Source organism: Staurois parvus, unplaced genomic scaffold (genome assembly GCF_062004578.1).
Source record: "Staurois parvus isolate SC_StPar_1 unplaced genomic scaffold, SC_StPar_1.0 ptg000015l, whole genome shotgun sequence".
NCBI classification, from domain to species: Eukaryota; Metazoa; Chordata; class Amphibia; order Anura; family Ranidae; genus Staurois; species Staurois parvus.
This window is the reverse complement of record NW_028317811.1, coordinates 3,069,605-3,213,783: the sequence shown is the minus strand read 5'-3', so window position 1 is coordinate 3,213,783 and position 144,179 is coordinate 3,069,605. Positions and strand designations below refer to the sequence as shown.

Below are 144,179 nucleotides of genomic sequence, written 5' to 3'. Positions count from 1 at the left end.
CACCTCACGGGACTTTATATATTCATTCATTTATTCATGTTTGTTTGCATGATCAGTTCTTAGTTTATGCGTTTATTGGGATGCACGTGTGTTTTGTGTTATATGGTGGGAACTGATTTTTAGTTCTGGTGGGAGTTTTTTTTAGCACATTGAGTCCTGTTGTGACTTACTTGTTTGATTTGGAGCACTATTGGATCCCATTGGATTACTTGGGGCACCATTTATGTTATTTGGTCCTTTTAGGACCTCGTATTGACACTTGTCACATGTAATTATTTATGAGTTTTTTGGCACTATTTAATATTGTGTGTTTATGTTATTTGTGTCACTAATTTTGCACTGTTTCACTTATTCATTTATGTGTGAAGAAATTTTATGGTAGTAGTGCTGCATCATTTGTGTTTCATTTATAATTTTTGTCTATGGGTATATGACTGTATGTAGCAGCTTTACCTTTGTTGGTAGGTATTAGTTTTTAGGTAGGAGCGCAGGAGTTTGTCACATTGATGCAGCAAAAAGTGTATTTAAGACCATGAATCAAACCCTTGATGAAAAGGGAACTGCCCTCCGGGTCAATTTGGGTAGATAATAAGGAGAAGGGGCATTACTTCCGTATAGATATTGCAATCCCTCGAGCCTTAGAGATGGGAGACAGACAATGGTACCATTGATCAAAGATTGTGAGGGGCAAGCAGGGAGTGGAGTTGGCAATGAAGTGTGTCTCCTGCAAGAATAAAATGTCAAGTGACAGATGGAGCAAATCCTGCCAAAGTTGGCTCCTCTTCTGGGGAGAACAGAGTCCCCTAACATTATAAAACATAATTTTCATCTCACTAGCCATCTCATCTGACAATACAATAAGAGACCCCCACATGACAGACAGCAGGAAACCCCACCTGAACAAGAACATTAACCCATTCAGGCTAGCAAACATACACAGATAAGCTAAGACCCCTTTAAATGGCCAGGAAAAAAATATATAACAAACTGTAAAAAGGGACAGGTAAAACAAAAATAAAGCAATAAGGTCCAAACCAGAAGAGGGAACAACTAGAGGGAAGGCAACCACTACAAAGAGAGGTAAACCTCCCACCAGGGGTGACCCTCCTACTGTGAACTCGCAGAGTAGAAATCCTCTATCAGAAGACCTACCTAATGTGGGGGAAGGGGCTTATACCATTGAGTAAACAGCTTAGCACCCCCCGAGCAAAAACATAAAACTACCATATAAACATACATAACAACAGCAAAGTCAGAATGGATAGAATCTAAATACCGGTAATTGAATTGACCATTACTAAGGTAATCATGAACAAAGAGGACCTGTAAATGAGAATATGGGGGGTAGGAGCCAGACCCGGCCAACATCAGAAGATTCAGCCAATCAGCATAAAAAGTCAAACACAACAAGAAGCTAGTGGAAGGATAAGGTGGATGAAAGTCAACTGCAACATGGTTGTATAAAGCAATGTAGTAGGCCGACTCACAACACAGAGACTGGGGGAGACAGTCAATTTGGCGATATAGGGGCTGAGCCTTGGTTCCTGCGGCCAGCATGATTTCTCAGACGGGAGCTGGAAATGGCCTAGCGCCAGCATTCTGGGCATTGCGGGAGCAGGATGGTACTATGCAACCTCCAATCTGGAAAGTCAATTTCCAGTAAATCCAGGGTGTCTAGAAAGTGAGGCAGGTCATCTTTAGTGCGTAAGACCGCAGTCCTTCCATTCCATGTGGCGGGCAGGCGGAAAGAGAATCCCCAGCAGTAGTTGACATTTACTGTGCAGAAGGTGCACTGCACGCCGCTGCATACAGGTCCTCTGGGATAGGTCAGGAAAAAGGGTAACCTGAGCGCCGTCAAAATTAATGGAAGAATTACTACAAGTCACCTTCATAGGAGCTTCTTTTACAGAATACTTGTGTAGTTTGCAAAGGACATCCCGTGGTTTATCTGCATCTTGAGTAACAGGTAGGAGGGCTTTATGAACTCAGTCAGTCAATCTCAATTTCATCAGGGGCAAGGTCGCCTAGGAGTTGGCAAAATAGGCCTTGCACTGTGGGTAATAAATCTGAAAGGTGGGTTGCCTCAGGCAAGCCAAGGATATGGATATTCTGCCTCCTGTCTCTGTTCTCATAGTCATCAAGTTGGTCCAATAAAGAATTAGGGACATCTTCATGGTATGTAGTAGTTTCTTGCATAGCAGTAATGGTCTGAAGTATCTCATCATGGATTGTCTCCATAGCCTCTACTCTGTGCCCCAAGGCTGCAGTGTCCTGTTTAATCCCCTCTATAGCTTGCTTACAGGAGAGCTCCACTGCTGCAATCAGTTGTTGAATGTCAGCTTTAGTTGGAAGAGCTTGTATGTATTCCCTGAGATACCATGCAACATCAGCGGTATCAAGCTCTGATGGAGGGGAGAACCTGCCCACTGAGTGTGTGGATGGAGAAGGGCTGGGACACAGTACCTGTGGGGATGCCAGTGGAGCTGGAAGTTGCTGCTCTGTGCTGGAGAAGAGCCCTGGTAAGCCTTGTGGTCAGGCGCCATCTTAGCAGGCACCTGAGAGCCAGCAACATGCGTGGTGAAGATGAACTGGAGCCTGTTCACCCAGGAGCTGCCTTTGCCGCCTCCGGGAGGCTGAGAGGATGTATGGTGCTTAGGAGTCATAAGTCAGGTCTGTGAGGAGGTAGGAGACTGCTGCAGTTTGCAGTGTGCCCGAAGGGAAGTAGGAGCTCAGCGCCAAGCGTCCTCCACACCATGACAGTCAGGCCATGCCCTCCTGGACTTGTTTTTCTAGCACATCCCACATATGTTCAATTGGATTGAGATCTTAAGAATTTAGAGGCCAAGTCAACACCTCAAACTTATGTTCCTCAAATTATTCTTGAATTCATCAGACCAGGCTATCTTCTTCCATTGCTCAGTGGTCCAGTTTTGATGTGATCATGCCCATAAAAAAGACGCTTTGACTATGGAAAAGGGTCAGCATGGGCACACTGACTAGTCTGTGGCTACGCAGCCCCATACACCTGACACCTTTCTATCGGAACCAGTATTTTTCAGCAGTTTGTGCTACAGTTCCTCTTCTTATGGATCACACTACACAGGACACCCTGGCCACCCTTTGCTCTCCATGTGCATCAGTGAACTTTGGCTGCCCATGATCCGTTCCCTGGTTTTCCTTCCTTAGGCCAGTTCTGGTAGGTCCTGATGACTGCAGACTGAGAACATCCCACACGAGCAGCAGTTTTGGAGTTACTTTGACCCAGTCGTCAAACCATTACAATTTGGCCATTGTCAAAGTCGCTCAAATGTATTTATTTTATTTATTTGTTCATTACAGGCACTTATATAGCGCCGTTAATTTATACAGCACTTTTTCTGCTTTGAACACCTCAACTTCAGGGACAATATGCTTGCTGCCTAACATATCCCACCCACTTTCAGATACCATTGTAATGAGATAATCAATGTCATTCACTTTACCTATCTGTTGTCATAATGTTATGGCTGATCAGTGTATAATTCAAAGCATTTGTTATATTTGTTGGTGCAAAACATCCTTGTTATTTTAAGAATCACTAAGTAAAAATAAAGGAAAAAACATTTTGAAAAGGAAAACTAATGAAGCTGCCACTAAGGACTAGTAAGCTGAAATATATTAAACTTTTGTTATTGGGTTTAGATATGCTTTAAAACAACAATGCTGGCAGTTTCCACGTTTCCTACATGACAGATTTCTGTAAGCCTAGGGTCCCACTTACAGTCAGGTCCATAAATATTGGGACATCGACACAATTCTAACATTTTTGGCTCTATACACCACCACAATGGATTTGAAATGAAACAAACATGATGTGCTTTAACTGCAGACTGTCAGCTTTAATTTGAGGGTATTTACATCCAAATCAGGTCAACGGTGTAGGAATTACAACAGTTTACATATGTGCCTCCCACTTGTTAAGGGACCAAAAGTAATGGGACAGAATAATAATCATAAATCAAACTTTCACTTTTTAATACTTGGCTGCAAATCCTTTGCAGTCAATTACAGCCTGAAGTCTGGAACGCATAGACATCACCAGACGTTGGGTTTCATCCCTGGTGATGCTCTGCCAGTCCTCTACTGCAACTGTCTTCAGTTCCTGCTTGTTCCTGGGGCATTTTCCCTTCAGTTTTGTCTTCAGCAAGTGAAATGCATGCTCAATCGGATTCAGGTCAGGTGATTGACTTGGCCATTGCATAACATTCCACTTCTTTCCCTTAAAAAACTATTTGGTTGCTTTTGCAGTATGCTTTGGGTTATTGTCCATCTGCACTGTGAAGCGGCGTCCAATGAGTTCTGAAGCATTTGGCTGAATATGAGCATATAATATTGCCCGAAACACTTCAGAATTCATCCTGCTGCTTTTGTCAGCAGTCACATCATCAATAAATACAAGAGAACCAGTTCCATTGGCAGCCATACATGCCCACGCCATGACACTACCACCACCATGCTTCACTGATGAGGTGGTATGCTTAGGATCATGAGCAGTTCCTTTCCTTCTCCATACTCTTCTCTTCCCATCACTCTGGTACAAGTTGATCTTGGTCTCATCTGTCCATAGGATGTTGTTCCAGAACTGTGAAGGCTTTTTTAGATGTCGTTTGGCAAACCCTAATCTGGCCTTCCTGTTTTTGAGGCTCACCAATGGTTTACATCTTGTGGTGAACCCTCTGTATTCACTCTGGTGAAGTCTTCTTTTGATTGTTGACTTTGACACACATACACCTACCTCCTGGAGAGTGTTCTTGATCTGTTGTAAAGGGTGTTTTCTTCACCAGGGAAAGAATTCTTCGGTCATCCACCACAGTTGTTTTCCGTGGTCTTCCGGGTCTTTTGATGTTGCTGAGCTCACCGGTGCGTTCCTTCTTTTTAGGAATGTTCCAAACAGTTGTTTTGGCCACGCCTAATGTTTTTGCCATCTCTCTGATGGGTTTGTTTTGTTTTTTCAGCCTAATGATGACTTGCTTCACTGATAGTGACAGCTCTTTGGATCTTGAGAGTTGACAGCAACAGATTCCAAATGCAAATAGCACACTTGAAATGAACTCTGGACCTTTTATCTGCTCATTGTAATTGGGAAAATGAGGGAATAACACACACCTGGCCATAGAACAGCTGAGAAGCCAATTGTCCCATTACTTTTGGTCCCTTAACAAGTGGGAGGCACAAATGCAAACTGTTGTGATTCCTACACTGTTCACCTGATTTGGATGTAAATATCCTCAAATTAAAGCTGACAGTCTGCAGTGAAAGCACATCATGTTTGTTTCATTTCAAATCCATTGTGGTGGTGTATAGAGCCAAAAATGTTAGAATTGTGTCGATGTCCCAATATTTATGGACCTGACTGTATATGGTGCTGGAAACACCTTGCAATCTGCTGCAGTTGTCAGTACAAACTTAACAACACCCCAAATGCAGGTTACAAATGCAGTGCATTTGCCTACACTGCATTGCATAGCACAAAATGACCATGAGATCCAGTTGCAGTGCAGCTCCAAAAAAGGTGCATGCAATCAATGGGTTCAAATCGCACCGCACTGAATTGCACAGGTGGTGCAGTTCCTGTGCGATTCACATGCAGGTTATAATGTGAACCGAGGCTTACGCCCTTGAACACACACCTAAACATACTTTTTTTTAAATGGAAATCTATTCTGAGGGAAAAAAAAAAAAAAATATATATATATATACACATATACACATACACACACATATATATATACACACATACATACACATACAGATGCATATATATATGCTATTTTTGTTACCATTTTGTCGTCATTTCCATTACAACTATTATGAGCCAGTCAGAACCCTATAATTAATCTGCAACTGATAAATGTTTGTTCATTTGTATCATTTGCTGAAAATTGCATTTAAACATTTTTTATCCCTATTGAAAAAATGATGAAGTAGAAATAAAGCAAACCAAGTAAGTTAAATAACTGTTATTATTCTGCTAAATTGTCTTTTCAGGTTTAGGCTGGGTTCTAAATCATTGTATGGCTTACTGACAGAGGGATAAACAAGTCTGTAGATTCCATAGTATGAACAGACAGATATTATAGGAAAAAGACCTACACCAGAGAAGAGAACCCAGACCTACACCAGAGAAGCACATCATAAGAAATGTCCGAGTCAATGTCACCCCTTGTGTGAGTGAAATAACTCTCAAGCCTTGCATTCCCACGCCTCTTTCAATGCATACCATGATCTTCAACAACAGCTGTCTTAAAGTTAAAGGAATAGTGTGCACTGACAGTTCCCATATCAAACCTGAGATACGACAAAGTGCAGCCTGTCTTCAATATGTCAAACCAAACCAGTACTGTGCGTGTGCATACACACACTAATATATATATACAGTGGGGATCGAAAGTTTGGGCACCCCAGCTAAAAATTTGTATTAATGTGCATAAAGAAGCCAAGGAAAAATGGAAAAATCTCCAAAAAGGCATCAAATTACAGATTAGACATTCTTATAATATGTCACAAAAGTTAGATTTTATTTCCATCATTTACACTTTCAAAATAACAGAAAACAAAAAAATGGCGTCTACAAAAGTTTGGGCACCCTGCAGAATTTATAGCATGCACTGCCCCCTTTGTCAAGCTGAGAACTGCCAGTGTCATGGATTGTTCTCAATCATCGTCTGGGAAGACCAGGTTATCTCAATCTCAAAGATTTTAAATGCCCAGACTCATCTGACCTTGCCCCAACAATCAGCACCATGGGTTCTTCTAAGCAGTTGTCTAGAAAACTGAAACTGAAAATAGTTGACGCTCACAAAGCTGGAGAAGGCTATAAGAAGATAGCAAAGCGTTTTCAGATGTCAATATCCTCTGTTCGGAATGTAATTAAGAAATGGCAGTCATCAGGAACAGTGGAAGTTAAAGCAAGATCTGGAAGACCAAGAAAAATATCAGACAGAACAGCTTGCAGGATTGTGAGAAAAACAATTCAAAACCCATGTTTGACTGCACAATCCCTCCAGAAAAATCTGGCAGACACTGGAGTTGTGGTACACTATTCCACTATAAAGAGATACTTGTACAATTATGGTCTTCATGGAAGAGTCATCAGAAGAAAACCTCTTCTACGTCCTCACCACAAAAATCATCGTTTGAACTTTGCAAATGAACATATAGACAAGCCTGATGCATTTTGGAAACAAGTTCTGTGGACCGATGAGGTTAAAATTGAACTTTTTGGCCGGAATGAGCAAAGGTATGTTTGGAGAAGAAGGGGCACAGAATTTAATGAAAAGAACCTCTGTCCAACTGTTAAGCATGGGGTTGGATCAATCATGCTTTGGGGTTGTGTTGTAGCCAGTGGCACAGGGAACATCTCACGAGTAGAAGGAAAAATGGATTCAATAAAATTTCAGCAAATTTTGGATGGTAACTTGATGCCATCTGTGAAAAAGCTGAAGTTAAAGAGAGGATGGCTTCTACAAATGGATAATGATCCTAAACACACCTCGAAATCCACGGGGGATTACATCAAGAGGCGTAAACTGAAGGTTTGGCCTTCACAATCTCCTGACCTCAACATAATTGAAAATCTATGGATAGACGTTAAAAGAGCAGTGCGTGACAGACAGCCCAGAAATCTCAAAGAACTGGAAGACTTTTGTAAGGAAGAATGGGCAAAGATACCTCAAATACCTGAAAGACTCTTGGCTGGCTACAAAAAGCGTTTACAAGCTGTGATACTTGCCAAAGGGGGCAGTACAAGATATTAACTCTGCAGGGTGCCCAAACTTTTGCAGACGCCATTTTTTTGTTTTCTGTTATTTTGAAAGTGTAAATGATGGAAATAAAATCTATTTTTTGTTGACATATTATAAGAATGTCTAATCTGTAATTTGATGCCTTTTGGAGATTTTTCCATCTTTCCTTGGCTTCTTTATGCACATTAATACAAACTTTTAGCTGGGGTGCCCAAACTTTCGATCCCCACTGTATATATATATATATATATTTATATATATATATATATATACACACATACACACACACACACATATACATACATACATACACACACAGTCATGGCCAAAAATATTGGCACCCCTGCATTTCAGATAATGCACCACTTCACCCAGAAAATTGTTGCAATTACAAATGTTTAGGCATTCTCATGTTTATTTCTTTTGTTTGTATTGGTATGGCAAAACAAGTGGAGAAACAAAAAGCCAAATCTGACACAGTCCATGCAAAACCCCAAAAATGGACTGGAAAAAATTATTGGCACCCTCAATTTAACCAATTGCCGCCCAGCCTATAGCCAGATGGCGGCTGGGCGAACAGCTCGTCCCTCCGGGTGGACGACATATGGGGGTTTATTTACTAAAGCTGGAGAGTCCAAAATCAGACTCCCTTCTGCATAGAAACCAATCAGCTTCCAGGTTTCATTGCCAAAGGTTCATTGAACAAGCTGAGGTTAGAAGCTGATTGGTTTCTATGCAGAAGGGAGTCTGATTTTGGACTCTCCAGCTTTAGTAAATAAACCCCATGGTGTCCTCTCCGGAATGCGCAGTGCGCATGCCTGCAGGGCCGAGCAGCAGCGCAATCTGTCACTGGCCGTGTACCTCGGACACAGCCGATAACAGATCGGTGTACCGGCCCGTTGCCAGTACCTCGTTGACAGCAGGTCACTAGACAGTTGTATACCTTTCATGCCATCCTTTGTATACAAGTGTGTCTAGCTGTGAATGGTCACAGCGATCACGTGGCCAAATCACAGCTAATCACAAAAAAAAAAAACACAACCCTGAATAAATCGATTTCATTCAGGTAAATGCTTGCTTATAGCAAAGTAATTCTTTGCTATAAGCAAATTGTGTAAATAAAAAAAAACAAAAAAAAACTGATCACTTCCCCAAAGTAGTACAATGTTACTATGGTAACATTATACTACTTTGGTCATAATGCAATATGAAAAAAAAATAAAAAATCTTAAAGAGAAAATTAAAAAAATAGTATGAAAAAAAATGTTTTTTTTCAATTTTTTTTTTTTTTCATACTGTCACCAGTCAGTATCCCTGATCACCACCATGCCAGTTATATGATGATGCTGTACTGCACTGGTGACAGTATGTAAAAAAAAAAAAAAAAAAAAAACCACCACAAACACCACAGTGAAAATTATTTTTATAATTTTTTACTTTTCTGAAAAATTACAACTTCAAAAAAAACTCGCCATGCCTTTTAAGAAATACGTTGGACTGTCTACTTTGCAAAAAGGGGTCATTTGAGGGATATCTGTACTGTTCTGACACTCTTGGACCTCAAGGAATTAGATTGGCTGTCAGTACTTCAGGATCGATCAATTTTCAGATATATAGTTTATGAACTGTATAACTTTCCTGTAGACTAAATAATAAAATACTGATTTGGGTTATTTTCACCAAAGAAATGTAGCAGAATACATCTCGGCCTAAAATTTATGAAAACAAATTATTTATTTGCAAAATTTTATAACAGAAACAAAGAAAAACGTGTTTTGTAAAAAAAAAAAAGTTGTTTTTTTTTGTTAATTTAGCAAAAAATAAAAAACCCAGTGGTGATTGAATACCACCAAAAGAAAGCTCTAGTTGTGTGAAGAAAATGATAACATTTTAGTTTGGGTACAGTGTTGTATGACCACGCAATTGTCATTCAAAGTGTGACAGCGCTGAAACCTGAAAATTGGCCTGGGCAGGAAGGGGGTAGAAGTGCCCTGTATGGAAGTGGTTAATATTTGGTAGCACACCCTTTGGAAAAGATAATTGAAATCAATCGCTCCCTGTAACCATCAATGAGTTTTACACCTCTCTACTGGAACTTTGAACCACTCTTCTTTCACCATCTGCTCCAGCTCTCTCAGATTGAAAGGGTCCCTTTTCCTAACTGCTGGTTTGAGATTTCTCCATAGGTGCTCTATATGATTGAGATCTGGACTCATTGCTGGCCGGTTCAGTACTCTCCAGTGCTTTGTCCGAAACCATTTTTGGGTGCTTTTTGACATGTGCTTGTCATTGTCATTTTCCTGCTGTAAGACCCATGACCTCTGATGGAGACCCAATTTTCTGACATTGTCTCCACATTGCACCCCAGAATTCTTTGGTAGTCTTCAGATTTCATAATGCCTTGCACACAGTCAAGACGTCTAGATCCTGAAGCAGCAAAGCAGCCCCAAAACATCAGTGAGCCTCCACCTTGTTTGACTGTAGGGACTGTATTCTTTTCTTTAAAGACCTCATTGCTTTTTCTCAAACCAGTAGGATGATGGGCTTTACCAAAAATCTGTAATTTTTGGCAAACTCCAATCTGGCTTTTTTACGTTTCTGTGTCAGCAGTGAGGTCCTCTTGGGTCTCCTTCCATAGCGTCCCTTTTTATTCACATTGTGAGCTGACACAGTTGTACCCTGTGCCTGAAGGTTAGCTTGAATTTGTCTGTAAGTTGACAGAGGTTTTTTATCCACCATTTGAACAATCCTTCATTGCAATCTTTGATAAAGTTTCTCTCTTTCACCACAAATGAATATAGCAGGCAAGAATGTGCACTTTTTTCTAGGTTTGCATTGCAAGCATCACAGTACCTACAGTAGCACACACTGTTAATGTGGTAGAGCCCATGCCATTGTTTAATTCTTTAATTATCAATGTCCATATCTCTGCCATACATTGTTCCCGGAGCACATAACGCTAAACATTCTACTTACCCTTTTTGTCCTCCTTCATTCTGTCTGTATTATTTTCTCTTGCAGTCCTGTTACACTGCTCTTTATCCCATCGAATGTATTTAGCCCTTCTTCTCCAATGCTATGTGCTTGAGGTGCCTCAACTTGTTGGCTGCTGCTTTACCCCCACTTTCGTTTTCCAGTGTCACTCTGCACAGTGCAATCCATTTTAAATTATGCTTTCTCCAAACAATTTTTCAATTGTCTCCTGCCTTCCATAGTGGAGACAGCACCCAAACATATATTAAATGCAACCTAACGTTTCCCAAGTATGCAGGAGTCCTTCATGTTCCAAGCTATTCGTACTAAGCCCCATTCCTTCTCCTAGGTCCTCCACCTGTGTTCTGGCTGATGGAAAAAGATGCACCATGACTTCATGCATTCAAACAAAGGGAGGCAGATGTGTCAGTTCTCACATAACCCTCCTGCCTCCTCTCTCTTTTCCTCAAGTCTATGAACAGTTCCTCTCCCAATGGGACATGATCAGCTACAGCTCCTCTCTAACCTACACCGCTCTGCAAAAATTAGATCTATCTCTGCCTTCTCTCTCTACCCTGGCCCTCATCCATGTTAGGTCCTACTATACCTGTTCAACAAATGGTCCATGACGCTCAGCCCTCTGTCTCCTGTCCACAAGGAGAACCCACAGTCTCCTCATTCCCACATCCATTATCTTCTGTCTGCTGCTTATCTTTTACTTTCCCCATCCTTGACAAACTCATGCTCTGTCCCCAATATCTTTCACTGTTCAGCAATCCTCTCCTTTATGCCTTCTCTGCCCATATTTACTATTATTTGTATTATGCTACAGAATGTATTAATAAATACCTCTACACTATGATAGACTTTAAGTGTAACTACAGTATATCTGAGTGCCAGAAACCAAAAACACAGTTTATTCATTTTTAATATTCAAAGCAAGCTCGCCCATCCATCTATGTCTCCGTGCTTTTTTTTTATCTGACTTCTAAATCACTTTGAAAAACACCCCCTAGCATTTTTGGCTGTGGCCATCTTGAGTAAGGGCATATGATTCATGTAGCATTTACTTCCTGGAGTCCATTTGCCCATAGCTCAGGCAAGCAGGCAGCAGAGTGTGTTTAGCTGAGAAAGCCCCTCCTCCCCTCCAGAGGACTCCTGGGAAGCATGCAGGGGCATATTTACCAGAAGGCAAACAAAGCATTTACCTAGGGTTGCCCCCCCAGGCAGAAGGGATGGAAGAAGGGGCACGCACAGCATGGGGACCAGGTGGGATTCAAGAGAGGCTGCGGGCTGCTTGATTGTGTATGCAGAGCCCAACTCTCATTTCCGAGGATGTCTGGAGCTGTGCAGGTGAGTGTCTTCTCTCTCTCGCCAAGGTGGGGTGGCCGGTGGAAGGCTCTCTTGGGTGGGGGTGGGTCTGGGGTGTTGTTGGTTAATGTCAAATGCTGTGTTCAAGGGAGTGGGGGCATGAAACCTAAATACACCACTGGATGCATGACATCATTTGCCTAGGCATGGAATCCAGGAAGTAACTGAAGAAATATAACAAAAAAAAGTTTAAAACAAGGAAATATGATATTGTTTCCTATATATTTTTTAATGCTATCAGGATTAAAATAGTTGACTGAGAGTGAAGGTTCGCTTAGGTAGAGTATGTTCAGTTGTAAATTTACAAATGTTTGTACATATAATGGTAAATAACAAAGAGGCCATTAAAATTTAATTTTTTTATTGTAAAACACACTACTAGAAAATACATGACATAAGGATTTCCAGTACAAGCAAGCATGAAACTGCCATTTGAAATAAAGCAGTCGCTAACACATGCTCTAGGCAATGGCACACATCTGGGCTCTGATTTAAGCTCTCTTTTCCGTGATGCAAAAACATAGTGAAATAGAACAGAAGTTTTGAAATCTACATGACCTTGTAACTGAATTGCACTGGGACCCCGAACTAGTTACATGCTTGGGTGTGAGCCATTACAGAACTGGGACACCTGCCATTACATGTGATATAACCTGGGTGGTGTTAAAATTAGAGGCTGTCTGCCATCATATCATATTGGAAGACAGTATGATAGCTGAGTGCATGAGTTAGCATATGGAATAGAATTTGGCTGTATTAACATTACCCATGCCTTTGCAGAGCATAGTGAACACATATGGACTAATTTAATGAGACAAAGTCAATATGCTGATTGCAGTAAACCATGACAAACCACCAGAAGTAATATTTCATTGTTCTGATTGCTCTTAAAGCAGGCCTTGCACCCAAACCGCAAGGTCAGCTTATTTAGCAAGGGCCCCCTCCCTGCAGTAAACTGTCAAAAACACTTGAGCTGGAAAAAAGCATTTAGTCATCGGTCACACCGCTGTGGTTTAAAATTTGTGCAATATCAGGTGCAATTTCTGAAGACTTGTGAAGATTGTCAATGTTTTCTTGCGATTTGCATAGCGATTTCCATTATATTCTATGTATGTGAAATCTCAAACTGCAAAAAAAGTAATGCAAGAACTACTTTAGAAATCGCACATCTGAAGACACTGACATTCACATTCAATAGATACAATTTCAGGTGTGATCTCAATTCGCAAATCGCACTGGCATGACCAGCACTTAGATATATGCTATATTGCCAAAAGTATTGGGATGCCTGCCTTTACAGGCACATGAACTTTAATCCCAGTATCAGTCCATAGGGTTTTATACTGAGTTGGCCCACCCTTTGCAGCTACTGTATAACAGCTTCAACTCTTCTGGGAAGGATGTCCACAAGGTTTAGGAGTGTGTCTATGGGAATGTTGGACTATTCTTCCAGTAGTGCATTTTTAGGAGGTCAGGCACTGATGTCACATATTTAGTCTGGCTGAAAAAAGACAAAAGTTCATCTAGTTCAACTATATAAAACAAAAAAAAAAGTTATAATGCTATACCCACAGTTGATCCAGAGGAAGGCAAAAAAAAAACCCCAGCAAAGCATGATCCAATTTTCTCCTGCAGGGAAAACAATTCCTTCCTGATCACCCGAGAGGCAATCGGATATTCACCGGATCAATTGTACCTATAAATGTTAGTATTCAGCTATGTTCTTTGTATCTAGGAAAGAATCCAGGCCTTTTTTGAAGCAATCCACTGAGCTGGCCAGAACCAACTCTTGAGGGAGTCTATTCCACATTTTTACAGTTCTTACTGTGAAGAAACCTTTCCGTATTTGATTAAATTTCTTTTCCTCCAGATGCAAAGAGTGCCCCCTTGTCCTCTGATTACCTCAGGGTGAATAACGCTACACCAAGTTCACTATATGAACCACTGATTTTGTACATGTTGATCATATCCCCCCTTAATCTCCTCTTCTAAGGAGAAGAAATTCAGTTCCTCTCTCCTCATAGCTGATCTCCATGCCTCTTATTAGTTTGGTTGCCCTTCTCTGTACTTTTAGTTCCCCAATGTTCTTTTTGTGAATTGCTGCCCAAAACTGAACTGCATTTTCCAGATGAGGTATTACTAATTATCTGTACAGGGGTAAAATTATATCTCTCTCTCTGGAGTCTATTCCTCTTTTAATACGAGAGGATTTTGCTCGCTTTAGAAACCGCAGCTTGGCATTGCATGCCATTATTAAGCTTGTGATCTACCAGAACTCCCAGATCCTTCTCCACCATTGATTCCCCCAGTTGTACCCCCCTAGTATGTATGATGCATGCATATTCTTATCCCCCAAGTGCATAACCTTACATTTATCAACATTAAACCTCATTTGCCACAAAGTTGCCCAATTAAATAGTGCATTGAGATCGGGTTGTAAATTGGAGACATCCTGTAAGGACGTTATTCCACTGCACAGCTTGGTGTCATCTGCAAAGACTGAAATAGTATTTTTAATCACAGACCCTATATCATTTATAAATATATTAAAAAGTAAGGGTCCCAACACTGAACCTTGGGGTACACCACTAACAACCCTAGACCATTCAGAGTATGAATCATTAACCATTACTCTCTGAATATGATCTTTTAGCCAGTTTTCTATCCATTTACATACAGATTTTTCCATGCCCATAGACTTTACCTTACACATTAGCTGTGTGTGGGGAACTGTGTCAAATGCTTTTGCAAAATCCAAGTATACCACGTCCACCGCCACCTCTCTGTCCAAGGTTTTGCTCACCTCCTCATAAAAAGAAATCAGATTGGTTTGACAACTTCTGTCTTTCATGAATCCATGCTGTCTGTTGCTTAAAATATTTTTTTCCAGCAAGAACTCATGTATGTGGTCTTTTATTAAACTCTCCAGTATCTTCCCAACTATAGATGTTAAACTAACAGGTCTATAATTACTTGGTAAGGATTTTGACTCCTTTTTAAATATTGGCACCACATTGGCCTTACGCCAATCCAGTGGTACTATGCCAGTCATTAAAGAGTCCCTAAAAATTAGAAACAATGGCTTTGAAATGACAGAGCTCAATTCTTTAAGGACCTGTGGGAGTATGCTACCTGGTTCAGGTGCTTTATTCACCTTTATTCTGTCTAAATATTTCTGGATCATATCAATTGTGAGCCAATGTGGATCATCTGGAGCTGTGTCAATACCATGCCCATTATGGACAAGAGCTCCCCCATGCTCCATTGTATACACAGAGCTGAAGAAGGTATTTCATAAATTTGACCTCTTTGTCCCCAGTCACCCACTCTAGATTATTTTGTAAAGGGCCTACATGCTCGGACTGAACCTTTTTACTATTGAAGTATTTGAAGAATTTTGGGGGGTTTGTCTTGCTATCCTTTCCAATCTGTCGTTCGTTTTCAATTTTTGCATCCTTGATTTCCTTTTTACATATTCTGTTATATTATTTGTAATGTTTAAATTAAGTGTTCCTTCATTTTTATATTTTATAAAAGCTTTTCTTTTTATTTGTAGCTTTTTTTAACTTTGGCTGTAAGCCACATAGGTTTGATTTTTAGCCTTTTAAACTTGTTGCCCATGGGAATATATTTTGCAGTGTGTTCACATACAGTCTTTGAAGAACTAATTTCTGTGTTGTGTTCTTCGATGCCAATATTCCCTCCCAGTCTTGGAGAGCAGCTCTCATCCTTGAAAAATTAGCTCTTAAAGTTGAGTATTTGTATTTTTCCTGTATGTGCTTGTTGTTTAGAGATAACAATAATTTAAATTGTGTTCTGGTCACTGCTGCTACCCAGATGTTCTTTTATATGGACATTTGTAATAAGCTCTGTATGGTTTGAGATTACCAGGTCCAGCAGAACATCATTCCTAGTTGGGGCCTCTATGACCTGTACCATAACATTGTCCTGTAGTAGGTTTATAAATGTTTGCCCTTTACCTGTTCCTGCAGAGCCATTACTCCAGTCAATTTTCTAGGTAGTTAAAATCCCCCATTATTATCATCACTGTCCCAGTCCTTGTAGCCCTTTCCATCTGTGCAAAGAGCAGAGCCTTCACCTCCTCATTAACGCTGGGTGGCCTATAACAAAATCTACAATTACCTTTGTATTACGCACCCCCATGTGCAGTTCTACCCATAATACTTCAGCCTCACCACAATCTCCATCAACTAGGTCCTCTTTCACACTCACTCTGAGATCACTTCTCACATAGAGACAGAAACCACCACCTTTCCTTTTAACCCTGTGTCTCCAAAAGAGAACATAGCCAGGAATATTAATGGCCCAGTCATGTGAAGAATGAAGCCAAGATTCAACAATACCAGTTAAATCATAGTTCTCTTCATGCATCAAAGCTTCCAACTCACCTATTTTGCTTGGCAGACTTCTGGCATTGCTGAACAAACACTTTGATTTATTGACACCTTTTGCACACGTATTTTGCATATTTTCTATTTTGGTACAAATGGTACCAATTTCAATGGTTGTTTTTAACATGGGGACCTTAGCACCTGCCATATTCCTCCCCCCATTCCACCCACCAATAAGGAATGACCCCTGTCAGATCTGTTTGCCCCATTTTAATCTAAATCTCCCTCCCCCTTGATCCTACTTTAAATACTCCTTCAGCTGTCCCATAAACCTCTCCCCCAGCACAGCAGACCCCTTTCCATTTAGATACAAACCATCTCTAGCATATAGTTTGCACCCCAATGAAAAGTCAGCCCAGTGCCCTTACACCAGGTCTTTAGCCAAGCTTGTTGGACGAGAAGGCCTGGCTCGCAGTCTCCACTTTAATTCATCCCAAAGGTGTTCTATTGGGTTGAAACAAAAAGACATTGGGCAGGATTGTGACCCGGAATAAGAACACAACTGCTGCAAAAGTGACTGCAGAGCTTAATCTCAGTCTTTACCATGGGACCGAGACAAGGAAAGCAAATAATTAGTAGGCAAGCAGCATTGAACACTGCTTAAAAATTAAGCTCCCCCACTTCTAGACTAGATGTGATTCATTATTTTTAGTGGAAGGAATATTTCCTTTTGTTTTTTTAACCTTTTCTTTTTCAGCAATCTGGCCTGTCACAATTTGTACAGTTTATGCCATGGAAAACTAATAAATAAATAGAAGAAAAAAGAAGGAAAACTAGTAGTGAAAAAGGGCAAATTGAGGAAACTGAAAAACAATTATTTTTTCAGTCTATATAAATAAGCATGAGGGTGATAAATTTCATACTGACAATATCCAGAAGTGAAGCAGAAGAGATCGCAGCTGGTCAAAGCTGTGCACTAGGTAGAATGCATGTGTTAGCAGTTGGTGTCTGGAGTGGGCCATTCCAGTATGAACAACAGAAATAGGGTGGCTTTGCTGTGTGAAGGATAGGGGGTTAAAGCTGCTAGCCTAGGAAATATTCTGTCTTTATTCATCTCTCAGTAACGTGCTGTAAATACATGCTAAATTTTGAGAGTTTGAGATGTACAGTCAGTGACTAGAAAAAATAATCTGTGTGGATTTTTTTTTTAAATGCTAAACAAGCGTATTGGGCAAGGCTTCATGGGGTGCAAAATTCATTTCAATCGCAGATTGCCTTTATTTTTCCAGCAATCTACTTGTTATTTGTTTTAAAAATGTAAATGATTTTCAAAAAGAAAGGTCCTAAAAACAGCTTGAGGCACATTCTTAAAAAAAAAAAATCCAAAATACTAATAAATGGTTGAGACCTGGGATTGCTCCCTGGCAGTGAAGTTAAGGGTAGTTAGGTAACAGATGCAGCAGATACTGTAGAAGCATTTTGGATCAGCCTTTGGTCCCTTTTCTTGGACACCTTTTGGGAGTTTGAACTGTCAAAAAATAACACTGTAATATGGCTTAGTACATCGGAATTTAAGAAGATTGGTCCAAATCTAACATTTTAGGATCAACACACTATTGTGAATATGGGAATACATGTAAAAAGCATGGGAGTGACATTCATTTTTAACGGACCCCGCACGCATCAGAAAACACAGCGGGCTTTTGGGTGCATGAAATCACATGGTGCCAAAGCACCATGCAGTTCCATATGGCCACATTTTAAAAAAAAAAGATACAGGGACTTTCCATGTCTGTGCAAACTGATTTCAGGTGCAATTTCTGAAGACGTGAAGATTTTCAACAATTTATTTCGATTTTCATTATATTCTACTGTATGTATGTGAAATTGCAATAAACTGCAGAAAAAGTAATGCAAGAACTACTTTAGAAATCACACGTTAAGACACCGACATTCACTAGATGCTATTTCAATTCGCACCCGTATGACAGGGCACTTAGATATACACTAGATTGCCAAAAGTATTGGGAAGCCTGCCTTTACACGCACATAAACTTTAATGGCATCCCAGTCTTAGTCTGTAGGGTTCAATATTGAGTTGGCCCACCCTTTGCAGCTATAACAGCTTCAACTCTTCTGGGAAGGCTGTCCACAGGGTTTAGGAGTGTGTCTATGGGAATGTTTGACCATTCTTCCAGAAGCGCATGTTTAAGACGTCAGGCACGGATGTTGGACGAGAAGGCCTGGCTCGTAGTCTCCGCTCTAATTCATCCCAAAGGTGTTCTATTGGGTTGAGGTTAGGACTCTGTAGGTCAGTCAAGTTCCTCCACCCCAAACTCGTTCATCCATGTCTTTATGGACCCTGCTTTGTGCACTGGTGCGCATTCATGTTGGAACAGGAAGGGGCCATCCCAAAACTGTTCCCACAAAGTTAGGAGCATGAAATTGTCCGAAATGTCTTGGTATGCTGACGCCTTAAGAGCTCCCTTCACTGGAACTAAGGGGTCAAGCCCAACCCCTGAAAAACAACCCCACACCAAACCTTACATTTGGCACAATGCAGTTAGGAAAGTACCGTTTTCCTGGGAACCGCCAAACCCAGACATCCATTGGTTTGCCAGACAGAGAAGCGCGATTGGCCACTCCAGAGAACATGTCTTCACTGCTCTAAAGTCCAGTGGTGACATGCTTTACACCACTGCATCCAAAGCTTTGCATTGCACTTGGTGATGTAAAGCTTGGATGAAGCTGCTCAGCCATGGAAATGATTTGGAGGGGTGTCCCAATACTTTTGGCAATATAATGTACTTACCTTGTCCCTGCTTCCACTCCACCTCCGACTATAAGACAGTTATTTTAGCATATAATAAAATATGAAAAGTAGCTGCAACAGATCAGCTTTCACAGTGTATCCAACTAATATTCTATTGGCTTCTATCAGTACACGCACACCATACTGCATGCTTAGTTAAATTCAAGTCATAGTAATGGTATTGGCTAACTGTCACTATATTAAGAGAAACAGTATGACAAGTGTCCCATGTGTAGGAATGGCTTCTAGAGCATTTGAGGTTTTCCTGGAATGGGAGGTGATTCATGTAGGTGGTTTGTCTGCTTTGTTGAAGCCTGTTGTAAATATTTTTAGAAATCAAGGTTATCTTGGAGTTATGTTTCCCTTTACAGTTTATGACAAGTATTCTTGCTGGGACAAGATGTCTTTCAGATATAAAGTTTTTATTGAAGAGGAGCTTACAATGTTGATAGCAGTGTATTGTGAGTGTAAGCTACATGGTTCTGAAACATCAGACAGGAATGTTTCTGGCTATGGTGACCCCCAGCATTTCAGCATGAGGTCCAGTGGACCTCAGATATGCTGAGTGTGTTTGTGGGGACTTTTAACTGGAAAAACACCATGATCCACCATGGAGGCGAGTCACAGTATATCACTAAACACAGATCCTTATGCAGTGCCATGTGTTACCTGGTGGAGTTCACCTTAAGAGCTGATTCGCACACGTGCGGTGCAGATTGAAGCTCAGGTTTCACAGCTAATTGACACAGTTATTCAGCAGTTCAAAGTCAGGTTTAGAATAGGATTAGCTCAGGATCGTATCCCATTCACACATGTATGGTATAGAAACAGTTCCCATATAAGTCAATAGCCTGTAATCTGCACCTGAACCTGACCACACTGCTCAGAAATCGTACAGGATTCTTTTCAATCTGCACTGCCAGCAGTGCAACGGACATATATGAATAGGCACCATAGGTTTTTTTTCACGACATGCAGATTGGATGCAGTTCAAACCACATCCAGTCCGCATATATGGGAACCGGCACTTACTTTTAAAGCAGTATTAACCACTTGCCTACCGGGCACTTATACCCCCTTCTTTACCAGGCCAATTTTCAGCTTTCAGCACTGTCACACTTTGATTGACAATTGCGCGATCATGCAAGATTTTACCCATATGAAATTTTTATAATTTTTTTCTCACAAATAGAGCTTTCTTTTGGTGGTATTTAATTGCTGCTGGGCACTTTACTTTTTGTGCTATAAGCAAAAAAAGTGCAAAATATTTTGAAAAAAAAAAAAGTTTTTTTGTTTCTATTATAAAATTTTTCAAACAGGTAATTTTTCTCCTTCACTGATGTGCATTGATGAGGCAGCACTGATGGGCACTGATAGGCAGCACTGAAGGGCACTGATAGGCGGCACGGATAGGCGGCACTAATGAGGTGTCACGGATAGGTGGCACTGATATGCGGCACTGATTGGTGGCACTGATAGGCGACACTGATAATGGGTACTGATAGACAGCACTGATAGGTGGCACTGACTGACATCACTGCTGGGCACTGACTGGCGGCACTGCTGGGCACTGACTGGCACAACTGCTGGGCACTGACTGGTGGCACTGACTGGCAGCACTGCTGGGCTGCACTGATGGGCACTGGTGGGTGGCACTGGTGGGCACAGGTGGGTGGCACTGGTGGGCACAGGTAGGTGGCACTATTGGGCACAGGTGGTGACACTGCTGGGTGGCACAGGTGGGCGCACTGCTGGGCACAGGTGGGCGCGTTGCTGGGCACAGGTGGGCGCACTGCTGGGCACAGGTGGGCGCACTGCTGGGCACAGGTGGGTGGCACTGCTGGGCACAGGTGGGCGGAACTTGTATGTGGCACTGCTGGGCACCGATCATCAGGGCACTGGTGATCAGTGACCCTGATGATCGGTGCCGATCCCCGCTCTGACAACTGCTGGTTTTCGGCAGTACTTTCCTCACGATCTGACAGCGTGAGGAAAGTGCGGCCGAGAACCGGCATTTGCATTTTCCCGGTGATCAGCGTGTCATTGGACAAGGCTGATCACGTGGTAAAAGGCCGCTGTGATTGGCCTTTTACGACGTCACGTGATCAGCTGTGTCCGTAGGACACAGCGATCATGGAGATCGCCGGGTGCGCGCCCCGGGGGGCGCGCAGGAGAGCGCGTTCTGGGAGGACATCATTTGACGTCCACCCAGAACTGGCCGGCCGCAGTGCAGCCGTCATTCGGCTATCTGCGGTCGGCAATTAGTCAAACCCCCCCAAAAAAAAAGTGTATTACATTGCAGCTTACCAGAAGCAAAGGCTAAGTTCACCTTTTTAACCTAAATTCCAGCTTCCCTATGTACCAATTTAAAATGAACGTACTTTTGCAGAAAAGAAAAAGCTTTCTATTTCTCTTAGACTAGGCCTTACTTCAGCCTCGGTGTCCTCTTCAAGACTCCCCCATTAGCCGTCCTGAATACCAGCAGACAGAAGCCGTTCACCAGCTGACCTCATTAACACACATTGTGCACCTTTCCTCCTCCGCCAGGAGATGGTGTTTAACCACCTCCACAGGTGCATGCATTTTAATGCAATCAGTGATCACCATACTCACTAAATAGACAGCAATCAGTTTTATTTCTGTCATACACAGATTGCATAGATCACTCATTTGGCAGAGTGTGCAGAAGCTGAGTGATCACAGCCTATATAATCTCCTTTAGATCTACCATCAACTGTGCAAGGGCTTGCCTGATTGGATACAGAGTGGTTGGATACATAGGTGTCTCCTCCTATTATATGGGTTTGGTAAATCTAAAGGAGATCGTACGGAGATTGTACAATAAGAATATATAGTGTATGGCCACCTTTATACACCTAAAAATTAACTAGTTGAGCTTTTGTTGACATTAATTGTTAACGGCACTCCAAATACAGAAGCAAAAACACATTATGCCACGTTAAGAAACATGTAACAAAAGCAGCAAAACGCACAGTAAAAATCATGCAAACCGCAACACGCCCAAATGTCCCACGAGCTACTTTGCCACTTGTAGGGCAGCCCATTGATATCAATTGGCTGCGCTATGCGTGTTGTGGGAAAAACATACCAGAAAAGTGAGCTCCCACTACACTAGGTGTGAAGGGGGCCTGAAAGTGAAATTAGTGTGTTTACACAAGAAAAATGAGGCTCCATTCAGATCTGCATGTTTCCAAACACATGGCAAACTGCACAGAAAATGTGTCTTGCCTTGCGTTTCAGAAACTCACTGCAAATACGCATCATGCTTTTGTTGATTTCCATTTTTGAATTTTCTGCACACATGTTTAAAAAATCATTTTAGGGCTACCTTTCACGGCCAGAGCTGTTTTTGCATTTTTTGCACACATTTGCACAAGGATTATTTGAGGCTTGAAGATTACACAAAACCTCCAAACATTATATGTTTTCTTAAAACAGACACCCTAGAAAATAAAATAGTGGTAGTTCCAATTTTGTATGTCACACAATATTACCGCAAATATCTAAGAAACGCAACATTTCAGTAAAGTGAACTTTAAGACAAACGCAACAAATTACCCAAATTTTTGGTAAAATATAAAAGATGAGGTTGCACTGAGTAAACAGATACCCAACATGTCAAACCTTAAATTTGTGTGTGCCTGTGAAATGGTGACAAACTTCAGTACCCTATATTTTCTATAGGTAATGCTTTAAAAGCCCCTACAGGTCATCAGTTTAGCATTTCAGAGGGGTCTTGTGCTAGAACTCCAGCGTGTGTTGTGATATGTAACATGTATATCACAATCAATGTCTTCATGCGTAAGTGCACGTTTACATTTGTACATACATATATGTGGGGTTGGGGGGGGACTTAACATTTTTTTTGGGGGGGGGTGTTATGTGCTTAGGTGTAACTTTATTTTTTCGCAATAAAAAAAAAATAATTAACGTTTTTTTTATCACATAGGGGGCACGGAGTTCCCTATGTGATGATTTTAAGGTTACAGGATCTCTAATGAGACATGCATGTCTCCTCTAGGCTCGACTGAATGTATTGCAATGCAGTTCAAAGTGATAGGGGTGACCCAGAAATGACATCATACATGTCGCTTTCTGGGTCTCAGCAAGAAGGGGAGGATAGCCCCTCTCTCCCCTCCACCCGCCATGTCAGTTTCCAGGCCCACAGATGGGCAAGCGGAGCCTGGAATACATGGCGGGGGCGCCTGCATGGAGGCACCATTACCGGGGGCTGTGGAAACAATAATTCAGCAGCGCAGCTGCCCGACTGCTTCCACCCGACACGCAGGAGTCTGCCTGTCAGTTTTATACACAATCCTGGTGGCTACAGCCACTGGATTGTGTGTAAACCCTCCACTGTCAGGTACATAAGACATGGCAGTAAAGGGGTTAAATGTAAAGGCATCCCAATCATGGGTAGCAGGCATGCATTTGCCCTGAGCCAAAATGTTATGCAAACACACTGAAAAAGTGCTACACTCAAAAAAAAGTTCTGGAGTTTCTTTGTTAAGTTTGTCACGTGTAGGGTAGCTCATTGAAGTGAATGGGCTGCCCTATGCATGAAGAGCAAAAATGCTCCAAAACACCCAAAAAAAAAAACCAAGTGGAAATGTGAGTGCCCACTTCACGGAGATGTGAACAGACCCTGACAGCTGAGTGTCTCTGTCCACTCTCTCCTATGTACTCGTATAAAGATGACCATACATTAAGCAATTTGATTGCACAATCTCTATGCAATTTCCTTTAGATTTACCAGAACTATGGAATGAGGACACATCTGAGCAATCTATTCAATTTGTTTTCAAATCAGACAGGCTCTTGTACTACATAGTTGATGGTATATTCAGGGGCGTATTTACCCAAGGGAAACAAGGCATTTGCCTAGGGCATCATTTTTTAGGGGGGCGGCGCAGAAGTGACACACATGGCAGTTGGTGACTGAGGATGGGGAGCAGGGGAGGCACTGGCACAGCAGTGCAGACTGTTGAAGGGTGTCCGACTTTCGTTCCTGGCTCATTGTCAGAGATAGGCACAGCAGTGTGGGCTGCAGGCTGCTGAAGGGTGTCCGACTCTCGCTCCCGGACAGGGGCGGACTGACAACTCATGGGGCCCCTGGGCAATAGAGGATCATGGGGCCCCTGTGTCCTTGCCCAAACTCAAAAAAGCCTATGAAAAAGGTACCAGGGGCATCTCATGGGGCCCCCTACTGACCCCGGGCCCTCGGGCAGTGCCCGAGTTTCCCAATGGTCAGTCCGCCCCTGCTCCCGGATCATTGTCAGAGATAAGCACAGCAGTGTGGGCTGCAGGCTGCTGAAGGGTGTCTGACTCTAGCTCCCGGATCATTGTCAGAGATAGACACAGCAGTGTGGGCTGCAGGCTGCTGAAGGGTGTCCGACTCTCGCTCCCGGATCATTGTCAGAGATAGGCACAGCAGTGTGGGCTGCAGGCTGCTGAAGGGTGTCCGACTCTCGCTCCCGGATCATTGTCAGAGATAGGCACAGCAGTGTGGGCTGCAGGCTGCTGAAGGGTGTCCGACTCTCGCTCCCGGATCATTGTCAGAGATAGGCACAGCAGTGTGGGCTGAAGGGTGTCTGACTCTCGCTCCCGAATCATTGTCAGAGATCAGTGTAGAAGAGAGACATCAGGCTTTGCTGATCATGGCCCCCGGGATGGCCGGTGGGTGAGTGCTGGAATCTCTCTCTCTCCCCAACCCCCCCACATGGGAGGAGGGCGATTTTACTCTTGCCTAGGATGGCACACAACCAAAATACACCACTGAGTAGATCTATAGATACTGTACAATCAGATTTTACAGAAAGTGGGTGGAAGGTGGTATAGCAATGAGGGAGGTGTGGTCCTGACAGGTGAACATGCTTTATCACACCCTCCACTGTGATACAGCAGGAAAGTGTGCGCTGGAATACGATCTACAGGAAGTGATGGAATCTAAAAACATTTTTTTTAAAAATATGTTTATTCAAAGTAAAATAAATTGGAAGAGAATGTGTTCATTAAACATTTTTAAAAATCCAAATAGACAGACGAAAAATTAAAGTTTCTATGTATAGATGAGGTAAGTGAGAGATAAGCATACTGGGATTGATGGGCCAGAAATTACAATAGAAGCTGCTTCTATTTATTATGAAAAGTCAAAAACTGCCCGAAAAGGTGAACTTAGCCTCAATTGGTGGCTGCATTCGTTTTCTTTTTTTTTCCCCTTAGTCTTCCCCTGGTGATGCAGTCAGTAACACATTTCCTAGGGTGTCTCCACTTCGGAAGCAACAGAGACACTGTTAAACAGCAAAATTGTTAATCTCTGTAAAGGATGGAACTAGATGCTCTATTAGAATTAGATGGATATGACTAACAAATTAAAGCTAAACTCCAGCTATTACTTTACTGTATAAGCATTCCAGAAAAGTTTTTTCTTCCCTTTTGGGATAAAGGTTTTACATAATTAAAAGCTGATTATTATAAGCACCCATGTTAGAGTCAAATGTTTTGTCTTATCCCTCTAACAGCCACTGTTGCTGGACAGTTTGGTCTGTTATAGGAAGTTGAAAAATAACAGACTTACCGGCTGGATCATCAGGTGAAAATAAAGGAAAAAGCCTAAAATAGGGAAACGAATGTAGCTACCACATATATTGCTTTTGGATTCAATATCACTTTAACTACATCCAACACTGAAAAAAAATTATAAACTATTAAACAGCCAGATTTAGTGCTGTTTATCGGAAATAATGTAATTTGTAGTTTTTCCTGCGTAGGATGTAAATACATGAATGTATGCCTCAGGTATTGTTTACAGAACGTGTATGCAAAGCATTTGGCAGTTTTGAGAATCAGGGCTGAACCTCACCCCTATAAAAGACCAAACTTGATCCACAGTATGGCTGAAGTCATAAGACTTGAAGCTGGCTGGTAATCATTGTATTTTATTTCAGAGACTATGTAAGTTGAAGTCAACACAAATACTCAAATAGTAAATATTGTGTCTGAAGCCCAAAGCATGTAGCCATGTCCAAGATGTTCTGTTGTTGTTCCACCAACTTTGGAATGAGTATTATCTGGCCATACAGTTGTGACCAAAATTATTCAACCCCCAATGCTGTAAAGGGGTTTAGGGACTATAGTGTACATTTGGAATTGTATTCAGAATCAAATCCTACAAGGACGTTGTAACTACCCAAATGCAACTAAAATGACATCAATTGTTTATGTAATACAGTAGTAAATGGTTCTTATGTGGTTTCTTCATTGCCACAATTATTCAACCCCTTAAAGACTACCACTCTGAAGAACAGAGGTTCATACAGGTGCTTTCCATCAGGTATTGAAAACACCTGTGGATGTCACCGAGCAGCAATCAAGCATAATAAGCACCAATTAGGCAGCTTTAAAATGACTGTGATACTCAGCTCCTTCTAGACATTTACTGGTGTGGTTACAAACATGGTGAAGGCAAGAGAATGGTCCAGGAAGACAAGAGAAGAGGTGATTTCTCTTCACAGGAAGGGCAATGGCTATAAGAAGATTGCAAAGATGTTAAACATACCAAGAGACACCTTAGGAAGCATCATTCGCAAATTCAAGGCAAAGGGCACTGTTGAAACGCTACCTGGTCGTGGCAGAAAGAAGATGCTGACTTCGACTGCTGTGCGCTACCTGAAGCGTAGAGTGGAGAGAAGTCCCCGTGTGACTGCTGAGGAACTGAGAAAAGATTTGTCAGATGTGGGTACAGAAGTTTCAGCCCAGACAATAAGACGCACACTGCGTAATGAAGGCCTCCGTGCCAGAACTCCCAGGCGTACCCCCTTGCTGTCTCCAAAGAATAAGAAGAGTCGACTGCAGTATGCCAAAAGCCATGTGGACAAACCACAAAAGTTGTGGGATAGTGTTCTGTGGACTGATGAAACAAAATTAGAACTGTTTGGGCCCATGGATCAACGCTATGTTTGGAGGAGGAAGAACAAGGCCTATGATGAAAAGAACACCTTGCCTACTGTGAAGCATGGTGGAGGGTCAATCATGCTTTGGGGCTGTTTTGCTTCTGCAGGTACAGGGAAGCTTCAGCGTGTGCAAGGTACCATGAATTCTCTTCAGTACCAGGAGATATTGGATGGAAACGTGATGCAGTCCGTCACACACCTGAGGCTTGGGAGACGTTGGACCTTTCAACAGGACAATGATCCCAAGCATACCTCCAAGTCCACTAGAGCATGGTTGCAGAGGAAAGGCTGGAACATTTTGGAGTGGCCATCGCAGTCACCAGACTTAAATCCGATTGAGAACCTCTGGTGGGACTTAAAGAAAGCAGTTGCAGTGCGCAAGCCTAAGAATGTGACTGAACTGGAGGCCTTTGCCCATGAAGAATGGGCGAAGATACCCGTAGATCGCTGCAAGACACTTGTGTCAAGCTATGCTTCACGTTTAAAAGCTGTTATAACTGTAAAAGGATGCTGTACTAAGTACTAAGATTGAATGTCACTTGGGGGTTGAATAAAACTGATAATGCTGTGAGCACAGAAAAGACATTTGTGGTTATTTCATTATAACTGTTATGTTATATTTGTCTGACCTACAAGTGCCTCTTTAATGTAAATGTAAGCAAGATGACTGAATGATCAAAAGCAATGTCAAACTGGCCAAAACACTCAATTTCAGTGGGGGTTGAATAATTTTGGTCACAACTGTAGATGGATCAAAGTTTGGCCGGTTCAGCAGGGACCGAAAGAATTTTGATCTATCTATGGCTGTTCCCTTTCGAAAGGAGCCAATCTAAATGTCAGCTTCTCTAGAACAGGACTGCTGGTAAACTTTTGTTCGACTGCAGTACTGATCAGTGTATTCTGACAGCTGAGGAGTCCCGCTGTCAGTATATAATAGTCCTGTATTCATCTCATACAGTCAGGTCCATAAATATTGGGACATTGACACAATTCTAACATTTTTGGCTCTATACACCACCACAATGGATTTGAAATGAAACAAACAAGATGTGCTTTAACTGCACACTGTCAGCTTTAATTTGAGGGTATTTACATCCAAATCAGGTGAACGGTGTAGGAATTACAACAGTTTGCATATGTGCCTCCCACTTGTTAAGGGACCAAAAGTAATGGAATAGAATAATAATCATAAATCAAACTTTCACTTTTTAATACTTGGTTGCAAATCCTTTGCAGTCAATTACAGCCTGAAGTCTGGAACGCATAGACATCACCAGACGCTGGGTTTCATCCCTGGTGATGCTCTGCCAGGCCTCTGCTGCAACTGTCTTCAGTTCCTGCTTGTTCTTGGGGCATTTTCCCTTCAGTTTTGTCTTCAGCAAGTGAAATACATGCTCAATCAGATTCAGGTCAGGTGATTGACTTGGCCATTGCATAACATTCCACTTCTTTCCCTTAAACTCTTTGGTTGCTTTTGCAGTATGCTTTGGGTCATTGTCCATCTGCACTGTGAAGCGGCGCCCAATGAGTTCTGAAGCATTTGGCTGAATACAAGCACATAATATTGCCCGAAACACTTCAGAATTCATCCTGCTGCTTTTGTCAGCAGTCACATCATCAATAAATACAAGAGAACCAGTTCCATTGGCAGCCATACATGCCCACGCCATGACACTACCACCACCATGCTTCACTGATGAGGTGGTATGCTTAGGATCATGAGCAGTTCCTTTACTTCTCCATACTCTTCTCTTCCCATCACTCTGGTACAAGTTGATCTTGGTCTCATCTGTCCATAGGATGTTGTTCCATAACTGTGAAGGCTTTTTTAGATGTCGTTTGGCAAACTCTAATCTGGCCTTCCTGTTTTTGAGGCTCACCAATGGTTTACATCTTGTGGTGAACCCTCTGTATTCACTCTGGTGAAGTCTTCTCTTGATTGTTGACTTTGACACACATACACCTACCTCCTATAGAGTGTTCTTGATCTGGCCAACTGTTGTGAAGGGTGTTTTCTTCACCAGGGAAAGAATTCTTTGGTCATCCACCACAGTTGTTTTCCGTGGTCTTCCGGGTCTTTTGATGTTGCTGAGCTCACCGGTGCGTTCCTTCTTTTTAGGAATGTTCCAAACAGTTGTTTTGGCCACGCCTAATGTTTTTGCTATCTCTCTGATGGGTTTGTTTTGTTTTTTCAGCCTAATGATGGCTTGCTTCGCTGATAGTGATAGCTCTTTGGATCTCATCTTGAGAGTTGACAGCAACAGATTCCAAATGCAAATAGCACAATTGAAATGAACTCTGGACCTTTTATCTGTTCATCGTAATTGGGATAATGAGGGAATAACACACACCTGGCCATGGAACAGCTGAGAAGCCAATTGTCCCATTACTTTTGGTCCCTTAACAAGTGGGAGGCACATATGCAAACTATTGTAAATCCTACACCGTTCACCTGATTTGGATGTAAATACCCTCAAATTAAAGCTGACAGTCTGCAGTTAAAGCACATCTTGTTCGTTTCATTTCAGATCCACTGCGGTGGTGTATATAGTCAAACATGTTAGAATTGTGTTGATGCCTTAATATTTATGGACCTGACTGTATGTGTAGATGGTAAAATCCGTTCTGTTCTTTTTGTTGAACTTGCTGGCTGATTGAAAAATCCTGAGCAATGTATGGCCAGCCTACGAACGTTTGTCTGTGGAAGCATTGTCAGGTGTGGTGGTTATAGCATCTCAGAAAGTGCAGAACTCTTTTTCAAGTACTGTGCCAATGGCACAAAAAATCCCAGTTACAATATGTCTGACAACACCTTGACACGCCTCACCGGGCTTTTTGGTGGCATTGGCATAGGCTTCTTTCTGGCAACTTGACCATGCAGCTAATTTTTGTTCAAGTATCATTGTATTGTGCTTCTTATAAACAACCACACATCCTTTTTCCAAAGCAGCCTGTATTTCTCCTGAGGTTACCTGTAGGTTTTTCTTTGTATCATGAACAATTCTTTTGGCAGTTGTGGCTGCAATCTTTCTTGGTCTACTTGACCTTCTTCAAGGCCTACTTGACCTTGGCTTGGTATCAAGAGATCCACAAATTTCCCACTTTTTAATAAGTGATTGAACAGTACTTACTGGTATATTCAAGGCTTTGGATATCATTTTATATCCTTTTCCATCTTTCTAAAGTTCCATTCCCTTGATAAACAGGTCTTTTGATGGTTCTTTTCTGCTCCCCATGGCTCAGTATCTAGCCTGCTCAGTGAATCCACATGAGAGCTAACAAACTCATTGGCTAGTTACACACAGACACTAATTGCAATTTTGAAAAGCCACATTTGCGGGAAATTAACCTTTAATTGCCATTTTAACCTGTGTGTGTATGTGTCACCTTGCGTGTCTGTACCAAGGCCAAACATTTCAGGATATGTAAACTTTTGATCAGGGTCATTTGGTGATTTCTGTTATCATTATGTTTTAAAAAGGAGACAACTATGTGATAATAAACAGCTTCATATGATCACTATCCTTAAATAAAAGACAGTTTTTTGGCATTAGTCATATTTATCAATGCAAAAATGTCACGATTTCTGCCAGGGTATGCAAACGTTTGAGCACAACTGAATAGACACCCCCCAGCTATCTTAAATGAGCATTCATTATAGTGGGGTATATGGGTTATATCGGACTGCTGGACATGTTGAAACATGATAAATGGGCTACAGCAGTAAAGGATGCTTCACTGCTGTTAGCTAAGAAAGGAGTTGCCAAGAGTGACTGAAGCTAATTTAACAAATCTGCATTAGAGTAGCATGTGATAAAATGTTTAGCATGTGATGAATGTTAACACATGGCATTATATCCATTGTAGTGCCAGTAATTTAGAATGGACATCCAAGGCATGAGTACAAAGACTGGCAAACCCCTGCGGCACAGCATGTGTTGTGGTCATTACTTTGTGATGTATTAAGGTGCACTGCCAACCCATTCAATTAACTGACTTAACAGAAGTGTCTTACTGTACATAAATGCATGCAATATGGAACACGCATTTGAATGTGCTTTTAATGGGCAGTCAGCCCATTGACTTTAAAATAGGCTGCCAATGCACCACATGTTGTAAGGGGACCCTTCAGAAGGGGCGGATGCTGGCTGTGATCTGTTTGTTCAGCAGGGGATCAGTCCACTGATCACTGCTGAGCATGCGGATGACAGGTCCATGTCTGCTCCGCTTATGCAGAGCTGACACAGACACAGCCTGCTCTCCTCTATGGGCAGTTGGATGTAAACAGACCACCTGTCCATTTGCACCTGACTGCCATCTGATTCAGCCAGATGAAGGGGGACAGATCCCAATCTGTTTGCTTTTAGAGGATCAGCTCAGATTGGATGTAGGTGGGTGTGAACAGACTCTTGTCCATTTACACCTGCTGCTCCATAGAGGACAATGGAGATTCCGATCGGGGACGCCTGAAAAACCAGACAGGCGGACCCCATCAGAACGTTGGTTTTTTTCATCAAAACACACTAAAACACCCATGTGGTTTACATCTGTTCATTACTGTGCTCTAAAATGCAAATGGACTGCGCTGCGCTGCCTAGGTGCATTAGGAGTAGCATACAAAAGGAATTGCACTGTAATGCGTTGAGCTTCATACGTTATATTAGAACATGCATTTTACCTCACATCACTGTGACACAATAGTGGGCACTTAAAAGGTAAGTTCATCATTTCACAAAAAAAAAGTGAACTAACTCCAAATATCCTTGCCACTCCTCTTGACCCCAGATCACATAGCGGCCATGATGCCCCCTGCTCCCGGCGTAGCAGTCCATACACCGTAATATACAGTCCAGGAGTGGGTATCCATCATAATTCTCACAATGGCAATCGCTCAAGTGGGAGCATCAAGTGTGACACGTTACCAGAAAAGTAAGCGTTCTCATTGGTCAGCACAGTCATGTGACTGCACTGACCAATAAGCCATTGCGAGCATTCTGATGGATACTCAATCCAGGGCTTTTATAAAAATGCAAATCTACGCTTTAATAAAGAAATCCACCACAGATCCCATCCCCCCACACTCATTCTTGAAAAAGATGTCACCTAGAAATAAAGACACCCAAATGTTCACAATTCTTTTATTAAAAAAATTAAAATCCCAAAACATGTCCTGGAGGGATTGGCATTGTAAATCCATTGCCCACCTAAAAAACCCCAAAAACCCAGCACACAAGCCCGATCTTGATGGTATTCATAGGAAGCATCTTTGACCAAATGTGGCAAGGAATTCCCAATGATGTCAGCAGTTCCTAGGGATACAGCAGTTGCAAGAACCCATTGCTATCTTAGCAATCAGTGAAAGCAGGAGGCTGTCATATATAGAAGCTGTAGAAATATTGTTCCTGTGTATTATTATTATTATTATTATTATACAGTATTTATATAGCACCAACAGTTTGCTCAGCGCTTTACAATATAAAGGGAGACAATACAGCAATGATACAGTACAAGAGGGTTAGGAGGGCCATGCTCCTTGGAGCTTGCAATCTAGGAGGGAGGGGCTGGTGGTACAAAAGGTAATAACTGTGGGGGATGAACTGATAGGAGGAATAGAAGATTCCATTATTAACTGAAGGCGGGATAGGCGTCACTGAAGAGATAGGTTTTCAGAGATCAGTTAAAAGTGGGCAGAGTAGGCGATAGTCAGATAGATTGGGGTAGAGAGTTCCAGAGGATGTGGAAGGCTCTGGAGAAGTCCTGGAGGAGCATGGGAGGAGGAGACAAGGGAGCTAGAGAGCAGGAGGTCTTGGGAGGAGTGGAGAGGACGGTTTGGGTGATATTTGGAGACAAGATTGGTGATGTAAATTGGGGCAGAGTTATAAATGGCTTTATATGTTATTTTTAATGTTTTGAATTTTATTCATTGGGCAATGGGAAGCTAGTGGAGGGATTAGCAGAGAAGGATGGCAGATATGGAACGGTTAGTAAGGTGGATGAGTCTGGCAGCAGAATTCATTATAGACTGAAGAGGGGATAGCCTGCAATTAGGTAGGTCAATGAGGAGGGAGTTACCATAGTTAAGGCAAGAGATAACAAGGGAGTGAATAAGTTGCTTAGTAGTTTCAGAGGTTAAGAATGGGCATATCTTGGAGATGTTGCATTGGTGAAGGCTACAAGTTTGGGACAGTGATTGGATTTGGGACTGGAAGGACAGATGGGAGTCTAGGATTACACCTAGTACCCTGGCATGAGGGGAGGGACTGATGGTTGTATTATTGATCTTGATGGAGAAGTCAGGGGAGGGGGCACGGGCTGGAGGAAGTGGAGTGACATCCATGCTGATATGTCACTTAGTAGGTTAGTAATGCGAGAGGAGACTGGAGGGGTGAGGTGAGGAGTAAAAAGATAGATTTGTGTGTCATCAGCATAGAGATGGTACTTAAAGCCATGGGAGTTTATCAATTGACCAAGGGAGGAGGTATAGATGGAGAAGAGGTCCAAGGACAGAACGTTGAAGGACCCCTACAGAAAAAGGAAGTGGAGAGGTGGAGACAGAGTTATAGGTAACACTGAAGGAGCGCTGTGATAGGTAGGAGGAGAACCAGGAAAGAGCAGAGTCTCGGAGGCCAAGAGAGTGGAGTTTTTTGAGGAGGAGGGGATGATCAACAGTATCAAAAGCCGCAGAGAGGTCAAGTAGTAAGAGTATGGAGTACTGGCCATTGGTTTTAACAGTTAGTAAATCATTAGTGAGTTTTAGTAGGGCAGTTTCAGTGGAGTGCAGTGAGTGAAAGCCAGACTGTAAAGGGTCAAGGTTGTTGTCAGTGAAGTAGGAGCTCAGGCGATTGTAGACTAAGCGTTCTAGGAGTTTAGAAGGAAAACAGGAGCAGAGAGATGGGTCTTAAGTTGTTCAGGTCGGGTCCAGCAAGGGTTGTTTAAGTATGGGAGTGATCCGTGCATGCTTTAGAGGGGTGGGAAAGGCACCATTAGAGAGGGAGAGATTGAAGATGTGAGTGAGGGAGCATAGGACAGAAGAAGAGGGTTACCGTAATAGTTGAGAGGGGACAGGATCCAGGGGGCACGTGGTGAGACGGACTTCTCAGAAAACTTTCATTGTGGATAACCCAGCGGGAAAAAGCAAAGAGGGGAAAACAGGAGGGGGGAGTTCCTCTTTAAAGCTTAACTCTGGAAAACCAAGTTATCCCATGTAGTGCAAGGTTTAGAGTATATCTAAAAGCATGCTTTTTTAATTGCTGTCTGTGCCCACATTAGGGAAATTCACCCTCTTCATTTGTCCTGTTTATTCAGGATGTCATCACTGAGGGTCTAAGTAAAAGAAAATCTCCAAATATGTATTGCCCCCACAACAGTAATAGAGGGGAAATCTTCCAATGGGAGGACACTAGTTCTGGAGACCAGAGATTCCCTCACTCTGGAGGGATTTCTTCTCACTTCTTATTTTGGCAATGGGACATGAAGTGAATTCCGATTGATTTAAATCAGATTGCATCAAACGAAGGGTGGAAAATAACCAATTGTTTTGCACTGATTGGCAGCACATGGTTTAGTAACGAATACGATTGTATTTAGTTTGATCAAATTACGAGATTGCACAGTGAAAATAGAGATGTGATTGATACATTACAATGGTATCGTCCAACTATTGACTAAGGGAAGGGAAATCTCTCCAATGGGATACAGATGGCCAAAAAAAAACTGACAGGGATTATAACCCTCCATTACTCTATCCAAAATGGAAAAAAAAAACAAAACAAAAAATGTATTCTATTTTAACTGTCTAGAGCAGTCTTTTTACCCCTGAGGAACCCTTGAAATAAATTTCAGGTTCCTGGGGAACCCCTGCTATAAAGTTTATACCTACAGCTCATGGTACATTAGTGTGATCAATATGTTGAAGTAAGATTGAAAGTAATATGGTGTACATAGGGTATTTGATACCAGAACAGATCATTTTGTTACCACCTCCTACAAAGTTATTTTCAAAAAAACAAAAGAAGAGAGGGGCACCAAACAGCCTCAAAATGCTGTCATGTTTATTTAGTGAAGCATTGATGAAAACAAAGTAAGATATGCATTCATAAAGGAGGGAGGAGAGTGAGCATATAATAAGGGAGTCCTATAGCCAATTAATCCAACCAACTTAAACTGCCACTGGAATGGAAGCGCTGGTGCTGCTGGCAGGACAGGACACCTCTACATAGGAATGCAGTACAGATCTCTTCCTCCTCAGATACAAGCTCAAGGGGTCCTGGGATACGCGTTTCGGAAATTTCAGAGTCTGCAGCTCTAGGTTTCCCAACCCTGATCTGAGATGGCAGCATGGCCAGTAATTAGTGTCAGTAGTCTGTGTCTAGCAGTCATCTTAACTCTGGGATTTGTTTTTAACTGTTGTATCCATCACTCTTGCTTGTATGATACATTTCCACCATGTGTTTGTGACACTTTCTCTCATATTGGTCAGTGTTTCTTTTTTACATGTTTCTTTTATTTGCAACTCTGTTACCTTTCTCCTGTATTTTGGCATTTTCAGAGAGGTATCCCAGGTGCCTTCTACTTGTTATTCACATGAACCCACACTTATGTGCTCTCTTGAGTTGCAGTCTATAGGTTATATTGTGGGTACCATGGGCAATCTTTTCTTTTGTGTTTAAAATTATTTTCAGCAACCACTTGAAGACCAAAAAAAAACGTTTATTGAGAAAGTGCAAAATAATACAAAAGAAATGCGAATGATACTCATATACAACATTTGGCAATGCATACTGAGAAAAAGTAGGAATATTCTTGCAAAGAACCACATACGTAACATGGTTGTGCCAGTCCACGATGGGGTAAGTCTGTAATACTCAGGCAGTATGGTAGTGCGAATGGGAATGTTATCGCATCAGACCTCCTTAGTATGAAATTCTCATTGCAGCGCAGCAGAAGTAGGGAGGGTAGATGCAGCACAACTGTTGAGGACGAGGCTAGTGTCCTACTGGAATGAGGGTGCCTGTAATCAAGCTTAGATTGTCGTGAGGGTCGCTGATGTAAGTAGGGAAGGTATGACAATGGCATGCCTAATGTTCTCTGGAGAGGAACCCAGTGGTTGACTGGGCGTATAACAGGAAGGTAAGACGAAAGGAAAGGAGACCAAGAAAAGAGAGAGAGAGAAAGAGAAAAAAAAAGGGGAAACCAAAAATAAAGGGGGGGGGGGGTAAGGAACTGGGTTTGTATTGTCGTCAACACCAAGGGTCTTCTATGGGTGGATTTGAGCATAAGTCTATCAACCTGAGTAGGTAGGTGGGGATAGAGCCCTGATGGGGAGGAAGTTGCCTACTGTATGATCTAAAGTGTGGAGTAACATACAACAGAGGTTAGTATTCAATCAGGCCTGTTGGTTGGTTGGTCCATAAGGGAATATATATAATTTCTTTAATTTTTTTTTTAGCAAAGACCCTAGAGAATGAAATGGTGATCGTTGCAATTTGTTATGTCACGTGGTATTTGTGCAGTGGTTTTTCAAACACAATTTTTCAGGAAAAAAATTACACTTTAGTGAATTAAATAAAAAACCCACAATATATACCCCCATTTTTTGTAAAATATGAAAGAGGATGTTATGGCATGTAAACAGATACCTAGCATGTCACATGCTTGGCAAATGGTGACAAACTAAGGTACTTAAAAATTTCCATAGGCGACACTTTAAAAATGTTTACAGGTTACCTGCTTAGAGTTACAGAGGAGGTCTAGTGCTAGAATTATTGCTGTTGCTCTAACGTTTGTGGTGATACCTCACATGTGTGTCTGCAAACATCTTTTACATATGCATGCGTGATTTATGTATGCGTTCGCTTCTGTGCACAAGCACGGAGGGATGAGGGTACTTTAAAAAAAAAAAATTCTTTTTTTTTTCTTTTATTTTTTTACACTGTCTCTTAATTATTTTGTTTTTATCACTTAATTCCTATTACAAGGAATGTAAAAATCCCCTGTAATAGAAATATGCATGACAGGTACTCTTTAAGAAGAGATCTGGTGTCAAGAAGACCCCAAATCTCTTCTTTACCTTTAAAAGCAAAAGATAAAAAAAAAATTTTTCCGAACCTTTGCTTTTAAAAAGACAAAAATGTCTTCAGCCATAACGCCGGTAAACCACTTGAAAACCGCAGCATTTACAAGTGGGTAATATTCTTGAAATAATAACTGCAGAAAAGAAAGGCAGGCCGTAAAAATTGTGGTGTCCTCTAACATTAGTGGTGAGCGTAGAAGTGACCCTCTTATACTGGTGCTCAGTAGAAAATTGCTCCCTTGCCATGGAGGACAGTGTAAATGGGATATCAACCCACCATTGTTCAATGTTCAAGGAACCCCTAGCAACATCGGGGGGAATCCTGGTTGAGAAACACTGGTCTAAGGGGACCAGCTACAGAAGTTTTACTTACCTAAACCTCCACTCCTACAGACTTTCTCTTATGCTCTGGTGGTCCAAGGTCCTCTGATGTTATCAAGACCGATGCAGGTACAATAGGTCTACATTGTACATGAGGGCAACGAGGGAGTGTCCACTGCCAGAGCATAGGACCAGATAAATAAAAGTGCTTTTACCTTCCCATAGACCAGGGGTGCCTCACTCAATTTCATTGCAAGCCGCATGGGTATTATGGTTGCCCTCAAAGGGACGAGTGTATCTGTAAGACTATATAAATGTATCTACTCTTTATCATATTAAATGATTGCCTCTGCAATCAATTATTACTGGTTTTAGTAAGAACTTAAAGCGGAGCTCCACCCAAAAAGGAAAGTTCCACTTTAAGGTTTTGTCCCCTGTTAAGGATTGGCACTTTTGGAGAGCAGGGGGAGCGGGTACCCAAATTTGACAGGTACCTGCTCCCTCTTCCGGTGCGATCGCCTAAGGCTATCGGAAGCGGAAGTTGTCCTCCAGCCCTCCCCTATAGTCCTCTGGGACACATGACAGGTCCCAAAAGACTACGGGGCCATTCACAAAGCGCAATGCTACTCGCGCATGCGCAGTGGGCACCTGGCTGTGAAGCCGCAAGCTGTCACAGCCGGGTGCCCACACTGAAGATGCCGGCGCCAGGGAGAGAAGACGGCCAGTGAAACCAGCTATGGTGAGGACACCGCTGGACCGGTAAGTGTCTGTATTTTAAAAGTCAGTAGCTACAGTTTTTGTAACTGCTGACTTTTATTTTATTTATTCAACTGGAACTCCACCACTTGCCCTCCAAAGGATTTACCCTCCCCACCCCCCCTTCCTGACCAGGCCATGTTTGCATAACTGTGCTGCGTTACTTTAACTGACAATTGCACGGTCATGCAACACTGCACTCAAATGAAATTTACTTCCTTTTTTCCCATGAATAGAGCTTTATTTCAGTGGTATTTGATCGCCTGTGCGGTTTTTATTTTTTGTGCTATAAACAAAAAAAGAACGACAATTTTGAGAAAAAAAACAATATTTTTTGACAATTTGCTATTAAACATGTCCAGTATAAAAATGTAAAACATCAAATTTCGTCATAAATTTAGGACAAAATGTATTCTGCTACATGTCTTTGCTAAAAAAAAATCCCAATATCTGTAAATTAATTGGTTTACGTGAAAGTTATAGTGTGTACAAATTGCGGTATATACTGTATACTGGAATTTTTAAAAAATATATTTTGTTACTAGTAATGGCGGCGATCAGCGACTTATAGCAGGACTGCAGCGGGCATTCTGACACTGGGAGGACGTGACTTGGTGTCACTGACATCCCCAGTGACACCAATACAGTGATCAGTGCTAATAAAAAGCACTGACTCTGTACTAATGGCACTGGGCAGGAAGGGGTTAACATCTGGGGCAATCAAAGCGTTAACTGTGTGCTGTGTGTGTTTTACTATGAGGCTATGTCTGTGCTTTCCACTGTAAGCACACTGCTTTGTATGGCTCTGCCACGTAAGTAATCTCAGTGATCACCGGGGGCCAGCGAGTAATCACTGGCCGGGACTCGGTGATTGATAGTCAAGGCCGCGAATGGCCCTTACCCAAAAAAGCAAAATCATATATATATACGTAATTTCGCACACCCCTGCCGCCCTGTAGCAGTATTTCTTCTATAGGGCGGCAGGAAAGTGGTTAAAGAGAAGCCTCAGTCCCCCCCCCCCCTACAAATACTGTAACTGCCGACTTTTAATTACCTGTCCAGGGACCCAGCGCTATCCTCACCTGAGCAGATTATGCAGTGGGCTTCGGGTCCAGACGCCAGAATCTCAACTAAGTGAAACTGGCAGTGAAGCCTTGAGGCTTCACAGCTGGCTTCCCACTGTGCATATGTTTTATGAATAGCCCCGCAGTCTTCAGGGACCTGTGATGTGTCTGCTCTGCTGATTATCCAGGTACCCGCTTCCCTCCCCCCCAAAATGAGTGCCAAATATTAAAGAGGAGGGGAAAAAGGAGGCAAACAAGCGCAACTTCCCCTTTTGGGTGAGGATCCGATTTAAAGCGGAGTTCCAGCTGAAAAAAAAAAAGTCAGCAGCAACAAAAACTGTAGCTGCTGACTTTTAAAATACAGCCACTTACCTCTCCCTCGATCCCGCGGTGTCCTCACCACCGCTGGTTCCACCGGCTGTCTTCTCTCTCTAGCGCCAGCATCTTCAGTGTGGGCAGCCGGCTGTGACAGCTTGCAGCTTCACAGCCGGGTGCCCACTGCGCATGCGCGAGAAGCTCTGCACTTTGTGAATGTCCCCGTAGTCTTCTGGGACCTGTCAAGTGTCCCAGAAGACTATTGGAGGGGGGAGGACAACCTCCTCTTCTGATAGCAGCGGAGGTGGAAGCAGGTACCTGTTCCCTAAAGGTGCCAATCCTTAATGGGGAGCGGGGGGCAGAGCATTAAATCGGAACTTCACCTTTTGGGTGGAACTCCGCTTTAAGCTGTGAAGGACAGGTGCAGACCAGCATGGAGCCCACTCACACTCCTGTAGCAGATGATGCAAATCTGAAAAGAAGGGTCTCACACTGCTGGTATCATCCACAACAAACTTTATTAGAGATTGCTTAGACAGAACTTAGTTCTGCCATGGTGTTCTGTCTGAGCTGTCTCCAGTAAAGTTTGTGGATGATACCAGCGGCATGCGACCTTCTTTTCAGCTGGCATGGAATTGTATTTTTCTCATTATAATTACAAGCAAATTTCTAGAGCAACCCTTTTCAAGCAGGGTGCCTTGAGGTTTCTTCAGGGGTGCCTTGGCAAAATGCCTAAAAGTTGCCCAAAACTTGTATACAAGCCAGAGGTGCAGCCTGACTTTTAGTTACATAAAGCCACAAGTTTTCATTGTGCATCATTACAACCTTATAGCCGCTGGTGTCCTGACAATTCACAGTTCTGTCCTCTTTGCTGCTGACTGCTTAGACGGGGCAGAGATGAGCCGCTGCATGAAGAAGTTCAGGATATGGCAGAGGAGTTCTGTCCTCCTTTCTGCTGTTGACTGCTGAGACAAGATAGGGAAGAAGACGTGGGGGTGCTGAGGCTGCACAGATAGACACAGGATCTGTAGGAGGAGTTCTATCCTCCTCTTTGCTGCTGACTGCTTAGACGGGGGCAGAGATGGGCCACTGCATGGAGCAGCACAGGATCTGGCAGAGGAGTTCTGTCCTCCTTTCTGCAGTTGACTGCTGAGACAAGGTAGGGAAGAAGATGAAGAGTGCTGAGGCTGCATAGAGAGATGCAGGATCTGTAGGAGGAGTACTGTCCCCCTATTTGCTGCTGACTGCTTAGACGGGGGCAGAGATGAGCTGCTGCATGGAGAAGCACAGGATCTGGCAGAGGAGTTCTGTCCTCCTTTCTGCTGCTGACTGCTGAGACAAGGTAGGGAAGGAGACGAGGGGGTGCCGCAGCTCCAGGAGCGGTGTGAGGGCCACATGTAATGGCCTGGTGGGCCAGCTTCAGCCTGTGGGCCTTGTGTTTGGCAGATGCACCATAGCCGAAACAGTTAACCATTGAAATGCAGGCAAAAACTTCAACTTCCTGGAGTTTAGTAATAATTTCTAGCACAAGTGAGAAAACATTTCCATGACATCTGTATACACTTTTCACTTGGACCTTTCTAACTGAAAAAAAGGTTGAGAAACACTGTTCTAGGCACTCCACTCCCTCGTACATCAGATCACCACTATCAAAAGTCCAGAGTCTCTCACTCTCCCTTACATCCCATTGCACCCCCCCTTTATCTTGCGCTGCTGCTAGGGAGAAGCTGGAAAGCAGAAATTGCAGAGTCTGCAGGAGGAACAGAGGAGGACTGGAGTCAGCTGTCAGAGTAAGCTGAATGCTGAGACCAGGGAGGCGGAGACGAGGGGATGCTGAGGCTGCACAGAGAGACGCAGGATCTGTAGGAGGAGTTCTATCCTCCTCTTTGCTGCTGACTGCTTAGACGGGGGCAGAGATGAGCTGCTGCATGGAGAAGTGCAGGATCTGGCAGACGAGTTATGTCCTCCTTTCTGCTGTTGACTGCTGAAACAAGATAGGGAAGAAGACGAGGGGGTGCTGAGGCTGCACAGAGAGATGCAGGATCTGTATGAGGAGTACTGTCCCCCTCTTTGCTGCTGACTGCTTAGACGGGGGCAGAGATGAGCTGCTGCATGGAGAAGCACAGGATCTGGCAGAGGAGTTCTGTCCTCCTTTCTGCTGCTGACTGCTGAGACAAGGTAGGGAAGGAGACGAGGGGGTGCCGCAGCTCCAGGAGCGGTGTGAGGGCCACATGTAATGGCCTGGTGGGCCAGCTTCAGCCTGTGGGCCTTGTGTTTGGCAGATGCACCATAGCCGAAACAGTTAACCATTGAAATGCAGGCAAAAACTTCAACTTCCTGGAGTTTAGTAATAATTTCTAGCACAAGTGAGAAAACATTTCCATGACATCTGTATACACTTTTCACTTGGACCTTTATAACTGAAAAAAAGGTTGAGAAACACTGTTCTAGGCACTCCACTCCCTCGTACATCAGATCACCACTATCAAAAGTCCAGAGTCTCTCACTCTCCCTTACATCCCATTGCACCCCCCTTTATCTTGCGCTGCTGCTAGGGAGAAGCTGGAAAGCAGAAATTGCAGAGTCTGCAGGAGGAACAGAGGAGGACTGGAGTCAGCTGTCAGAGTAAGCTGAATGCTGAGACCGGGGAGGCGGAGACGAGGGGATGCTGAGGCTGCACAGAGAGACGCAGGATCTGTAGGAGGAGTTCTATCCTCCTCTTTGCTGCTGACTGCTTAGACGGGGGCAGAGATGAGCTGCTGCATGGAGAAGTGCAGGATCTGGCAGACGAGTTATGTCCTCCTTTCTGCTGTTGACTGCTGAAACAAGATAGGGAAGAAGACGAGGGGGTGCTGAGGCTGCACAGAGAGATGCAGGATCTGTATGAGGAGTACTCCCCTCTTTGCTGTTGACTGCTTAGACGGGGGCAGAGATGAGCCACTGCATGGAGAAGTGCAGGATCTGGCAGAGGAGTTCTGTCCTCCTTTCTGCTGCTGACTGCTGAGACAAGGTAGGGAAGGAGAGGAGGGGGTGCCGCAGCTGCAGGAGCGGTGTGAGGGCCACATGTGATGGCCTGGTGGGACATCTTCAGCTTGTGTTTGGCAGATGCACCATAGCCGAAACAGTTAACCATTGAAGTGCAGGCAAAAACTTCAACTTCCTGGAGTTTAGTAATAATTTCTAGCACAAGTGAGAAAACATTTCCATGACATATGTACACACTTTTCACTTGGACCTTTCTAACAGCAGGCTCTGGGCCATCCAAGACTTTGGCTGCAAAGCAAAACATTAGAAGAGCACAGAACTGTAAGATCGGCCAAACCAGCTCTTATGAGTCTGTAAACTAACAGAAGCTTCCAGACAAGGCAGGCTGGAATCATCCCGAGCCCAAGGATCCCGCACATCCCTACATGGACAGACCTGGCCTCCCATGAGCACGATGACGGCTAAGTCACAGCAGTCCACAGCAGGACTTTCATCTAGGAGATATGACGTCATGGGGACCTCAGTGGGAGGAGGAGGAGGTGTGGAAGGGAAGGATGAAGCATTGCTCGGATCTACAGAGAAAGAAAGGAGCTCCGCTAACAGTCATCCCCGAACCCATCGTTAGGGAGGAATCTGTCCGGGATCGGTGCTCTCCTCCTCTGCACTGATTGTCTTCTGCCGGGATCGGTGATCGCAGCTTCTGGGGAATAGTTGGACGTTTTGTGAGGAGTGTGAAATGATGGGGCGGTCAGGGAAAGCGGCTGGAGTCGGTCTATGGACTGGGCTCCTTCTTCTCATCAGTGGAGGTCTGCTCATAGAAGGAACCCCACCACAGCTCACCTACCACCGCCCGGCACAGAGGGGCAAGTAAGTGCCATTAGGGAACAATCTTCACCCCACATCGGGAACCAACCTTCACCCCACATCGGGGACCAACTCCGACCACATGGAGCTTTGGAGGGAGAACTTTGATGATCCAAGCTTTCAGCTGCTTCTCATTTTAGCATGATTGATCACTTCTCTGTGTTGGGGATACTTGTACCAGCTTAGACTTTTCTTATTGTTATCATCTTCTATACTGCTATCTTATTGTTTTTATTCTTTCTTATTGTTATCATTTCTTTCTTTCTTGTTATCACCATCTCCTTTGTGATTACTTTTGTTTCCAAAATTTTTTACATCTCAGGTCAGGTTTATGAAGTCCAAGGACTGGTAGAGTTCATGGTGGCCATACACATCTCCAGTTTATTATCCAATCTATGTGCGATTCAATCAAAACTATCAAATCAACCAACAATCGAATAGGCAGAATTTCCCTGCTGATTGATTTTAGAGCAGATTTGATCAAATTGAGGATGGGGAAATCATCAGTCATTTTGCATCGATTGGCAGCACTGAGATGCTTTGGTCATGAACAGGGGCGGACTGACAACTCATGGGGCCCCTGAGCAATAGGGGATCATGGGGCCCCTGTGTCCTTGCCCATGCTCAAAGCACACCCAAAAAAGCCTATAAAAAGGTACCAGGGGCATTTAATGGGGCACCCTACTGACCACGTGCAGTGCCCAAGTGCTCCAATGGTCAGTGCGCCCATGGTCATGAATATGTTCATACTTTGATCAATAAGATTACAAGATTGCGTGTTGAAAACAGAGATGGGATCGATAACTTACGATTGTACTTTCCAGCTATCGATCGAAATCCACTATTTAGCATATTGATCTGAGGGGGGTTCACTATAGATCAATTTATCTGTTGGGTGAGATTGATTGGAAAAGGGATCAATCATTTATTGAAGCATGTATGGCCATCATAAACAATTCCTTTTTTGATTTAAAGTGACCTTTATTGGTATGAAAATTCATATAATATCTATTCTAAAATTCTGAATGTTAGTTACAAGTTAGTTTCCTGCACTCCTCTGAAATTCCAATCCAGTAATGTCAATGAAGGCAGTCAGAGCCTCTCCCCAGCCTGACATGGCTGATAACAAATGGGCTGCATTCATCCACACAGCTAATACAACATGTGAACATGTTCCCTTGTGACATGTATGGACATTTTTCCATATGTATCTGATGTTATTAATGATTTCATTAATGCATTGGGATTTGTTGATTTCTGTTTGCCCATTGGTTTTACAGCTGTATATTCTAGTTTCCAGGTACACATTCTTGTGCCGCCTTTAGTGGCTAGGGTTCCAGCTATGCCACTGCTGTCATGCAGATAATGAAGAGTTTGGCATGTATTGCTTTTTATAGGTTACAATGTGAGTCTGATACACTGACTGCTAAGGTGGCATCCTATTGGAGTAAATGTAAATCTGTGTTGGTGTGTAAAGGAATCCAGTATTGGGAAAATACTGCTCAGCTGTCATGCTGATCCAAAGGCTTCAGTGCTTTCATTGCGGGTTTTCTGTACATTTTTGCCAACTGCTTTCATATTCTGGATCAGTGATTTAGATATTACTGAGGCCAGATACTGTAGCTAGGTGACCAGACATTTTAAAAGGAGGTAAATATTGTCAGTCTAGGTATTATTTTTCTTAGAATTTAAAGCAGTATTAAATCCAAAAACAAACATATTATATTTCAAATTACCAATTCCTAAACGAGGTGGCTGCCTTAGTTTCTTTTTCTTAGGCTTTTTTCTCTTCTTTTCACATGGTGATCTGGGCAGTAAGTCTGTTGTGTTTCATCATCCTTTGATCGACCAAGCTGTTCAACATAATTGGCAGTTAGAAGGTTGACACAAACCACTTAAACTGACAGGGGTGGTTACAATCATCAGCCTGTATTCATTTGCGTTCAACCTTTATCCCATAAGAAAAATAAACTATTGCTGTAACTACCTAAAGTGTTAGCTGGAGTTTGGCTTCAATTTGTTTGTCAAGTCTATCTAAATCTGCTAGATCCTCTAACTTTATCACCAGATTGACAATGCTGCTGTCCAAGGGTGTCTCCATTTCTCTTCCATCTAGAATAGAGACATCCGAAGACAAGAAATGTGTTACTGGCTGAATCACCAGGTGAAAATATAGAAAATAAATCCTAAAATGAAAACTAATGCAGCCACAACCTTTTAAAGTGGTTCTAAAGTCAGAAGTTTTTTTTTTTTACCTTAATACATTACTTGCATTAACATAAAAAAACCTTCCACTAGCCATACCTTTCCCCTCCTCTCCCTAAACACTTACTCATCACCTTTCAATCCAGCCCTGTCCCATCTGCAGCAGCACTGGTCTCTTTTCTTGGTCTCATAGGAGACTCTGAGAAAAGCAGGAGCCACTGGCTCTTGCTGCTGTCAGTCAGATGCAATGTGGAGGGACTGGGACAAGCTGCTCAGTTCAGTAACACACCTACACATGTGCCCCCATAACATACAGCTTGCTATTGGGGCACACGCAGGAGAGGAGGAGCAGGGAGCGCCCATGGTGGACTTCAGAAGAGGAGATAAGGGGGCTGCTCTGTGCAATATCCTTGCACAGAGCAGATGAATATAACTTTTTATTTCAAGGAAAATAATGTGAGCCTTTAATATCACTTTGAGGATTAGTAAGATGCAACATGTAATATTTTTGTTAGTTAGGGGAGATTGATGAATGTGCACTAATTGACAACTTGAATTCTTATTACAAAGGTAAAGTAGTATTCCAGGCTATTGCTAACTAAGCTTGAACCTACTTCCCCCAATCATATTCTAACTACCCTGTGAAAGGAAGATGCTTGAGCTGAGGGGCGCTCCAGTCCAGTCACGTGATCGCCTTCGAGGCGAGAAGAGGGGCAGCCAACAACGGATGTCCAATAGTAAGCCTACAGGTGATGTCACTGCACAGTCTTTGCAGCCGATCTCTCCTCTCCCATGAAGCCGGCGCTGGGAGGCGATCACGTGATCAGACTAGATTTTTAGTGGAACATGTAACATGTTCCCACTGCTGCAGTTGCTGCACACTGCCCTCTCTCCCTGTGACATCAGTACAGAAAGAAGTTCCCCATATTGGCTGTTACTTTTTTAAAACAGCATGGCCGTGGTGGGGGGGGGGGGGGTGTCTCTGCCCATATGGCTGCGTCATTCATTCACAAAGTTTTGTGAATGAATGAACTACAAATCCCGACAGCTTCTGAATGAGCTGCCACAATGATTTTGAGCTCATTTATTCTTCCTGTCACAGTGTATCTGCTTGTCTGTACAAGGTACAAGTACACACATACACTGACAGGTTTGCAGGAGTCCTCCATGGAACCAGCGATCTGCTGACTGCTGTTGCAATCCGTTCCAGGCTCAAAAAAAAGAGTAAATGGACTTTTTTTTTTTACCTGCAAAAAATTGGCTTTTTTTTTTTAAAGTTAACTATCTTTAAGCATACTTAGCCTGCACTTCCACTTTACAAAGCAAGCTCCAGCACCATAAAACACACACCTCTTAATACATCTGTTTTGTAATAGATGTGATATTTCTGCTTTCATTTATGAAAAGTCAGTTAATTTATCCTAATGATGAATGTACAGGTTTATTACTTACTATCTCGACCGAGTAGCTCTTTCATTTATCAATCATCCTCTCCAACTTTTGTTCTAGCATTTGTTACTTGAAACAACTCCGTAATCACTGTACAAGTAGAGGAATCTCTAGGATTCTCTAGCTGTTTACCTATTGTGTTCTTTTGTTTGACAGTGAAGGGTTAGAAGTTCTTTTAGTACATCAAGTAAAGGGATACAAAAGAGGTGCTGTCCATTTTACAGTAAATTCGAACCATTGTTTGAGACTAAAGTAGAGTAATGGACAATATCAGCTCATCTTGCATATCAGAATGAGTGCTGTTGAATAGTCCTGTGTACTGTCCTGTATAGTGATTGATCTGACACTTATTGTCATTCTTGTCCTTTAGGAACTGGTGTGCGTACATCGTCAACAAGAATGTCAGCTGCACGGTCATGGAAGGGACTGAGAGTTTTATCCAGCCTCAGTACAAATGTGCCTGGAATCAGGTTCACTGTCAGCCAACATTAGCGTAAGTGATTTTGAAGTCACTGTATGGAGAATATAAGGCAATTTGATCACTGATAGTTTTGAAAATATTGCTGTAGTATAACTAATACAATGCAGGAGATGCTGCATAGTGGAGCTGAAGTGTGTGGTTTAAAAATTGTCATAATTATGTGATAAATGTACTGTATTACAGAAAGTTAATTAACTTTAAGTCCTCATGCACTCTTGACGTTTTTAGAGCGGCTGTTTTTGGCTTTTGACATTTTTTTCTACAGCTAGTAAACCCCCCAGCATGTTATCCTATGTGTCCATGCACACATAGACTGTAATCAGTGTTTTTTGGCTGGAAAAAAACCCCAGGACTTGTGGGTTTTTAGAGGAGTTTTTAGCTATAAAAACGCTCTAACGCTGAAACACGTGGTAAAACGCCGCAAACCGGCGTTTGTGGACTTTTTTTTGACCCAAAAAATTTTTTGCTAATGCAAAAAGGCTGAAAAACATGTTTTTAATGTGACTTTACACAGCTAACGTTACCAGCATTATCAAAACGTCCAGTGTGCATGAGGGCTAATTCGATGGTTTTCTAAATTCTTTATGTACATGGCTGTACAGTGAGCAGATCCTGCCCAATCACTTTCCTCAGACCTACTGCCACTGCATAGAGCCAGATGAATTAAAAGGTGCAACTGTACACAGTTATGTGCCAGGGGTTGCATAAAGCATGTGCAGAGACAAAAGCTCAAAAGGCAGATAGTGTGTGTTCAGGGCATACGGTTGTGTTAAAAATAATAGCAGTGTGTTGAAAAAAGTGAATAAAGCTCAATATCCTTCTAATAGCTTTTATTTACATACACACAAATGCATTGGGAACACTACACTTTCTATTCCAAATCAAAACATGAAGAAAAATATATCAAATTTGTGTTGTTCCTCTAAAAAAAAATTGAAGAAAAGTGAATATTAGACTGTTCAAAAAAATAGCAGTGTTTGTATTCTTCCTTACAAACTCAAACATTCACTATATAAACTGAAAAATGTTTGAAGATTTTGCTTTCCTTTGAATCACTTAATGAATATTTAGTTGTATAAGCACTGTTTCTGAGAACTGCTGTACATCTGTGTTGCATGGAGTCAACCAACTTCTGGCACTTGTGAACAGGTATTCCAGCCCAGGATGATTGGGCTACATTCCACAGTTCTTCTCTATTTCTTGGTTGTGCCTCAAAAACTGCATTTTTGATGTCACCCCACAAGTTTTCTATTGGTTTAAGATCCGGGGATTGGGCTGGCTACTCCATAACGTTGATCTTGTTGGTCTGGAACCAAGATGTTGCACGTTTACTGGTGTGTTTGGGGTCGTTGTCTTGTTGGAACACCCATTTCAAGGGCATTTCCTCTTCAGCATAAGGCAGCATGACCTCTTCAAGTATTCTGATATATTCAAACTGATCCATGATCCCTGGTATGCGATAAATAGACCCAACACCGTAGTATGAGAAACATCCCCATATCATGATGCTTGCGCAACCATGCTTCACTGTCTTCACAGTGTACTGTGCCTTGAATTCAGTGTTTGGGGGTCGTCTGACAAACTGTCTCCGGCCACTAGACCCAAAAAGAACAATCTTACTTACATCAGTCCACAAAATGTTGCGCCATTTCTCTTTAGGCCAGTCAATGTGCTCTTTGGCAAATTGTATCCTCTTCAGCACGTCTTTTTTTCAACAGTGGGACTTTGCGGGGGCTTCTTCCAGATAGCTTGGCTTCACATAGGCGTCTTCTATTTGTAACAGTACTCACAGGTAACTTTACACCTTCTTTGATCTTCCTGGAGCTGATTGTTGGCTGAGTCCTTGCCATTTTGGCTATTTTTCTATCCATTCGAATGGTAGTTTTTCGCTTTCTTCCACGTCTTTCAGGTTTTGGTTGCCATTTTAAAGCATTTGCGATCATTTTAGCTGAGCAGCCTATCATTTTCTGCACTTCTTTATATGTTTTCCCCTCTCCAATCAACTTTTTAATCAAGGTATGTTGTTCTTCTGAACAATGTCTGGAACGACCCATTTTCCTCAGAATTTCAGAGAGAAATGCACTGTAACCAGCATGTACAACATTTGCTGCCTTCCTTCCTTAAAAAAGGGCAATAATTGCCACCTGTTTTTCAAAGAATGAATGACCTCACTAATAGAACTCCACACTGCTATTATTTTAAACATGCCCCTTTCAATTAGTGATTCAATTACACAGAATCAGCAGCATGTATGTCATGACTGTTGGGTCTGTTGGATTTCTATTACTCTACTACACCTGCTAGTAAATTATTTGCCATGTAGAAATATAATTTCTATCAAAGACAGTGTTTGATCAGGTTAGTGATGTCTGACTGCTATTATTTTGAACACAACTGTATGTCTGGGTGGGTGCTTTCTGCAACCCCCAACCCAAAATCATGTACAACCACATCTTCTAAAATAATTCACTTGAATGATTGGTCATACATGGCCACTGTGGGTCCTGGAGTAGTGATGATGCAGACTCTGCATGTTGTATGGCTGCTGTACAGCCATGTGCACAGGCTTGATCAGTCATCTCTCCAAGAACAACTGGTGTTAAAATATATTATCGAACTAGAAAATATTAATTTCATAATACTTGTCAACAGTGACAGTAGTGTGTGTGTAGTATGAGTCTACATTAGGGATGAGTTCGCTGTTTGGCCTGAACGCTGAACATTTAGGGCATTGGGCGTGGACAAATGTGGCATCTTCTGGCTGTCAAAGGTTTCTAACAAAGCAGAGGCTGCCTGCACTCGCTGTGTCCTCACCAACCAATATTGTCACACGGTCCATTTACTTACATGGCTGGGAATCCCCAAGCAATAGGCAGGGAATGGAGCAGGTTATGTCATTGCCTAAATATGGCCATATTTGGGCAATGATGTCAACACTATCCCAGCAGTCAATAGCTGCTAAGAAAGCAGCGGCTACTCGCACCCACTGTTTCCTTACCAACCACTGATGTCACTTGACCTACTCAATGACGTGACCAGGAATCCCCAGACACAGGAGCAAATAGGAGGAAATGGAGTGTTGCCTCATTGCCTAAATATAGCCATATTTGGGCAATACCTTGGATTATGTTTCTGGTATGGGTGTAAGTACTCTTCGGCCAACTATTCACAATTCAACTCCTTTTTTTAAAAAATCAACATTTGTCAATCTGGGTGTTGCTGACAGGGCGACCCACCAAACAAATTTTAGCTGATTCAGCATAATTTAGTCAAAATTCAATCCATGTTTGGCCAGTTAACCTGGCTGCTGTACTCATTATCACTCCAAGATAGCCATGCCTATTACAGTCTGATTTACAGTATCCTTTAATCCAGGGATTGAAATCTCCACTCGCCTGCTCGCCAATGGAGAGTGGACATTATGGTGGGGGCGAGTATGTCCCCCAGGGCCATCTTGCTGAGCAGACTCGGAGCTCAGGCCGGATTTTTCATTGGCACTGGGAGCCGTCAGACTGCTCAATAGCTGAGCGCAGTGAAAGCAAAGCAAGGAGTGTCTGCTGTGCTCTCTGCCTCTCCCTAGAGTGCAGTACCCGGATCTGTGAGTGAACAACAAAGTACTGCAACTTTTTATGGGATGGGAGGGTGGTGGTGTGTGTGTGTACGTACGTGTGTGTGTGTCTGTGTATGCATGCATAATTGTACGTGTCTGTGTGTGTGTACATGTGCCTGTGTGTGCATGTACGTGTGTTTGTGTGTATGTACAAACATGTGTCTGTGCTATGTGTCTGTGTGTATGTGCGTGTGTATTTCTGTGTATGTACATGTATCTGTGTGTATGCGTGTCTGTACGTGCCTGTGTGTGTGTACATGTGTCTCTGTGCGTGTGTGTGTGTGTACATGTTTCTGTGTGTGTGTATGTACGTGTGTGTGTACAGGTGTCTCTGTTTGTGTGTGTGTTTGTTGGTGGCGAGTAACTCTAAGGCCTGGCTAGTAGCTCAGGACTTGAAATTTTAAGCCCTGATTTAATCCATACATGCTCCTTCAGACCAGTCAAAACCATATAGTTGAAGGCCTGCCCAAGCAAACCAATATACAGTTGCAAGAAAAAGTATGTGAACCCCTTGGGATTACGTGGAGTTTTGCATGAATTGGGCATAAAATGTGCTCTGAACGGCATCTAAGTCACAACAATAGAAGAACACAGTCTGCTGAACATAATACTACACAAATATTAGATGTTGCCATGGTTTAATTGCACATAACATGTAAACATTCACAGTGCAGGGAGGAAAAAGTATGTGAAGCCCTAGCTTAATGACTTCTCCCAGAGCTCATTGGAGCCAGGAGTGAGCCAACTTTGACTCCAATCAGTGTGATGATATTGGATGTGTTGCTGACAGCTGTCCTGCCCTTAAAAAACACACACCTGTTTTGGGTTTACTGGTTTCAAGAAGCACTGTCTGATGTGAACCATGCCTCGCAGAAAAGAGCTATCAGAAGACCTACGATCAAGAATTGTTGACTTGCATGAAGCTGGAAAGGGTTACAAAAGTATCTCCAAAAGCCTTGATGTTCATGCGTCCACGGTAAGACAGACTGTCTACAAATGGAGAAAGTTTAGCACTGTTGCTACTCTTCCTAGGCGTGGTCGTCCTGTAAAAATGACTGCAAGAGCACAGCGCAGAATGCTGCATGAGGTAAAGAAGAATCCCAGAGTGTCAGCTAAAGACCTACAGAAATCTCTGGCACATACTAACATTTTTGTTGACACATCTACAATAAGGAAAACATTAAACAAGAATGGAGTACATGGGAGGACACCACGGAGGAAGCCATTGCTGTCCAAAAAGAATATTGCAGTACGTTTGAAGTATGCAAAAGAGCACGTGGATGTTCCACAGCACTACTGGCAAAATATACTGTGGACAGATGAAACCAAGATTGAGTTGTTTGGGAAGAACACACAACACTATGTGTGGAGAAAAAAAGGCACAGCACACCAACATCAAAACCTCATCCCCACTGTAAAACATGGCGGAGGGAGCATCATGGTTTGGGGCTGCTTTGCTGCCTCAGGGCCTGGATGGATTGTTGTCATTGATGGGAAAATGAATTCCAGAGTTTATCAAGACATTTTGCAGGAAAACGTACGACCATCTGTCCGCCAACTGAAGCTCTGCAGAGGATGGGTGAGGCAACAGGACAATGACCCAAAGCATACAAGTAATTCAACAAACCAATGGCTGCAACAGCACAGAATACGCCTTCTGGAGTGGCCCAGTCAGAGTCCTGACCTCAACCCGATTGAAATGCTGTGGCATGACCTTAAGAGAGCGATTCACACCAGACATCCCAAGAATATTGCTACACTGAAACAGTTTTGTGAAGAGGAGTGGTCCAAAATTACTCCAGATCGTTGTGCAGGTCTGATCTGCAACTACAGGAAACGTTTGGTTGAGGTTATTGCTGCCAAAGGAGGGTCAACCAGTTATTAAGTCCAAAGGTTCACATACTTTTTCCTCCCTGCACTGTGAATGTTTACATGTTATGTGCAATTAAACCATGGCAACATCTAATGTTTGTGTAGTATTATGTTCAGCAGACTATGTTCTTCTATTGTTGTGACTTAGATGACGTTCAGAGCACATTTTATGCCCAATTCATGCAAAACTCCACGTAATCCCAAGGGGTTCACATACTTTTTCTTGCAACTGTATTTTTTCCAGTCAGATACAAAATTGTAGAGCATAGTTGTTGGAAGATCTACTTTAATATGTACAATCAGATTGCAAGGTGTATATAATATATTCAGCACAATTCTCAGAATTCATAGCATCTTCTGCTTATATTAGCCTAACTATGTTCAGCCTTATTTTGGCAGTAGACAGTTTGAGATCCCTCATCTGTAGGAACAATCATGATCTCCTCCCTAGGTGTGACTGATTCATGTGCAGATGCAGTGCACTCACAATAAGAAATTTGTTACCTCTTCTCCATAAGAAAGGGACATTTCTGAGGGGTATTGCAGACATCTTCCACAATGTTGGTAAATCGTTATGTGTGATAATGAATGTTTCTGACACTTCAAAGACTCATTATTGGTTGTTGTCATCTCATACATGATTATTTATAGCAAGAGATGTTTGAGTTTGGAGCATAGCCTGGGGCTGTGTATGACTGAACACTGGTGATTACACATCTACACATTGTGAGATTACTGAAGAGATGAATTAATAGTTCTCTGGGGACTTTTGTCATTTTCACATAATAGTTGGTTCCACTGCAAACCAATTGCTAATAGAAGTAGAGTGGATAAAATCTGGATTGAAATCGCCTGTGAACAGCGACCACCAGGTGGTTTGGAACAAAAAAAAAGTTTTAAAGCTTTAATGTACATGTAAAAAGGTCCTGTTTTTCAATCCACCTCAGTCAGGGTCACATACTGCCTGGGGCCCGCGAACATGTATCTGATCTTCAGCCTTAAAGTGATTATAAACCCTCACCTTGTAAAACAACCCATTCAGTTTAAAATAGAAATTAAAGGAGGAGGAGAAGGAGGAGCACATTGATCTTCCCAGTGATAGGCTATGCAGGCGAGGGGGGCTGTCAGGACAAGTCTGATCATTGAAGGAGAGATCAATGAGTTCACAGCATAGCTAGAGAACTGACCACGCTGTGCTCTCATGCCTAGCGTGGTCAATTTTTAATAGGAAAGCAGAGGGACTGGCAGGAACACCAGGGATTTTACACAAAGGAAGCAACACAAAGAGAACAGGATACTTTTCATACAAGTACATGGTACAGAAGGCACATATCAGGAATATGAAATTCTTTAAGGAGACTTGATTGCAGGTTGTTTAGATGACTTTTTGTCAAGGGCATGATGACCTATGTATTTCTAGTGATAGCCTATTTTGGAGAAGGGTGGCAGAGAAGGTCACAAGCACTGTGCTACCAGCAACTGTTGAGTTACCACACCCCAACAGCCTCTGGACATCATGACTGCAACTGTCAGTCTTGCAATGCCTCATGGGACATGTATATCCACAACAGCTGGAGGGCAACAGGTTGCTAACCCCTGTTCTAAATACTGCCTTGCCTGTAAAAACATATCCTCTTCAACCTGTTCTGCCATTATGGTGAAATGTTAGCAGGGTCATAGAAGGCTCTCCAGGACACTCCATGGGCCCAATTAAACACACAAATACATTTCTTCAGAGGGTTTGGATCCTTTATAAATCAGTGTGCTTGTTGGCTGTTATCATGATGAAGGGGAAGGCAAAACACAGAGGCAGATCTGTAAGCCTGTGTGCACTGATAAAGGCTGTTTAGTCAGACGACTTATAGATGGTGTTCAGAAAAGGCTCAGTGTTGTGTTTTGGCCAGCATGTTGTATACTCACTGGCCACTTTATTAAGTACACCTGTTCAATTGCTTGGTAACACAAATTGCTAATCAGCCAATCACATGGCAGCAACTCATTGCATTTAGGCATGTAGACGTGGTAAAGACAACTTGCTGAAGTTCAAACCGAGCATTAGAATGGGGAAGACAGGGGATTTAAGTGACTTTGAGCATGGCATGGTTGTTGGTGCCAGACAGACTGGTCTGAGTATTTCAAAAATTGCTCGTCTACTGGGATTTTCACGCACAACCATCTCTAGGGTTTACAGAGACTGGTTCGAAAAAGAGATAATATACAGTGAGTGGCAGTTGTGTGGACAAAAATGCATTTTTGATGTCAGATGTTTTGATGGCCAGAGGAGAATAGGCAGACTGGTAGGGTCAGAATTTGGCATCACCCATCTTCCTTCTGGGTTCGCAAGCTCTGGCATTCTGATAGGCCCGGCCGCAATGACGTCATTCCCGCACATGCACGCAGGAGTCCCGGGTCACTGCACACAGCTCTGATGGAATGGCACAGGTATGCCATTCCTTCAGAGCGCGTGCGCCAGATTTAATGAAGAGAAAATATCTCCTAATTGGTGCACGTTTAGGAGATATTCATTTTACCTACCAAGTAAGTTTTATTACAAGCTTACCTGTAGGCAGGGGCGGACTGACAACTCATAGGGCCCCCCGGCAATAGGGGATCATAGGGCCCCTATGTCCTTGCCCAAACTCAAAAAAGCCTATGAAAAAGGTACCAGGGGCATCCCATGGGTCCCCCTACTGACCCCGGGCCCTCGGGCAGTGCCCGAGTTTCCAAATGGTCAGTCCTCCCCTGCCTGTAGGTAAAATTAAAAAACAGAGTTTACAACCACTTTAATAATAGCTGAAATGCATATATGATGCGTGCCCTATTTGTCTCTTGATCTTTCATTGAAGAACATTGGAGTATTTTCACCTTGTGTCAGAACCTTTCATGAATATTTAGAACTTTAATCAAGAAGAAGAGAGGGGACGCCACACTTTTGCAGAGGGATAAAGTCGCTGCTACAAGTTTAGTTTTGCATCCAGTGTACAGGCAAGTTGCCTGAATCTCCACTCTCTAGAGTGTTTTACTCAAACAATGACCTAATTTGTAGTGTTGATTCTACGAATGAGCTTGTTTCAGTGAAAGACATTGGAGGGCGGCTTCCTCTCTCTTCTTCATGCTTTATATTTCAAGCAAATGATGGACCGATGGGTGAGGCAGCACCTGTAGATGGGAGTGGGTGGGCAGATGTCCAGTAGCATGTTGGATTACTTGTATTTTGAACGTTATTTGCAGATGGAGGCTCTGTGACTGTATAAAGTATGTTAATACCCCAACTTTTAATTTTATCTACTTTCCAGTATGTTATTCTCCAGGATTTAGTACTAGAGAAAACATACTATACACTGTCCTTATTTCAATGCCTTTGTTTCCAAAAAACAAAGAAAATATGGGAGAGATGGGGCAGTCTGGCAAGGGCTGTTTGCAACGTCTGTTTGAACCAAAACAATGTGAGGGTAGTCAGCCAACTATGCATTAACCTACATTCATGCACATTAAAATTCAACTTCATGTTAATTAGAGGAAATGGTTACTGTTCAGTAGGATTAGCGAGCAAATCAACTACCAAAACCCATATTTCTTATTAGAAATGAACTTAACGGCATGACTACATTTAATGAACAGCAGCTAAGCCATGTGATGGATGCATGGCAGAATTAAAGTCACTGACTATTTTTGTCCATTCTAATGCTTTTTGTTACAATGGTTTACATAACCATTTCCAGCTGCTGAAAATTAAAGCCATCCAACATTGCTAGATATGATGTTATACATTGTAAGCTTTCCATAAATTTTATGATGATCACCAGGAAATGACATAATGGATTTTGTATTGACAGTGTTTATTTTTATGAACAGATTTTTTGGAATGTATTATTTGTCTAACAAGCTGCCTGTTCTTTAAAAACTTTAAATATCTAATGGCTTTTAAAAGACTAGATTGGAATCTGATTGACGTCTGAGAGTTCATTGATTAATAAGGACTATTACAGATTACTGCATTTATGTATATGGTAAAAGGATTTTGTGATAGACCTAACAAACTCTGTTATGGCAAAGCATAATCTCTCACATTTGCTGATGTTTAAGATTTGATTGGCTTAAAGTGATACTAAAGCTTGTTTTTTTTGTTTTTTCTAAAATAACAAACATGTGTATACACACCTTTTCTGTGCAGTGATTTTGCACAGAGCAGCCCTGATCCTCTTCTTTTCAGGTCCCCAACTGTGCTCCTGGCTCCTCCTCGAACAGTGCCCCCCTGGGAGCACCTCTGTTTGCTCGTTCATAAGGCACATAGAGCCATGGCTCGGCCCTGCCCCTGCACTCTCAATAGCTCACTGGCTGTGACTGACAACAGCAGAAGCCAATGGGCTTCTGTTGCTGTCTCAGCCAATGAGGAGGAAGAGTACCCAGGCAGCAGAGGGTGTTGAGAACATCGCTGGATTGGAGGGGGCTCATGTAAGGATTGGGGGAGGGCTGCACACAAGTTTTTTTTGCCTTCATGCATATATTACATGAAGGTAAAAAAACCTTGAGCCTCTAGAACCACTCTAATTTTCATTTTATCTCCCATTGTAAATGTATTACTCCACTGCCTGCCTGGTAGACACAGCAGGAAGTTGGAGAAAATCTCTCTAAGGCTGGCCATAGATGGGTTGTTTATCGGCCGAATTTTTGTCCAATTAACAAAAAATTGGTCATTCTGGCAGCGATGCTGCCACCAATGTCCACGAAAAATGGATGTTTTTCGTGGATTTTCCAGCATGACCGATAAAAGTAAATGAGAAGATCCGCGAAAAACGGCCGACAGTATTGCCCCACTAACGGCGTGAATATCGGCCGATTTTTCGTGCGGACGAAAATTCGGCTGATAAACGACCCGTCTATGGCCTGCATAAAGTGAGGTAGATCCTCGCTTAAGGCCAGCCATACATGGTTTGAAATTTGGCTGGTTCAGCGGGGACTGGCCGAATCTGATCAATGTATAGACATCCTGGTTGTACACCGATCTATTTTTTTTTCCCCAAACGATTATCTGTGCGTAATCTATGTCCTCCCTTTGTTGCCACAGCAACAAGTACCCCTATGAGAAGATTCCCTCTGCTTTCGGTGACAACAAATATTTGGATTTTCCTTACATTTCATTCTTTTGACGTTTGCTAGGACAAGCATGGTGACCTAGTGGTTAGCACTTATGCCTTTGCAGCACTAGGGTCCTCAGTTTGAATCCCAAGGGCTCATTCTGCTTATTTCTGTATATTCTCCCTGTGTTTGGGTGGGTCCCCTCTGGGAACTCCGGTTTCCTTCTTCACTGCAAAGACGTCCTGGCAGGTAAATTGGCACTAGTGTGTACAGTATATGGGGTAGGGTCCATAAATTGTACATTCGTTGGGGGCCTGATGTAAATGTGCAGTATGTACAGCACTGCTTGAACTGTTGGTGCTATATAATTATATACAGTGTAATAACAGAGTGTGGATCTCGCAAGCAGGGATATATAGAGCAGTAGACAATTTGACAAGCTAAACAATAACTACTCTATCCAAAATGTTCAAATGTTTTCGCTTTAGATATTCTGGGATCTGCAGAAAGAGAAATGATACTGCCCATACACTGTAATCTATAGCCATCTGATTTAATTTTACTAGAGTTTGATATCAAAATATGAACATTCACTGGTTGTACTGGCTGCAATTTACACATTTCTGTAATTGTTTTCTGTATCTATAGATCTTAAACTTCCTTTTTTTCTGATACTTTTTTCTTTTATGTAACTGGTTACTTCTAAAGATGTTTTCAAAATCACATTATGTGCATTAGTGTATAACACATAGCTGAATGCTGAAACAAGAATTTTTCATTACATAAAGGAAAGCATCCTCCTATCCCAGGCCCACACATGAATACTTCATTGCTTATTTAAAATGTAAATCAGCATCCATTGTCCCAGATAGCAGATGGACAATGTTTATTGGGGCACTGTTGATGGGAATAATATGGGTTCAATGCTCAATCTTGCATTTATTGTTGTTGTCTACACATATATGGATGAGAAGTATGGGGAATGTGGACAGTAACTGAACTATAGAACAAAGGAAGAATGGTCAAAGGTATTGCCACACCTTATTAGCATTGATCATTTAAATGTGGCATGTTTAAAATATTTGTGTAAACAAACACATGAACACACACTCTTCAATTAAACTTAACTTAAATTAGGTGAATTTAATTTATTGAAAACAAACAAGTTTGTTCGTGGTGAGAGCAATGTTAAAGTGGTAATAAATTCAAACGCAAACCTTTATTATTTTTCAGTTTTCTTAGATATGATGGTTGCATTAGCTTTCCTTCCTTTATTTTCACCTGGTGATTTAGCCCGTATGTCTGTTGTCTTGCAAACGTAGCAGTCAGTGTTGAGACAAACCATTTAACATTGACAGGGGTGCTTACAATGATCGGCTTTTATTCATGTAAATATGTAACTTCTTATAAGATGTTGGCTCAAGTTTTGCTTCAGTTTGTCAGTGTATTTAAATATGCTAGTGCATCTAACATCCCCTCCACCAGACTAACAGTGCTGCTCTCCAGAGGTGTCTCTGTTGCTCCTTCATCCAGAGTGTAGGAACCCTATTACAGGAAGTGTGTTACTGGTCAGATTACCAGGGGAAAATGCCTAAAAAAAAAACTAACGCAGCCACTATATGTAATGATTGGTAAGCTGCAATATATTCTATATTAATATTATTTTTGGTTTTGGGTTTATTACCACTTTAAATTGCATTCATGAAAACATTCTGGAAGCGGCCATGTTGAATCATTTTCTGCAGTAAGCAGCATAGAGCAGTTTGTAGAGGTCAGACTGTGCAGTATTTTAAAGTGGAACTTCACACTCTCAATCAGCATTGACTTTTTTTTTTAATCCTTATGCTGCTAACTTTCGTAAATAGATCGTAAAGTTTTTCATATTTACTTGTTTTAAACTATTTTTTATACATTTCTTCAGTTACTTCCTGGTTTCTTGCCTAGACAAATTACATCATATAGTGGATATAAAAAGTCTACACACCCCTGTTAAAATGTCAGGTGTCTGTGATGTAAAAAAAAAATTAGACAAAGATAAATACTTTCAGAACTTTTTCCACCTTTTACTGTGACCTACAGTATAAACTGTACAACTTAATTGGAAAACAAGCTGAAATCTTTTAGGGGGAGAAAGTAAACCTAAAAAATGTTTATGTGGTTGCATAAGTGTGCACACCCTGTTATAACTGGGGATGTAGCCGTGTTCAGAATTAGGCAATTACATTCAAAATCATGTTAAATAGGAGTCTGTACACACCTGCCATCATATAAAGTGCCTCAGATTAACCCTAAATAAAGTTCAGCTGTTCTAGTAGGTCTTTCCTGACATTTTCTTAGTCGCATCCTACAGCAAAAGCCATGGTCCGCAGAGAGCTTCCAAAGCATCACAGGCATCTCATTGTTAAAAGGTATCAGTCAGGAGAAGGGTACAAAAGAATTTCCAAGGCATTAGATATACCATGGAACACAGTGAAGAAAGTCATCATCAAGTGGAGAAAATATGGCACAACAGTGAAATTACCAAGAACTGAACATCCCTCCAAAATTTATGAGAAGACGAGACGAAAACTGGTTTGGGAGGCTGCCAAGAGGCCTACAGCAACATTAAAGGAGCTGCAGGAATATCTGGCAAGTACTGGCTGTGTGATACAATCTCCCGTATTCCTCATATGTCTGGGCTATGGGGTAGAATGGCAAGACGGAAGCCTTTCCTTACAAAGAAAAACAACCAAGCCCAGCTAAATTTCGCAAAACACATCTGAAGTCTCCCAAAAGCATGTGGGAAAATGTGTTATGGTCTGATGAAACCAAGGTTTAACTTTTTGGCCATAATTCCAAAAGATATGTTTGGCGCAAAAACAACACTGCACATCACCAAAAGAACACTATACCCACAGTGAAGCATGGTGGTGGCAGCATCATGCTTTGGGGCTGTTTTTTCTTCAGCTGAAACTGGGGCCTTAGTCAAGGTAGAGGGAATTATGAACAGTTCCAAATACCAGTCAATATTGGCACAAAACCTTCAGGCTTATGCTAGAAAGCTGAACATGAAGAGGAACGTCCTCTTTCAGCATGACAACGGCCCAAAGCATACATCCAAATCAAAAAAGGAATGGCTTCACCAGAAGAAGATTAAAGTTTTGGAATGGTCCAGCTAGAGCCCAGACCTGAATCTGATCAAAAATCTGTGGGGTAATCTGAGGAGGGCTGTGCAGAGGAGATGCCCTCGCAGTCTGACAAATTTGGAGTGTTTTTGCAAATGAGTGGAAGAGTGGAATTGGAAGAGTGGGCAAATATTGCCAAGTCAAGATGTGGCATGCTGATAGACTCATACCCAAAAAGACTGAGTGCTGGAATAAAATCAAAAGGTGCTTCAACGAAGTATTAGTTTAAGGGTGTGCACACTTATGCAACCATATTATTTTAGTTTTTTATTTTTACTTCCCTCCACCTAACAGATTTCAGTTTGTTGTTCAACTGACTTGTACAGTTTATAGGTTATATTAAAGGTGGAAGAAGTTCTGAAATGATTTATCTTTGTCTCATTTTTTTACATCACAGAAACCTGATATTTTAAAAGGGGTGTGTAGACCTTTTCTTTCCACTGTACATCCAAGGGTTCTTCTGGAGGGGAGGAGGGTTTTCTCACCTAAGCACATCCTCCTGCTTGTATTCCTGAACGAAGGGCAGATGAATTCCATGAAGTCAGTGCTACATGAATCATCTGCCCTTGTTCAAGATGGCCAGAAATGCTATGGGGTGCTTTTCAAAGTGATTTCTCAGCAAAATAAACATGGAGACATGGCTGAATGGGGGGGCTTTGAATATTAAAAATGAATTAAATAGCATTTTTGCTTTGCGGTGCTCAGATTCAGTTCAGTTCCGCTTTTACTGATAGATTGCTCTCTGCAAACAAGTCAGACATGGAAAGAAGAGGCATCAGTTGCAGATTTTCCACAATGAAGCTTTGAATCTTGCTGATTAGAAATCTGGCTGTTCTATGAGGGTAGAAAGGAAATCTGCGCAAACTGAAATTTTGGGTTCTGATATTTCCTCTCACCTCTTTCTAAAAATGCCAATTTCCTGACTATCATGTTGATCCTAAGATTTCAGCTTCTAGAGTTACTGACCCTGAACAAATGTCCTGGCTTTATGTGATGTATGCTTCTTTCAGGCCTTTGAGTCAACAAAACTATTAAATCAGTTCAACAGCCAGGCAGTTAGCAATCTTAGAAGGTCAGTAACGTCTGTATTTCTCTCACATTGATTATCCTTAAAGTGTATGGAAGCACCCTCTATGTACCTGAACTGTATCCATGTATTTACTTTATATGTTTATTTTCTGACATTTGTACTTTACGATAAACTAAATTAACTTTTTAACTTCAGCACCTTTGCCATTTTTTACTCACAAAAGTTGAAGCAGATCTTGAGACCTCTGCCATCCTCTAGTTCAGGTTGTAAGTGTTCACTTCTCTGGGATCTTTTCTTCCCACACACATTTCAGCAAAGTTCTGGAGGCGTGCACCACTTCCCAAGGGTATAATCACATTTATTGTTCAACACAAGAACAGACACTCCTCCCAGGATCCTCCCTCTAACATGTTTTGCCCCCTACTGGGCTTAATCATAGAGCTGGGTAAAGAGTCTGCGCTTGTGCATTAAAGTTGATTGTACTCTTTGGAAGCCGTGTGTGATTTCAGAATTTTGCCAATTCTTTCTTGGATATTGAATTGGTACACAGGTTAACCAGTCTCTTGTTGGATGAATTTGCTCTGTAAAACCTGTATAATCCTATTAAAATCATATATGAATATTTTAATCAGTAAAAAAGAGCTTGGTTTTGTATTAAAATGTAAGTTTGTCAACTCAACACTTGTATTTTATACTGATTTTAGATTATACAAATGTTTTGTTTTAATAATTTTCTATTTAAGGCGATTGTGTCTTCAGCCAATTTCCTCTCTTCTGCAATAAAAATGAGAACGTAGGGTGTTGTTGATGATCCGGCAGTTGTCCTGGTAACTCAACATCTGTCCAGGCTCAAATGGGGAGGCTGAGATAAAGTTGCTTATCCTAATCTAGCACTTTTTTCCCTGTTACTTAGACAGATGTAGCATTGTTTAAAAAAAAACTAAAAATAACACACTAATCTTTCATATGCATCTGTTTGCTTAGCATTGTAAAAAACATTATTAGCTGATTTAAATTTAAAGGAAATGTTTTATTGTGTGACAGAGGCACAGCTTCCACCGCAGTGGCACATATGGTAACCAGGAGCCTAGGAGAGAAACTCTGGGTTATGCCAGTCTTTAAATGAATGCAAAGGGCAAAGCCCACAGGCACAGAGCTACTGTTTTACCATCTTGGCATAGCTGTAGTGCCATCGTTCCTCAAGCTGCTTAATAGGATGTACCTACGAGATTGCAGACATGCTTGCATGCTATCCATGTGTGATTATGGGAAGAATGTGCAGATCACACATGTTTCAAGGAAGTTTAGCTCAGTACGTGAATACAACTGGTCCTGAGACCCAACAGTGCAAAATTGGAAGCAAATTCTTCTCTTCTCAGCAACTGAAAAAAGAACATGTGCTGCTAGGCCCAACCCAGTTCTACATTTGACTTAGAGTAAAACTGTCATCCTTTTCAGCCTTTTGGAAGGACTAAGAGCAGTCACCACAGAATGTATGTTATTGCCTTAGAAAATTCTCTTCTGTTGACCCCTGGATCTTTTTTATATATATATATATATATATATATATATATATATATATATATATATATATATATATATTTTTTTTTTTTTTTTATTTTTTTTTTTTAATTTTTTTTTTTTTTTTTATTGAACTAGGTGGACTTGTGTCTTTTTTTTATGTAACCATGACTTTTCTGATGTAAAAGCCAAACTCCAGCTTAAAGGTTTTGTAGATAGACTTGGAAAAAGCAAATACTTCAGTCAAATCATCACTGTGGTCTGTACCACAGTGGTCTGTACCCTGCTGGGGATATTTCTTCTCACTTCCTGGCCCTCTGACAGCCTGTAACACACAGCAGGACATTAATGAATGGTGAGACCAGAACAGGAAAACCCCTACAATTTATTAACTTAAAGCAGATCTTCACTGTAAAAATTGAGTTTTTCTCCATAGAACGCATGAAGGTAAAAAACCTTGAGTTTTTACAACTACTTTAAGGCCACTTGTATATGCCTCATCTTCTTTAGTTGATTAAGTAGGAGGGAATACATAGATCTAAACATCCTTCTTTTTGTAGACCACCACTATAACAGTATGGTTTTTGTTTTCATCCAAATTAATATTTTCCATTTTTCCATGTACTTCCCCAACTGGAAACTGTGTCCTGGGCATTGCATCTGTTTAAGAAACTACTTTGAAGGCAGTGTGTGTTGTTTACTGGCTCCATTTTCTTTAATATACAAGATCAGGAAACTAATTCTTCAATATACAAAGATCTATTGTCTGTATCACATCTAGTTTCCATTACTTGTCCTTTTACATATTCACGGAGTTGTTTCGACCAGCATGTTCATAGTGTTATATAACTTTTCTTTAGATCCTAGCCCAGAATGTTGTATGTGTTGGCATTTGATGCACTTAGATTTGGAGTGTTTTGGGTAAGATTTGGCCACTGACACCATGTTGGAAGGTTCAGAGTTTCACACTGCTACAGCAAGTTTTTTGGAAGCTGTCATCTCAAACGCTACTAGATTTGAATTTCCTAAAAGAATCTTTAATCCACTTAACTGTGTTGTAATATGATTACTAAATTGTAAGTTTTTAATTATGGTGTATAGTTTTATATTTGAAATTAAGCTTTATGGGCTTTCAACTTTCATGAAGGTACTATCCTCTTTGCCGCCATTTTGAAATGTTATTTTTTTCCACTAGTTTTATATTTTAGCTATAATTACTAAAGCTGTTTCCAGCAATAACTTACCATTTTTCTGGTCAGGCAAATAAAGTGAATTAAACCATTTTTAGTGTCACGTGGGACTATTGGTATATGTGGTATTTTATGTGTTTCTTGCTTTTGTTTCTTCCAAATTATGGGAATATAGTAGCTGTTTATGTTTTGTGCTAAGCAAGTGCTGGCTTTAACTATGCTGCTCTCTCTTTTTAATATAAAATTTCTTAGATATATGTGTTTCACAAACTATTACTGTTTAAAGGAGAACCATGACTTATTTGTTATGTAACTTCAAAGCCTAACAAGTATCTGTTTTCCTTACTGGCAATTACAAATTACTGCCTGTGTTCTCTGATTTCTTGTCCACCTAATGCCCCGCTGTGTTTATAATGTGTTTTCACAATCCAATGGCTAAGCTGTCACATTTATTGTTGCTAAAATTCCTTTTATGTTGAGTGGATGTATGGCTTGTTGTGGAATACATTTTCTGCTGGGGTTTCTTTACATGTTAAATGTGACTGTTACAGAGAATGTGTAATAACATGATAGGATGGAATAAAAAAAATGTTTTTAAGGTGTTAAAGGGCAACTACACACTTAGAACATGGTGTCATATTGTAATTCTTAAATGAATATTAATAAAACACTGTCAGGACTTTGAAAGTCCACTAAAGAAGTTTCAGTGAGTTGGTGACTTATATGCATATAACAACCCTCTGTGCCTCAGTTCCATTGATACTGATTCCTAAAGTCCTATGCACTTGCATGTTCCATTTTTCTTCACCTGGCTCAAGAGGTAAACTATGGATGCTTTATCCCTACATTGTGACTTTGCCTACCATCTTTTCTATGCTAACGAGAATGGATCCCAATTTTTGGATGAACATTTATTATTTATTTTATTACAGGTACTTGTATATAGCGCTGTCCATTTACGCAGCACTTTACATATATATATATATATATACATATATATTGTACATTCACATCAGTCCCTAACCCTCAAGGGGCGTACAATCTAAGGTCCCTACCTTACATTCATCTATACACACACTAGGGCCAATTTGGACAGGAGTCATGTAACCTACCAACATGTCTTTGGAGTGCGCGAGAAAACCGGAGTACCCAGAAGAAACCCACGCAGGCACAGGGAGAACTTGCAGACTCCAGACAGGTGGTGCTGTGGTTGGTGTTCGAACCAACAACCCTAGTACTGCCAGGCCATTTAGCCACTGTGCTGCCCCTATATTTAGAATGTATCATTTTGATGTAAATCATCTTTCAGCCTAAATCTATTATTTTTAGAAATGAAATCGTCCACCAGCTGTAAGAAATAAAAGAAAGTAGCTGTGGCAGCAGTTCTCATCTCCTCTCTGGTACTGCCTAATGCAGACTTGCCCAATTTATAGTCCAGCAAGGGTTCTCTGTCAGGTTAAATGGTGCCCAGCATTATCCAATCCACTTCCTATGAGTGTAGTGCATTATGGACCCACGAGGGTATCACTACAGCGCTCTGCACTGACAGTATACTGATGCAGGGAATACCACTGATGTCATCTAGTCTACATCACTCCCTGTATCATTTAAGGGTCACCCTACAGCAGAGAAGAGTCAAAGAGAACCCTGTGTGTTTCTTGAATTTTCTTGAACCTTTTCTGAGAGAGCCAAAAAAGGAAAATTATTAATGCATTCCTGACCCTGGTATGTTTTTTTTTTTTTTTCAGCCAGTTATGCTCTGTTATGTAAAAGTAATCTGAGCAGCTGGATCACATGTGGAGGAAGGTGGTTACCCCCAGCTCCCCCCTCCCCCTTTTGCCACTTTCCTGAGCTCTCCTGTTCCACCGGGAGCCTAGGACTGAAACTGTTGTGCCAGCTGACCATAGAGATGAGGGAGCACTTACATTCGTGCATCATCTCTATGGTCTATGAAATCAGGACAAACAAAGATTTTGTCACTTCCTTTTTTGGTCTGTTGAGGAGGGCAATCAGTGGAACTTCCTGTATTAAGTGGTGTTCTACTTTAATGAGCTGAAAGAATTGTGTTTGCAATTGTGAAATGGTTTTGAGCTCAATAGTGCTTAGGGTAAGACATGGGACGTTGTGGCAGGGAACAGAGTGACATGGAAACTAATTTCCAGGTTTTCCTAATGAAAAGGTTTCATATGGACATTTGCCACATGTGCTGGACTGTGCAATTAAAGTGATTGTGTAGTTTTGATTTTATATATATATATATATATATATATATATATATATATATATATATATATATGACAAACAAGGTTGTTGCACAGAGTGGCCCAAACCTCTTCCTCTGGGATCCTTCACCGGTGATCTTTTCTCCTTCTCTTCTTCGAGTGCCCCCAGAGCAAGCCCACTCGTGTGGGCTCCATTTTGAGCCGGGCCGTGTATGTCCATAGACACAAACAGCTCGGCCCTCCTGCTTCCTTCTCAAAGGATTTGACTGACAGCAGCAGGAGCCAATAGCTCATGCTACCCTTGGTAAAGGCTGAGAATGCAGGAAGAGAGAGAGCGGGTCTGCGAGTCAGGTAGGTGTTTAGGGGTGGGAAGCCCAGACATATGAAGGTTAAATAAAGAAAGCCACCAATATAGTGGAAAAATAAAAGCATATCCAGTATAAATCAAGCAATAATATAATAGAAATTAAATTCCACTCCCAAAGGGATATACAGGGCTCCACTAGGGAGCAAATATAAACAATCTTGTGTAAAAATGAAAGTCCATTCCCAAAAGAATATTTCAGGTCCCCACTAGGGATCCAGTGTAGAATCTTGTGTGAAAATGAAATGCCACAGTTCCTCGTGTTTCAGTCCCAACCACCTCAGACATAGATCTATGAATTACCTTACCGGATAAACAGGATCTCCTAGTTTACTAGTGCAGGATACTCCAAATACCAATCACACCAGGCTATGGTAACAACCTCCACGATTACCAGATCCTACACTGGCTGTCTGGAAAAAGTAATTCTCCGCAGTAAGATTCAGAGGAAAATTATAAAAGATCATAGAGTAATATTGCTAAAAACACCAATTTATTTCATGCAAATATACTCACAAGCATCTTGGTAACAAAAGCTCAAACACGATGCAGTACACCTGTTGCTGTGATGACATCATTGGCTGATAGCTCCTCTCTATGGGTTTCATCTATGGAAGGGGCATCCTCAGGGACTTAAAGAAATAAAACACATTTTTTGCCTTTGGAACCACTTTTAAAGCCTATTTGAGTTCACTTAAATAGATATGCGTTCAGGCAGATATTTTACAACAAGCTTAATGTATAGTATTCACGTCACTTTTCTGTTACAACAGTTATGCAGGGTTTCTAACTATGACTGTGTAGTCCAAGAGACAGCACTGTCAGACTCGGTGCTATCAGTAATGAGCACTCAGTAACAGAATTGGTCTGACATACTTCCATTACTTTCCCTGCAATACAAGTCAGTATGAGCACACTTGTGATGAGGGGTGTGGCTGTCACTCAGCTCTGCCAGTATAGAGCACTGCAGAGAAACACATAAAGCATTATTTTTAGAGAAATGGCATTTTAAGGCATTTCCAAGGAAAAATTAGTCACAAAACATGCATGGGGAAGGGAGTTGGCAAGGAGGGGGTGGCCAGGATTATAAGGAGTTAAAGTTGTAGGCTGTAATGTAATATTCAAAAGTTTTAGGATCCACAAATATAATATTTTGTCAGTTTTCATGAAATTCTAAACTCAGAAAAAAATATTTAAAAATTAGTAACTGAATTGGTCTACAGTGCATTTTGTCTGAAATGGAAATTGTGATACAGGAACTATAATCTCAGTCATATTTTTTTTTTCCTGTACTCTTTAAGCTTGTAAGTGATGACTGTGAATTCCTGTGGTGATAGTCTCCCAGTAGACATTCTCACAATGACATAGTAGTGGTTTGTGAACCTGATACAGTGATATAGTATCGCAGCTTAGCAACCATTTAGTAACAGCTCATCAGTTCTAAAATGAGCTGTGTGATACATACTCATGCTGGCTTTTTAAAAACTTACTTTTTCTAGTTGACTATATAAGTGTACAGAAAAATACAATATATTGCCAAAAGTATTGGGACACCCCTCCAAATTCAGGTGTTCTAATCACTCAATGGTCACAGATGTATACAATCAAGCACCTAGGCATGCAGACTGCTTCTACAAACATTTGTGAAAAAAATGGGTCACTCTCAGGAGCTCAGAGAATTCAAGCGTGGTACCGTGATAGGTTGCCACCTGTGCAATTAGTCCATCCATGACATTTCTTTGCTACTATATATTCCACGGTCAGCTGTTAGTGGTATTGTAAAAAAGTGGAAGCAATTAGGAACAACAACACGTAAAATGACAGAGCGGAGTCAGCGCATGCTGAAGCGCACAGTGCGCAGAAGTCGCCAGCTGTCTGCAGAGTCAATAGCTAAAGACCTCCAAACTGCATGTGTAGAGGACTTCATGGAATGGGTTTCCATGGCCGAGCAGCTGTTTCCAATCCATATATTGCCTAGTGCAATGCCAAGCGTCAGATGCAGTGGTGTAAAACACGCCGCGACTGGATTCTTGAGTAGTGGAGACATGTTCTCTGGAGGGACAAATGCTTCTCTGTCTGGCAATGGATGTGTCTGGGTTTGGTGGTTTTCAGGAGAATGGTACTTACCTGACTGCATTGTGACTAGTGTAAAGTTTGGTGGAGGGGGGATTATGGTGTGGGGTTGTTTTTCAGGGGTTGGGCTTGGACCCTTAGTTCCAGTGAAGGGAATCTTAAGGCATCAGCATACCAAGACATTTTGGACAATTTCATGCTCCCAACTTTGTGGGAACAGTTTTGGAATGGCCTTTTCCTGTTCCAACATGACTGCCCACCAGTGCATAAAGACATGGCTGAGTGAGTTTGGGGTGGAGGAACTTGACTGTCCTGCAGAGAGTCCTAACCTCAACCCGATAGAACACCTTTGGGATGAATTATAGCGGAGACTGTGAGCCAGGCCTTCTTGTCCTACATCCGTGCCTGACTTCACAAATGCGCTTCTGGAAGTATGGTCAAACATTTCCATAGACACACTTCTAAACCCTGTGAACATCCTTCTCAGAAGAGTTGCAGCTGTTATAGCTGGAAAGGGTGGGCCAGCTCAATATTGATACTAGGACTGGGATGCCATTAAAGTTCATGTGCGTGTAAAGGCTGGAATCCCAATACTCTTGGCAATATAGTGTACATGGGGTCCAGTTATAACATTAATTTGTACATATGGCTGGTCTGTGAATTAGTGCCGCCACCCAGGGCACAATTTGTCAAGAGACACTGAAGGCCAGTTTCCAGTTGAGTTGCCATTACCTAAATTTCTTTCTTGGTCACCTATTACAGTATTAGCTAGTCACCATTACAGCAGTTACTTTGTTATTAAAGTGGTTATTTAAATATAAATATTTAATTACGTTATTTAATGACTGTTCAATATTTTGATGATTGCTTTCCATATACAGATTTAAAAATGGCTGTCAATCTGTAGAGACTCTTTCAGACAAGAGGTAAGCTGACTACTCCCTGAAAAATCCACGGTGGATTGTTTTTCAGAGGGCAGTATAGCAATGGTTTGCATGTGTTCAGGAGGTGCTACTGCCACCTTCTAATACCCGTAATTTTTTTTTTTTTTTTTTTACTTTTTATTGCCAAATGGCAATTTTACATTGTAGTACATTGACAGTACTGCCTGTCAAACTCTGCAGTGCAAGTTAAAATACCGCAGCTATGAAGCTAAACATTGTGGCAGTGGCAGGTGTACAGCCCTGTCAGGCTGTAATGTTAGAATTCCGATGGGTGGCCAGAGGCAATAAATCCACAGCTCAGCTGCCTGTTCTTACCCCCCACCCCCCTGTCGGCTGCAAGTGTGAAAAAGCCCTACATGTGATTTGCATTTACTGTTAACATTATTTTTTAAATATCTAGAATGTCATGTTTTTTTAGTCACAGACCCAACCCGTGGACTTACAGTATATTGAGGGAAGGGAGCAGTAAATCAAAGCCATTTTGTAGTACTGCTAACATTAAATTTGCTGTCCATTCAGTTTTTTACCTTACTTTCTATTTTCTGTCCAAAGTGCCAAAATGCATAGTCAGCATTCACATTCCATTTTGCTGAACTCTAGCTGAGAATGTTTATTTACATTTTGTCTTTTTGAATAATGACCCCAGTATGTTTCAGGTGCTGTTCTAGTCATTTAAAGTGTATATAAAGACAACACTTTTTGTTTTGGATGGAGTCTTGAAAAGGTAGAACCTTGTCTTTTTTGTTGCGGTCTGTGTCCCTGCTAGAAAGATTTACTCACTGTTTTTTTTTTGTTTTTTAGAAGGCAACTGCCATCAGTAATTGAAAACAAAGATAAATCCAAAATTTTGAGTTGTCACAAGAATGGGGGATAGGGTATAAGTCTTCCAGTGGAGACATTTGTTGCTGTGACTGTTGTCAAAGATACTTGCATTTCACTCACTTTGGTTTTAATTCTTTCTTACTCATGTTGGGTCTATCGGACAGTAAGTAAAGGAAAATCACCTCCCTCCCAATGAGAAAAATAAACCCCTCAGACTCCCCCCCCCCCCCATTTAACCCTTCCTTTCACTTTCCAAAGCTAAAAGAAAAAAGTTTTGGTGTTGGGTATGCTTTAAAGTTCCCCCCTGTTACCTGTTATCCAGTGTTGTCCCTAGTTCACATACTCACCTGCCCAGTGGATCCAGCATTGTCCTACTGTGATCTGCTGCATGGCAACCATTAGAAATCAGGGGCCCCTTACACAGCTTTAGGCCTGGGTGCCCTCAGGCCAGGTCACCAATATCACTGCTCATTCACAATGTATGGGCCAGAGAACCTAGGTGAATGAGCCCTTAATTTTTAGATTATTTTTTACATTTTTAAAATTATTTTTTACAATTATTATTTTTTTTTTTTACAATGCTGTTGGTGGGGAGGGATATTTGGTGAGATATCAGGGGTTTATACAAACCCCTGACATGTCACCTTTGAGACAGAGAAAGGAATTGAGGACAGATTCTTCAATTCCTTCTTTGTAGCCTCAGCTGCACTGCGGATAAATTTACAGGAGACAGAGGCTCTTGTTAATTCATAAACTGAAGCATAGTAAACAGTTTACTATTCTCAGTACTTAATGGAGATAGGAGCAATCGGTACCGATCACACACTATGTCCATTTACTAAAGGAAGAGGTCGGTAAATTACATATTTACTGCCCCTTCCACCACTATCCTGATAAGTGCTCCTTTGTACCCGCAGCTGCTGACGGGACAGGGAACCGAGCAGAGTTGTGGGCAGGACCCTGGGCACACAGGAGGGAATCTGATGTAGGCAGAACAGTTAGGGGGATTGGTGCAATGGGGTGGGGGGCTATTATAGGAACTCTGCCCTGTGTGTGTCTCCCTTCAGCCAGCTGAAAACTGGCAGGAGAGAAAGGGGAGAAACTGGCTTTCAGCTGCTGCAGAGAGCCACACAGGGCATTGTTACTGCAATTAACCCCTGCCCCGCTGAAATGAGCCACCTCCCTGTCCGGGCCCCCTACAAGAGGATCGGTTGTACCCCCCCTTGCTGGCCCTGATCAGCTGTGCCACAACCACATGCCTTCTGACTTGTCACCATCTTTGTTAATCACATCATCGGGTGCCAGCTACCTCTTTCTTCTTCAGGTTGCTCAGACCCCTGATGATGCACCAAGCCTGCTCTCTAGCGGCCACTGTGAATGCAAAGTGAAGCTTTCTGAGATATATGGCGTACCTATCCCAAGAGCCTTCAGAGCAGTGGAGATGTCATTCTTGCCTAAGCAAAAATTCTGTCTGTGGGGGCAGGGCAGCCAAAAAAAGAAATTACAAGATAAAAAAAATGGGGAAACAATGTGCTGTTTGTTTTTTATTGCAATGGGAGAAGAGATCAATGATGCTGAATGCATCCAGGGGGTGAAGATCTAAAAGTAAGTCTGTGGTTTTTGGTCTTTTAAGATTATTTTGCCAAGAAAACTGGATAATAACTCTGTTACTGAGCTCCATGAGATTTTCCTATAATAAGCTGGCATTTTGACAGTTGAGAAAATAACAAAAGAACAGAGACAATTGGAATAAGAATAAAAATGAATTTGACAGCGTAAATAAAATGTTTAGTACTATTGGAAAGCCTTCACTAAGGCTCAGACTATAATGGCCATATTATACTGACAACTAAACCTGCCTGTGACTTTTTACCTCTTTTCTAAGTGCTAGCTGAAGAGCTTTCTTGGTGAAAGGGACTGACTACATTACTATAACTTTATTTACCACTTCAGCTTTTTTTCTTTATACTCCTTATGGGCCAATATGGGCCTTCTCCTGTGGTTTGCTCTGCACTCCTGTAGTTTCTTCCGCACTCCTGTGACCTGTTTTCAGCTGACAGTGGGCTAAAGGCCACTGTTGGCTGGCATCACTCAGCTGGTCCAGACTGGGGAAAGATCCCGACTTTAAAGTCGGGATCCACCCAGATGTCCGGACTAGCATCTGGCTCAGCCTCTCGGTGATCTTCTGAGATCCTGAGCTAGCTGCTCCTGCCCCCCTCCACAGCCAAGCACTCCAGTGAGTGCTGAGGGGAGGCAGAGAAGTCAGCAGTCTCTGATCGCTCAGTTCTCACTCTTTGAGCTGGCAGGAAACAGATGCAGCATCGGATCGATGCTGTATCCACCTAGTTAAGTATGATTTAGGAAAAACATGCTTCTCTTTTAAGAAAGCAAAGTAACACACATTTTTGTGGACAAACTAATATTTCGTTTGACAGTATTGTGGGGAATTCATAAAGAGTATCTACAAATTTCAGTATGGGTGACAAATTCATATACCTCTTGTAAACAGGTACATTAATTTGTGGCACACACTGAGTGTGGAGGCGCACTGAGACCAAAGTATCTATTTGTACACTCCACCCTCAGTGTAGCCATTTTTTCTCCTGCTGCTGCAGCTGTTACACAGACAATGGAGTGGCAGGAGGTTTTGTATTGGAGGGTGGAGCTTGATGGGGATTTATGGACACTAGTTACCCATCAGGTCTGCTCCCCTTGTAATTGACAGCAGGCAGTGGGTGGATTTTTTGCCAATAGACAGCCTGCTTACTGTCAAGGAGATAGAAGACCTCATAGGGATCTAGTGCTTTAATGTCCCCATCAGGTTCCGCCAACTGCTACATCACTGGCTGCATTGGGGGTGTCGGATGTGAAGCTGACCGCATCCTCAACAACCAGTGACCAAGAGGGGGTAGGCAGCAGCAAATATGCCACTCTGCTACACTGCATAGAGGGACAGGCACTCAGGCACCAACTTACAGTTTCTTTATTAGCTCCAGTTTCCTTATCTTTGAACTGGAAGTAATAATTATTTTTGAATTTGGTGCATTAATAGCACCATTTTGTAAAATCAGCACTATTAAGATCTACCTGAATCTGCCACACTGAGTTACTGACATGGGTGACAGGGATTTTTTAATTTGGAGTAGACCAATTTAAAAGACCATGTGAGTGGCTGCTCTTGCCGAATGGAGATGAAGGTTGGTGATACGTGCTTGAAGCTTTAAGTTTTTGGAATATATCTCTTAAAGGCTAGGTCCCCCTTAAAAAAAAAAACATGCACATTATTTTTTAGGTAAAAAAATGTGCATTTAGTATTCCTTTTTTTACAGGACCCTGCATTGCAGAGTGGCGCGATGTCAGGCTTCAATTTCTTCTTCCAGCTCTCTGCATGTACCTCTGCACAGACTGTCAGTTGCAGAGCAGAAGGAAGATTCAAAGAACTACGAGTGTGCTGATTACTGAACTCGTAGTCCACTGAGAACTACAAGTCCCTCTGCTGCGGTGGCAGGTGGGACTTGTAGTTCATTCATTCACAAATCCATGTAAATGAAAGATGCAGGTAGAGGCCTGCACAACCACATCAATGTTGCATGTTAACAGCAGCTGTCATGAGGGGGCAGTTTGAGAGTGGGGGGCATTTCTACTATCTTGCATGTTACACCCTAAATAGGTGATCTTATAAAAAAAAATTAAAAAAATCTAATTTCATCATACATTTAGGCCAAAATGTATTCTGCTACATGCGACTTATAGCGAAACTTCGGCGGATATTTTGACAATGACTTGGTGTCACTGACATCCCAGTGACACCCAAACAGTGCTACATGCTGAAAAAAAGCACTGACACTGTACTAATGGCATTGGGCAGGTAGGGGTTAACATGAGGGGCGATTAAAGGGTTAACTGTGTGCAGGGAGTGTTTAACTAAGGGGCGGTATCTGTGTGCTTCACTGTAATCACACTGCTTTGGATGCCTGTGCTGTGCATCCAGAGCAGTGTGCCTGAGCTGACGGGGAGGAGGACTGTTAGTAAACAAAACAGTCCTCCTCCCTGTCGGAGATGCTCGGTAATCATCGGGCACCGGCGGGTATTCACCGGCTGGGACCTGGTGATTGGCGGCTGCGAATTGCGGCTCGGGTAGGGCGCATGCACGGCTCACTTGCACCTCCTACACGGAAATGCAAAATCACATATATATACGTGATTTTGCTTACCCCTGCCGCCCTGTAGCAGTATGTCTGCTATAGGGCAGTGGGAAAGCGATTAAATTCAAAATCCTGAAGTGGTTATGGATAATCAGATTAGGATAATTGATAATTCAGGCAGATTGGACAGGTGTGTGTGTATACTTATATATAGTTAAATTAATCTGCAAATTTACCAATTCTTGTTTTCAAACTGATTTGGTAATACAATACAAGACCTCAATGAACTTCATCATTAGACTCTAAGTTCTGAACTTCCTTCAAGGGTTCTTTCACATCAAATGCAACTGAAAACATATTGTATGTTAAAACATATTGTTGTGCATTTCAGATGCACTGCAATTTGGATTTAGCAGGTCTCCATGCACTTGACTTGAAGTGTAAATTTCTGCTGCACGCACCAGGAACTGCAGCATACAATATATCTTCAGATCAACAGACAAAGCTTTGCTTTTGGCGAGAACAGACTCCACTGACATGAATGGATTTTGCTAAGTAATGCACAGTTTACCTGCATCACAAAATTGGAACTAACTACATGAGATTATATCTGGTGGGAATCCTACCTAAAGGTATTATTGCTTTCTATAAACACCACTATTAGATGATGGTTATAAAAGCAAAGTATGTTATCCCTCTTTTGGGTAAAGAAATGAACTGGACAGATTCCTTCTGCATGGTGGAACACAGCAAATGAATGTGATGTAATGCAATCTGCAGCAGTTCCCCAGTGTGTGGGTATTATTGCTAGAAATATGTAAGCTGTTATATGTGCATTCCTTCTCAACACTGTAACAGGAGTGTCAAGATGATTTTTTGGATGAGTGATGAGTAAGAAATAAATGTGTAAAAACGAGGAACAACTGGTTTTAGCTTTTTTGTACATTTTACATTTTCTTTATTGACTTGTCCTTTTTTATTAAACAACATACAGTGCGATACTTTAAAGTAAACCTGTCACACTGTGTAACTGAAACTAAATATAGTTATAGAAATGTACGAGCAGAGATTATCTTCAGTGAAACCCAATGGCAAAATGGTCCAGAGATATAAACCACTGAATTATATATAAATCCAGAATTTTAAGCTTGGTCCTGCCCTCTCCTACCTCCCAAGCATTCCTTTTGGTCAGTACTGCCTTCCTTTATTTTAAAGAACCAATAAGCTGGTTTAGGAAGTAAAATGTGAGGGAAACTACATTTTTACATAGACCGTTTACATGCTAATCAAGCTTTCCATTACTACTTCGTACTATTTTGATATGCAATTTTCATTAAAGATTCCCTCTGCTTATCAATTTTTGCATCATGTGCCACATTTGAATTGCTCAGGATAACCACTTTACTTGCTCAGCATATTGTTTTAGGGGTAGGGACTAGTAAGGCCTTCTACAGTTATTAATTATAATTTGTTGTTTATTGCTTATTAAACTTCTGTCCTAGGTTTAAAGGTGAAGCATAGCCAAAGCTTTTTTGGCTATACTTCTATGAATCACAGGAGTACAGTTAGTTCTGTACTCCTGTGACTCATTTTTAGCCAACAGCAAGCTAAAGCCTGCTGTTGGCTGATATCACAGAGCCGGCCCAATGTTCTGAAAAGATCCAGACCATATGGTAGATCAGCACCTGGCTCACCCTCTCAGCAAACTGCAGAGAACCCGAGCCAGTCCCTCCTGCCCCCTCCACAGCCCAGTTATTCAGTGAGCACTGGAGGGGAAGAGCAGAGAGCTGAAGACTGATGGTCCCGGCTTTCTGCTCAGAGATTCTGCAGAATTTGTATAGCGACAGACGTTTGTGCAGCACTTTGCAAACTAAAGAGAGACCGTACAGTTACAAAACTATTCAAGACATGAGGGCTAGGAGGGCTCTATTTTTTTAAGCTTTATGATCCAAGCACGAAAGAATGAACAAAAGAAAATACATTCCCTGGAATTCATAAAGATGGGTGCAGACAGATTTTTTCAAAAGTGTGGTGTGTTCTAAAAGTGGCGCAGAATGCATTAAATTCATATACCTGGCTAGAGCTTGCACATGAAATCGGCACATGCTGCACCACTTTTGCAAAATATGTATGTCTGTGCCAGTTTCTCTCTGTACACCAAAAGAGAGTTGGTCTTACCCACTTTTGTAAGATACAAACTGTTGGTATGTTATTCTAACTTTGGCACATTCATTGAGCACAATGTAAAAGTGGTGCATTTTAGAACTACCTGAATTTGGTGCACGAGTCGCTGTCAGAGCCAAAAGTGTTGCATATGCTCCATGAATGTGCAATACATTAACAAGAGGGAATAACACCCTAAATGTGACTCTGCAGCTTTATTGAATTCCACCCCATTATTTACAGTAGGATGCATTTACACAAATCTGTGCATAAACAATGCATTAGGGTTAATTTACTAGTGGAGAGGAGGCTGATCGCATAAGCCAGCTATAAATGGTTCGAATCTGGGCCGGTTCAGCAGGGACCAGCCGATATTCAAACCATCTATGGGGAAACTGATTGTAGCCAATTTGATTGTTGTACAAGTTTGGTACAATCAGCCTGTCAGTTTTTTCATGTGATTATTGCCAGTTTATCATCAGTAAACATTGAATTTGCTAAGTGAACATTTTTTTTTTTCTTCCTTTAGTTCATCAACATCAAACAGTCCCATATTCTTTATTTTGGGTGCATTGTCTTGTTTTTCAGTTTAATTCATTTTAATTCTGTTTTCATTGTGCCAAATCAACAATTGTTAATGCATGCATTTCTGCTGTGAACCCAGCCTTCTGAAAGGGGATACTTGTAGAGGTTAGCCAGCTACTGGAGACCTGTAACATGATCATCTGAATCCTCACACTGTTTCCTCACTGACCATAGTAGCAGGAATGTTGGAGTTTAGCACTGGCATCGGACTTGGTATCCAGGCTGCTTCAGGCAGCATAAAAATGAACACTCCTAGTTGGACCCGTAGCAACCTACCGTATGTATCGGATATCTCTGACACTGAACAAAAGTAAGCATAATGAGACCATGAAGACTTTAAACTTAACATGGACTGATCAGAGCAACAGAATGATTGATTTAAATGCAAAATATTTACTTATAATTGTTTTTCCACCCCTTTCGTCAAACAGCATATAACAAAACTTGTATATGGAAATTTATGGAAACTAATTTTGAAGAGAGAACCTATCTACTATACAATATGAATTTAAGATAACCTTTAGCTAAGGCTTGATAGAAAAGCCAAGAACCTCAACTGAAACATATTTGTTAGATAAATGGTGAATTTATTGGTAAAATGTTTAGCCTTTACATCTCATACAGCTGTATAAATAGAAAACACTATTCACAGGCAAATGATCAAAGCTATATAAGCACTGAATCTTTTGTCTTATAACCAGCAGTGTGTAGAGTATATGTAAACACAATCAAAATAAAATAACAGAAAAACTGCTGTACTGTTAAGAGCCCTATACAATATTTCACAACAACTCAGGAACACTAAGGGTTAGATAACACAAATAATCTACCTCATATCCAAACATTAAATGTAACCTATACGTAGCCTTTGTATATGAAGACATTCCTTAAAGGGGATAGTAAACTTCTGAAAAAGGAAAAAAAAAATTCTCCTTCTGCAAGGTAATAGCATAATGTGCTAGTAATGCATCTCATACTAGCACATTATGAAAGACTTATCTTGAAACAAAGCCCTCCAGAGGCTCACTGTCACCATTGACAGGGCTTCCATCTTCACCCAATCTTCCTTTTTGGTTTGTGGACTCCAACTGCTTGAATGGCTATGCTCTAACAATATCAATCATGTGCATGGAAGTTCTGGCAGTGGCACAGAGCTCTGGAGAAAATGGCATAAGTATTCTTCCCATCCATTCCTTCAGAATGCATGCACTGGTGATGTCATCAGCTGCCAAACAAGCGAATATCTCCAAAACTGTGCACGTTTAAGAGATATTCATCTTACCTACAGGTAAGCTTTATTATAAGCTTACCTGTAGGTAAATATCACAAAGCAGAGTTTACTACCAATTTAAGCCTTTAATAAATAGTACAAATAGAGCTATCAGAGGTAAAATAATGTGCCTTTGCTAACATGACATACTATCCAAATTATTTTTTCTTCTACTATAATTTTTATTGCAAAAAAACTAATAAGGTGTACATGTGCAACAAATGGTTTCTGTGCATGGAGACATACACAGTAAAGGTTTAAAATGAACACAGAATGGTTACATCAGTTTTTAAAGGTATAAAGCTATGAACCAACTACAGTATGTCCAGCTAACAGTGCTGGAGGCAACAATGAATATCTGGGCTCAGAGGCCCAGGGCTTAGTAAAGAAAGAGATGGTGAGATGACCCCATCGTGGATCATAGTCCAAATGTGGGTGAGGGGATGGAGGAGAGGAAGAAGGGAAAAAAAGGTGGGGGGGGTCATAAGGAGGAGTAGCAGAGAAAGAGGGAAGCAGAGATAGGAAGAGCAGAGAAGTTCCTGCGGGCTAGACAGCGCACTATGATAAAAGCACCAAAGCTAGTTGGGTGTAGGGGAGGGAGAGCATATGACCACTTTGGGGCACACGCCTTGAGAAATTTGGAGTGGTAGTCATGAAGGATACTGGTCATCTTCTCATGAATCATTCGGGTGTTTAGAATGCTCTTCACCTCTGCGAACTGGACTGAGGGTTTCTTCCATGCTCTGGCTATAGCGTGTTTGACAGCTATAAAGAGAGATGTGGTCAATTTCTGTTGGTAGGAAAAGAGGCCTGGGACTGGCCAGTGGAGGAATGCATGTCTGGCATCTTTGTAGAAAGGTACGTGGAAGAGAGTCATCAAAAGGCCAAAGACGCTTGAGCAGAACCCTACCAGACAGGGGCAGGACCACCAGATATGAATCTCATCTCCACATTGACTGCAGCCCCGAAAGTATCTATCACTATATGACGAATTTGAGAGAGCAATACCAGCTGGGACCCAGTACCAGTGGAGGAGGACTTTATATATGCCACCTCCAAGGTGACAGTGTTAAAGGAACATTTGGCTACACTGGACCAGGTTTTGCTCCAATCTGCAGGATCTATAGGGATTACTATATCGCGTTCCCGTCTAGACACATACAGGAAGGAAGTGGACAAGCTCCCAGCGTTCAGAAAAGAATAGACCCTAATAATAGTGGCATAGGCACTCAGGTATTTTAAACAGGTATGCTCCAAGGCCGTTTTCTGGAACAAAAAAGAAGAGTTGCGCCTGATGTCGACTATCCAGTGGCAAAGCTGCATGTGGCTTAAATCTCTGAAGGGAGCGCTTTGTGTGTCTCTCGGAGAGATGGCCAAGATGGGAGCGAGCGGGATCCCAAAAAGTGATGGACCTGAGAAAAACCATGGGCAAGCGACCATGAGAAGACCTGGGGCTGTTCTAACCTCAGCAGATAAAGAGGGTTGTAAAAGAGCAGGAGGAAAGAAATGGAGACATCAAGTTGCTGGAATATTGGACCGAGCCTCAAAGACGCAGACTATACGGCATAAGAGGGCTGAAGGAAGGAGGGCGCAATTTGCGTGAGAGCCACAGGAGGGCAGAGACCAGAATGGAGGCACAATTTGGAATCTCTAGGAGTACCCATAAGGGGAGATCTGAGGTCGTATGCAGCACAGTGAGCTGTGAGATTTGCACTTCCATATAATATTTTGATACATTCTGGACTCCAAGCCCACTCCGTAACCTGTGGGATTATACTGTGGAGCGTGAGACTCTGGGGTGTTTGTAGGCCCAGATGAAAGAATCCGTAAGGTTCTGAAGTAGTACTAGATCCTAGGAAGAAAGGTCTTCTTGCCCACGTGTGTTCGGACAATCCACAACAGAGTCGGGAATCGCCATGACTCCATGAGAGCAGTAATAAAGCGTAAGAGTTGGTAGTAGCTAGCAGGGAACAAAGAGCGGTAAGAAGAAGTCAGTCGGAATAAAAAGGACTGGGGAGAGTGGGTGGCCCTGCCTCCTTCTCCTGAAAATGGGAAAGGAGGTAGAGAAATTACACGCACAGTGGACTGTGGCTGTAGGAGAGGAATAAAGAGCCTAGAGCCAGGCCAAGACTGACTCTCCAAAGCCCCAGAGTTGCAGCACATAGCTCAGGTAGTCCCAGGAAAGGGTGTTTAACACCTTGTAGCTATCAAGCAAGAGAAGGAACCCTGGGATCTTGCGTTTGTTCAGCAAGTTAATAAGGTGGATCACCTTACGAATGTTATCCCCCATCTGGCAGTCTGATTCACACAAAGCCAGCCGGCTCCCTGTGAATCAGGCAGCGAAGATATTTGTTCATGTCCTCGATCAACAGAGAAATTGGCTGAAAGGCTTGGGGATTCTGTGCTTCCGCAGTGGTTTTTGAGATCATGGAGATGTGCGCCCATAGGGAGAAAGTAGTTCACCTCACCACATGCTATTGTAGTAGGCCAGAAATCAAAATTCAAAGAAACTGCGCTTATGTGGAAAAACAAAATGTGCTCAAAATAATCAGCCAATTAGCAGCAGGCTCTACTTTAAAATATTTTTCACATATTAACATTAATTATAATACATTAAGCCATGCTGTAATGTGTTCAAAACTTAATTCAAGTGCATAAAGAACCTTAGTGTTAAAAAGTGCATTACTAACATACACAATAGTAGATGTGCTTATTCAACATGTCAACCAAATAAAGATTGCCAAAAATTATATAAGCTCCATTCATGTGAAATTCATTGTTTCCAAGTGTTCTTGAATCTGAGTAAAAAGTCAGTCACCGTGGAGTCAAAAGGACAGTGAAGTAAAGACCTCCACCTCCGTAGTAAAATATAAGCGCTTACCAACTGCAATTGACCTTGCTGTAGACTACCCAAGGGGGTAGTGCTACAGTCGAAAGGCAGGAGGTCTAGTTCCATGCCGACTGCATCATGGGCTGTCGGGTCACGGCCGAGGGGGAGGATTTCCAGGCAGTGTCAGCAGAGTCCAGTTGAGTGGAAAGCTTTTGAATCTTCCTTTCTCTTTCCTTTTTTTGAGTGAGGACATCTGAATGAGGTGGCCTCGCAAGGTAACCTTATAGGCTTCCCAGAGGGAGACTGCCGAGGACACTGATACCACATTTTCTGTAAAAAAAGGTTTGGATACGAGTGCCATCCAAAATATTTTTAAAAAATATATATTTATGTCCTGTAGCAGTCACTGATGTTTCATGAAGGTTTCAGTAAATCTCATCTTCATCTTCGGAATTGGTCAAATTTATACTTCCTTTTGCCCTTTCTTGTTGCAGCTGACTGTTTCTTCCTGTTTTACCCTGCCTCCCCCCATCAGCTTTTCAAAGGGTAGCCCTCAAGGGTATCTGCCTAAACCTTAACTGTGCAAGTGCCACTAAAACCTTCATATATGCTTATTGATTTGAATGTCTGTTGGTGTGGAATCCTAAACATATTAATCAAGACAGAATCAGAACTAGACTGACACAGAGACAGAAACCAGTTGCTCAGGTCAAAATTGTTAATGAAACCACCATGAACATTGAACTGCAAATCCATACCTATGCCTTTTAAGCAACTGCACAGAGAATGCAGGGACTGTAACAGTGAAGAAGATTGAATTTCTTTGGTTGGTTGGTTGGCAGGGAGGGAGCCTTAAAACGTTTAGAATACATTATGATATATTGATGTCTGTCAGCAGTGGGATTGCTGGGTGCCACCACTGCTAGCACTGCCAACCTAGACTGTGACCTATGTGTGCTATGAAGAAATCCAGCCCTGAGGACAGCTCAGGCTTCAAGAATGCCTGTCATGACTACTTTAGATAGTTTACTGTAGATAGTAGTCCTGGCAATTTGCAGCTGACTAACTAGTTCACTTAAATAGGTCTGCCCACTTTATGCTTGCATTTCTTTTGCATTTAAAGGAAACCTGTACTGATATAAAAATGTAAAAATATGACTCTGCTAATCACTCTTTTTGAACACAGTGGTTCTCTAGCCTTCATGCTGATCCAGTGGCTTCAATACTTCAGTCACTGACATGAAATAAGCATGCATAATGACAGTTCTGACTTCACTGGCTGCATGATTGTGCCATTTTTAATGTTTTAGAAAGTTCTAAAACTAGAAACAGACGATTGGCCCTTTCCAATGGAGGTCATCAATAGCCGCTTACATATTTCTCTCTAAAATTAGGTTTTTATTTAAAGGTACACTATCACCTTGAGTATTCGGGTTAAAGTAACAGTGTCTGTGTAAAGGCCAACACCTGACCACTTTTTACTCTCATCTCCAGTGCTCCCCCCACAGTCCTTTCTACTTCATCTGCACTGTAAAAACCCTGTGCTTTCATGTATATGGGAGCATGGAATCTCCTCCCAGAATGAAATGTTTGACATGATGGCAAAGCTCCATCCTAGGTGTATTTTAAATGACAGAGATAGAATATCAACCAAAAATTCAGAAAAAACACATGATGCAAATGTTATACACCCTGTTCCAAATTATTATGCAAATTCTATTTAAGTGTCACAAAGATTAAATATTTTGTTTTTCAGTTTAACTCATGGATGGCATTGTGTCTCAGGGCTCTTCTGATCACTGAAAACAATCTCGGACACCTGTGATAATTAGTTTGGTCGGTGAGCCCAATTTAAGGAAAAACTACTAAAAGGAGGGTGTTCCACATTATTAAGCAGAGCACCATTTTCAAGCAATATGGGGAAGAAAAAGGATCTCTCTGCTGCCGAAAAGAGTGAAATACTTCAATGCCTTGGACGAGGTATGAAAACATTAGATATTTCACGAAAACTTAAGCGTGATCATCGCACTATTAAGAGATTTGTGGCTGATTCAGAGCACAGATGGGTTTGTGCAGATAAAGGCACATTGAGGAAGATTTCTGCCAGATCCATGCATCGGATCAAGAGAGCAGCTGCTAAAATACCATTACATAGCAGCAAACGGATATTTGAACCTGCTGGTGCCTCTGGAGTCCCATGGACATCAAGGTGTAGAGTCCTCCAGAGTCTTGCAACTGTGCATAAACCTTCTATTCGGCAACCACTAACCAATGCTCACAAGCAGAAACGGCTGCATTGGGCAGAAAAATACATGAAGACTAATTTTCAAACAGTCCTGTTCACTGATGAGTGCCATGCATCCCTGGATGGTCCAGATGGATGGAGTAGTGGATGGTTGGTGAACGGCCACCCTGTTCCAACAAGGCTGCGACGTCAGCAAGGCGGTGGTGGAGTCATGTTTTGGGCCGGAATCATGGGAACAGAGCTGGTCGGCCCCTTTAGGGTCCCCGAAGGTGTAAAGATGACCTCTGCAAAGTATGTGGAGTTTATGACTGACCACTTTCTTCCCTGGTACAGAAGGAAGAACTATGCTTTCCGTAATAAAATCATCTTCATGCATGACAATGCACCATCTCCAATGGCTGCTATGGGGATAAAAGGAGAGCAAGTCATGGTGTGGCCTCCATCCTCCCCTGACCTCAATCCTATTGAGAACCTTTGGAGCATCCTCAAGCAAAAGATCTATGAGGGTGGGAGGCAGTTTACATCCAAACAGCAGCTCTGGGAGGCTATTCTGACATCTTGCAAACATATTCAAGCAGAAACTGTCCAAAAACTCACAAGTTCAATGGATGCAAGACTTGTGAAGCTGCTATCAAATAAGGGGTCCTATGTTAAAATGTAACGTGACCTGTTAAAATGTTTAAAAAGTTAAAATGCTGTTAAAAGTTTGATTGAGATAGCTTTTGATTTCAGTAAATATGCTGCAAACACAACAAATGACAATTTTCAGTTCTTTACAACCTATAAAGTGTTTTGAAACTTACTGTGCGTAATAATTTGGAACAGTGCATTGTACGTTTTTTTTTATGTTTAAAAAAAATACTGTTATCATTAGGAGGTTTGTTCAATAAAATTGGAATTGTACTCTTAATAGTTGATAACATGAGAATTATGCTGACTGTTATTTACATCAATTATTTAGGTAAATGAGAAAAATATCATTTGCATAACAATTTGGAACAGGGTGTAAATTGAGTTGCAGTTCAGTGAGTAAAATAAGTATTTGATCCCCAAGCAAAACATGACTTAGTACTTGGTGGAGAAACCCTTGTTGGCAAGCTCGGAGGTAAGATGTTTCTTGTAGTTGGTTACCAGGTTTGCACACATCTCAGGAGGGATTTGGTCCACTCTTCTTTACAGATCTTCTCTAAATCCTTAAGGTTTCTTGGCTGTTGCTTGGTAACTCTAAATTTCCACTCCCTCCATAAATTTTCTATAGGATTAAGGTCTGGAGACTGGGTAGGTCATGCCAGGACCTTAATGTGCTTCTTCTTGAACCACTCCTTTGTTACCTTGGAGGTATGTTTTGGGTCATTGTCATGCTAGAAGACCCATTGTCAGGGAATGAGAAGATCGCCGCGGCGCATGAATCTGCACATGCGTAGGATCCCGACAAGACGTACAGGCAGGTGGGCACTAGGACCCAGGCGCGCCTGTCACCAATGACGGCTCCGTGCGGGCACTAGGACCCAGGTGCGCCTGTCGGCGCCAGGTTGGCTATTTAAACCAGCTCTTGCAATGCTCACATTGCCATATGGTCTTGTTCCTGTTTATCCTGTTCCTGTGAGAGTATCTTGTTGTTGCCGAGCCCTGCCTGATCCTGATTACTGCTGCCCATCTCCTGCCCTGACTCCTGGCTCGTTTGACCATTCTTCTACCTGTCCCCGATTATCTGATCTCCTGCTGCTGAACCTGGCTTGTGACCCGACAATTCTCTGTCTGCTGCTCTGTTCTGCCTCCATTGATACCGACTCGGCCTGTCTGACTCTGCTACTGTTCACAATGTGTTCCATCCATCCATCCATCCTGCACGGATCCATCCGTTACTGTCAAGGCCTGTTCAGCCTCCTCACATCAGGCACTTATCCAGCTACGTGCCACTGGCAGTTTCCTCTACTACAGCTGGGTGTACCCAGGGGCCGCAACCTGGTCTCAGCCTGCTCCAAGTCCATCCCTACCATCAGGGGCTCTGGTGAACAAGCAGACTGGGGCTTAGACTCCGCACCCTGGGGAATCCCGGTCTGTGGATCCATAGAGCAACCGTCAGTAGGTACGTGACACCCATCCACGACCCATCTACAGTGTTCTGGCTGAGGGAATAAGGTTCTCATCCAAACTTTTATAATACATGGCCCTGTCCATTGGCCCCTCAATGCGGCACAGTTGGCCTGTACCTTTAGCAGAGGAAAAGCACAAAAGCATAATGTTTCCACCTTCGTGCTTGACTGCAGGTATGGAGTCATAGTCAGCCTTTTTCTTCCTCCAACCGCTGCAGGATTTGAATCCATGGTGGCGTATTGTGTCATCAATGGTTTGTTTGGTGACTGTGGTGCCAACTGCCTTTAGATCATTCACAAGCTCTTCCCTTGTAGTTCTGGGATGATCCCTCACTTTTTTCATGACCATCCTTACCCCATGAGGTGAAATCATGCATGGAGCTCCAGACCGAGGGCGATTGATGGTTATTTTGGATTTCTTCCATTTGCAAATAATCCCTCCCAACAGTTGTCTGCTTCTCCCCAAGCTTCTTGCTGATGGTTTTGTAGCCCATTCCAGCCTTGTGCAGGTCTACAATCTTGTCCCTGACGTCCTTTGCAACTCTTTGGTCTTGCCCATGGTGGCAAGGTTTGAATGGAAGAAAGAAATTCTGTGGACAGGTGTCTTTTATACACATAACGAGTTGTCATTAGGAGCACCTTCTTAAATTGACAGGACTAATTATGTACCACATGAGCACATAGCCAGTCTGTGGGAGCCAGAATTATTGTTGGTTGGTAGGGGATCAAATACTTATTTTGCTCAATGAACTGCAACTCAATTTAAAACATTTGTACCATGTACTTTTTTTTCTGGATTTTTGGTTGATATTTTGTCTCTATCATTTTTAAAATACACCTATGATAAAAAATTGACCCTTCATTTCTTTGTAAGTGGGAAAACTTACAAAATCTGCAGGGGATCAAATAATTATTTTTTCCTACTGTATATCTTATGCATATTATGAATTGATTCATGTGTCCTCCTGAGTTCATGTGTCCCCTTGAGCTGCAACACTGGATATTTTTGTGGTGGCTGCAATGAAGGAAGGAGTATTTCCCGGAAAGGTAAATATCTGTTGGTTGGGAAGGCCTTTACACAGGGACACCTGCACTTTGCTCTGATTGGACAAGGTGACAGTGTCTCTTTAACCTCCCTGGAGGTATTCCTGAGTGTAGCTCGGGGTAAAGTTTCAGCACCACAAACGGTAAACCAAACCTACACTCGGGAATACCTTGCAGCGTTGCTTCGGGATCTCTTCTTCACTTACCTTGACCTTCGCTCCCATTATGTCGCTCCTACAGCGTTCCCTGCCATCTACTCCGGCCGATGCTGGCATCCGTCTTCCGGGTTCCGTTCCCTGCAACGTCAAGATATACGGGGGACAGAATGGCAGGAAATTTAAAAATGGCAAAAAGTGACATTCACTAAATGCAGTAAAATCGCATAGTAAAACATTACTGTATCAAAGCATTTCACATACATTTTGTCCTTAGTGCTTTGTCCTGTGCCCTGCCTGCATTTTTACTGTTCTTTCTGCCTGGAAACTGAGAAATGTCCATGGCGTCCAAAAAGCGTCCCTTTTGGTCAAAAGCGGTTTTAGACCAGCTAGAGAACAGCGATAGTAAATTAGAACTACTTGCAGAATTGAGTGATAATGATTCGTGGGGAAATTCGTCATCAGACACTGAAAACGATTTTGCGACTTTGCTCAGTGATGTGCGAACTTGGCGCTATATTTCAAATTTCAGTGTTTTTGGTTTGATTATATTATTGAAATACCTTTATTATTAAATTTATATTTTTTATGATTTATTTATTAAATTATAATTTATGATTTCGTGTTTCAAATTTTAACATACCCGGGATGTTTACTAGACTCTTGTTTGGACAGATTTCAGTGGGTTATTCCTAAAAATTACAGGCCTACAATAAAAAAACTACATATTTCCATGCAAAAAAATGTACTGCTTTGAGCACAGAAATACTGACATAATCAGACCGCTAGGGAGGCTACAGCTAAACTGCCAGGCTGCCAAACTGGTCCTGGGCTAGTCAAAGAGTGCTTGGTATTTGCTTTCTGTTTCGTGATGGCCCAAAGCCATCTCCATTTGTCAGTTCTAGCTGTTGCTTGTGTTTGAAATTATCACTAGCCTTTATTTTCTCAGAGATAGTGGTTTATCATCTGACAAACAACATCTTTTCCTAGACCTGTAATAAATACATTTTCAACTTTTGTGATAATTAGAATGGTGCAGTTTTGTGCAGCAGAAAATATGTGAAAAGCCGCAGATGAGATATTTAATCATGTACTGTTAAATTACTAATAATTTGTTGAAAATGTGGCCAGCATAGCAGTTCTGTCCACTAATTCCCAACGCACTACAAGTCAACGTAATATGAACTGACTACCACCATTATGCAGGTCAGATGTCATTCACAAAGACTTTATTATGAGAACAAAAATGTGCTTCATGATCACGAAAGTTTATTTCCAGCACATACAAAGTTAGCTAATTGGCTATATAAAGACTGGGTTAATTCACTTTAGACTTATGTGTAAAAATAATAAAGGTGGAGGATGAACTGTTAGCCCACACTCCCAGCGTTAAGTTTCTAGCCTGTCCGTAATGTATACTACCTAAAGCTAAATGAATTGTATTGCTGGTTTGGTCATGCAGTGACATGACCTGGAATAATTTACAGAATTCTCTTTCCAAGTCTCATTTCCTTTTCTAGACATTGGGGTCATCTTACACTGTGTTTCCAAATGATCTTAGATGGTCATCATCACTGAATCAGCCAAGTAGAACAAGGAATCCTGTGCACAAATGAATGTGATCTCTGATTAATTGGATAGATTTTTTTTCCAAGCACTACAGACTTAACCTATAAGAAAGAAAATATATACCAGATGTTAAACATTACCTAGGAATCATGGTATGACACAGCTACATTTCCCTGACAACACAATTTACATTCTCCACCGAAACTGTATCATGTTTTTTTTCTAATCTTGTATCAAATTCTCTTTTTATTTTTTAAATATATTTCTAAGTGTGTTTTAAATTATATTTTTCAAATAGGATCTCATAGATGAAATAACCTTTTACAAAAATATTTAAATTTTAGGAAAGTCAAATTTTGAAACCTAAAACTTGACCTGTTAGGAACTTGAGATGGCTGAGGTCTTCAGTAGTTATCTTTTTTAGGTGAGATGTAGACCTTCCAAATGAAAAGACATAACACAGAACTTACTGAATTCAGTTTGGTAATCCTTAGCGTCTCAATTTTATTGTGAATAATTATGATATGTAAAAATGTAAGGACTGCACTCTTGACATGCAATGCAAAGGAAGCACAGAGAAACCAACAGAGACCTACCTATCTAACTAGGGTTTTGCACAATTGGAGAATGACACTGTGCTCCTGGTAGAAAGGGGACAGACTTGGTTCTTGGTGGGGAACTTAATGTTCATTTTGACCTTGTCATCTGCTTTAATTTAAACCTCTTTTATTTGCTTAGTAAGACTATGTTGTTACCCTGGATGGCTAAGCTTCACCAAAGGTGAAGTTCTGCTGTGACCCCCCTCAGTGGACTGTGGCTATGGAAAAGATAAAGGGTCAATTATCTAAGCTCTATGTTAGAAAAAAATACTTCTCCCAGCCCTAAGGAAAAAGGAATAACAGGTCCTTACTAAGCTTGTTCTCCTGTAGAATACCCTAGTAAAAAAAAAAGTTAAATCTTTTTTTTTTTTAAATTACTGAACAATATAGATAACACTGGTTCAAACAGGTGGTTTGAGACCACCATTTAGAGAGGAAACAGGATCTCCCTAGGCTATTACAACTGGGAACCAAATCAGGGAAAATAGACTCAATCTTGGGTTTGCTGAGATGGAAAGATTAAGTGGGAATGTAACAAATCTGTGTTTGTTTGATGGTAATGAACACTGTACAGCAGCCTGCCCCTGGGACTATGTACCTGTAGAACTGAGTCCATGTGTCCATGGATCATAAATATTAATACAGCTATAGAGCAGATAACCTTTTCTGCAAAATCAGGAAACTGAGGAAGTGGAGAAGGATGTCATACAGGTTTTATACTGCTAAAGATACTGACATACTGAATTTGAATTTGAAATTTGTGAATTTTTATACTTGTCAATTACATTCTCAAAATGCAACACATTTTGGCATCCGGTCAAGCTGTCCCCATTGTTTTGGCCTCAACATACAACAAGCTCTAATTAGTGAGTAATTAGAAAACACTAAAACAGCTGGATTTCAGGCTGGAGTTCAAAACTTACAGGTACAAGAAAATGGCCTCATTGTGGAATTCTTCATGAGTTCTTCAGATCAATTGGTTTCAGTGGAGGCACGTTCACTGTGATTACATGTTAGGTTTTTTTAGTTTATTAGTTAGGGCTTAAGTCAAACCTTTTTAGTTTTGGATAGAGTGTTGAAAACCCTGACAGGTTTATGTTGCTGTCTGTGTCTCTTCTGGGTAGAGTGACCCCCTCTGTTTGTCCTGATGACTGATCAATGGGTTAGAATGATAGAAAGTGATCTCCATCCCATTTTTTAAGGGAAACCCTCACAGCAAAAAAAAAAACTGCTGATGTCAAATGATCCACAAAATACAATGAAAGGTAAAAAGGCCCCCAATGGGCAAATATGGCAGCAAAGAGGGTTGATTGGCCAAGAACTAGCAATCCGAACTAAAGTACAGTTTCCTAACTGATCCTAATATCTCCCTGTGCAGTTTGTCAGCTTTACAACAGATTTCAAGTCCTTGATACTATGGCTACTATATGCCACACCTTTCATGTTGAGAGGGCTGGCTTAGCCAAAAGTCCCCTTATTGGCCCTTCTAAGCCTGTTTATCATAGTTTAAATGCCATGCAGTGCAGTATAGCTTTAAAGAAGAATTACAGATCTAGATATTTCTACATAGTTACTTTGGTATGGATATGCCTGGATACTTGTGGGATCCCTCTAGAAGCTGGAAATCACTGTAGTAGACATCCCTACTCCAGTGATCTTCGCTAGCTTGTGGGTCCTTTGCTGACCAGCTGCCCTGCAGCATTCTGGACACTGGAGGTTCACCACTGGGCACAGGTGCCATTCAGAGAATACTTTGCTTTTCCTCCAATGAATGCAAAGCATTCTGATTGGACAATGTGGAGACATGCCTACCCTGCCTCTTTACCTCATCCAATCAGAGAACATTTTGTATTCATTGACAAAATTCAAAACAATCTCTGAATAGCAGCCGTGCCAGTGGCTGTCCTCCTGCGTTTAAAATGCAGCAGGACAGGCACTCATCATGAGATGCAGAAGCTAGTAAAGATCACTGTAGTAGTGGTGTCTGCTACATTGATTTCCATTTTCTAGAGGGATCCCACAGGTATGGTATATACATAGATACATTGGAAAATAATATACTTGGAAAAAGAGAAGGTGGATATTAGGACTAATGTGCGATATAGAAATTAATGGAAAAGAGAGTAGCGGTGTTGCCCATACCAGTCAATTGTGTTTGAACTATTAACGTTCTAGTGTCCTCCCGGCAGTTGTTTAGTGTCCAAGGGCATCATGAGCCCATTTTTCTTTAACTTTTTTACCACTTCACTACTTACCACTACTTTGATATAATGGAAATGTATGAATGTAATATAAAATATCTGCGTTCTCTATTTTCCTTTTATCTGTGTTGAGAACCAGCTGACTATCTGCATACTTATTTACGCAGTCTGTTGTGTATGGACTCATGAGACTTTGCATACTTTTCTTTCCTGTGACAAGATTTCCATGTTTTCATTTCCTGCTTGCTTTGGTTGTCAGTGGACACAATGATGCATGTTTTTTATGTTCTATTACAATGGCATAATTCACATTGCAACCTATTCCAACCCACAAATCTAAAACATCGGGAAGTGGTAATGCACCAGAATCCTCATAGGAAGCATGTAAATGTCAACGGAGACTCATCAGTCACCAAATGATTAACTTTTTTTTTTTTTTTTTTAACCAACGTAGAAAAGTAGAATAATGTTACAAATAGGTTTTGGTTTCGTACAATTGATTTTAAATTACTAGGAGCTTCTTTTTTAAAATGCCCATATTTTTTTGTTCTCTTCCCAGTTTACATGCACTTTGCCTATGTTTTTTTTTTTTTTTGCTCGTCCATTGAAGGCAATATTCATCTTTTGAAAAATGGAGGGACGGAACTGCAGGCTACCTTTTGCTAAACCCACAACTGAAGAGACTAAGCTGTACCAATAAAATAGTAAAGATTTTGCTTTGCTGGTTCTGTGTGGTTTTTTTTTACCAAACCATGGGCAAACGACAACAGTGAAAACTGGCCCTAAAAGACTGTAGTTTGTAAAATAATTTTATTAGGCATCCACAATAAAGTATTCATTAACTAAAGAAGTGTGGGGGCAGCTAGTGGGGGTCTCTCCTTCAAAAATAATTACCTGGCTGCCTTGCTAATACTCTGACTTTAGTGCTTTCTAAAGTCTTTGAGTTACAGACCCAAAAGATGTATGTTGAAAATGAGTGGCAGAAATTTCAATGTATTGAAGCCAAACATAGCTAGGCAACTAACATTTTCAATAGAATGCCAACAATTACATGACAGAGCCGAAACTACATCAAACCAGGTTCTATCTTTACCCTGTTCAGCTAAAGTGGTTGTAAACCCTTACATATACCTGGTGAAGTGGCTTGGCCTCAGGTTATACAAAGAGATGAAACAAATTCTCCTCTATAAGTTGTACCTGTCTGTCTATAGCCATCTGTATCATATAGCCGTTAAAAGTACAGAATTTACACAGGATATCTCAGCTCTGAATAGCAGGGGGTGGGGAGATGAAGTTACACTCTGCAGGGCTCAGTGAGGAGAGCTGATTGGAGGGAAGAGATATCCCCTCCTTCACACGGCTCACAGAAACAAAGCTGAGGCTTTCAGTCACAGGCTGTGCCTTCCTTTGTCATCATTTTTCTCTTGGTATCAGGAAAACTCCTCAGAAGTAACTCATGCTTAAAGCAGAGGGATGAGGCAGTGGAGAGAAATGACCCTTAGTGCTCTGGATTGAGACAAGTACACAGCACAGAGGGATATGCTTTGTTCATATTTCACGTCTGAGGTTTAAAACCATTTCAGGCTTTGAAAATGGAAGATAGAAGCTGATTGGTTGCCATGCATTGCTGCTCCAGATTATGTCTGCTTCAGTTTTGACAAACTCCCCTCATTGTCTTTAGTGGTCCAACATCAAACTCAAAAGCCTTTGTTCCTTACAATTCTTACTCGTGATTTCAAAGTGATACAGATTAAAACTTTTCAGTTGAGTACTGCTTGATACAGCAAATGTGTATATATACCAAATCCTTTTTTTCCAGTTTTCAATGAGGGTTAGGACTCCTGTCAAGTTTTTTTTTTGTTTTTTTTACTCTCTTCCCTGTTGGGGAGATTCACCCTTTCCATTTGTCCTGGTTACCATTGTCAGTAAGACACAAAGTGAGGGGAGATCCAAAATGTTACCTTTCTGGTGTTGAGGAGAAATCTTCCAATCTAGGCCCCTGTTCTGGTGGGGTTTTACCTCACTTTAGGGAGATTTCCTCTCACCTGCTGCTGTGTCTCCAGGACAGTAAGTGAAAGAGAAACTGTTCCCAACAGGGCATAGATGGACAAACTCACAGGGGTTTTAACTCCTCCAAAACTAAACTAAATGTAAAAAATGGCTTTACAGTGAAGGAAATAAGTATTTGTTCCCCTGCTGATTTTGAATATTTGTCCACTCACAATGAAATGATCAGTCTAAAAATCAAATGGTAGGTGTATTGTAACACTGAGAGACTGAATAGCAACACAAAATTCAAAAGAAATTCATGTCTAACAAATTATGCACTGATTTGGATGTTAATGAGGGAAATAAGTATTTGATCCCCTTCACAAAACATGACTTAGTACTTGGTGGCAAATCCCTTGTTGGCAATCACAGAGGTCAGACGTTTCCTGTAGTTGGCCACCAGGTTTGCACACATCTCAGGAGGGATTTTGGCCCACTCCTCTTGGCAGATCCTCTCCAAGTCATTAAGGTTTGGTGGCTGTTGTTTGGCAACTTGAACTTTCAGCTCCCTCCACAGATTTTCAATCAGATAAGGTCTGGAGACTGGCTAGGCCACTCCAGGACCTTAATGTGCTTCTTCTTGAGCCACTCCTTTGTTGCTTTGGCCATGTGTTTTAGGTCATTATCATGCTGGAACACCCATCCACAACCCATTTTCAATGCCCTGGCTGAGGGAAGAAGGTTCTCGCCCAAGATTTGACGGTACATTGCCCAGTCCATCGTCCCTTTGATGCAGTGCAGTTGTCCTGTTCCCTTCACAGAAAAACACCCCCTCTCATCTCATCTCATCTGACCACACCACTTTCAACCAGTCCTCCTCTGCATCATTCAGATGTTCAGTGGCAAACTGCAGACGGGCCTGGACATGTGCTTTCTTGAGCAGAGTGACCTTGCGGGCACTGCAGGATTTCAATGCTTGTCGGCGCAGTGTGTTACCGATTTGTTTTTTTAGCGACTGTGGTCCCAGCTGCCTGGAGATCATTGACAAGATCCTCATGCGTAGTTCTGGGATGATTTCTCACTTTTCTCATGATCATTGACACTCCACGAGGTGAGATCTTGCATAGTGCACCAGGCCTAGGGAGACTGACAGTTGTTTTGTGTTTCTTCCATTTGCGAATGATTGCACCAACTGTTGTCACCTTCTCACCAAGCTGCTTGGCGATAGTTTTGTAGCCCAGTGCAGCTTTGTGTAGGTCTACAGTCTTGTCCCTGACATCCTTGGACGGCTCTTTGGTCTTTGCCATGGTGTAGAGTTTGGAATCTGATTGTTTGATTGCTCCTGTGGACAAGTGTCTTTTATACAGGTAACAAAATGAGATTAGCAGCACTTCCTTTAAGAGACTGCTTCTAATCTCAGCTTGTTACCTGTATGAAAGACACCTGGTAGCCAGAAATCCTGCTGAATGATAGGGGATCAAATACTTATTTCCCTCATGAACATGCAAATCAGTGCATAATTTGTTAAACATGCATTTCTTTTGAATTTTTTGTTGCTATTCTGTCTCTGTGTTACAATACACCTACCATTCGATTTTTAGACTGATCATTTCTTTGTGAGTGGGCAAAAATTCTAAATCATCAGGGGATTAAATACCTATTTCCTTCACTGTATATGCACTTTAAAAGAAAGCATTAGTATTCTAAAATTCCAAGTTTACACTGTGCACCTTTTCCTTTATTTTAATGTGATTTGCAATTTTTCCTCCTGCTGAGAAAAAAATTCTGTGTTGATAGGGAAAGGGTCATTATGTGTGTAGCTAAACAGGTGTCTAAAACCTAAAGAATTGCGATATCGTTGCAGCTGAAAAAAAAAATTCTTCCACACCATGCATTCTAAAACAAAGGTCATCTGCATTTATATATGAACACAGCATTTAGTATACACTCACTTTATTATGACACTTTCTTAGATACACCTTGCTAGTACCAGGTTGATCCCCTCTTTGCCTTCAGAATTGCCTTAATTCTTCATGGCATAGAATCAACAAGGTGTTGGAAACATTCCTCGGAGATTTTGATCCATATTGACATGATAGCATGTCTTTCTATAATCTCAAACTAGTCTGCCCATTCTCCTCTGACCTCTGACATCAACAGGACATTTTTGTCCACACAGCTGCTGCTCACTGGCTATTTTCTCTTTTTCAGACCATCCTCTGTAAACCCTAAAGATGGTTGTGGGTGAAAATCCCAGTAGATCAGTAGTTTTTTAAATACTCAGACCAGCCCATCTGGCACCAACAACCATGCCATGTTCAAAGTCACTTAAATCCCCTTTCTTTTCCATTGCTCGGTTTGAACTTCAGCAAGTTGTCTTCACGTCTACATGCCTAAATGGATTGAGTTCCTGCCATGCGATTGGCTGCCGAGCAATTGAACAGGTGTACCTAATTTTTAATTTTAATATGCTAAATGAAATAAGTGGATTGTAGCTTTTTTAACTAACCATATACTGATTCTGTTTCCCTTTTTAGGTATAAGGTGAGCTTCAGGCCAAGGTACGTAACATCCTATAAAGTGGTTACAGAGTTGGAGTGGAGGTGTTGTCCAGGTTTTAAGGGTCAAGACTGTAATGATGGACCTGCAGACAAGGTAAAACTGACTCCTATACAGACACCTCGACCAGGTGGCGGAAAGAAGGAAACAGGTGAGATCATTTTTTCTTTTTACTGCAATTGTCTAACGATATTTAAAGGAAACTGTCAGGACAGCACCATTGATGACCAAGATGCCCACAGAAATCTTTATTCCCTGCTCAGGTAATTGGCTGACTACACATATTAGCTATTTCCTGCAATAAAATGAACATCATTCATTACTAAATGAATGTTGATGATGCAGCATTTCTTATTACAACACTGACAGTTTCTCACGTGATGTAATAAAGGTTAATCCTCCCTTTGTTGTACGCTTTGAGGCATACATCAATTTTTTCACAATTGATAAAATGTCTGCTAAATTCTTACTATGTATGTAGTTCCCCAGGATATTTTTTTTTCCCTCAACAAGATAAACATTAAAACAAGATATACATACTTCATGTGGGATTACAGCTTTCTCCCACCCTCTCTGAAACCCCTTCAGATAGTTTATTCTAAAAAAAAAACAAAATAATGATAATTATAAAAACCCTATAAATACATTTTTACTGCAGTCTTCAGGCTGGTCTGGTCATGTCACAAGTATTTCCTTGGTAGAGGTGGGCTGTCCTTTCTCCTAGACTGAGTAGCATTCAATTTATAACTTAGGAGCACCACTCCGTTCAAGAATACTGTAAGCCCCACATGTGTGGTGATTCCCCATCTCCTCTTCCCCTATACTGGATTCAAAGGAAGTGGGTTTAATTATGCCAGCCATCATCTAAATCAAAAGTTAAATAAGTTCACCTTTCATAACATGTTACGTTACACCCATATTCATGGTGTAACATGTTATAATTAGACCAGCCCCCGCTTTGACAGCGGGAAAAAAAAACAACGCCATGCTGCATCACTCACTTAGTTTTCTGTGAATGAGAAACTACAAGTCCTGACAGTCTTATCAGCTGTTGGTATATAGTTTTCAATGAACTACCATGAGGAACACCATGGTAGTTCATTGATTCTTCCTGTTAGTATATCTGCTTGCCTGTATGGACAAGCAAATATGTTGACAGGTTTGCAGGAGACCTGCATGGCACCAGCAATCTGCTGATCGCTGGTGTAATGCTTTACAGTCTCCTGCAACAAAAAATAATAAATGTACATTTATTTTACCTGCAAAAAAGTGCAATTATTATTTTTTTAGCAAAAGGTGAACATATTTAAGCAGCACTGGAACCCAAACCATTAAGTCCATAGGGGACAGCGCTGGGGATAATGTGGGTATTTTTGTGAAAATGGGGATCACTTTGATTTTTTTTTTTTTACTTAAGTAAAAAAAAAGTACATAAGTAAATGCAAGGCAATTTAATTAAAAACAACTTGGTTTTAAAATAATTCATGTGTTAGTAACACTGGTAGACTAAGTTACAAACTGTGGAAGCACAAAACTGTTGTCTCTGTTGTAATGCACAATCACTGCTTGGTTGATGTATACAAGAAAATCTTTTTAATAGGCTAAAATTTATAAAACAAAATGTATTGAGAATCGGTAAAATAAAGTCTTAAATGTTATAAATTCTGCAAAGCAGAATGTGGTAAAATGTGCTCCAGTTACTAGTCCTGCATTTTATCAAAACTTTTCAAGGGACCCACCTATTCGATACATCTGGCTCATTGTGGAAAGTTCCATGACAGCAAATAGCTTTCAATTACCGCACATGAGATGGATCACATATTCTTGTGTGACTTGTCAGAGGGACCTGCCAAGCTTACTGATAGCACACTATATAATCATAATAAATGGGCAGATAATCCCTATTACAAATTATTTTTCCTTTGTCAGGAAAAAATGAAGCATGACAGAATCCATGGAATGGTGAAAAAATATGAGTAGGAAGGATTTTTAACACAAAAAGGATACATATATTTTGCACAGTGCAAAAACTATTTCACATAACAAAATGATTTTATCGTGTACATTATTTGTTGTGTTTCCTGTGTAAATACTTGTGCATTTAATTATTGCATAGCTGTGTTTTCTACGGTGCCCTCTCTTTTTGCACCTTATCTTAAAATTGTGAGGTTATAATTCCTTCCAAACGTTTTGAAGGGGCTAAGCAAGAAGGGACTAGTATTAATTAGACTTGTCTACCTGAACCCTTTTTTACCTAAAATGTATAAGGACTCCTCCCTGAAGTGACTTTTATTTTTTGCTCACGCACACTTAAGACTTATGTGATATATGAAAGAAAGGAATGAGATCTCCTCTTGATTCAAAAATGTTTTACTTAAAAAATCCATGTGTATGCATACAAAAAGAATAAAGCCAAGCAACTGTACAGTTTCAAGCAATACCATACTCTTCCTCAAGCTGTGTGCAACCCACCATTGATCAGAGCCATTCAAGTAGACACAAGGGAAACCACTCCTCATGAGTATTCTGCATCACTAATTACACAAACCCAACATTACAAATGTATTAATAAAAAAACTGTGTGTTTTTGAAATATGACAGATTATAGTTAGGCTTTCCTGGACTTTCAAAACAAAATAAAGATTTACTGTTGGTACAGCATCTCAGGGTTCCTCTATGTTCAGCAGGTTTGTTACCTTTTTACCAACAATATGACACTTTTTATGAAAATGCAGCATTTTTGTTTGCCGTTTCATACTTTATAACTGTGGTGGAGAACAGTTGGTGGACAAGCACCAGAAAGTCACATACATGGAAATGGTGCATCAAAAAAATGACGTAAATCCCCTTGATTGCAGTAGTTAGTTCACCGGTATGTGTATCCCAATCCCCCAAATACAACCCCCTTTTCACCACATTCTTCTGTCAGCAGTAAATTTTCATAAAAGCCACATTACCATATAGAAATGTTTGGGTTGCAGAGTTCTGTGCCACAAGACCCATTGTCATACAAGAATATAGAGTACTGTCTATATACTTTGGTCTTATGGATATTTTTGTCTCACTGTGGAAATAAGTTATGAATATGGTAACAATATAGTACCAATAGAATTAATATGCTTACATAATTTACAATTATGTGAAGTTTGTTTCTTTGCAGTTTTACTTATATCAATTGCTTTATTTTTCAGACCCAAATGGACAACCACAAAAAGCTCAAGACTCCAAGCGAGAGTTTCAAGAATTGAATGAAGCACAGGAGAAAAAAATTCAGGGTCTTGAGGAAGAGGTACTTCGACTCACACAGACTATGATCGATCTACAAACTTCTGTGTCAGGAGTGAATGAAAACTTAAAGATAACGGTTCAGGAAGATGTCAGTACGTTTTTAAATGCATGGCTAAACAACTTGGCACCAACTGCTAGTGCCACCGGTGGCAAGACAGAATACTATTTGCCTGGATTTTCTGGGAGTGCTGAGAGAGAGGATGGAACGAAAGATATAGTTTCTGAACTAACAAGTGCCCGAAAAGAATTACAGACAAAGTCTGAGCAAATTGAAGACCTGACCAGAAAGATCAATTTGTATGAGGAACGATTAATTGATCTTGAGAAAATATCCCATGGACCAATAGGAACAGCTTCCAGTGTTAATGTGCATCAGGCAGATCTGGATGACAAACTAGAAGCTCTGAGAAATGAAATGATGGAGGGTATGGACCGAAAAATGGCTGATCTGAAAAATTCCTGTGAATATAGACTAATTAACATTCAACAACAATGTGAAGAGAATGAGAATAGCTGTTCAGGAGTCAAAGAGTTGGTTTTGGAAAAAGATACAGAACTGCGGAATGAAATAAACAGGTTGAAATCTCAAATGGAGACTGCTCCAAATGGTAGTTCAAGTTGTTGTAAGAATGCTGATTTTGATGCCACTCTTAAAGATCTGAATGAAAAAGTTGAAAGAATTGCTGATGCTCATCGAACCCTTAATTTCCGAATAGACAGTGAAGTGCAACGTCTTAATGTCCTGCACCCAGACCAGTCATGGAATGAAAGATTTAATGACCTAGAGTTTAAAGTAAATGTCACAGAAAAAAATGCAGAGGAACACTGCTTTTACATTGAGGAAACACTGAGAGGTTTAATTAATACTAGCATAGAAGATATGAACAGTCTAATTGACCAAAAATTCCAAATCCTAGAGAACAGGCTGGATGAACTTGGTAATAACCATGCTTCTTCTGATTCCAGTCATTCATTTTCTGGTACTGTCCTGGAAGACATTGATGGCTTAAAGGATGCTATAAAAAGGCTTGATACCGAGCTCAAAACAGCACTGTTTGGCAAGAATAGTTACCTAAATAACAAGGAGGCTGATGGTGATAGTTATCAAGTCTTGGTTCAGACCCAGCTGAGCAATTCTGTCTTCTTAAAGTCACTGATTGATACAATGAATGAAAAATTTGAACATCTCCAGAACAAGACATTGGATCTGGAAGCCTTACAAAGTGAACTGGGCGTGGTTAAATTTGACCTTTACAGAATTGAAGACAATGTTGATTTATTAAATGAAAAATTTAACTCCATGAAAGACCAGTTGAAGAATCTGGACTCCACTGTTAAGAACACTCAGCTTGGTCTTTCTGCAAAGGTAGATAACGTAGCAAAACGTCTTAACAATACCTCAGACACTTTTGTGAATGGCAAATGTTGTAGTGATCTGCAAGACAAGTTTGAAGTATTAAAGCATGACCTAACTACTGACAAAGGCAAATGTACAGATAATACCCAGGGAATCCGAACAGAAATTGCTAATGTTGATGCCAGAGTTTCTAAGCTGGAAAGTGTGTGTGGAAAGCTGGATACAATTTCTGGTAGCCTGCAACGAATTAAAGATGGGCTTAACAAACATGTTACCAGTTTATGGAACTGTATAAACAACATCAATGGGACAATAAAGTCACATTCCAAGGACATTTATGGCCTTAAGAATTCAGTCCAGGTGTTCCAAACTCAGATCACCAGTATTGCTACTGATCTTCAGGATCTTATTAAGCACCAGCCTGGGGAAGGTAATGATTAGCATCACAAATTCATGAATGAACACACAATTTGTAAATATTGGCTTATAGTAATTGTCATTTTGCCAGATTTGGGTCTAATTTATAACTTACTCACCAAAGAACTATTTTTGGAAAAGAAATGTTAGTTCTACCTGTTTGTACAAACATCTGCAAATTTCAGTATAAGACAGGTTTGGCAAAACAAACCTTAAACTCGCTGATCCTTTTTTATTTACTGTGTGAAGAAAGATACATCTAATTGTATGTGTTCTCCTTCAGACCATTGTTTAAATTGAATGATTATTAAGCCTATCCTCTGCTATTGACATTTTGTTCAGTTCAAATAGAATATGTTAACTACTAAAGCAGGGAGGGCAGTTATAGGACCAAAATCTTAGTATTGGACCCAGTGAGGTGAGCAATACAACTGTGCATTCATTAAAAATTTGTGAGCTGCATTTTGAAGGGTCAAATCACAATAAAACAAAAACAACTACTGGACAGACAACTAGACTTAGAATAACATTTCACTGATGGGTAGTTTTTTATTTATTTATTATTTTATTGTTCACTCTTTTTCAAAGCCTTTTCAGTGATGCAACTCCAATGGAATTTTTTTCTGAACCGATCAGCTTGCAGGAAGATGGAAGTATTTTTTAATTTCCACCCAATATTTTTTTTTAATAATATTGTATAAATAAAAGGCTGCGCTCACCCTATACACCTCTTAAATAATTATAGTGCAAATCACAATAACAACAAAATCATCACCGTGCAGTCAGTCAAAAATATATGGCCTTTAAAGTGTCCTTATAAATCCAAAAGTACCAGTGCAAAGAAAAGTGCCCCAATAAAGTGGAAACATATGTGCCATGATTCTTCTTAGGGATAAAGTGATTTGTGCTCTGTGCAAATATATTCCACTTGCCCCCAGTCACCTGTGTCCCCTAAAGCCCGCTGTTAGCTGAGGTCATTGATCTCTGGAAAGATTTTGACTTTAAAGCAAGCCACTGAGAGCCTGAGCCAGCTTTTGGTGCTCCAGTGAGCCCTAGAAAGGCAGAGCAGAGAGCCAGTGACTGACAGTCCCTGGCTCTCTGCTCACTGAAAACCGGTCAGCAGTCTTTGATTGTCAGTTCTTGTTGTAGAGGCAGCCGGGGACAGATGCAGCATTGGATAGAGTCTGCATCCACCTAGGTGATTTTAAATGTTTTTCTTGTAATCACAAACTTCTCTCTTACATCCAAAATTTTCAGTTACTACTAAAACAAGAACAGAGAGAAAATTTCCAATGGGGCATTTCTTCCCATGACAACTGTATAACAGGATTTCCCTCATGTTGGAAAGAGATTCTCTCACTTGTTGATTTTTAAAGGTTAAAAAGTGAAGGGAGAGCTCCCTAATGAGGCACAGATGGCAAAAAACTGACATTGGTCACTCTTTCCAAACTGGAAAAACAAATTTAGATTTGCTTTAATGTATGGTAAAATAACAGCATTTCTGTCCTTCCCCTAAGGTGAAGAGGCAACACAAACTACACATGTTATACCTTCACTCTCTGAACAACCTAAAGAACCACAACGACCTCAGAAACCAACTGACACAGAACCAAAGCCACCATCATCCAAACCAGAGCCACCAAGCCCAACTGGCTCTATTGTGATACCTCTGGTTCCTGGACGAAATGGCATAATTATGGAACACGGTCAAGCTGGCCCTCCAGGAAGAATCATCCAGTCTGGATCAGGAAGACCACAAGGTGCCGATGGACAGAAAGAAATGGAGATGTCTAAAGGCTTTGCTGGAGCACCCGGTAAATTTAGTGTAAAATACAGTCTGTATGTTGTTAGTGTAAACACCTAGCACTGGTAAACATTTAAAACAGATGTAGCAGTGCATGAAATTGTGATAGCTTTATTGTCCTACTGTAGTAACAAATTCCAATTAAAGGGGATCAGTGGCCACTTCTGCTGAAGTCTAAACTTTGTGATGCAGAGCAAAGCCTATCAAACACTTTATTGCGTAAGCCATTTGACTAATTACAAATATTGAGTGATAAAGGGTGATGCCAGGACTACATGCCCTCAATTTCTTTTTTGCACTATGAATCTCTAGTGTGTGTTTATAAGTGTTAAGCCTAGTACACACAATCAGAAAATCGTACAGAAAATACCGCTTTTGAAGTGATCGTACAATAGTCTGATCATTAGTACCCAGCTTTCATCTGAAATTATTTAAAGGGACAAGCACAAAAATGTTTTGTGTACAATGCCAGATTGTAAAATTTTTGATTAATTAGTACAGTTTTTGTCCCAAAATGCAATACAATACATTACATCACTTTCAATTTTTTTTTCTGTCGTACAAGAAATACCATAACTTTAGTAACCTCTTGACTTTTGATATGAGACTAACATGCAAAAAGAAACGGACAATCATTTGTCCAATATTCTCATTGTGTGTACGGGGCTTTAGTCACAGAATATGAACTAAGTTACCTTTCACTCATTGTACAAATGGGTATTATGACAAAAGTAAATACTGAGCACACTAAGCCATAATGTAAAAAAATGGTGGACAGGTGCACTGTTACCTAAAGCACCATTTATGAACAGTCTTGCAGAAAACACACACTGATGGCCACTGCACCATGAATCACTGTGTTTGAGCTGTTATTGGACAGCTCAGATCAGACACCGCGTACAGTGGTTTTGTGCCTTGCGATAACAATAAAATTGAAGCCATGAACAGTGGAAATGTGTAAACGTTACAAACATTCTGCCCATTTATAATGGCAGTAGGGTAAGAAGGGGAGTACTTAAAGTTTGTAAACACAGCAGGAAAGTGGATTAGAGCAGATTGAAAGCTGAAGGGGGAAGGGGGGATTAAAGCGCCATTGACCACCAATGATTGTAGGATTGTTTTTTTAAAGAATGGGTGTTTTAAAGTGCCACTGACCACCAGTTATGTTTTTTTAAAGATTTGGTTGGGATGGTAGCCACTTGCCTACTGGGCACTTTTACCCCCTTCCTGCCCAGGGCAATTTTCAGCTTTCAGCTCTGTGACACTTTGAATGACAATTGCATGGTCATGCAACACTATACCTAAACAAAATTTTTTATCATTTGTTTTTAGACAGACAGGGCTTTCTTTTGGTGGTATGCAATCACCTCCAGGTTTTTTATTTTTTGCTAAACAAACTAAAAAAATGTTTTCTTAGTTTGTTATAAAATTTTGTAAATAAGTAATTTTTCTCCTTCACTGATGTGCGCTAATGAGGCTGCAGTGATGGGCACTGATGGGTGGCACTGAAGAGGAGGCACTGGTGGGCATTGGCAGGCATCACTGATGGGCATTGACAGGCATTAGTGATGGGCACTGAAAGGCAGCACTCATAAATGGCACTGATAGGCGGCACTTATTGGAACTATTAGGCAGCACTGACGGGCACTGATAGGCGGCACTGACTGGCACTGATAGGCGGCATTGATGTGCACTGATATGTGGCATTGATGGGCACTGGTATGTGGCATTGATGGGCACTGACTGGTGGCATGGATGGTGGCTACACTGATAATCAGGTACTGAAGATCAGTGCCCTGATGATCAGTGTATATGTCCCCTCTGAGGAATGCCGCTTACTGGCTCTCCTCTCATGCTCTGTCAGCATGAGGAGAGGAGTACCGATAACCTGCATTTCCAATTTACATGCGATCAGCTGTGAGTGAACACAGCTGATCACATGATAGAGCCTATGTTATTGACTCTTTACTGCAATCGGTGATCCGCTGTGTCACAGGGACACACCGCACCACAGATCGCAGCGTGCCCCCGGAGGCATGCATGCACAGCTAGGGTGGGGGGTCATTGTATGACGTCCTCCCAGAATGAGAGAATCGCTGCCTGTCTGTCATTTACTTATATGGCAGGCAGGAGGCGGTTAAAGGGCCACCAATGATTATAGGATCATTGTTTTAAAAGGGTTAGTTCTTCTTTACAAAATAACTGCCAAGGCAGTTAAGGGGGGTTTGTAGATACAAAACCAACTGTGCAGCGCTGACTGAAGTTAAATAATGCACTTGCTAGTGGTGTAGGCCAGGGGTGGGTAACTCCAGCCCTCAAACTGTTGTTGAACAACATGTCCCATGAGGAATTGCAAGACTGACCGTTAAATGCATGACTCCCAGAATCAGAGGTACGATGGGACTTGTACAACAGTTGGAGTGCCACATTTGCCCACCTCTGGTGTAGGCCATTTACATACCTCCCAAAGCCTGGCTGGAATATTCCCAGGACGTTGCTACAACAAGTTTGGCTCTAGTTGTTACTGCTCACTTCCACCAACACAGGAATTAGCTTTTTCTCTAGTTTAAACCCCCTAACGTGCTTTTTCTCCCCTGATGAAGTAGCTCTGAGTTTGTGACCTCACTGCTGTGATGGGGAGGTGAACAGTAATGACTAGGCTTCACTTAGCCATGTTCTGTGGGTATTCCAGGCAGGCTTCAGGAGGTATACAGATGGCCTACACCTTTCGCAAGGATAATATTTAACTTTTATCTACAGAAGCCCCTTATCTGCATAGGCAGTTTTTTTTGGTAAAGGTGAACTAACCCTTAAAAAACAAATAAATGAAAAATATAAGAAATCCCAGACCTTTGTCTTTTTACTTTTATATATTAAAAGAAAACAGTGGTTATCAACAGAAAGCTCTGTCTGCCTCAAATGATAAAAATTTATGTGGGCGCAGTGTTGCATGACCAAGTAATTGTCAGTCAAACGATCACTGCAGCTGAAAAATGGCTTAGAAATTAAGGGGTATATACAGACTAGTAGTCAATTGTCTAAATGCGTGCATGTGAATGTGCGGTCTGCTCTTGTCAAGTTTGTTGCTACCTTTAATTTCAGACAGGATTATGGTAGCTTCTAACATTGGTTCCATTCTGTTGACTAAGTACTGATCATTAAATTCTTTATTTTACTTATTCCTCTAAAGAAGAAAAGAGAAAATTTAACATCATCGTTGTCCTGAATCAATCAGTTCTTCTCAAGCAGATCAGCCCCAACATAAAAAGTCCCAAATTATCATGGGGTAATATAAGAAACTTCATAGCAAATCATAAAAGCCCTTTCTTGTCATGGAATAGAGCTATGTGTGAGTTATCAGAACCAAATGTTGTGAACCTGTTTATCTACACATGAAGTTAGGGAACATTGAGAGAGGCACATGTTTCTAAGTCCTGACATGGTTTATTGAGCAGCCTCTAAATGACTGTATTCATCCAAATAGCACAACAAATTTGAGCTTGAGAAAATGATGGATCACTAAAACTAAAGTTATAATACAATATACTATAACCCCATTGTTAGAGACAGATTAAAGTCATAGTTCAGATTCTGTTCAGTGCATGCTGCATACTAAGGCTTTTGTCCATGGTACATAACGACTATCCTTTTTTTTTTTTTCCTTCTTTTTTTTTAAATTCATGATCTGGTACAATTGCTAGTAGTTTAATTGTAAGAAATGTCTTTGTTTTACAGGATATCCCAAGCCGACCAAAGAACCTAAAGGTAATTTCACTCTTTGGGTGAAAAGCTCTAGAGATTATTATACTATATTAGTTTTATATTTAAATTGTCAGTTACCAATGTTAAGCAGGCTGTACATGGGAAGCAATTTTTAGATAATATTAATATGTTCCAGACAAACTCACTGTAAAAGGCAAGCATATAGTTGGGGCACCAATATCCGACGCAAACTCTATACAGAAATCAACAGGGATTATATGATGCCTCATAGGCAATAATGGACAGAGCACCAGCATGTACAGATTGGCTGATTTAAGGTGTTACTAAACCCTGGACTGCATTCATTATATCTGGTCTCCCACAGTACATACTACATGGAAATGCAATTATTTTAGTAAATATAACTGCTAAAGACCTTTTCTCATCAGCAGTTAGAGCAGTCTTGTGACTTCTATCAATGCACAGCCGAGCACTGGCTAAAGCTTGTAGGAGGAGTTTTCTTTCTGCTCTAGGAGAATGCAGAAACCCTGACCTCTGTCTGGACAGTGCTGATTGACCCTGTGCTGATCACATGCACTCTCCCAAGAAAAAAAAAAAACCTCTCTAGCAATACACACCAAACTGAGCATGTACAGAGTGTCTCCACAACATATGTCTTATCAGGAGGCAGGCACTGGAAGAAGGGGAGGATCAGAGAAATCAGGATCAAACAGCATTTTTACACAATGCAGAGGATTAACCCTTTAGGTTCCACAGTGAGTATAACAAGCATGCTTTACTGCATATACAGACTGATTTTACTGTTGTGGGTTTAGTAACACTTTAATGGTGAATTAGGTATCTGACATTCAGACTTTTTTCTGTATATCTTGGGGACACTGTATACAAAGTATTTCCCAATATTCTCTTTAAAAGAACACTACTTGGAATAGTCAGTTGACTAAATTATAACACTTTAATGGTGAATTGGGTATCTGACATTCAGACCTTTTTCTTTATATCTTGGGGACACTGTATACAAAGTATTTCCCAATATTCTCTTTAAAAGTATACTACTAGGAATAGTCAGTGGACTAAATTATAACAGCTTAATTTTCCTCCATAACCTCTTACAGCAGGGATGTGAAAGTGGTCAGTGGAAAACTAGTTTTTTAAATCATGTCAAAGAATATAGATACTGTATGTAATCTGCAATACATGCACACGTCCTCATGTTTTATTTCTATAACCAGAAACAATTTCTGTTGATGTGCCAGAAATAGTGTTCTCCTGCCTTCCTCTTTCTCATGATAACACCATTTTTTCAGTTCTGAATTCCTCTTCTCCTCTCCCTACCGCCATCTTTATCTTCATAACCCCTGCTTTGCACGCAGACATGACAGCACAGTAAACAACAAGTAATAAATTAATATTTACTATTTGTAGTAAATTAACAAGTATTTTTTGCACTTATAAACAGAACAAACCATGTTCAATGGTATATTTACCAGACCACAAGGGAGCAAATAATATCTTCATTGCGAGAATTACATGAGGGGTTCTTCTAGCAAAATTATACGTTTATATTTGCACAATGTACACAGTTGAATAAACAAATGACCAAGCATAGCATTAGATGGCTTTTAAAAGTAACTGAAAAATTGGTTTCCTGTGTATTAAGTAAGTATTAAGTTAATACAGTTCTGTTCCTATCTCATTTTTCAGACTTGCATTAGCCCACCCTCAAATCACAATGCCCAAATCTGACCAATGTTCATATGTCCATATAAGCTACACTCACTGATAGGATGCAACAATGGGGCCATGTTCTTACATATAATAAAAATGTCCTTGGTATCTTGAATACTTTTTCTTCAAAGTGATATATTATCTCTTTATGCATGTTTATTGTAAGTGTATATCTATAACAGTGAAATATAAAAAAGAAAAACTTTCTAGTGAAGAAAGTCTTACTTTTAGAAGATAAGCATAGATTAAAGTAACTAGTCTTATTCAATAAAGTGTTCTTAATCTTAGAGTTCTTATTCATCAGTGCTAACTCTTAAGTGCAGTACCCCAGAGCAACCAATCAGAATTCACTCTGCTTAAAGTCCAAATCCAGGGTCCCTCTTGCCCACTTTAACTGATCATTTGGTAAAAAAAAAAAAAAAATCCCTGATTTCACTTACCCTTAAGCCGTGGTCATGTGATCACCGAGTGCCAGGTCTTCCTCCTTGCTTGGGTGCTTCTTCTGGTTGTCCATGTCACTGCCTGTGTGACATGAATAATTCCCATTGACTGGCCAGCAGTCCTCAAATGATCCAGAAGCAGACCAGCCAATGAGGGTTACCATGTAGGGGGTGGGAGGGGAAGATGGCGAAAATAGGTTTTGCCGAAATTTTGGCTTTAAATCAGGTAAGTAAATGGTGGATTCGGATTGGATGCTATGGGTTACATCACTTATTCATAAGCAGTTGTAAATTAGACTGCTTGTTCCAGCCTAGCCAATATTTTCAACATGTTTAATTTTCAAAGATTTGCCAGTCTAAATCAGAGAAATGTATTCCAAGCACTTGGTTTGCTCTGCATCAACCATGTTGTTCAAATCCGTTTTGATGCAGTAGATAATAAAAAACAAAATGTTTTTATTATAGTTATAGTCTACAGAAATTCATATTGTTGTTTTACATTGCTATATGATACAGTTGCAAGAAAAAGTATGTGAACCCCTTGGGATTCCGTGGAGTTTTGCATGAATTGGGCATAAAATGTGCTCTGAATGTCATCTAAGTCACAACAATAGAAGAACACAGTCTGCTGAACATAATACTACACAAACATTAGATGTTGCCATGGTTTCATTACACATAACATGTAAACATTCACAGTGCAGGGAGGAAAAAGTATGTGAACCTTTGGACTTAATAACTGGTTGACCCTCCTTTGGCAGCAATAACCTCAACCAAACGTTTCCTGTAGTTGCAGATCAGACCTGCACAACGATCTGGAGTCATTTTGGACGACTCCTCTTCACAAAACTGTTTCAGTGTAGCAATATTCTTGGGATGTCTGGTGTGAATCGCTCTCTTAAGGTCATGCCATAGCATTTCAATGGGGTTGAGGTCAGGACTCTGACTGGGCCACTCCAGAAGGCGTATTCTGTGCTGTTGCAGCCATTGTTTTGTTGAATGACTTGTATGCTTTGGGTCATTGTCCTGTTGCATCACCCATCCTCTGCGGAGCTTCAGTTGGTGGACAGATGGTCGTACGTTTTCCTGCAAAATGTCTTGATAAACTCTGGAATTCATTTTCCCATCAATGACAACAATCCGTCCAGGCCCTGAGGCAGCAAAGCAGCCCCAAACCATGATGCTCCCTCCGCCATGTTTCACAGTGGGGATGAGGTTTTGATGTTGGTGTGCTGGGCCTTTTTTTCTCCACACATAGTGTTGTCTATTCTTCCCAAACAACTCAATCTTGGTTTCATCTGTCCACAGTATATTCTGCCAGTAGTGCTGTGGAACATCCAGGTGCTCTTTAGCAAACTTCAAACGAGCTGCAATCTTCTTTTTGGGCAGCAATGGCTTCCTCCGTGGTGTCCTCCCATGTACTCCATTCTTGTTTAATGTTTTCCTTATTGTAGATGTGTCAACAAAAATGTTAGCATGTGCCAGAGATTTCTGTAGGTCTTTAGCTGACACTCTGGGATTCTTCTTTACCTCATGCAGCATTCTGCGCTGTGCTCTTGCAGTCATTTTTACAGGACGACCACACCTAGGGAGAATAGCAACAGTGCTAAACTTTCTCCATTTGTAGACAGTCTGTCTTACCGTGGACACAGGAACATCAAGGCTCAAGGAGATACTTTTGTAACCCTTTCCAGCTTCATGCAAGTCAACAATTCTTGATGGTAGGTCTTCTGAGAGCTCTTTTCTGCGAGGCATGGTTCACATCAGACAGTGCTTCTTAAAACCAGTAAACCCAAAACAGGTGTGTGTTTTTTAAGGGCAGGACAGCTGTCAGCAACACATCCAATATCATCACACTGATTGGAGTCAAGGTTGGCTCACTCCTGGCTCCAATTAGCTCTGGGAGAAGTCATTAAGCTAGGGCCTCACATACTTTTTCCTCCCTGCACTGTGAATGTTTCCATGTTATGTGCAATTAAACCATGGCAACATCTAATGTTTGTGTAGTATTATGTTCAGCAGACTGTGTTCTTCTCTTGTTGTGACTTAGATGACGTTCAGAGCACATTTTATGCCCAATTCATGCAAAACTCCACGTAATCCCAAGGGGTTCACATACTTTTTCTTGCAACTGTATATGTATTTTGACTATGTAATAAAGTATCAGTGCTCTGTAAATCATTAGGATGTGAGTGTATATGTGAATTGGATCTGTTGTTTGGAAATCCATTACTAAAAAAGACAAGGATGTAACTTACTTTACATCTTTAGTATAAAGGTTATTTTATGGGGGCCCAGGCCAATAAATCTCATTGGAGTTAAACTACAAATTAGCTACAAATAAAATGATAAAACAGCCAATTACTAAAATTAATACAAATATTGGACAACTTTTCATAATTCCAAATAAAATAAAATATAATGGCGTTTCTATTTATTTTGCAGGTCCTCCAACAGTAGACGTCTTTCCAGAATCTATAGGTAATTATATACATATATTTTATTTAAATAATTTTCTTGCCAATGTTCAGCAAACACACCTTCTAGGAATCAGCAAGAGAAATTCAGAGTCGTATGGATGGGTTGTTGGCAATACTGCTCTGCAGAGATCCCAGATGATTAAATATATCCCTTCATACCTCCTGATACTCTTTGCCCGTTATGACTCAGATTGGCATTATGTTTAACCCCAACTTTCTGTGATTTTTATTGCCCGAGTGTTAGTAAGTGTGAATGCTTACATTCCCCGCCCCCCCCCTTTTTTTTTTTTTCTTTTCTTCCCTCTTATACAGTTTTAAAATATATATACAGTTTTAAAGTATATATCAGGTGGTGGGACTCTCCTGACAGTGTATGGGTTGTCCCTTGCTTAGCTACTGTTTGCCTTGATGCATACGTTTGCGATAATTTGTTTCTTTTGTTTTACATACATATGTATGACTCCTGCTGTACATTGTGTGTGTCTTGAATATGACTGATGCTGTATTTCAAACACCTTTTATTAATTGTACTGTTTGGAAGCCTTAATAAAACTTGACCATACAAAAAAAAAGACACCTTCCTTCTACACATGAAGGAAATATAATGGTATGCAAGTCAAAGCTTACCTCTTAGGGACCTTAGCAAATATCCTTTTTTTCCAAGAATGTAAATAATAAAGGAGCAATAAAACTTGGCTCCTTTAGTATACTGACGCAAGTCAATAAAGCTTGCAAATATAACCTTTAACCTTTGCCCCTTCCACTTGATGTTAATTAAGCAATTTTAAGAATGCTGTGAAGTTCTGTAAAACCATGCCTGGCATTACTCTAGATTTCCCTCAGCTTTTCCTGCTAGACCTACATGTGTCCAAAGGGATACCAAAAACTCCCCTGTTCAGACAGTGATTGAACGGTTACCTGTTTATCACTTCTCCCCCCACTAATCAGGATTTCCTCGTGGTGAATTGTTAAGCTCTATATGACAATTTTGCTAATCAAGATTGGGATATAGAAATTATTATTTCGGGGCTGCAAGCTGCTATTGCTTATCGAATCATAAGAATATATAGTTACATAGTTAGTCTGGCTGAAAATATTATTATTATTATACAGTATTTATAAAGCCCCAATAATTCACTCAGCGCTGTACATTACAAAGGGGGACAGAACATGTGACAGAACAATACCAATACAATGCAAAACATGAGGGGATCGAGGGCCCTGCTCTTTCGAGCTTACAATCTAGAAGATAGAAAAAGAACAAAAGTCCATCTAGTTCAACAAAAGAAAAAAAGTTATAATCCTATACCCACAATTGATCCAGAGGAAGGCAAAAAAAACCCCAGCAAATCATGATACAATTTGCTCCTGCAGTGGAAAAAATTCCTTCCTGATCCCCCGAGAAGCATATATATATTAATTTTATTTTAATACAATGATGCCATTATTCCTTAGGGCCTGTTCTATTAGGTAATTTAGTCAGTGAACAGCAGGGATCTATTGAATGTCAATTAATTACATTCAAATGTCAAGCATCTCATTTTGGCATTATATAAAGAATGTACATAAAAAAGTACAGTTGTGAGAATTAGTTTGTGATCTTTGTTCTATACTGTGATCTTTGTTCTAAACTTTGCGTGTTTTATTTCTCCTAGGAGTTACTGCTATAGCAGCTCTAATATCGTTTTCTGCTGGACTAACTAGACACTCCTTTGATATTGGAATTGTTCCCTTTAACCATGTGTTGGTTAATGATGGAGATCATTATAACCCTACTACAGGTAACATGCCTTAACATGTGTTCCTATTTCTAGCATATTTATATTGTATAGAGGATACAAAGTTTTTACTAAATGATTGAGTCATTTTCATTTTATTATATGGTACAATTAAAGGGAATGTGTACACCATTTTTTTTCAAAGATGTGTTTGTGAAATATATCAGCAAGAAGTGTTTTTTTTAAATATTAATGCTTTAAAATGTAAATTTCAGTAAAAAGAACTATGCCTTCCCTTTAAATAAGAACAGCGAAAATAACTGTATGTAAACCTAAGGAAGAAAGTCAGTTGACCAGAAAATGCTTTAAACAATCTGTTCATATTCTGTGTGCAGTTATAATACAAGTACTTTTTGCTTTCCTTTTTACGATCTGGGCTCTTGAACATGAGCCCTTGGCACCAATTGATGGGATTCCTAAAATTAAGTCAATCCAAAAATCTGGATCAGCTGGATAACTTTTATCACATTTTTAAAATTGGGTAGATCTGAAAATAAGTAACAGGTGTCAATATGATGTTTTCTTGGTTATAATTGTTTATATGTTTTAAGGTGCATCTATATTATCATTATTATTATATAGCGCCAACATTTTTTGCAGCACTTTACAAAATGAAGATAGAGATTACAGTAACAATACAATTTGGTACAAGAGGAAACAGAGGGCCCTGCTCCTTAGAGCTTACAATCTAGAAGATCTATAGCCAAAAGTCTTTTTTTATTTTTAGGCTTGGATTGAATGGGGGCAGGGATAGAACATCTGTCAGATTTACTGCTATCAGAGGCTTCATTTGTTTTCTGGGGAAACCCTTTTGCCAGAGAGGATAAAAAAATGTCTTCTGTGTGTTCTGCTGTTGCAAACTTTGTTTACTTCCTGCATGCCAAAAGGTTGTCTCCGGGACAGTGAGTAAGGGGAAGTCTCTCTAATTGAGCCCCAGACAGCAGTGAAAACTGATATGGGTTCTAATTCTTCCCTACACTATCCAAAACTAAAAACCTTTGGTCATATATACCCTTTAAATTTTACATTTGTTTACTATATTTTAGGTTGCACAAATATGGTTGAACTGTTATTTTATTTAGTTGCTTTTTGTTTCCTAGAAAGCTATATAGTTTCCAGGTGAAACCTATGAAATGGTAAAGTTATTTCTTATTGTGGTATATTTTATTGACTCTAAGGCTCGTTAATCATGACAAGTTTTTTCACTTACATAGTTCAACATCAATCCTAACTAGTCTTAGAGTTCTAGTAGCCAGAGAACACATGTAGCCTTTAATGTCACATTTATGGAACACATTATGGTTTCTGCCACATGTCTTTAATGATAACAACGTGCAGCCATGTGAGTGGTTAGGGGCTGCAGATAATCCTAACCATAAATCACCCTTTGGCTGCATTTTTTTTGGGTCGGCATGCATTCATGTGTGTTTAGAGGTGACATGTATTATATGGTCTGTGTACAAATGAAAGTGTTTAATAGCAGACGCATTTTAACTGGAAAATCTTGCATGCACATCCTGCAGTGTGAAGAGAATGTAAAATCTCTTATGGATCACAGAGGTTGTAACTTCACTAGCAGAACATATAACCAACCCTTACCTGTGGTTTTAAGTGTTACCATGGGGGCCTATCAGTGGGAGTATTTTCCTATACAGTCCATGAGACACTAAAAGAAGTTTCTTTTTAAAAAGTATAAGTCTTTCTTACCTCATCTGGTGGTGGTGGGAGTTTACCATGCTGGAACACTTAAGACGGTTGAGCATGAGTCAATGATTATGCCACTGCATTCCATCTGACTCTGCCGATATACAGTATGTATTACTTGTCCCTTTTATTCATTAGAATACTGAATAAATGTGAATGACTCTTCTGTGGGGGACTAAACAGCACTGACAGTTGGAGGCTGAAAAATAACACATGTTCTTATTTATTAAATAAAGTGCAATGTGCAATTATGATGTCCAGAGGCCTTTATCTCTTAGATTGTAAGCTCCAAAGAGCAGGGCCCTCCTAACCCTCTTGTATTGAACTGTACTTTTGCTGTATTGTCTCCTGTTATATTGTAAAGCGCTGAGCAAACTGTTGGCACTATATAAATCCTGTATAATAATAATAATCCCATAGCAACAAATTTTGAAATAATCTCTTAAACTAGATTTGTACTGTCTATAAATGTATTAAGGTATCGTTTTAGCCTGGTAGCATCCAAAGTGATAGCTCTATGACTTGGCAATAGTGCCATGTTATGGGAGGCAGGTGAGGGTGTCACCTGCTCCTCGCACCCCAAGGAATTTTTTTCCTTTCTCAAGGTAGAAGCACTTGGTTGGGGCAGCAGATGAGCATGGTTAAGGTAGACCTAGGCACCTAGGAGACTGGCTTCCAAGTGTCAGGGTATTGTAAACTTTAATAAATGGAGTACAGGTTTGCTTTAGCTGATACTGTAAATAACTACACTTTACATTACATCACAGTTTTTTTATCGTGCCACTTTATTTAATAGACTTAACATATTGGGCAGTTTACTAATATTGCAGGATTCTGAAACCTTTAGGAAATTAGATTATTTTTTGAGACACTGACCTAGAAAATGTAGGCAGATCAGGAGTTCTGACATTACTCTGGCTTTCTAAACTTGGTGTATATTCTTAGACACTGACAGTGTATGAAAAGTCATGGACAGCCAGGCAACTGGTATTCTTGGAAGAAGGTCAGCAATAGCAGCCTTCATATTTTTCTCTACAGGTTTACTTTAAAGTGAATCTGTGGCCAGACTATGGACATTCAACTATTTACATATTCTTAACAGTAAGCAGTAATTTCACTTCCAAAACATGTTCTCCTTGACAGCTGCAGGCTGTATGGATAAATTAATCCTCAAATGTTCTCGCCAGAAACATTCAAGTCTTTCTCTCAGCAGCTCAGCTTCTCTTGCTCCTCTTCCCAGCAGTGACTCTGCAACCTTCTAATCTCTATTGTAAACACACATCAGGTGCTTTGGGGGAAGGGGAGCAAGGGAAGTTGAGCTGCTGAGAGAGTGTGTTCAGTGATGCTACTGTGAACTTTGAGACTGAATTGTTTTACAGTGCCTGCAGTTACAGAGTTCAAGAAGGGCTTGTTCTAAGGCTCCATGCACACTGGGCGTTTTAATAACGCTGGTAACGTAGCTGTGTAAAGTCACAATAAAACGTGAGTTTTTCAGCCTTTTGCCACATTTTTTCACATTTGCGTTTTTTTAAAAAAACTCCTCTAGAACCCCATAGTTCGGGGGGGGGGGGGTTTCAGCCAAAAACCGCTAATTACAGTCTATATGTGCATAGGATAACATGTTGGGGAGTTTACTGCCTGTAGAAAAAAAACGTCAAAAGCAAAAAACAGCAGCTGTAAAAAAGACCAGTGTGCATGAGGACTAAAACTCATTTAGGTTCAAAATAGTTGAATGTCTTTAGTCTGGAGACTTTTCTAGGTGCACCAATCAGGTGTATTTTATGTTCATTAGAAATTGTTATAGATTGAATTCTCTGTGTCTAGGTCAGAAACCGTGAGTAGTAATGGTCATTAGTTCCTTTTTGAAGGGAACATTATATTTGAAAAAATATATTAGTGTGAAAAAAACCTCACTAATCTATGTGTATTTTTTGTTTTGATAGTTTTTGTTTCTATTTGTTTTGCAGCCAGGTGCTAGTAACTTGGTTGTTTGTTGTTCAGAGATGTTGGCGGACTATTGTACATTTCACCACTACTGCCTCCCAGAAGCAGTAGCAAGATGATAATGCTAATGTTTTTATTTGTTTAGTAGATAAGGGTCTTTTAGTTTAAGCAGTAAAAAATATTAGGAGTTGGGTCATATCCACATATTCCTCTTGTAGGTAACATTGATCCTGCTGTTTGTGAACTGTAGTTAGGAGAACCTGAAATGATCAGAGGAAAAAAAAAATCAGAAACTGTAGACTTATTAGCATTAGAGCCAGTTCACACCACATGCAGTCCAGTGCATTTTTTTCTGCATCAAAAATGCATTGATTGTAGGCTACATGGTTTCCAATTCCATAGTTCACACCAGTGCGGTCAATTCCACTGCGTTCTGGGTTCAGAAAAAAAGTAGAACATGCTGCATTTTTTCTGCACTGAATTATACTGGAATGCAGTAAAACGCATCAAAAATGCACCTAAACGCACTGGAATGCTCATGTCCTTATTTAAATTGAAGAAAAAGAAAGGGGTAGAAAAAATGACCTGAAATGCACCAAACATACTGGAATGCGCCAAAAACACACATTCAGAAACTCATGCAGGCTGTATTTTTATGGTGTGAACTGGCCCTTAGACAGGACATATGGCAAGCTGCATGTGCAAGGTGTTGGATCATATTGCAACTAGTTAAAAAGAAATCCTGTAAAGTATTCGACTGGGCAAAATAAAAAAACATATACAACATTCAGTTGATTGAAATCCAGTGAGCTCCTTCCTAACCATTTGTGCAATATGCATCTGCTACTCTGAAATCACAAACAGTGTTATCAACTCTGTCTTGTTCTACAGAACACCCCCTCTTTTGTTATGAGGATAAGGAGAGGGGAAGGTGTTTTTTAGTCTAATAGAAAAGGAACACTTCCACGGGGGAAATTCCTTTCAGTGACAACTGTCACGATCGTGGCGTCAGACCCCAGCCCTTCTCACCAAACTCGTGACTGAAGGACTAGCCGATCTAAAACCGCGCTGTCACGTGCGTAACAATCCCATACCCAGCTGCACCCTGCACAATGATTTTCCAGCTAGTTGGACCACAATCGATGTACCGGCAGCCTGAGTGATTGTTACTGGGTCAGGTTAATTACGCAATTAACCCTTCACAGTGCCACCACCTCATTTTTGTACAGGGAAAGAGGAAACTCGGTGATATCAGCTAAAACACTATAATGGTTGAGATAATCGTCTGCATGATACGGTCACCGCAGGCCGATTATGCAGAGGGTTAAACAAACACAGTAGTGTTCTCTTTAGAGGCAGGAATTCGTAAATTGCAATAAAGCACTATAGAAACAGTTCAACACTTTCAGAAGGAAAGATTTATTACTAAAAGGTCAAACGGGTGCACTAACAATATTTACAGAAAAAGATGTAACTAAGATATATATATAAATATACAGAGACCAACAGCACAGCAAAGAGATATCAGAGAGAGGTGAAAGGGTTAAGGTACTTGCCAAAGTCCTGGGTTAGCAGATCCAGGTTTCAGAGCGAAAGGGCACGGGTCTCCCCAGGTGGTACTGATGTTAAAATGGGAGACTTCTTCAATTTACTCTAATTAGGCCTGACAGTCTAATTTGTAGTTCCCCAGCAGGGGGTGTCTCTGAAGTCAAGGACCAATACCCCATTTAGGGCGTGGAGGTCTGGGCGTGGACCTAAACTAGAGCCAAAATCTTGTGTAGTTCATATTTTGGCTCATATCTTTTCCTATACACAAGTGACATTCCACCCACGGGTAGATTATTATGCAGACACGTCTGAGGATTGATTAGATATGAATTATGAAATTATACACTGAACGGTTCACGAGATCTATTTTTCGGCTTTACTATATATTCGAGACAAGGCAAGTGACCTATCAAATTGTTCGTCTTCTCTTAGCCAATCTGACGAAATATCTGGTTTTTATGTAAGTCTCTCATATTCCAAGATATGAGACATAGGGGAAAAATGGATTTTTAAAAGTGTTAGCTGGTCCCGCCTTCCTTGGAATGTCTTGAACTCTGGGGAAAGCCTGCCTTATCTTATACGAGGTGTTACATTTTACAGGTTCTTCAGACAGCTAGGCCCCATCTCCCTTGGGGACTTTATAGCTCCTAGCCCCCTGCTGGGCCCTGGCCTCCTGTGACACTCCTAACACACATACACACTGGCTAAATGTCGCTGTGACTCTCAGAAAGGGAAGGGGGAAAGTATGAGGGGAGAAAATAGAGATTCTCAACAAAATGGAGACCTGCGTCAGTCTCTGGGTATACGCTGGTTATAACAACTGTCTACACTGTATTTATAGACCTGGTAGTTTAACTTCTATAGTTGGGAAGATACTGGAGAGTTTAATAAAAGACCATATAGATGAGTTCTTGCTGGAAAAAAATATTTTAAGCAGCAGAGAGCATGGATTCATGAAAGACAGAAGTTGTCAAACAAATCTGATTTCTTTTTATGAGGAGGTGTGCAAAACCTTGGACAGAGGGGTGGCGGTGGATGTGGTATACTTGAATTGTGCAAACACGTTTGACATAGTTCCCCACACATGGCTAATGTGTAAGGTAAAGTCTACGGGCTTGGAAAAATCCATATATATATATGGATAGAAGACTGGCTAAAAGATCGTATTCAGAGAGTAGTGGTTAATGATTCATACTCTGAATGGTCTAGGGTTGTCAGTGGTGTACCCCAAGGTTCAGTGTTGGGACCCCTACTTTTTAATATTTTTATAAACAATATAGGTTCTGGGATTAAAAATGCCATTTCAGTCTTTGCAGATGACACCAAGCTGTGCAGTGGAATAACGTCCTTACAGGATGTCTCCAACTTACAAGCCGACCTCAATGCACTGTTTAATTGGGCAACTATGTGGCAAATGAGGTTTAATGTTGATAAATATAAGGTTATGCACTTGGGGGCTAAGAATATGCATGCATCATGCATACTAGGGGGAATACAACTGGGGGAATCAATGGTGAAGAAGAATCTGGGAGTTCTGGTAGATCACATGCGTAATAATGGCATGCAATGCCAAGCTGCGGTTTCTAAAGCGAGCAAAATCCTCTCTTGTATTAGGCTACGTTCACACTAGCCTTGTGTGCAGGCGGCAGAGAGGCGTTTGGGAAGCGTTTTTATCGCTTCCCAAACGCCTCTGCCAATTCTGCACATTACAGCACATGGTGCTGTTCTAACGGGAGTGTTTGCGTCGCGGCAAAACGGACGCCTCTGGACGAGTCGGGAGGCTTTGAAGCCTCCTATTCTCGTCTATGGTGCCGCTCCGCAAACGCCCGGCCGGCGTTTGCGGTGCGGTTGCGGGGCGTTTGCGGAGCGGTAACACCACTCAAACTGCATTATAGGCATTTGTGGGGCGTTATTAACGCTCGGCAAACGCCTAGCAACCGCCGCTAAACCGTGCATGCGGAGTTTGCGGAGCGTTTGCCGAGCGTTAAAAAACGCTCCGCAAACGCCGGACCAACGCTTGCCAAACGCTATAGGGGCGTTTGGCAAGTGTTGGCAAAACAGCCTAGTGTGAACGAGCCCTTAAAAGAGGTATAGACTCCAGAGAGAGAGAGATCATTTTACCACTGTACAAATCATTAGTAAGACCTCATCTGGAATATGCAGTTCAGTTTTGGGCACCAATTCACAAAAAGAACATTGGGGAACTGGAGAAAGTACAGAGAAGGGCAACCAAACTAATAAGAGGCATGGAGGAGCTCAGCTATGAGGAAAGATTAAAGGAATTGAATTTATTCTCTCCTGAGAAGAGGCGATTAAGGGGGGATATGATCAACATGTATAAATACATCAGTGGTTCATATAGTGAACTCGGTGTAGAGTTAGTCACCCTGAGGTCATCACAGAAGACAAGGGGGCACTCTTTACGTCTGGAGCAAAAGAAATTTAATCTCCAAACACAGAAAGTTTTCTTCACCATAAGAGCTGTGAAAATGTGGAATAGACTCCCTCAAGAGTTGGTTGTAGCCAGCTCAGTGAATTTCTTTAAAAAAGGAATGGATTATTTCTTGGATAAACAGAATATAACTGGATACTAACATTTATAGGTAAAGTTGATCCAGGGAATATCCAATTGCCTCTCGGGGGATCAGGAAATAATTTTTTCCCTGCAGGAGCAATTTGGATCATGCTATGCTGGGGGGGGGGGGGGTTGCCTTCCTCTGGATCAACTGTGGGTGTAGGATTATAATTTTTTTTTTTAAATGGTTGAACTGGATGGACTTTTGTTTTTTTTTGGCCAGAATAACTATGTAACTACTGTGGTGCTCCTCTCCCTTGTTGCTCGTCTAGTTATTAAAGGAGAAGTACGGAGCTTCAAAAAACAAACACATACTAACCTCCATGCTGCAACATTGGTGTTATGCTGTAGCTGTCCCACATCAGCTCTGAGATGGAGAAGTGAGCAATTACATGAATGCTGATCACTCAGCTCTCGGTCTGCTTGGAATGAAGAGCAGTAACTGTCAGTCACTGCTCTCCATTTTCTCTTCCAGCACCCAATGGAGCATCGGGCAGGGGAGGTGGTAGCTGGCTCTGGTTCTTTGTCATGCGAAGAGAGCTGGAGTCAGCTGTCAATCAGGCAGCCTGGTGGATCCCGATAATATTGCCAGACCCTGGAGCAGTGCTGCTATATCAGCTGATAGTGGGAAATAGTTCACTATTAGCTGAGTCTGGGTCACAGGAGGGCAAAAGTAAGTGCACTCCTGTGACCCACAAGAAAGTATGACCAAAAAAAGCTTTGGCCATACTTCTCTTTAAAGCATACAGTTTCTATTGGCAGAACACTTCTGTAAATTAAAATTACTACAGCTCCAAAAACCAGAAGGAACTGTAGCTTCAGATTGGTAACTTTACTCAGGCAAGAGGAACCGCTCCTAAAGTATCGCAATGGATGGAAGATCAGTCACTTTGATATTACCTGAATCAGTGGAATGCAGTTTTGCCTGCATGAGCATCAAAGAAGCCTTTCCAGATAAAGATTATTATACTTTATTATTATTATACAGTATTTATAAAGCGCCAATAGTTCACTCAGCACTGTACATTACAAAGGGGGACAGAACATGTGACAGAACAATACCAATACAATGCAAAACATGAGGGGATTGAGGGCCCTGCTCTTTCAAGTTTACAATCTAGGAGATATTGAAGAACTGCTGCGGCTTATTTGTTTTTAAGCTGTTTGTTTCAGTGCTGTCATTTTTATCCTTCTGTTCCAGGTAACTGACCTAGAATGTGTATATGTATATATTGGGTAAAACAAAGCAAAGATGAGAGTGACAACCTTGGAACATGCACCTTCAAAAACAGTTGGTGGCGGCACCCATACTACTGGATTGAGTCCCTTTAATCTGGCTGCTTACAGAATGGTCAGATTCTGTGCCAGAGTTTTCTCAGTACTCTTGTTTGAGGTAGGATGGTAGAGCAGCGTGAGAGAGCTCTTGTGCCAGGAAAATCAATCGTTTTCTAACCTTCTTGATCGTTTTGTTTTGCGAGAATGTTTTTTCAGGATTATTGTAGGCTGTTCCATAGACATTGGATCATTGCATGATCTGGCCAAACAAAGAATGTTTGGCAGATTGTCATCTAACATCTTTGAGCATCTTAAATTTATGAGCATTCAGATGTTTTTTTGCAAAACAAGAATGTAAAGGAAGTTCAAATGCATAATCTAGAGAAAGACGACATAGAAATGGCCCAGCTAAAACAAGAAAAGCATCAGATAATAGTTATGTCTTTTTCTCAGTCGTTCCTCTGTTCATTTTAGTATAGCTGTGGTCACGGCTGTCAAGAGAACATTCTAGACACATTTCTACTAATGTACTATTCATAAGTTCAAACACGCAGGCAAACCATGTGAGGATCTGCCATCTTTAAAATATGCAACACAGTATTGAAAACGCGGTCACAAGATAAGACTCTAGACTTTGTACTTTACTGAATTAAATCTTTGTATTGTAGAAGAGATGAAACATCTAACAGTTACATGGATTAAAAAGATCTGTGTGTTAGTGATCTAGGGAGATACTCTCAAAACAGCAACCAGTATATTTCTGTTTGCCTTCATTTTTTTAAGTGCCTTGCCCTTTATAGTTAGATACAGTATACTTATTTTCCTTTGACTCCTTATTTTCTTTTTACTCTCCATTCCATTCAGTTGCTGGAAGCAAAGGAAAGTACTATGTAAGGTTGTAGTTAACACAATTCTATGAACTCTGTGACAACACTGTTTGGCCCATCACACAAAGTGAATCACATGCTCCTCCATACCTAAAAGTATTGGCTATTTCAGTTGGCTGCTGTCACTGAATGAAGCAGTATAGAAGGAAAGAGAAGCATATGTCGCTTGGGAATGTGCAAGTCCGGGGAAGATTTTGCGTAACCATAGGCCTGCAACAATGGTGCTTATTGCAAGTGATAGCAGTGGGTTCTGCTGTCAAAATGATGGGATGCTTTGACAATGATCTGATTTATTTATGACATCATTCATCCATTGTTGAGATGTTGCAGCCCTTGTATTGCTTCTATATATATATATATCTGATAACCACCTATAAGTAAAGACATTACAGCTCATGATTTAGGTCTACCCTGTGTTGTACTGCCAGTTATGTGACCTTCTTTATAACCAATGGCTTTTTGTTTTAATCTATGCTTGCGTTAGAAGACTTGCATGGTAAAGTATTCAAATATGTGAACATAAAATCTCTACCAACACTTTGTGAATAAACCATTCACCTGTTAGCATATTTCACTACACTTATTTGTGTTTCCATGTTTGTTATCTAGACAGGGTTACTAGTACCTCCAATATCCCGTACTATTATTTTAATACATTTTCTCTTGCATCCATAAAATATTATGCAGGGATTTTCCACACATGAGTAAAACATCCATAATGAAAAAAACAGATTTTGCAGTGCTTAAATGTATTCCAAGTGTGTTGTTTGAGTGAGAATAAGGGAAAACTAAAATGTTGTTTAGAGCTCTTACATTAATAAAGTATGATAGGTTCTGGCATTATCTAATAGAAAATGCAGAACGCAGAACTCTTAGAGATTTTTCGTGAATTTTTCTGGTTTGGAATATTCATCTTTCGTAGATTGTTTAACCTGAAAGTCCTGCTCTTTGCTTTAAAAGGAGAACAATAGTGTTTTTAATGTGCTTTACATTTACATTCAAAAGGGATCAATTTAAAGCCCATGTATAACCAAAGCATTTTTTAGGCTTTGGATAGGGTGGGGTTAGATATTCTGTTGTTTTTAATGCTGTTGGTGTCTCTACAGGTAAGATTTTCCCCTCTTCCAGTTCAATTTGAAACCCATAAAGTAGTCAGAAGTGAGGGGGAAAAGCAAAAATATTTCAGTGGGGGAAAGACAGCAAAAAAACAGATGGTAACGAGGGAAAAGAACTAGTATTCTTGACAGTCTGTGTCCCTAATATGGAGATGTTCTTTAACCTCCTATCCAATTGACAGCGGTCAGGGTCCTTATCCCTATTGGGGTTACTGTATGTGCTCCTGGTTAGTGATCCAAAGTTTTGACGTTAAAGGGCTCATATTTACAGCCAAGCAACTACTTGTTTTAGAAAGAAGTAGTGGCTTGCTCTTTCTTTTCTCTCATGAGAGGTTTCCTTTAAAAGAGAATTGTGGATAAACTTTTTTTCCTGGCCAAACTTCTCCTTTGGGTTAGAGGAGTACATTTACTTTTGTTCTTCTTCTGTGACCCAGAGTATGTTGATAATGGGCTATTGACAGCTGAGGGCAGAGCTGCACCAAGTTGAGAAAGGATCCTGACAATATTTATGGGATCTACCCATTGACAACTTGCTCAAAATTGACAACTTGCTCAAAATTTCAGGGTGTGGCTGGGAGCCAGAGCCAGCCATTTCCACCCTTCTCCCCAGTCTGGCATTCCAGTGAGCACTGGAGGAGCAAAGCAGGATACAGTGACTCCCAGTCACTGCTCTCCACTGCACACAGATCAAGAGCTGACTAATCAGTGGTCAGGTAATAACTCAGCTCTCAGTTTTGGAGCCTGTGTGGGATGGCTGCAGTGTCACATGGATACTGCAGCATGGAGGTGAGAACATATACTTGTTTTTTGGGATATCCAATAATCCTTTTATAATAGCTATACACGACTCATATTTCAACTGATTCCTGTTGAAGGCAGTGCTGTCAGCATCACCTGGCTCAACAAAAATTTATGTAAAAATTGACTGTTCCGGGTGACTGCTAATAGAAAACAATGAACTCTGTAGTAATCATTTGTAGCCAGGCACCAAGTGATCAGGGAGACCATTTTATATAATTTTTGTTTGTTTTAATGGTAAAAAAAAATACATTTTGTGCCTCAAATAAATCATTTTCTTGGTAATGCTGGCATGTCCTATGGATTCCAGTGTGAATTTTAATGAAAGGTCACCTCTAAATTGGTTTAATTAACAGTCAAAAGCCACTGTCCTGTATGAAGAGCAGACAGCTGGAGGTGATAATACATGCCTACTTTTAGTCCATCCACTATGCCCAAATCCTGGTCCTTCTGATTGAAAACGACTTTTGCACTTCCTAATAGTGGCGATACTTGCCCATCCTATCATACACACATTTCTAATGGTAAGTAATGCAGATCAGCATAGTGATGTGCCAATAAGAATGAATGGGTTAGGAAGGACCAAACAAGCTGTGACATGAGCAGGAAGCATTGGAGCTTTGCTGGAACAATACAGGCATTCGGGCAGGGTAGGGGCACTGAGCTTCAGGTGTGTGCAGGCAACTTTAGGAGTCTGTTCTTCATACTTGTTATTTTGGATTGTTAAAGTGACAGAACAAAGCGCAAGTAATATCTGATCACAAAATTTGAAATCCATCAGCGTTCCTGAGACTGTAATACTGTAAACCACTCTACCTAAAAAATTGTATGCAACAATATTGGCCATAATCCGTTATAAGGGTCACCTAAAGATCACCCCCCACACAATACAGTTTGGAAACATTCCTGCTGTCTTCCATGATCACATGTGGACTTTATAAAGTAGATTTGACAGAGATAACATCTGTAAACTATTTGGAAACCCTCCTAAAACACAGCGATTTGATGATTCATCATTTAATGTATTTGGAAACTTCAATTAAAACCATGATTTAATATAAATTTGTAGGCCTTACCTGACCTGGATTTTACAAAATAGTAACCCCTTCTAGCTCTTGGGAATAGCTTCACTTTTGAAGCCTTCCCTGGTTTTTAAAAACAGCTTTGTTGAACTAACTTTGTAAAAAAAAAAAAAAAAAAGTACCAATATGGTATTGTGTATCTATAGATTTATAAAATTTGTGCTTTTTGCAGTTTTTTGTTGGTTTTGTGTTTACTCCCCATTTAGGTTCATATAAGTATAATAATATCAGACAGTAGTTCTTTTATGAATTCAGTGAATAGGAAGGTATTGGGGTGTAACAGAATGCGGCACCATACCTTCCTAGAATACCATTTTTATCTCACATATCTCTACTTTTGGGAATCTTCTGAAACATTTGCAATTACAGTATTTTTGAATGAGACAGCAGGTTCTTTTTATATATAATTTAAGTGTACAAAAATGTTTTTTTTTTTTAGAATTTTTTGAGCACTTAAAATATATAGGCAGATATACTGTATATGGCATATGTATGCTTTTAAATTAAGTTCTTCATAATATAACTAAACAGCTGACCTAACAACAGTTAAAACGTTTTTGTTGCAGTTTGGCCTGCTAACTATGGCCTGCTTAGTATCCATGACATTTTTTCTACCAGTTTCCTTTAGCATAATGACTATCCCTGTTGCACACAATGTACAGTTAAAGTACTCAGTTTTCCATGGAAAACTAACCAAAATTTTAGTCCTTCTAAAATGATCTGATAAAATTATGTGTAGTTAAATTCTGTCATTTAGTCTTGTAAGATGTAGTGTTTTATTACTTTACCGCAGAATGGCTTTTATTCAGGAAACCCGATTCTTGGCAAGTAGTCTTCGTTTTATACTGTATATATCATAAGACATAAAATTAGTACCAGGCAGTTATGCACTGAGAGAGAAAGTGGAACAGTTTCCTTCCATTTAGATTTAAAGCAGATCTGTAGGAAAGAGTTAAATATTGTTCTCTCTAGTGAATTGGCCATTATGTGTTTTACTTTCCTCAGCTTATTAATGCCTAGTTGAATTCAGCTTAAAAATAGGCAGAAGCGTTTAAAATTGTTCAAAAAGCACCAATTGCCAAGTATGACTCTGTTATGGAGTTTTTATTTTTCCCAGCAAAACATAGAACCGGCTGCATAGAAGTATTGCTGGGACTGCTCTCTTTGTTATGTTGTGTTTTTTTATATTAAATGGTTTTTTAATTCATCTAAATGTTGCAGTGTAAGGCTTCATGTACATGAACAGCTCCTAAACTCGAGTTTAAGAGCTTTTGGCATTTTTTTGCCAAAGCTTCTAAACTCAACTCCATAAAAGCCTGTGTGTCCATGCACACATATGCTTTTAGCAGAGTGTAGGAGCTGCCGCATTTAGGTTAGGTTAAACCTCCTTCTGAACGCGGGAGAATCGCATTCAGGATAGGAACATTTTGACCGGCAACCTCTGGAAACCGCAAAATGTGGCAAAATCGCGGTACCGCAGTTGCGTTTTGCCACAGTTTTGCCACGATTTACATTTTCCCACGGCCGGCGGTCAGGGTAGGCCCATGTACATGGAGCCTTAGGTGTGTTTATTCTAGGCAGACTAAACAAGTTGGAGGCAGAATTTTTGAACCGAAGAGCTTGTAGTTTGCGTTGTCTTAGAGAAGGGTGGGTTTGTTATAAGGCCATTACCACTTTAAAGCGGCATTAAACCCAAAAGCAGCATTCAGTATATTGCAGGTTACCATTTCTTAGATGTGATGGCTGCATTAGTTGTTGTTTTGGGGTTTTTTTAGGCTTGCTTTCTTTTGTTTTCATCTGGTGATCCAGCCAGCAAGTCTGTTGTTTTTCAAAAGAAACAAGCTCTCTTCCAGATGCAATAGTTTACTGGGATGAGATACACCACCTAACACTGACACGAGTGCTCAAAATGATTAGCTTTTATTTATTTATGTAAAACCTTTATCCCAAAAGGAAACTGTTTTCTGTAACTGAATATATAGTGTTAGCTGGAGTTTAGCTTCAATTTGGGTATTTAAATCTGCTAGTACATTTAACTCCCCCACCCCAGACTTGCAATGCCGCTGTCTGCTGTGCCCCTTTGCTCTTTCATCCAGAGTGGGGGCACTCTAATATAGGAGGTGTGTTGTTTGTTATTGGCCAGAAAACCAGGTGAAAACTGAGGGAACAATCCTTCAAAATATAAAACTGAAGCAGCCACCACTTCTAATGATTGGTAAGCTGCAATGTAGTACATTTTTGTTTTTGGGTTTAATACTGCTTTAAATCTGCTAGTACATCTAATACTCCCAGACTGACAACACTGCTGTCCAAATGTGCCCTCTGAGCTCCCTCCTCTACTGTAGAGTGGAGGCACTCTAATACAGGAATACAGCCACAGCATTTAACAACTGGTAAGCTGCAATGCATTACATTTTTGGCTTTGGGTTTTCAGTTACAACTTTAAGCAATGGTGTACACTGAATACGACTTTGAATTGTGCAACTTCACATGAAGTTGCATGTTTTCAAAGTCGCATGTCAGTGCGACTTCAGGTGCGACTTGTAAGACATGTGTACGACTCCATTCACAGACGTCAGTTCAAATTCACACCAGTAATCGGCAAAAGTAGAGCAGGAACTACTTTTCAAATTGGTGCATCTCTGATGAAGTCATAGCCGCACCGATTAGACCGGTTCTATTGCTGATCATAGGGTGCGACTTGTCATGCGATTTGAACTGTGAAATCACATGACAAGTCGCATTGGTGTGAACGGGGGCATAAGGTACAGGGAGTGTATGAATGAATTGTGTATGATTATTTATTCATCTTTAAAGATAAGTTAACCTTTTAACCAAAAATAATGGGGCAGCACAGTGGCTAAATGATTAGCACTTCTGCCTGGCAGTTCTAGGGTCATTGGTTCGAATCCCAACCACAGCACCACCTGCCTGGAGTTTGAATGTTCTCCCTGTGCCTGCGTGGGGTTCCTCCAGATACTTCAGTTTCCCTCCACACTCCAAAGACATGCTGGTAGGTTAATTGGCTCCTGTCTAAATTTGCCCTAGTATGTGTATGTATGAATGTGAGTTAGGGACATTAGATTGTATACCCCTTGAGGGTTAGGGACTGATGTGAATGTACAATATATATATAAAGCGCTGTGTAAATATACGGTGCTATATAAGTATCTGTGGCGGCACAGTGGCTTAGTGGTTAGCACGTTTGCTGTGCAGTAAATGGGTTATGGGTTCGATTTCCAACCATGGCGCCTCTTGCATGGAGTTTGCATGTTCTCCCTGTGCTTGTGTGGGTTTCCTCCGGGTACTCCGGTTTCCTTCCATACTCCAAAGACATGCTGGTAGGTTAATTGGCTCCTGTCTAAATTGTCCTAGTTTCATCCCTGGCCATGCGGGATCTCCTGCATGGTAGGGGTTGGGGAAAGACCTGGCAACCTACCCTGTAAAATAATTGCTAAGAGAATTCATGGAAAAAGTCGCTTACGAGTGACAGTCCATGCAATCGCCAAGGGTCGGATATGACTGAATGGATAGATAGATAAGGATCTGTAATACATTTTTAAAAAATAAAATAAATGCACATTTTTTTGCAGGTAAAAAAAATGTGCATTTGTAATTTTTGGTTTATGAAGCCTGTAAAGCACAGGTGTCAAACACAAGGCCCGAGGGCAAAATCCGGCCCTCCAAGCTATTTCATGTGGCCCTCAGACCTCTCCTCCAGCTGTGGCACTCCCTCGTCTTCACTTTGTCTCAGCAGTCAACAGAAGAGAGGAGGACAGATCTCCTCCGCCAGATCCTGCTCTTCTCCATGCAGCCATAGAGAGGCTCATTTCTGCAACCCATCCTTGGTCTCAGCAATTGGCAGCAGAGAGGACAGAACTCCACCTACAAACCTGCACATCTCTGTGCAGCTGCAGCACCCCCTTGTCTCCACCTCCCCTGCAGCCTTCAGCAGCTCACTCCAGCCCTCCTTCGGTCATCCTCCAGACCCTGCACTTTCTGCTTCCCAGCTCCGCCTCCAGCTTCTTCCTGGCAGAAGCACATGGTACTGGGGGTACACTGTGATGTAAGGGAGGGTGGAGGACTCTTGACCTCGGATATGGGGGGTGCACTGGACATCTAGTCTTTCAGATACAACCGGCCCTTTGAGGGCAACCATAATGCTGATGCGGCCCACAATGAAATTGAGTTTGACACCTCTGCTGTAAAGCATTGCACCAGCGATCAGCAGACTGCTGGTACCATGCAGATCGCCTGCAGATCTGTCAGTATGTCTGCTTGCCTGTACGTGATGTATGGGCAAGCAGATATACTGACTGGAAAATTCAATGAACTACCACGGTGCTCCACAGGGCCATGGTAGTCCATTGATAACTGCAAGCTGACTTTTAGTTCATTCATTCATAGAACACTGTGAATGAATGAATGAATGAATGAATGATGCAGCCGTGTGGGTGGAGCCCCACATAGCCACGCTGGTTTTAGTGACAGTTAGTACGGGGAACTTCTCCCCTTACTTCTTTCACAAGGAGGGAGATCAGGCGGCGGCAGCAGCATTGGGAACATGTTACATGTTCCCAAAGGTGAACTCATCTATTAACCAATTGCAGAATGACATCTACACTGCTGCCGGCCAGTCATATGATGTCCTTCCAGAACGCACTCTCCCGCGTGTGATCTCCGTGATCGCTGTGTCCTACAGATCAATCACAGCGGCCTTTTTCCATGTGATCGGCCGTGTCCAGTGACACAGCAGATCACCGGAAAATGCAGTTGCCGGTTATCGGCTGCACTTTCCTCACGCTGTCACAGCATGAGGAAAATACTGCAGATAACCAGCAATTGTCAGAGGACGGATCAGCACCAGTCATCAGGGCACTGATGATCAGTGCCCAGCAGTGCCGCCCAGCAGTTCTGCCAGTCAGTGCCACCCATCACTGCTATCGGTGCCATCATTGTTCCATATCAGTGCCAGCTTATCAGTGCCGCCTATCAGTGCCCATCATTGTTTCATATCAGTGCCACCTATCAGTGCCCATCATTGCTGCATATCAGTGCCGCCCATCAGTGCTGCTTATCAGTGCTCATCAGTGCAGCCTCAACGCATATCAGTGAAGGAGAAAAATTACCTGTTTGCAAAATTTTATAATAGAAGCAATTTTTTTTTTTCAAAATTTTTGCTATTTTTTTTGTTTATAGTGCAAAAAATAAAACACCCAGTAGCGAGTAAATACCACCAAAAGAAAGCTCTATTTGTGTAAAAAAATTATAAAAATTTCATATGGGTGCAGTTTTTTATGACCACACAATTGTCATTCAAAGTGCGACAGCTCTGAAAGCTGAAAATTGGCCTGGGCAGGAAGGGAGTATAAGTGCCCGGTAGGCAAATGGTTAAAGGAAACGTAAACTGAGAGCATCACAAAGGCCGCCATGACTGAATACCTGGGGAAAAAAGGCCAAGGACTTGCAAAATTCAGATTAACTCAGTAAAAAGACCACTAGAGTGCAGAACTATTTTTTTTTTTTTTTTTTTTATATATAATCCCAATGTACCTTGTTTGGAGTCTGGGCCCCTGAGCAGGCATTTTTCTTTTATTGTCTTCTTTTATTATACTTCACCACTGACTATAAGCTTTCCCTGTTTTGTGTGTTCCGGAGCAGTATACGCTGAAAATACAGCCCCAAGTACTACATAAAGTGTAGTTTACAGTGTAACTAATTCTACACTACACATTCTAATTCTATAGTGTAACTATATCCTCTTGATGTTATTGGCCTTAGGACCAAACATGGTAACTTGTGATTACTGGAGTTGTTCGGTCCTGATGGCTTTCATTATATTCCAAGCACTGTCTGCATGACGTTTTTCTGTTCTTTTTTTTTTGTTGCTATATAAATAAAAGATGATTGTCATTTGGAATTAACTGCTGTGTTTTTTATGCAGGAATCTTCACAGCTCCCATTGAGGGTCGATACTTGGTCACTGCGGTCCTCACTCCAGAACAGGAACATTACATTGAGGCTGTCCTGTCAGTGTCTAATGTCAGTATGGCACAGTTGCATACATCTGGGTACAGAAGAGAGCTTCTGGAATACAGCGACCTAAGACCTGGAAGACAAATGTGTGGTGGTGTAGGGACATTTAACCTCGTTCTGCACTTGAAGGCTGGAGATGAAGTCGGCATTGTCTTAACAGGAGGCAAGCTTGCCAGCTCAGACTCTGATGATATGTATTCTACATTTAGTGGTATCTTTTTATACCCATCTTCCTTTCAGAGATAGCTTTCTCCTCTCCAATGAAGAGACATTCAGAAAAGACATTCAATGCAAATGAATTTGAAGGGTTAATATATACTATTTGCAAATAAGTACTTATTTTGTGAGTGAATGTATAATATATGCTCTACCTTCTGGTATTCACATAGTTCTAAAAAATGCTTTTGCATTGCTTTCAACACCTTTTTTATACAGCAGAATATTTTCTAAAAGTTTGTTCATAAGTCAACTTTGTGTACTGTTCCTTATTTTTCTATGTTTCGTTTTTGCCACTGAAAATGTTCTTTTGCATGTTTTTAGATTTTTTTTACTGTCCTGCTTTGGTATGCCAGGGTCCAGAAATGTAATATTTAATATGGCTTTGCATGTTTTAGTTTGTCTATTTAAATGTGCTACTCTGGAAAAGAGTTAGTTTTTTTACAAAAATACATTTTCACAAAGGCTACATACAAAACTATGCATAGCTCTGGTAAGTGCCTTATGTCACTGCAGGGTGTCATGGGAAGCTGTAGAACCTACTGAGTATTTAAGGGTAAATTACCTGTGTAATATGTCAAAAAATGCCAAGTTTATTTTCTTTTTCATAACGGTTTGCACATGAAGCTGAATTTCCATGCAATGGTGTTCTTGTTAAAGAGTGTAACAATATTTTTTTATTGTAGCAACCAATATTTTGGTATGACCAAACATCATGTGCTTTCAAAAGGGATGTTTTATTAAAAAATGTGGGGCTTCTATAAAATCCATGCATGGTGAAAACCAGAGCATGCCAATGATTAAGCATTTTTTCTGTAACTTTTTGCAGGTTTTTAATATTTTGCAGTTTATTACTTGTGGAAGTAAGATAAGCTGTTTACCATATTTTAAACTATGTGCCTCTTGGAGTGTTGTTCAGTTGAATCTATACATTAAAGCTGCACTCCAGGCAAACCACTAAATACACAGATGGAATATATATAGGTACTGCTTCATCTGCCAAAGGATTTGTATTTTTTCTGTCCCATTCTGGGATTTACACAGCGTGCCAGACAAAACAGTCAGGTTGATGACCTGACTTTTATCTGTTACAGTTAGAGCAGTACAGCTAGGTCACCTCCCTGAACCCAGCCTGTGATTGGCCATGGAAGCCGCAGTAGAACACTGAGTGCATCCCCTCTGCTCACCTTGCTCTCTCCTCGTGTTCGCATGTTCCCTCCGGCAGGGTTATTGAATTAAAATTCTGAGGTCAGTAAAATTTTCTTTCAGCAGAGGTCCAAATTGTGTGTTTGTGCGATGACTTAGATCCTTCACACCACAGCCCCCCTCCTCTTATAGCATAATCCTGTTTTTACATCAGTGTCCACAGTCCCTCCTGCACATCACAGTCCTTTCCTTTATATCACAGCCCCCACCTTCACGTCACAGTTCCCTTCCCTTCATATCAAGATCTCCCCTTTATATTTCAGCTTCTCAGCTTCACCACATGTCATCAGCCTCCCTTTACATTTCACCCCTCTTCACCACAGTGTCCTCAGCCCTCCTCAGAGTACTGTTCTTACCCCACCTCCACCCCCACCCCTTTCAAAATAATGTTCTCATCCCCCCTTCATTTCAATTTCATACCCCCCATCTTCATAGCAGTTTTATCAACCCCCCTTCACACCAACTCCCCCAAAGGTAGCACCCTCAGCCCCCCTTCACATCACATTTGCCCTTCACTGCAGTGTCCTCAGCCCCCCTCACATCACATTCCCCCTTCACTGCAGTGTCCTCAGCTCCCCTTAATATTACACCCCACCCTTCACCACGGTGTCCCCAGCCCCCCCATCAGAAAACTTTTCTCACCCTAGCTCCACCCCTTTCACAATAGTATTTTCATTCCCCCTTCATATCACACCCCCTGCCTTCATAGCAGTGTTCTCATCTCCCCTTCACATAAACTCCCCCAAAGGTAGTGCCCCCAACCCCCTTCACATCACATTCCCCCTTCACTGCAGTGTCCTCAGCCCCCCTTCACATCACATTCCCCCTTCACTGCAGTGTCCTCAGCCCCCCTTAATATAACATTCCCCTTTCACTACAGTGTCCTCTGCCCCTTCACATCACCTACCTACAGTAGTGTTCTCAGCCCCCCTTCACATCACCTCTCCCTTTCACAGTAATGTTCCCAGCTCCCCTTCACATCACATCCCTGTTCACTGCAGTGTACTCCGCCCCCCTTCACATCACATTCCCCCTTCACTGCAGTGCACTCAGCCCCCCCCCCTTCCCTCCATGGTTCACAGTAGTATCTTTAGCCTCCTTCACATCAACTCCCATTCTTCAATTAGTGTCCACAGCTCCCATTCACATTACACCCCCCCATCCTCCACGCTAGTGTCCTCAGTCTCCTTGGGATTGCCTCTCTGGGCAGCACAGCAGGTCTGTAAGAAAGTTTTTCATGTTAACAAGCTGGTGATTGGGTACTACAGTAGGACTGCCCTGAATCTAGCAACCAAGCACCTGCATCATAACGTGAAAAATTAACTTAAGCAACTCCCACCCTCCATCCAGAACTGTCCTGCCTTCCACTGTCTTCTCTGTTGTGAGGATGACAGGGGAGATGGCTGGGGGAAGAACCGGCTCCTAAGTGACGTGATCCAATGGCAGTCCAAATGGGACACTCAGTCCAGATCCTGACTGTGATTCGCCGCTTAGTGATGCCTGACCTAGAGATCTCTGACTTGAATTGCTGACCTGAAGAAGCATGGGGCCAATGAGATAGGAACACCTAGTCTGCATAGCTGTTCCTGATTAGTGCCTTAAATAATTTAAGCCATTAGACTTGCAAGACAGCCAGGTGAATAAAATACACGGGCGGACTGACAACTCACGGGGCCCCCGGGCGATAGGGGATCATGGGGCCCCTGTGTCCTTGCCCAAACTCAAAAAAGCCTATGAAAAAAGGTACCAGGGGCATCTCATGGGGCCCCCTACTGACCCCGGGCCCTCGGGCAGTGCCCAAATTTCCAAATGGTCAGTCCGCCCATGATAGAATATTTAGAATGCGGGGTCAGCAGTAGAATCCTTTATTCTTTACAGATTGTCTTCAAGCAAATGAGTAGTGTAGGCTGCCATTTTGTGAGCTGGACTAACCACCTGTCAAGAAACTGGTGACATTGGAGTTTTATGGCACGTGTTTCCTGCCACTGCCATGTAACATATTTGCATTAAAAAAATCATGTATTCAAAACATGGTATTTCAACTAGTTATTGATCTTTTCACATGGGAATTATTTCAGTGACCCACTTCAGAAACTCTTGCATGCGTGATCTGAGAAGATGTGGTGCATTTGGAACTACAGCCAAAATTAAGTAACAATACATACATTGTCCCTAAAAATAAAGACACATTGAGATTATCCCTAAGTTATAAGTCCTTTGCTATAATTGATCAACTACCTGTTGATTCTGATAGTTCCTCATATAGCAAGCGAGTGCTGGTGTCCAATTGATTACACTGCCTATCAACTATTCCAATAAAAAAAACCTCATCAGTGCAGGGGTAGTCCACGCACACCGCCCACAGAGCAAGGGGCAGAAGCGGAGTGTTTGCAGTGACCACACATTAAACATATAAAAAGGTACTGTGAAAATCAATTTTTATGTACATTAATGAAAACTATTGTAAAACACTGTTAAAAGTGCCGTAGGACATTGTATCTTCTCTAGGCTTTTAACTATATCATTGAAATACATACAGGTAATTTATGCAGTACTTTTCTGCGCCTAAGCAGTTGTATACACACAAGGTCTGATGTCACGTGTTTCTAATGAGTTGTAAAGCTTTACAACTCATTAGAAACACGTGACATCAGACCTTGTATTCCTTAAAACATATTTTTGCAGCCTTGATAACGGTCTGCCTTCTTTGTACTTGGATGACAGGTACAGTTTAAGTATTGTGCCAGGTCGCAACCAGTTTAATTAGTAAAATATTGAATTTACAATATCTATGCAAACTAGTTATGTTAAGTGGAAAAATTATTACATCAGCTGCAACTATTATAAGTAGGTAAGAACAATTTTAGACTGTGTTATGTAGGAACCACTAAAATTGGATTGTAAAGTCACTAAAGCAGATCTTCTTGTTGGTTTAATGGCTAGTCTGACACCAGCTTAGCAGCTGAATCCTACTGGAAACCATCAGCTTTATTCAATATGAAGTGCAAGGAGCAAAGTAGTAGTTCTTCAAGGAGAAAGATCTGTGGATAGGACAGCAGGAGGTCAGTGTAATTTATTTACACTTACCTGTGTATTTTCCATTCTCAGATACAGCACCCCAAAAAGCATTGTACTTGTAGTGCAGTGGTAGCATTAATTGTACCTTTAATTTTCTGAAGGGAATTAGTTGCAGCAATGAGAGTTTTTGGGTCTGCTATTTGTAATGGCTAATTCCATTCATAAAATACCAGAGATGAGAAGCGGTAAGTGCATGAACCTCTGCATTCCTTGCAGGTTTTTCAACATCATGGAGATAAGTGTAATACACATATTACACATCCCTCCCATTGTCCCTTCCAGAGATTTCTTGGAGCTCTAACACACAGCAGGAATTGATCTTGTAGAGGTCTGAGTAGAGTTAATTTTTAACTGGCTGCTATAGGTTACTGCACAGAAAAAGATGTATTTTGCACTTTTCAGTTTCAACTGAATAAGGGTTCAAGTGGTTTATACATATTGGCGAGAAATCCTTTTTTAAAGCTTTTGCATAAAATATGAGCAGTTAACTTATTGAACTAAGTTAGTTATTTACATTCTTAGTCATCATTGTAGGAAAAAGTACACTTATTTTAGCTGTCCCACAACTAAGTCCTGTGATTTCCTCTAATTTTGAGTAATTCACTCTTACAGCTTTTATGAGTTAATTAACTGTAATGGGGAAATTTATTTGAAGGCATGTTGTCTGTATGATTTATTTCACATGGATATGACATTTCTTAATCCCTCCTACAAACGTGAACATTTGGATCATGCATAACTTGCTCTGTAACGTTAAACATTTACTGTATACAGATGTCAATCATTACTGTAACTTGGACAGTCACTTTATCCTGTGTATGAGCTTGATATTTTTAAAAGTCAACTTTATTTTACAAGATGTTGGTCATTTGGCTTTGAAAATGAATGATGACATTTGTTTTTAAAATTTTGGGATATGTTATTAAATTAATTATTCTGAAAATGAGTTGGGAATTAATTTGTTGTGCATTTTTAAGCATTTTCTCTGTGTATTTAAGTTACCCAGACTGATGCATTAATTACATCGTTTACGACTTGCAAACTATGGAACATTTTTAAAAAATTGGAAAAGTTGTTGAGGAATAAATAGCTGGAGGCATAAAAGATAATATTTAAAGTGATACTAAACCCTTACATAAACTCAGTGAAGTGTCTAGCCTTAGGTGATACACAGAGATGAAGCAAATCCTCCTACATACGCTGTACCTGTTTATCTGCAGCTCTCTCTCTTCCACAGCCTTACAAATTACACAGATCAGATGGTATTTCTTAGATTCTTTGAGGCAGAGGACAGGTATCAGACATCACACATTCCGCACCAGAGAGATAAGAGTGGAGGGAATAGAGCACACCTCCTCCCACCAGACTCATGCAGAGAGCAGCCAGGAGCCACTAGGTCAACTACATTTTTTATATGAGGATATGCTTTGTTCATTTTTCAATTTAGAGTTTTACAACCACTTTAACTTTGGTGCTATATACATCTGGCAGCCGTACATTTTCTTCCCTCTCCTCTTTAAAGATTGTAGATGGGCCAATCCTACTGTGATACTTTTGATCAAGTTTTAATCCAATAAAAAGATGCTGTAAATGTACTTTCATTACTAAAGAGCTTCAAAGCACATCAGGCTTGGGAGAAACATATTTATTTAATTAGCAAGTTAAGATATTTTTTATATATACTGTATACATACAGTTGTGCACAAAAGTTTGCATACCCTTGGAGAATTTTACATGGTATGCACCATTTTTTTTTAAAGAAAACGTGAGTGATCAGGCAAAACACATTTCTTTTATTTCTTATGGGATTCATAATTACCTGTAGGTCATAACTGCACAATCATAAAACAAAACATGGCAACTAGTAAAATACAATGACCCCTGTTCAAAAGTCTGCATACCCTTAGTTCTTAATACTGTGTAATGCCCCCTTTAGCATCACTGACAGCATGCAGTCTTATGTAATAGTTGTCTATGAGGTCTTGAATTCTTGCAGGTGGTATAGCTGCCCATTTGTCTTGGCAAACAGCCTCTAGGTAATGCAAAGTCTTTGGTGGTCTTGCATGAACCACACATTTGAGATCTTCCCAGAGTGGCACAATGATATCACGGGCAAGAGTCTGTGATGGCCACTCCAGAAACTACACCTTTTTCTGCTATACCCTCTGAAGGGTCAACTAAGACCTGTGCTTAGGGTCATTGTTGTGCTCTAAAGTCCAAGAAAGTCCCATGCGCAGCTTTTGTACAGAAGAATGCAAATTGTCTGTCAGTTTCTTCCTGGTAGCATGCTGCAATCATTTTGCCATCAGTTTTCCTGCCTTTAGAGCTCACAAAAACCCAAAACATCAGTGAGCCTCCACCATGCTTTAAAGTGGGGATGGTATTCCTGTCACTTTAAGTTTTGTTGACCCCTCTCCAAACATAGTGTTTATGGTTGTGACTATAAAACTCTATTTGGTCTCCCTACTCCAGACTACAGTGTGCCAGAAGCTGTGAGGCGTATCAAGGTGTTGGGCATATTGTAACCAATCTTTTTTTTGTGGCATTGGCGTGATAAAGGTTTCCTTCTGGCAACTCGACGATGTATTGCTTTTTTGTTGAAGTATCATTGTATTGTGTTCCTTGAAACAACCATCCCATCTTGCTCCAGAGCGGCTGGTATTTCTCCTGAGGTTACCCTGTGGGTTTACCTTTGTATCCCGAACAAGTATCTGGCAGTTGTGGCTGCAATCTTTCTTGCTCTACTGGACCTTAGCTTTGGTATCAAGAGATCCTCGAATTTTCCACTTCTTAGTAAGTGATTGAATAGTACTGACTGGCATAATCAAGGCTTTGGATCTCTTTTAATATCCTTTTCTATCTTTATACAGTTCCAATACCCTGTTACGCAGGTCTTTTTACAGTTCTTTTCTGCCCCCCACGACTAGCCTACTCAGTGCATCCCTGTTAGAGCTAAAAAACTCATTGACTATTTATACACAGACACAAATTGCAATTTGCAAGCCACGGATGTTGGAAATTAACCTTTAATTGCTATTTTAACGTGTGTCACTTTTTGTGTCTGTATGATTTAAAAAGAGGCCAAACACTTATGTGATAATAAGTGGCTTCAAATGGTCACTAGCCTTAAAAGACAGTTTTTGGCATGATCAGTCATATTTTCAATATCAATGCCAAAAATTCACAATTTCTGCCAGGATGTGCAAACTTTTGAGCAAAACTGTATGTCCTATTCAATCATGTACATCTTCAAAATTGGTTTTACATTGTTTTGTACTGTATGCACAGCTGCTTGCCATTTTGACTCTGTCTGCATTGTCAATCCTACTTTGCACCTGTTTGGTAAAGCTACCCTCTCTTTGATCATTTGGCCAATACTTTGTACCTGTTACACTTGGTATCTATGAACAGGATTGGCCAAGTCACACAATGGTAACGATGCAATGGCAGTGCCTGGAAGTGGAATGGAAGCAGGCAGCCTACTACTCCTGCAATATAGAACCGCTTTCCATGGTGGGAATACTGCTGCAGCAACTACCCAAGTACACAGGACCAGGTCAGGATTTGGATGATCGGATCAAGAGATTGAGGAGCAACCTGTACTGGAACTACAAGACATAGCAGCAGAGATCTGCCATAAGGAAAAGGGCTAAATTAATAATTTATAGATACTGTTGTTCAACAAGGTCAGAGAAATCTTCCAAGAAAATGATAGAAGCAGCCGATTTTTAGGTTCCACAAACTGTTGGAAACAGCCATAGCATGTCAGGAGGCCAAATGCACCCATGGATGTTGTAGGCAGAAAACCATTAAACCCACCTGCAACCAGACCGCTAAATGGGAGGTGGCCATCTGGAACTTAAAAGAAGGGATGGCTTGGCTCCAGATAGACTTATCCTTGTTGAAGTGCATACAGGAATACTGACTTGCGCTGCAAGAAGGGGAAAACCCCTGTGTGGAGAAAGCAAACCCTTCCTCAGAGGCAACTAATGTTGGTAAGATAACATCCCCAAGCTGAAGCTGTCAAGTTGAGCTATCTCCAGAGTGACTGCCCCAACCATACACAGTGGAAGCTGGTAAGCTAGAATGCCCTGCTGACAGGAGTCCAGCAGTGGAGCAACAAGTGGGACAACCTCTCATCTAAGAACTGAAGATATGGTGGTCCTATTGTGCATGTATCCTTTGATAGCCAAGAGATTGGCTATTTTGGCTTTTTAATACTGGTTCACAAGTCACTACCCTGCCTGAACCAGTGTTCCAGCTATACATCCCTAAGAAGCCTGGAAACACCATGAATCTCATTGGCAGCCACCAATCGGCTCCTCAAAGATGTTGCCAGGATGAAAGTAGAGCTGTGGGGGAAGTACTTTGGCCAAAAAGGTGTAGTGATAACGTGCCTCAGGGAGAGTGTTGTGAGTGCAGGTTATTTTGGGCATGAATGTTATCCGGGGGCCGAGGGCTGACATGCTGAAGGGGTGACCTGCAAGCTTGGGCTCACCTATGAAATCAGCTGGGAATTATTGTTTTGTTTGCTTTTTTGACATCACTTATGAAATCAGCCAACTGCATCTAGAAGTACTTGGCAGGGACATAGATGATCCAACAGTTGCCCCCTAATAGAGGTGATGCAGTATGATGGTGGCCCTGTTCCAAAGAAAAATAATAAATCTATTACCAGAAACCAATGAACTGCTGAGTGAATGATCCTGTCTCATTCTGAACGATGGTATACTGTACCACAAAATAATTTTTCCCTATTTGTTAGTGATCTGGCAAATCATACTGTCAAGGACCTGGCCCTCTCCATGACAGGGATAATTCATGTGGGAGTGGGACACTAGCAAAATGTTCACCTGGTTCAAGAGGAAAGCCAGGTGTGTAGGTCTGTTCCAGCTGATTGAATAAGTCTGTTGAATCTGTGTGGTCTGTTCAGTGTCGAGAGGGACTGAGACCATGATTCCACCTCTGGCTTGGCACACATCTACCCCACTGAAAGTACTGGCCATCAACTTTCGTATACATAACATGTCATAAGAGGAATACCATCACATCCTAATTATAATGGACCCCCTTGACAAGAGGCAGTGACAGTATCAACCAGCGACCAAGCTGCCCAGACACTGACCAGATGGTGTGGCAGCATATTTGCCTATTTTATGACTGTCCACAAAGGATATACAGTATATAGATCAAGGACCCTGTTTTTAAAGCAAGTTCTTCTAAGAATGGTGCCACTCTCTAGGCATTAAGAAGTTGAACGCTACCGCATATCACCCACAGAGAAATGGGATATGTAATTAGTCCATTCGCACCCTGATACAACTGCTGAAAGGCTTAGTTCTAGAGAAATGAAGGAAATGAACCCATTACTTGGTCAAGCAATTTATACAACCATACAATGCATTCCATGACAGTCCATTTACCCTATCATTTTATGCACTACCCACAGAAGAACTGGAGCACATGCCAACTTTCTAGATTCAAGAATGGGGAGGATGCCTTTCTTGACATCCAGCATTACAACCTAGGAACAGGGAGCTAATCTGATGCAAAGGTGGACACGAGCTCATTCCTGTGGATACGGGTCTACTATGGATTTTTTGGTGGGACATCGTACTTTTTTGTTTTTTTTTGTGTGTGTGGGGTTCACCCTTAAAACTCATACCAGACCCAAAGAGCCCAGGAAGCTTTCATGTCAATAGCAGACGTAATACCACTATTATACATGACATTTGGTTCCCACTGAACGGGTAGATGTTGGATGAATGTCCAAACAGCCAAGCATCAGTCATAATTTGTGTTTAGACAGAATCTTCGGCTCAACTCTATTTTGTACTGTATGCACAGCCTTTTCTTATGCCTATTACACTGGAAGACCTTCCTACTAAGGTAACACATCCAAACATGGAGCAAGTAGCTATATGCAGCCCACCCTGTCTACAGCTGGCCATGCACTAGTAGATTTACCAACGAACGATTGCAAAAAATTTTGCACAACAATTGTTAGTACATTCAATGACATGAGAAATGCCATTTGAAAGAACTTCAAAATGTTGTTTGCTTTTAACACTTGATTTAGGAACAAATTTTCCAAACAAAAACCACATCCACTGTTAGAAATTCAAAGCAGCTTTACTGACTGTGGGTCCTGCCAAGAGCGATGCTTGAACGATACAATATCTCCACTCCATCTCCTAACAGACACACAATCTCAAGCCCCCTTACCCCTCACAATCCATTAGTCTACAGTTTTTACATTTCTGTTGATGGTCATTGTATCCAACTGCAATGATCCAACTGCTAAGTACAATAAAGCTATGCCTGGAGAGAACCATACCTGTGATGCCTTGTCAAGTCTTAATTTTATCATCATCACTGGAATCAACTTTTAATCTACTCACTATAGTTTATTTGGAGACAGCTTAAAACTGGGAGAGGAGGAGCCTTGTAGAACTGAAATTGTGTTATAATGTAAATGAACTAATAGTTTGCTCACAACTGACCAAATCATTTTATTTATAGGTTTTATTTGGGGTTTTTATTATGGTCAAAGAGTGATATCGCTGCAATCATGACTCATGT

General features: G+C 41.0%; 1 protein-coding gene across 1 annotated transcript; it reads left to right on the top strand.

Moving 5' to 3' along the window:
• The first annotated feature begins 43,320 nt into the window (after nucleotides 1–43,320).
• EMILIN2 (elastin microfibril interfacer 2) lies at nucleotides 43,321–138,540 on the top strand. Its single transcript, XM_089678212.1, has 9 exons — nucleotides 43,321–43,645; nucleotides 47,667–47,789; nucleotides 97,097–97,269; nucleotides 100,310–102,193; nucleotides 103,698–103,994; nucleotides 107,720–107,749; nucleotides 112,321–112,356; nucleotides 114,011–114,136; nucleotides 133,006–138,540. The coding sequence occupies exons 1-9, from the start codon at nucleotides 43,515–43,517 to the stop codon at nucleotides 133,341–133,343; spliced, it is 3,138 nt and encodes a 1,045-aa protein (XP_089534338.1). The 5' UTR covers nucleotides 43,321–43,514; the 3' UTR covers nucleotides 133,344–138,540.
• Nucleotides 138,541–144,179: the final 5,639 nt, after the last annotated feature.

Coding starts and splice junctions, on each gene's coding strand:
- EMILIN2 (XM_089678212.1), top strand. CDS start 43,515: ATGATGGGGCGGTCAGGGAAAGCGGCTGGAGTCGGTCTATGGACTGGG. Junction 47,790..97,096: donor CACTGTCAGCCAACATTAGC/GTAAGTGATTTT, acceptor TTCCCTTTTTAG/GTATAAGGTGAGCTTCAGGC. Junction 107,750..112,320: donor GCCGACCAAAGAACCTAAAG/GTAATTTCACTC, acceptor TTTATTTTGCAG/GTCCTCCAACAGTAGACGTC.